The 132,161-nt window shown below is 36.7% G+C and overlaps 2 protein-coding genes across 4 annotated transcripts; both read left to right on the plus strand.

Annotated features, from left to right (window-relative positions):
* The first annotated feature begins 1,440 nt into the window (after window positions 1-1,440).
* Window positions 1,441-67,891, plus strand: CYTIP (cytohesin 1 interacting protein). Of its 2 annotated transcripts, XM_033112822.1 has the most exons (9): window positions 1,441-1,556; window positions 3,042-3,159; window positions 50,005-50,054; window positions 50,297-50,351; window positions 54,071-54,173; window positions 54,392-54,485; window positions 57,335-57,404; window positions 63,795-63,861; window positions 66,610-67,891. In XM_033112822.1, the coding sequence occupies exons 2-9, from the start codon at window positions 3,157-3,159 to the stop codon at window positions 67,074-67,076; spliced, it is 909 nt and encodes a 302-aa protein (XP_032968713.1). In that variant the 5' UTR covers window positions 1,441-1,556; window positions 3,042-3,156; the 3' UTR covers window positions 67,077-67,891. The 2 variants fall into 2 exon arrangements, with proteins under 2 accessions (XP_032968713.1, XP_032968712.1); XM_033112821.1 differs by lacking the exons at window positions 1,441-1,556; window positions 3,042-3,159 and adding an exon at window positions 41,986-42,244.
* Window positions 67,892-102,743: 34,852 nt separating this feature from the next.
* On the plus strand, window positions 102,744-126,122 carry ERMN (ermin). Of its 2 annotated transcripts, none has more exons than XM_033112275.1 (4): window positions 102,744-102,798; window positions 120,806-121,154; window positions 121,809-121,901; window positions 125,136-126,122. In XM_033112275.1, exons 2-4 carry the CDS (start codon window positions 120,914-120,916, stop codon window positions 125,657-125,659), a joined length of 858 nt encoding a protein of 285 aa, XP_032968166.1. In that variant the 5' UTR covers window positions 102,744-102,798; window positions 120,806-120,913; the 3' UTR covers window positions 125,660-126,122. The 2 variants fall into 2 exon arrangements, with proteins under 2 accessions (XP_032968166.1, XP_032968165.1); XM_033112274.1 differs by having other exon boundaries at window positions 102,759-102,798; window positions 120,216-121,154.
* Window positions 126,123-132,161: the final 6,039 nt, after the last annotated feature.

Raw genomic sequence — 132,161 nt, forward strand, 5'->3', positions numbered from 1 at the left:
AGAATGAATAATTTTCCAGGTAGACAGAGTGTGTGTGTGTGTGCGCGTGTGTGTGTGTGTGTGTGTGTGCACATGTTGGAGTGAGCGGGGAGCAGCCTTAAAGGCGAGGGTACCAGATAAGTATGATATAGTGAAAATTAAGAAAATCTACCACGGCTAGAGTAATAGGTAGGGTGAGGCTGAGGTGGAAAAGGTAATTTGGAGCCAAAAGAAGATGCTATTTAATTGCTAAGATATGGAACTTAAATATCAGTGGGTATGTGCATTAACCAATACACTTGAGTAGTGGATCAATATTATACCTCTATTGTATTCTGTTTAGTCATGGAAGTTTTTACTAAGGAGAGAAGTTGGGCTTTAGGTGGTAATGTAATTCCCTACAATTTTTAAAATATGTGCAAATTTATGAGTGAAAAACTGCAATAGCCTCTATGTTCAGCCCAAGCTGGGTTGGGTTATTAACTCCCAGAACAGATTAGAATTCTTACCTTGTGTCTTTAAAACACAACAGCTTAAATCCCTTCTGATTAATCAGAAAGTCATGCATTTTTGAAAAAGCAGTCACCAGCCTCTCTGGTCCAGTAAATACTCTAAAATATCTGGAGTCCATTGCCTAAGGAGAAGGATTTAGAAATGGCATAAGTCACTTGCTATATTTGACCTGCCATTTTGTCATGTAAAATAAAAAGGTCAGGAAAAGACCCCTGGATAAAAGCTCTCTACTTCACCAAACATGCTCGCTCATCTGGTTTATCATTTTTAAAAAGCCTGATTATTTATATAAACTGCTTGGCATGTTATTAACCGATATTAACTCTCCTTGTCCACCTAGAGTATTTCCACAAACATTTCAAGAGACAGGATTGCTCACAATAAAGCTTTGTTTATGGCATCTTAAAAGAAAGCGCTTTGAATTGATATTCCCCAATTTCTGTTATCATCATAAGGATTATAGGTAATTTAAAATTACTTTCTTTTGTGTGTTTGCTCAGCACTTAGCATATTCTAAAGAACAGAATGAATTCCATTAAACAATTTGGGCCAAAATACAGTGTAAATAAGTGCAATAAATATTGCAACCAGGTGCTTGGTGCCCTGGCTGAGCAAGCAAGTGGGCGTGGACTAATGTGAGAGCCTGTAGGTAGGTGCATGGGCTTTGTCTGTCTCTTGCTTCTCTACCTCTATCCAGTACCCAAAACATAATAGGTGCTCAATAAATATCTAAGGAATCATGAAACGATGAGTAGACTCTCTTTCCTAGTGACGTTCCTTGCAGTAATTATCTGAAGGGCATAAAAAAGTGAGAATTGCTCAATGACTACTTGGTCTCATGAGTTAATTTTTGCAAAGCACTTCGAACTTCTTGGGAAAAAGAATGGTGCTTTTGTTGGCACCGTATCATGTTTGCAGTGGCGCACAAATTACTCCTCCTTTTCTTCCTCCAGCTGCCTGAGCTGTGCCCTCCCCCAGCTCTGTGCTGGGCCAGGATCTCCCAAAGGGCAGGAACACAGCCCTTCCTGCCTTCTTCCAGTCACCTCCAGCCCTGCAAGAGAGAGGTAGGCAAAAAGCAAACGCTGGACAGATTTCTTTAAGGCTTTTCAGAGACTCTGGGGAAATGGAATTTAGGTTGAACTTAATGACTCTTAGAGCAACTGGTGTATAGAGGAATGCAAGTTCTCGGCCAGACGTGGAAGAAGCTATTGGGACAAACAGACTGATCCGTGAGGACCCATCCTGAAAGGGAGGTAGAGGGTGTCATGTAGGCAATTGGGAGTACGTACCAAAGCAGCTGGTTTCTAAAATGTGTATAGTTTTATACCCATGACACAAAACCTTGGCTATACCTGGCAGAAACTATTGCAGTTTTTTTTTTTTTTAACAGGAATTCATAAAACGAGCTAGATTTTTTTCATATGGGTAAAAAGTTTAACTACTATGATTACTATCCCCCTAAGTTTTAAAATATTTGATGATGGCAAATAAAGGGGTTCTATCTCACAATAGACAATCATAGGCTGTAATGCTTTTGATTGTATTTATTACCTTAGAATTGCCTTTATTTTTGGGGACTCAATAAGTAAGCAGTTCAAATGTGATTTGGAAAACAAAAGCTGTTTTCTGTTAAGAATGGCTGTCCCTTATGGAAAAATTCAAGAAAAAAGTATTTTTCCTTTTGAGGTTATATTTTCAACTGATCACACATAATAAATGTACCTTGAAGTAATGTACTAAGTGCCTGTTACAGGTGCAGAATAACTGGAATGACTATCGGTGGCAGATCTTGCCTGTAAGGCAGCAATAGGTCCTATTTTCCACAACTTTGAAGTGATTTGTTTTCCAAACCAAATCCTAAGGTTTTCTCTATATGCAGAAAGTTTTCCATGATACATATTTATATGCTACTTGCTGTACATATGGCAAATTTGCTCTTTCTACAAATGATTTCTAGGGCCTGGAAATGAATGTTATGTGGACAAAAGCTAACATGGTTTTCTGTTAAAAAGACAGACCACAGAAGTGATGTCTGTTTCACTTCAAAGAAAAAACTCAAGTGAGTCTAGCTTTAGTTCAATATCATGAAGTTAAGCAAGTCTTAGGTTTTGTTTTAAAAAAAAATTATTGAAGGAACCTTCCCCCCAGTTAAATTGCACTTATTATTAATCTGAAAACAAAAGCAAGTGGAGTAACATTTGTAGTTAGATTATAGTAAGCCGCATTTGAAACTCTGAAAGCTTAGTTTCCCCATAAAAGCCACATGTGAAACATTTATTTGGGAGCAACTCCAGATAAGAAATGGTTTGTTTTTCCACTTGATTCATTACAGAATAAAGAACCCTGATTTTCCATTTGTACAGGGCTTGAGAATCACATAGGCATTACTGAATTTTTGTTGCTTTTTTCTCTTTTATCTGTAAGTATTCTCCATGTCTTGCAATAAATAGATGGGAAGGAACCCCCTTTAAAAAAGAGGAGGAGGGCAGAGTGAATTAGGGGGAGATCGAATTTCCTTTTCAGAAGGTCAGTGTCCTGTTTTATTTCAGGGGGCTGTGAATTCGTTTAGAGCAGAAGAGACGGAACCTCATATGCTCTGGCGTGGTGACCAGACATCACTGTCAGCAATTTGCCACCTAAAGTTCATTTGTGAACTGAAGTTCTATGGTAAGTGTGGGTTTGAAATGTGCAGGTTGATTATTATACGTTATTGTTAATTTCTTTGATGGGGGGGAGGAGAGGATGTGAGCACATTTTAATGTAGTATTATATGTGAAGACAAGTAAAATATTGAGGGAATTATTGCTGGGAATTCTTTATTCAAGTGTTTAATGAGACAGCTGGTTGGCTCTTAGGGTTCTTTGCCCCTAAATATTATGGACTGCTATTTGTGTTTTTGTTGCTGTTATTCTTGCTACCAGGCCTCTTCTATTTTTTTCTTGTATTTGTATGGTCAGTGGATTTCACAATGGGCATGTCTTCTATCAGGTTAAATGTTGAGTTTGTGACATTCAGACAATTTTTGGTAATAACCAGAAAGTTCTAATAAATGCAGGAGTGTGGTATCATTGCAAGGAGAAGGGATGAAAAGACTCGTCAAGAAAGTTAAATGTTCTTATCGAAAGGAAAGAAAAGAGGGAGCTGGTGAGAAGCCAAGTTTAAATTGGCTAAGCAGTACAGCTCAAACATGATATTCTATTGATGGAGGTAGAGTAAGGCAGCTCATGGAAATTTACTGTGTGTGTGTGTGTGTGTGTGTGTGTGTGTGTGTGTGTGTAAGAAAAAGAGAGAGAATTGATTATTTTCTTATCTTTATCCACACTAACCTTTCTAAAAACAAGAATCCTGTTCTTTAACCTGTGTATCATCTGCTAATACACAATTGATAGGTATTGATTGGTTATGGATCGCAAGGGTATCTTTTTGTAGCTGCTACCAAAAAGGTCAGCAAACTAGTTGCTTTGATGTGCTTTCTGTGAGATAGGCCTGAATAAGGTAGTCAGAGCTCAGCCAGAAGCAGCTGAAACTTAATCAAATAAATTTCAGCCAGAAGGTGAGCTTTGAACGTATCACAAAATATTTCCTCAAGTTCCCATCCTGGCAGAATCACACTTTGGGGTTCTACCACCAGGGGTCAGGGCATTATTTCCAAGAAAGCTTTGTTGAAGGGCACTTTGGGTGTCATAGAAGAAAAACACAGGGTAGTAGATCTCAAACTTTTAAGTATGAAGAGTGTTCCAGGATTGCTTCTGGGTATTACCTCTAGTGATTCTAATTCAGGAAGTTGGGGAGGGAGGCGGTGTCCCTAGAGTCTTTATTTTGTATAAGCTGAAGGTGTAGGACCTCACTTTTGAGAAAAATCTGTGGGGTTTCTCTAGCTTGTTTATCTCATTGAGGACTGTTGGTTCAGAATCAAAAAAGAGCCTGGCTCTGGGAGAGACTCAGAGTAGCTTAGATGAAGAGGCAGTGCCGTCACACAGACCTGGGTTGAATCCCCTGTGACTTTGCACACAGTGCTTTTCTCCTCTAAGATTCAGGTTCCTCTTTTTTAAAGAGGCGAACCACATTGTCTACTTCGTGGGATTGAAAGCAATAATGTGTGCAAAGCACTTAGCAGAGTGACTAGCACATAAAGCGATTAGTAAATGTTAGCTCTTATGATGGGAAGAGAAGGGGAATGTTAGTGATAAGCCCTCTGTGGCCAGAAAAATGGTTTGGAACAGACAGAGCCAAGGTGTGACCAACCAGCAAGTTAGTTCTAGAATGGAGGGGTCCAGGGCTAGTGTCTGAAGGTAGATTCTAGATTCTAGACTAGAAGATGAGTAAACATGAGGATGGGAGACACACTTTCTCACCATTGCAAATATTTCCCAAGAGTGGTTGGGAATGAACAGCCCAGATGGCACAGTTAATTGGAATTATAATTGATCCCCAAATAGTATTTAAGTCAATGGTTTAATTGATTTTCCTCAGGAAAACCATTATAAGAAATTCTGAAAGGGAACAAAGTGGAATGCATCAAACTCGGTGATTTCTTCATGTCTACCACCCACTCTAAATAGAAGCAGTGATGAATGAAGAGAAAAATGGTCAAGGGAGGAAGGGCACAGAGACCACCAATCAAACAGACTGTAATTAAATGACATTACATTATGTCTGGTAATTCAGTGCAATGTCAGGTTGTACTGAGGCGGCAGGCTGGCTCCCATGTGGCTGTTGCCAAGCTCTCTCCCAAGATGAAACATGAAGAGCAGAGGAAACGGGACTGACACCTGAGTTAGGCGCCTTTCTTAAAAGACAAAGATGTAATTGAGTGGCATTTAAATGCCTGCTATGACTGAAAGAGCCAATAAGTGAATAAATAGATGCGGGATATGAAGGCTGGGTGGGGGTAAGGTGGGATCAGACTGTCTCATTTAGCTTCTTTGGGCCTTAATTTCCTACGTCCCCTTCTACTGATAGACTGTGATAAGGCACAGAAGGTAAGCTGAATCCCAACCCTTTAATATTTTCCCACCTGGAAAGTAGTCCCTAAACTAGGGTACCTAAGTTAATGTCAAATGCTAGTTATTTTGAGGAATTTTGTCTACCCTGACCTAGGAATTTTTCAGTTTTTTTTTAACATAATCTCAAATCGCAACTTAAATATGGTGGGTTTTTTTTGTTTGTTTTTTTCCAGGGCTGCTGTTACTTCTCTGGATAAATTCCCATGATAACAGATCATAATGATAAATAAATGGTGAAGAAAAAAACTGCTGATAACAATAGCTCCCATTTTTCTGAGCACCCATCATCTGCTAGGTGTTATGCTTATCACCTTTCCTCTTTAATCCTTGTGCCAACCTTGTTAGGAAGCATTACTGGGGCCCTTTTCCACGAGGATTCTGAGTGGTCACAGAGGTGGTAAACAGTAAAGTCGGGATTAGAATCCAGGTCTTTCCAATTCCAAACCCCATGTTTCTCTCCTCCTTTACTATACCACCAACCTGCTATGCTGAGTGCATGCATAGCTTCCTGAATAGTTTGCTCTTTGATTCAGGGTCTTCTAACTACTAATCAAAAATACAGTATAAAGTGTATATTTGGTGTCCTCCTTCACTTTCCACTTGTGACCACTTTACTGGAGCATTTTTTCCTAACGGCAATATCATATTTTGTTTGCTTTGAGTAATGAGTTTACTAACTAGTCAGAACTTGCCTGGGGCTTGTACATGAAAGTAACAGTTTTTTTCTACTCCAATTAAGCTTTGTCAAATTTCACTTTTCCTTGGGCAGATACAATGATCTTTTGGTTAGTTTTTTTTCTGTAGAAAACAAAAAGAAAAACACAACTCATTTTTGAAATCAGTGTTATGAAAACTCAATTTCGACCTATTTAAAACTATCCCCTCCGACATGATAGGTTAGATATAAGGTTTCGGGAACAGAGGAATAGGGGTGTGATATGTCTCTGGGACACCAGCCCTCTCTCCCTTTTCTAGGCTACTACAATTTGGGGAGATTTGTGGCAAGGAGGAAGGAGAGGAAAATGACAAGTCTCTCATATTTAATAGTCATTTGCATAAGATTTTGACTCTTTCCTGGTTCCGGTGGACTGGAAGGCTGAGGCCCTCTGTGTGGTCGACATCCACATGAGAGTTTTTAGTGCCCGTGGGGCCTCCCATGGCACAGTCACTGATAGGGAAATCCAGACCAGGAAGCTCTTATCCATGAACACCCCAGCCTCCTGCTCTTTGGTCTGTTCATTCAGCAGGAGGCCTCATGCATGGAATGTGGCACGATCACACACCTGACCACTACCCTCATGTTCAAGGGCAAGTTGGCCCTCAAACACAGTTTGCAAGTTGTGCCAGGACTGTGCCCTCTCTCTTCTTCAGGTTTCCTTTCCCTCTTTAGTTCAGATCTGTACAGTGGGTAGACTAGCAAGGCCACTGCATATGCAGGTGTTTAAGCTGGAAGTGAAATTGCGCCCTTACCTTCTTCCTATAGGCCACCTCCCCAGCTTTAAGAGTGGCTCTGTCGGCAGCACCTGCACTTGGTTCAGTGGTGACAGGCACGTCCTTGGGGAGCTGATGAAAAACCTGCAGCATCACTCCTTCCCACCGTCACCAAGGCCTCCTCACAGTGTTTTCTTCCCACTCCAGTCTTCCTTTTAGACGCACGCCACTGGGAAAGGGGAGGGCACAGTCTGGTTGACAGTTGAGAGCAGCGGAGCCATTTACCTGTCTGTCCCTTAGTAACCCTTGAGGGAGACAGTGGCTCCAGTTGTTAGTTCTCCAGGTTCTCAATCCCAAATTGGGGCCCTAATGGCCAATTTTGGGGTAAGAGGAAAAAATGCACATAGTAGCCTATTAATATTTGTGTACTTTTGGGGGCAAAAATTAATTGATATAAAGTTATGACTATTTGTGAGAGGCAGTGTCAGGATAATGAGAAAACAAGCCACGGGCTGGAAGAAAATGCTTGCAAAAGACATATCTAATAAAAGACTATTATCCAAAATGTATTTGCTAAAACCTTGGGAGCAACCAAGGTGTCCTTCAGTAGGTAAACAGATTAAACTGTGATGCCTCCAGACAATGGAATATTATTCAGTACTAAAAATGAATGTGCTATCAAGCCACGAAAAGACATAGAAGAAACTTAAATGTGTATTAGTAAGTGAAAGAAGCCAATGTGAAAAGGCATACTATACTATATGATTCTGACTATATGGCATTCTAGAAAAGACAAAACTATGGAGACAGTAAAAAGATCAGTAGTGTCTAGTGGGTTGGAGGAAGAGAGAAACAAGTAGGCAGAGCACAGAGAATTTTTAGGGCAGTGAAACTAGTCTTTATGATATTACATAATGGATACGTGTCATAATATACTTATCAAACCCCATAGAATGTGCAACACCAAAAGTGAGCCCTAATATAAACTATGGACTTGGGTGCTAATGATGTGTCAGTATAGGTTCATCATTTATAACAAATCGCCTGGTGGGGTATGTTGCTAGTGGAGGAGGTTGAGTGTGTGTGTGTGTGTGTGTGTGTGTGGGGAGGGTGGTCGGCAAGAGGTGTATGAAAACTCCATACTTTCTGTTCCATTTTGCTGTGAACCTAAAACTGCTTTAAAAAAAAATAGTCTATTAAAAACTAATTTATATTAAAATATAATTATAAGAGTCACAGGTGGCCAAACTAGAAAAATCTGCTTTCCAAATGGATCACATTTTAAGATTTCTTCACGTTTCTATGGGACCAAGTAATGTTCTGTGATATGATTCCATCCCTTGGACAGAGAATGTCTAACAAATAGTAGACGCGGTTCAGTCTTCTGCCTCCTCTCTGCTTTTATACTCGTAGATGCTGACCCTGCAACGACTAGGCAGCAGCACAGTTGGGGAATAGAGGACCTCTTCCTGGAAGCTGGGTCATTGATAGCGCAGCCACAGTTCTCAGGGCTGCCACAGAACTCTGCATCACAGTTACTGTTTGAAAGATGTAATTCTGCAGTGACTCATTGTAACCTAAAAAACGGCAGTCCCCCAAAGTTGTGATTCCGTTTTCTTAGAACACTCCTCTGTGTTCGCAACTTTAGTTGGTCTTTAAACCAGGAATAAGAAGCAGTGAAAGACAGTATTGTCGCTGGCAAGTTAGACACGGTATAGCTTTGAGAAATTTAGCCACTTGTTTAAAATTGGCATTTGCTTGATACGTTATTCTTTCACATTTAGCAGCAAACACCCATTCTGGGCCTTGGTCTCTAAGATGACCTTCTATCTGATAAGAGGCTTTGCACAACTAGCAACGAGTTAATATTTGGTAATTTTCTAGGTAAGTGCTAAGGACATGTATCACTGGGTGATGGGATTATAAGTGATTTTAAATTATATTTATGCAGTTTCTGAAAGTGTTCTTATAATGGACATGTACTTTTTATCATCAGAAAAAATAAAGAAATCTGGTTTCATTTGAAAAATGAAGGTTGCCTGAAAGAAAAACAGATGAAATATCATGAACATTTTGAAAGATGAGGTTATAAGGAGGACTTAATATACTAACGTAGAATAATGACAACAATAATAGCTAACACTTCTGTGGTACTTTCTATGTGCCAAGGCCTCTTCTAAGCTCTTGATTGATTAACCAATTTAATCTTCATCACAATCTCATGATGGAAATAATATTGGTATACTCATTTGACAGCGTCACAGAGGCCGTAACTAGCCCATTGTTAGACAGCTAGTAATGGGCAGCATTAAAATGTGAGAACAAGCACCCTGGTTCCAGAGTAGGGTTAGGATTCTTAATTACTCTACTAGGTTGCGAAAAGCCACAATTGTAAGAACAACATAGTACTAGCTATCTAAAGATCAGAGCTATTAATGTAATAAAAACAAATAGGCTGACAATACAAACTAGAATATAGAAAAGTTTAATAGAATAAATGAAGCACCATAGAGCAGTGAGACAGGGGATGGGTAGTTTTACGATGCTGTTTGATGAAATTGATTATTCAGATAAAAAAATTCAGGTTAGTGCACTCCCCTGTAAAAATAATTACCCATTTCACTCCAAATAGATTAAAGAGTTAAATTTAAATAGTTAAACCAAAATAACTTGAATGAAAGCTATTAAGGAAATTGCAGAGGAAAAGATTAATGGATAAAATTTTAAAATTCTGTATGTCAAAATGAAAAGATAACAGCTAACACATTTAAGAAAAAGTGATTTTTAAATCCATACTTGTAATAAAATCACAAAAGAGGAAACAGAAATGGTTAACAAAAATATGAAAAATATCCTCTTTTGTAACACAAGAAAAACAAATTTTCAAAAATTCAAATTGAAACAAAAATTAGATGGCATTTTTCACAGAGCACATATTAGCGAAGATTTTTTTAACTGGTAACTATCAAGGTTGTCAGGAATTCTGTCGGAGCAATGATTTCATGTACAACCTTTCTGCCAATAATTTAGCAATATCCATTGAGAATCAAAAAACAGCCATATTTTTCAAACCAAAAATTTTTTATAGAAAGATTTATCCTAAGGATATGTGTATGTGAACAAAGGTTTATGTCCAAATTTTTATCACACCATTATTTCTAATACTGAAATATTAGAAACAACTTAATATTTAATAAAATTGGATTAGTTGGCAATAACTGGAAAATATGGTACAGCTATAGATTGGACTATCCAATTAAAATCACGTTGTGAGTATTTATTAGTGAGAAAAGAAAATGCTCATTAGATAGCAGTTGACGTGGAACAAGAGAGGATATGTAATTATTTAAGCATAATTGTCTCATCTAGTTAAAATTAATAACAATAAAAAAGGACTAGAAGAGTAAAGACAAATGTTCTCAATAGCTATTGGTGGTGCAGGGACCTCTATATTTTACAAACTGCCTAAAACAAATAGAGATAATAATGGGGAGACTTATTTCAAATAAGAAAAGAAAGAAAGAAATACAGGGGGTAATACAGAAACAAAATTTAAAAAGGCAGATCATTGAAAATGATGAGAAGCACATGCATGTGCTTTCATATCTGAACTGATGGCAGAGCTGGAATGGATCTTAGAGCAAATAAAAATATTAGAACAATTAGTGCTTTTGGCTAGCATCTTCAAAGCATTGGAGCCAATAGAACAACTGAAAGGACAGACCTGTACTTCTTTGTCTGCACTTGAAAAGAACAGCCAAACCATCCCCTGGGATATGCTGATAAAAGTGACTGTTTTCCTAAAACAAACCAGTTCCCTGTCCAAACTCACATTTTTATAGATGTCACATAGATTTTCAGCATTACCTCTAAAATGTCTGGTTAAGACATTTTCAAAGGAATGAGTCTTGCAATTCAGTCTCCAGCATTTTCTCTTTAAGTCTGTGAACTTTTCAATTCATGCTATATTATAAATTTCCAGGCATGGAGGAAGGAGCAGCAAAAGGAGATATAATTTGTCAATTAGCTGTTGCTTGTATTTTTCTGTAGTCTAAATATGCAGAAGTTTCCAACTTTCCCTACCCTCATTTGAATTAGACTTTTCTGATATGTCTTAGAGGAGTTTGAAGTTCTAATTGTTTTCTTCAGATACTTTTCTCTCCTGGGAAGTTGGATGCATTTATCTCCTGGCTGTAGGTACTGCTTCCTGGTCAGGAGAATTTATTTCCCCTCATTTTTAGTTCTCACCTGAACCTCTTGTTTCTAGTCAAACCCTTCCAGGGTCGGGCCCTTACGTGCTTGTTCTCAGCATACTGGATCCCTGGTCCACATAAGTTCATACTTTCAGTTTCGGTCTCTTGTAGTTACTCTGGACTCTCTCCCGGGCCTCCTTGATACACGAGCTTGCCTACCACCACCTAATCCCATATTCTGACAGTGAATGACCTCTTAGGTAAGCATGGCAGAAAAGAACGTTGTTTTCTTTCAATCTGTTTTAGGAAGTATCAGCGGATTTTGGTGAAAGCATAAACATGATTTTTTTATGTCTAATAAACTTGAACAGAAACAAAGTATAATTAAACCTCATTTTCCATTGAGTTGTCATTGGACTGTTTTATAGAGAGCATTTTCTTTCCCTTCAGTCTCAGTAAGATTCCATGGAAGTTCTCCATCAGCCCAGGAGATGAGATTCTGGTTGTTGGATCCACAAAGCATGATGTCACCTAGTCCCAGGGCATTAATCAGCATGGCATATGCATTGTTTTGCTGCTTTGCTCTGCTGAGCCAAGTAGAAGATGTATATGAATTCACACTCCTCCGCTCTCACCTTTCGTCTCCCATCTCCACTTTTTCTCTGAAGGCAGTTTTGGCTGCCACCAAGTACTCTGTCCCAAGTGCCAAATTTTCAAATGCAAATGGTGTTGCGCCTATTTACAGGAACATCTCGTCACTTGGGCCAGTTCATCTTTCCGTGGGTACACACAAACTGGTAGTGCAACTATGACTTTGGCTGCTGCTTTGTGAATATAAAAGCCACACCAGAATTGTAAAATGCTACTTTAAAATAGGAAGGTCGATAGGTAGGCTCAAATGCCACTAGAGTCACTGAGGCTTGGTAGGAGCGTGGAGCTGTATCAGCCTGGGATTTTACTCCATGTCACATAGCTCTTCTGTTTCCTCTTGCTGTTCCCTGTTGCTATTAACCTCTGATGTAATCTTGCCACCATTGCTTCTACCTTCAGCATTCAGTCATTCTTTTAGCAAATAGAGAGGGCACTAACCCTTGCCACATACTCTTCTAGGTGCTAGAAATATAAGGGAAAAAAGTCCCTTATAAAGGAAAGAGTCCCTGCCCCAAGGGAGCTTACATTTATTGGAAATGCAGAAAAGAGAGAGCCAATTACAGTATGGTGTGGTGAGAAAAATCCCCCATGCCGTGGCAGAATATAGTACGCAACAGGGGCACTCAGATTGGCCTTTGAAGAGGATGATCAGGGAAAGTTTCCTAGAGAAACAATCTACAACCTGTAAGAGAGAGGCCTGAATCTTGTGGGTCTGATGCTTCCAGGGCCCTCTGCCATGGGGTACACGTGCATGATACGTGTGACACAGCACACATTGGTATTCCACAAGCACTGGGATAACAGAGCAGTAAATCATCCAGACCAAGCTTGGCCAGGCTCTGACAAGCAATGGGGAAATGAAAATCATTAATCTATGTTTTTGGTTCGTTAATATTTTGGGATGTTTTCTCAGTGTTACTTAATACAGGTTAAAAAGTAAAATATATGAACAGTGAGTTCTTTTCATGAACAAAAACCATGAATGTGCCTTGCTGGATCCAAGGATTCTTTCAGTATCTGATTGCAGATCTAACATTCCTGGAGGTTGCTTGGAGGCCCATAGAGTGACGTCTGACTGAGAATGGACCCACCCCGTGAATAGACTCATTAGAGAGGATTTGCATGACGTGCTGCTGTCATTTCTGTCTGATGCCTTCTGTAGATTCTTCTTTGTTCTGCTCAGAAGCAGACTTCACTGATTCAGATTTCTTGAACCTTAGTATCCTAACACCCGCCACAATCGATTGCTCTTTAACTTGATCAGCTTGTAATGTCCTAGGTCTCATCTTTCTTCTCTCTTCTCATCATTCTTCAATAGCATTCCAAATAGCTTCATTAATGTTATCACTGCTATGCCTTACTCCTAATCCTACTTCTACTCCTACTCCTACTTGTAGTATTACTACTACTACTGTCACTAGTTCTACTACTTCTATTGCTGTTGCTATTACTACTACTACTATTTATGCTATTTGTTGTTGTCCCACTACTGCTACTTCTGCTATAGCTACTACTACTTCTATGACTGTTATAACTACTACTTTTACTACTACCACGTCTACTACTACTGCTACTACTACTTTTACTAATACCCTCCTCCTCCTCTTCTTATTTTTTTATTTTTGAGTGACTGTATTCTAAGCACTATTGTAGGCTTTTTTTTTCCATATCTTCAGAACAAGCCTGCAAAAACAAATATATTATTTACATTTTGCATTTGAAGTTACTAAGGCTGAGAGAATTTAGGAAACTTTGGTTCATTGGACATTATTCTCAACTTATGGAACACATTAAAAATTAATACAATATTTGACACATAGTTGCCATTGAGCTCTGTTTATAGTTCCCTTGGTTCTGAGGCGGGTGTGTCCTGGAGTTCTTCCTAGTATGGGGCACACGGGCAGCAACATGACTAGAACAACATTTTGGGCCTGTTGGTTTTGACAGTTATCAGAGGTTTCAAGAAGTCTTAGTCTTGGGCTGCAATAAAAAATGCCATTGATTGGGTGGCTTAACCAACAAACTTTTATGTCTCACAGTTCTGGAGAGTGGGAAGGTCAAGCTCATGGTGCCAGCATGGTCAAGTTCCGATGAGAGCTTGCTTCCTTCTTGCTCTATGCTTACCTGGTGGAGAGAGCAGAGAGAGACAGGCAAGCTCCCTTATCTTCTAAGGGCTCGAATCTCATTGGGGCTCCACTTTATGACCTAATTATCTCTGAAAAGTCTCATTTTCAAATACCATCACATTAAGTATTGAGGTATGAATATACGAATTTTTTGAGGGGAAGAACATGCAGTCCATAACACAAGGCAAGCAAAGGGTCTTCTCGAGGGCAAGTCAGCCCCACCTAAGGAGAAACACAGTCAGTCAGCCTCCAGAGTCCCCGTCAGTGAGGAAGCCTCCATAGTCCACCCTGGGGCAGAAATGTCACTAGGCATTAGTTTTCTGTTTTATTTCATTTTTGTTTGTACTATCTGCTGAGTGTTGGTTGTTATGGGCTTAGAGCTGTTAATTCTTGGCAAAAAAAATAATAATAACATGAGGTAATGTAGTTGAAATCACCCCTCTTGGGGACAGAGAGAGAGGGGCTTGAGTTATTAGATCAACATCATTGACCTCAGTGATTCCTATGTAACCCTGTAAATATGCTGATTCTTTGGCATGATCTAAAAGTTTTATTAATATCAAGAAAACACCTTTTTATGACAAGTTTTTTAACTCATAACAATACGTAAAATAAGAAAGAATACATAAGGAACAAATTTAAATTTTTACTCTCTATGCTAAGTATGGGGCTGTGTGTGTGTGTCGGGGGGTGGGGGTGTATGCACGCACCTGCGCACTTTAACAGATGGATAGGAAATGTAGACATTCCTTACCTAGATGGGATGAAGTTAGAGTGGGTGTCGATTTGGTCTAATCAGATCACTGAAGAAGCACTTTCAGTGGTGAAGAAAGAGGTATGGCCCAGGAGGCTAAGAATAGAAGGTGTATTTAGTCAAAAGACATGGGTTAGTGGGACTCTATTTTTTGTTGGTTTGAAGTAAAGTAATATCAACCTCAGTAGAGTTCTTTTTTTTTCCTTCAGCTTTATTGAGGTACAATTGACAAATACAATTGTGAGATATTTCAAGTGTATAGCGTGTTGGTTTGATATATGTATACATTGTGAAAGGATTCCCCTCATCGAGTTAATTCACACATCCAGCACCTCAAATATTTAACTTTTTTCTTTTTCTGGTGAGAACATTTAAGTTCTACTCTCTGGGCAAATTTCAGTTATACAGTACAGTGTTATCAAGTATAGTCACATGTTATACATTAGCTCCTCAGACCTTATTCATCTTATGCTGAGTAGCTTTCTTGTGGAAGAGACCCTTTTGCTCAAGGCTTAGTGATGAAAAGGTACTTAGAAGATATCAAAGAGAATCATTGGCTCATTGTTATCTAACTATGGCCTTCCACTTCCTTTTCCAGAATGTTGCCATAGGCAGAGACAATGAAAAGGAGGGAAAAGTGGTCTGGAAGAGGGCTGGGGCTGACAGTTGCATCATATAAATCTGTAAAATTTTTTTTTTTTTTTTGCTGGAGGCTTGAACCAGCTTTCAGAAGTCTCAGCTAAGTATTGTCACAAAATCTTTAAAGGTAATTTTTCCCTTTCAAGAACTTTCTATAGAGCTAATTAGGAATGCTTCATGCCCCTATGCAATTCCACTCAATATATCATAGAGAATTTCAAGTATCCGATTTGTGTAGTTCAGGTTTCATATTCATTACAACTCACATACACATTTGTTCATATTCACTACATGGTGATGGCATCAGTGAGATTTTGTTTGTTATGTAGTCAAGCTCTTGGTTTATTCAGTTTTACCCAGTTTATACCAAAAGGGATTTAAAGTGGCTAAATTTTAGTAAAATTCAGCAGGTTGGCTCTTGACCACATTTAGCATGATTTCTCTTTTTTTTGGAAGGATTTTACTTTTTGTTTATTTGTTTAATTCATTGCGAGTTCTCTAGCATTTGAGAGGCTATCCTCTCTAAGTTAAAGAAAGGAAAATGGAGGTAAACATTTTTTCCTGAAATGCCAGAAATTTCGATGAGGTGAAACATCCGATTCATAAAAAAACAAAAACAAACAACACAGAAACAACAACAACAAACGTCAATTCCAGCCACCTTTAAGGAGCTAAAATGATATTTCATCTGTTTCTAAGATACTGGGGTAAGTTAAACCAAACAGGAAAAAATAGAAGTTCTTGAGTCAGAGAGGAACTGCTCATTACTCATTGGATTTTGCAAGCCAAATAATGATGCCATTACCCTGAAGTCTACGGAACTTAAGCTAACTCATTGACAATTATGAAAGTGCTATGGTTATGCTCTCGCATCGTGAATCCTGTGAGCACCATAACCTTGTCCATTTCCTTTAGACTGACTACTCCAGCCCTTCACACCTCTAGAACTAGATCATGTTTTCACAAACTTTTTAGATTATGAGGCACTTTGGGGAAGATAACTCAACCCCACTCCATCTTTCGGGTGACCTACCCCATCTTCTATAACTTGAATGGGAAAACTATATATGAGAACAAATGTAAAGATCAGTGTTCCTTTAAAATAATTGAGACAATGCCCAGTTTCTCAACATTCAGGGAGAAACTAAACGTTAGAGGCAAAAGTATTATGAACACTAATCTCCTTGGCCTCTTATGGATGGATGGCAGTCATCTATAATATGCAGACAACTTGTCACACCCACTGAAAACCGTGAAAGGGAAGCAGAATGGGGAAGTGGGAAGGAAGGTTTTGACTTAGTGGTCTTGTAACATTTTGGAAAATGTAAGTCAATGTGGTGTTTGCAGTTCTCACATTGTTATAAAAAACATCCTATACCCTCTCTTGCAACTGCACCTAAAAATGCTGAATCCTTTTAATCCTTTAATCTAGAGAGGAGAGAGAATGTTTCTCTCCCTAAAGCAATAGTCTGATTTTGCCACTTGGGACCCTGAGATGTCTTCATGCCATGCCAGTGTTCAGCAATTTAGGATTTCTTAGATATTTTTCTTAATATTTATTGAGTGCTTAGTATTGTGTCAGGTTCTTCTACAGCTCTTTAATTTTCACAAAAACCCAATGAGGTTGGTGCAATATTTATATACTGGGGATGCCAAAAAAATGTATACACATTTTAAGCGATGTTATCCCTAGATATGAAAACTCAGGCAGAGAGGGAGAAAATGCAGCTATTTCCAATAGGTTGGTGACATACTGTCCTCAGGGGGCATCAGCAGTACAGTCCTCATGTGGTACCTGCAGCACTTGTTTAGCTCTTTACCTCTTAATTTACAATTATTTTAGAAGCTTAAACTGTTTTTGAAGTTATAGAAGTACATGTCTAAGGTAAGGATTAAAACATACAAAGGATACACAAAATGAAGTCTTTTTTCCTTTAAACCCAAGAACTACTCACAGAGGTGTAAGTATTAAGTTATAATGTGTTTAGAAATAGTCTATGTATAAAGCGGGATATGTTCACACATGCGTACATATTTATTTTAGTTTGTGGATCTCTTAAAGTAGTTGTATTATACCTTGACATATAGTCATTTGAGAACATGCTTATTTTCCTGAATTGACGATAAGCTCTCTGAGGTCATGCTGTGTATATGTTCTGGTTATCTATTGTTACATAACAAATGATCCCAAGACATAGTGGCTTAAACTAACGACAACATTTATTGGCTCACAGATCTGCAATATGCGCAAGGCTCAGTGTGAATATCTCATCTTTGCTCCCTTGGTCCTCAGCTGGTGGCTCAGAGGCTGGGGCTGGAGTCATCTGAAGTCTCAGTCACTCACATGTGCAGTGTTTGACGCTGCTCTCAGCTGAGTGAAACAGTTGTTAGAACACCTATACAGGGTCTTCCACATAGCTGTTTGGCTTCATCAGAGTGTGGTGGTTGGATTCCAAATACCCCAAGAGAACTGGGCAGAAGCTGCATTGCCTCTTATAACTTACACTTGGACATCATTACTTGCATTTCTGCAGTGGTCAGAGGCTTATCCAGACTCGAGGGGAGAATGTATATCCCACCTCTCAAAAATCACACTGTAAGGAGAGCAGGTGGGATGGGCTATATCGATAAGGCCACCTTTGGAAAATACAATTTGCCACAAGTATCTTTTCATCTTCGTCTCATCCCTCTATTGTCTAGATCTTTATCTCACACAGCTTTGTATGCAATAGATGCTCACTTAATGTCCAGGAAATTAAATTGTTGAATTAGGGTTGAGAGGAGGCAGCTCTCTGCACTGAGCTAGGCTAAAAAGGGAGGGGTGGTAGTGGCTCATGTTTGTGAAGATGCTGTCCTTTATCTCAAAAGCAGGATTCAGGGTACGAAATCTCATCAGGGACAATTGTTAGGGGTAGCTACAAAAGGTGCTGATAGAATGATTCCCTTCGGGCAACTAGCAGATGCCTTGAGCTTTCTTCTTTGTCCAGGAGATTTCTTACAAGTGCCATTTTGATTGTGAAGGGGAAAGAGGCGAGTGCGATGCTGAGTTTCATGTGAACAGGTGCATCGAAACTGCATCCTCTAGAAACTACAGTCAGTGCATAAAGCCCTACCCCTTTCCGGTGAAGCTCACCTGAATGGCTCAAAAGCCTTTATTGCGTTTTTGGCACTGGTTAAATTAGTGTGAAGGTGAAACTCTGGGTAGAAAAGATGAAGGCGGAGTGTGAAGGCTGAACCTTGTTTGCTCTTAGATTTTGTGGTAATAAATATTATAAGTGCCTAACAGAGCAGGGACTGAACAACTGGTAATATCTATGCTGCTCCTCTGGTATTGAGAGTAGGTATGTAACACCAGCTGAGGTCTGGTATTGAAGAAACACATCTCCTGACCAAGCAAAGCAAAGTAAGCTATGCATGAGAGATGTGGAGACAGGATGGAAGGCCTTATTCACAGAATTTGTTCCAGAACCCATTCTTGTTATGTGTTGTTCTTTTTGTTTCTCTGTCTTCTCCTCTGTACTGTCCTTCACACTCTCATACTTGGATTTCTCAGACAGCTCTCAAGCTCTTCTGCTCACAGGACGTTATTTGACACGTTTGTTCTCTCTGGGTGCCACATCACTTGAACCTGATAACCCTGAATCAGACCAACCTGGCCCTGGAGATAATCTCCACCCCCACCCCCCACAACATTCGCATATATATCTGCAATGCACATATGTGTGATCTTCCCTCACAGGGGTCTTAATCGGAACATTCAAGCTCCAAGGGCTCTTCTCAGTTTAGCCTCGATAGAGTTAGAGCAAACAATCATTAAGATTCAGCGATGATGTGTTTATAAGGGCTTAGAACCAGAGGTACAATTCAAAAAGAGCTTGTGTGCTCGTGTTGAAGGGTATTTGAAAAACTTTTATCAGAGAAACTAGGTCAATATCTTTGGATAAATATTCCTGGCTACGTGTAGGAGCTTTCTGTCATGTTGCCTACTCTTACTTCTGCACACAAGTTGGTATCCACAGTGTTACTTGACTTCATTTTCCCTTTAATTTATCATTACTTTTAACATTAAAATTACTTTAAATCATTACTTTTGAGGAGATCATGAAAAGCCAACCTCTAGGTTTCTACCCATCTCTATCCACATTTTCCCCCTACAGATATGCTTCACAGGTAGAGTATGACTTCATGGTAACCATTGGGGGTTGCCTGGTGTAGGAAGAGGAAGCAACTGAAATACAAATTGCGTGACAGACTTTGATGCTGAGGTTACATTATCTTACTGGACATTGGTCTGAAGGGATGATCAGGCACTTAAGTATCTAGTTCAGTTTAAGGTGTACATTTCGAGTGACTTTCAGAATTACCATTTTTGGAAAGCTACAGAATCTTGGTATTTGTTGATCTGTCATTGCAAATGGCTTCTGCAGTGTGGGATAAAGAGAGTATAAGATTTCCTGATGTGATTTAATATTTGGACATCAGATTAAATACTGTTTGCTGAAGCTTGACTGCAGTCATGGCAAGGAAATTAGGGTCAGAAAATGGATCAAAATCACTTAGGCTCCTTGCCATCACTGTCCATGATACCATCATCTTTCCTGTTCCCCAGGATGGTTCTGAGTTATGAACTCCCTCTCCCATTGCCCTATATCTAGGAGTCACAAAGTCCGATTGCTTATCCTTCTGGATTCTACTCTTTCCCTTTTCCCCTTACTGACTTTGCTTTAGTTTAAGCCTTTATTGACTATTTCTAAGATTATGGCATTAGTTGAACTGGTCATTATCTCTCTCCCCTACAATTATCTTATAATACACTGCCAAGTCAATTTTTCTTAATTTTCCATATAGTTAGCTTATGCCTTTGTTAAAAAAAAATTAGTGATCCCCCTTTGATGGTTGAATCAAGTCCAAATCATTCAGCATAGAAGATAATGGCCCTTACCCTCCCCGCCCCAATACGGTACTTTATAGTTATGTCTTACTACGCAGCCCACACTCTTGAAACACCAGCCTCATTATCAATCTCTGATCAGTTCTCTCTGTTTTCTCCTCTTGATGACTCTCTTTATACTTTCATTCACATGTGAAATATTGATTCTTCTCTGGCTGCCATATCTAACTGTTAAAATTATATTGATTCTCTAAACTTGTCTTCCTCCTTCAAATGCAACTCCTGCCCCCATCCCAAGGAGAAATTAATCTCTGTATTCTGTCTTCTTGAAGTACTTTGTACCATTTCTCTCTTTACCCTGTGGAAGTGGGCTTGTTGATCTCTTACTAGATTTGAACCTCATACAGGGCAGAAATGAGGTTTTAATAACTTTGACATCACTTTCCCTTAGCTTAAAGCTAGATATGTAGTTGGCCTTTGCTAAGAGTTGTTATTTTGAATTTTATTTTCATAGATTCTCTCTGGGAAAAAGTAGAATTTAATCCAAATCATAAACTCAGTTTTTATGTATATAATGTATATAAAGCTAGTGTGGTGAAAATGTACAATTGCTTTGGTGACTAAATACTCTGATTACATTTTCTAAGTCCAAATTTTTAAATATGATTTACTAAAGGATGTTTAAGAGATATTACTGTTGAAGGACATTAGGACTGTTTCTTCAAACATTAGATGTACAGCGATTGCTCTTATGTGTTCGGGCTAATCAACTCTAACAACTCTTTTTTTCTTTAATTAAAGTTTATTGGGATAACATAGATTTACAAAGTTACATAGATTTCAGGTGTACAATTCTGTAATACCTCATCTATATATCACATTGTGTGCTCACCACACAGAGTCAGGTCCCCTTCCATCACCATATATTTCATCCCCTTTACCCTCACCTACCAGCCCCTCTCGCCCCTTACTCTCTGGTAACCACTAAACTATTATCTGTGTCTGTGACTTTTTGTTTCTTCATTTGTTTGTCTTGTTCTTTGGTTATTTTCAGTTTTAATTTCCACATATCACCAACAAGACAAATAATAACAAGTGTTGGAGAGGCTGTGGAGAAAAAGGAACCCTCATACACTGTTGGTGGGAATGCAGACTGGTGCAGCCGCTATGGAAGGCAGTGTGGAGGTTCCTCAAAAAATTACGAATAGAATTACCATATGATCCAGCCATCCCTCTCCTGGGTATCTACCCAAAAAATCAGAAAACATTTATCCATAAAGATATACATGCTCTAATGTTTGTTGCAGTATTATTTACAGTGCCCAAGACATGGAAACAACCAAAGTGTCCTTCGATAGATGATTGGATAAAGAAGTTGTGGTATATATACACTATGGAATACTATTCGTTAGTAAGAAAAGATGGAATAGTACCATTTGCAACAGCATGGCTGGATCTTGAGATTATTATGCAGAGCGAAATAAGTCAGATAGAAAAAGTTTAACAACTCTTATAGATACAAACTCTTAATGTATAGTAACATCAATGGTTTTTACCCAATGTGCTGACATGGGAAGTCTGTAACTATTTATGCCTTCATTTTCTTCATCTCTTTTTAGACGTGAGCTCTATCGTGTGGTATGTTAATGAGAAGTGAGACCACCAATGTGTCTTTCCATCTTCAACTATACTAACAAGATCTAACTGATGTGTCAGCTAGTCTGAGAACTAGGGTCACAGAAGATTGAGTATTAAAGTCATAAAAGTGCTATATTTAAAGAAAATCTCTTTCTTGTGATGTGTTGTTCCAAATTGTTCTTCTCTTATATTAAATGCTATAAAGTTCAGAATTGATTCTTTTTGCCCCTTGTAACGATATTTAGTTCTCCTGTTTTCAGTTTTGAATAGTATGTGTCATTTTTCCATCACTACCTTGAGATAATATATACTGTTTTTTTTTTTTTTTTTGTAATGTTATTCATAATGGACCTACTTTTCAGTCCTCATCACCCATTTAACTACTTCTTTTGGGCACAGATCTTCCTTTGAAGCCAGTGGGAGCTTTGTTCAAAGTTAAATATGTGGCAGGAAGGGAACCGTTTCCCACCTTCCTCTCTCTCTGACTCTTTCATCATGTGTAACGTTTTCCACTCTATAGATAAGAATCTTTTTTTTTTTTTTGAATTTGCTATATTTAACATCAACACTAAATTCTGTTAAGCAACATCAGCCATTCTCACCACATCCACCCAGATAAAAAGTGAGTCAAAGACAATTAGGTTACTCTGGCAGGAGTTGTGACCCCACAAACCGATCATTTTTCATAGTATCTTCCAGTCCCTATAGATGCAAACAATTTGTTCTCTTCTGCAAATGCTAAGAGACAGATTAAGGCAATTTCCTTTTCACCTCCTTTTTTTCTTTGAGAATAGGATTTATTTTCTTTTTTCCCTCCACATTCTTGGTCCTTTGCTTGACTTGTTAGGGCTAGACAGCTGGTTGATGATACTCAGTTCTTACATGTAGTCACTGGATTTTATCCCACCCTTTTCCCTAGATTTTTTGCCTTACTTTGTAAAACTTCAGAAAAAGACACTCCACAAATTCCCTTGACAACACATGCTAAGGTTGAATGGTTTTCCCTTTCTGGAAAGTGCCACCTCAGTCAGTCACCTGAAGAGTAACAACCAGGTTGTTTTTGTCTGAACATCTGAGGATGTCAGTTATGTCCTCTTTTAGATAATCTAAAGACCCATTTCAGGTTAGTCCTCAGGCTCTAGCCATTCAATTCTTAGCTTTTTCCTGATTTCTTCTCTGAATCTTCTTCCTGATTTTTTCTCTGAATCTTCTTCTAGATGTCTACAACCTTTGAAAGGCTAAAATTGGGGCTTTCTTTATGCTAAAGTTATTTTTCATATTTAAGTTTTTTCCACATGAAATCAATCCAGTAAGGGAAATTTGCTTTTCACCAGTTAGTTCAGCTCTAGCTTTTCTAGTTAAAATCAAGGACCAGGAAGAGATACTTCTGTGACAACTTTTAATAAAAGGACATTCTTAGTCCTTCAACTTGAATGTTTTCATATGCATGAGATTGAACATTTGAGGACAGACAATATATCTCTCCTAAATATTCAGTTATAAATTACTGGTAAACTGGTGGAAAGGACCATTCCCCCACCCTTTGCTGAGAGTAATTTTATTTCAGAATCAATTTATTTCTTCTAATATATTTTGAATATTTTTTTGTGTGTTCTTGGGAAAATCAAAAGCCCTGATTCTACCTGAATTCTTTCTTTGTAGAACAGAGCAGATGACGGGGATTGTCCCAAGTATTTCATCTAGTATTGTTTTATCTTGGACTTTTTCTAGGTACCAAAAGGATAAATTTTTTTTTCTTTAGCTTTCCTAAAATTATATTTTAGTATTGAGGATTTTTTTTTTCTTGTCAGAGTATATTTCTAGCAATTCGGTAAAATGTTGTAAATCAGTCAGAGTCTTTAAAAAATTTGTCCTGCCAAGACTGAAATACATTCCTACATATTCATTTTTGAACTGATGGATGGATGACAGGCAGTACGCAGCAGGATTGAGTACTAAACGATTCTTGTGTCAGGCTTCAGAAATCTTAGCATTACGATCTGTAGCAATGAAAAGGAGTAGGAAAAGAGCAAAAGCAGAAATGTGTATGAGAATTTGGTCTTAAGTCAGAAAATAGTAGCGAAGAATTATTTTTACTAGGAGGAATAGAAAAGTAGTAAGGTTAAAAAGCTGGAATTTTTGATACCCTAATGAACAAAAAAGCTGATTATCTTCAGTTTTATTAAACAGTGAATAACCTGTTGTTTTATGCCGTGTTGAAATCTTAGAGCTTAGTTGAAGGACTGTAAAATAATTGAAAGTTTAGAAGTCTGAATTTATGAGAAAAGATGAGAAAAAGGCAAAGTGGGTTCTGATGATGACCTTCCAGCAAAAGGTAGTGTGGTTTGGCAGGAAGAGCACTGGTCTGGGAAGTAGAAGGCCTGTGCCTTATTCTACAGCTGCTCCCTGTGCTCACGTCTCCAGACAAGTTGCCTCAGCTCTTTGTGTCAAATTGTCCTTATGAGTAAAATGAAGACATTATATTGGGTGATTATTAGGGTCTCTCAGCTCAAGCATTATGATGACTTCTCATAGAGCAGGAATATAGAATGAGAAGAAATGTGCAGTTTGTCTTGGTAAGGAAAAAAAAGTATTTTTACAACTAGGAATAAAACACAGAATTTAAGGACATTTATTCAATCTATGATGTTGGCATTTGGGTTCAATGCTTATCTTTCTTTCTTTTTCTTTGCAAAGCCCATTGTGTCTTGCTTATTCTTAGCAGTGTTCAAATACCAGCTGTAAAAAGAGAAAAATTGGAATGTAAATAGAAAAATCAGTGCCAAGTACAATTTCTTCTGGGGAGTTGGGGAGTCTACCGGTTTCCTCTCAGGCTGCCCTACTTCTTCTTCTTTTTTTTTTTAGTTTGGCTTGAATGCCAATTTTGTGTGTTTCTTTGTAAATCCTGTTTGCATTTTTGCAAAAAAGTAGAAAAAAATGAAGGAGAAGTAAAACAGTTATAACTAAATGAAATTAACAGACTACCAGTACTTAAAAGCAAAATAACACAGAATTGCCTAAATCCTTAAGGAGTCCAGGAAATCAAGTAAATAATCCAGTAAATAATTAACTACTACTCACTTGGAGAATGACAAAGAGGGCTTCAGGGTTTGTTCAGCAAGGACTAGATGATCTTTAAAGTCCCAAGTAGTCCAACGGTTCCCTGACATGATTCCTACCCTCGGGGAAATCACATTTCAAGAGTGAAGGAAAAGGGAAATTTACACAAAGCCAAGGTGGTTCACTTGAAAATGACAAAAGTTATGTTTACCTCTTTGCGTGTCCGTAAACGTTATATACAATACTCTGTTTTTCCTGGGGAGTCCACTGATTGAGGTAATCTTTGTTTTCCAATTGCTTGGGAGAGTGAACCATGTTCCGAAAGCTAAACAATTAAGAAAAGGATAGCGATCAGCAAGCAAGGGATACAGTGGAGAGTGACAAATCTATAATGGGATGCTCTTGTGAACCATTTACTATTTAAGGAAATTGTTACTTTTTGAAAAATTCAGAGGCACACGTATAATAAAGTCATCAGTTAGTAGTAATTGGAATACAAATCAAAGTTAATTGCAGGGAACACCATCGCTCATTTTATCCCTACATTTTAGAAAGACTTATTTGAAAAGCATCTATTTTTAAAACTCTACTCTAAAAGCCAGCTAGTAAACTGACTCTCTAAGTCAGGGAAAGGTGGGATTCCATAGCCTGGCAAAAACACCTTGCAACTGCTGTTTCTGGGAGTTACACCTTGGGTCTGTTTGTAGGAGTGAAGAGAGAAAGAAACATTCCCTATTTGGTTCTGTACCGGTGTTTAGTGTGTACAGACTATTTTGCCAGGTGTATGAGTGAAACAAAATATGTGATACAAACACGCTTTGCCTCATGATTGCTATTATTCAGAAAGATGAAATATAGCAGCATGAGTAAGACTGGGGAATATTAACAATCTGCTTCCCAGGCAGTGAAAATATTGTCCTACATGCTGATAATGGAGGTGAATATGGTATCATAGGTAGGAGCAACAGATCGATACAATCTGGATTTTCCTTCATTTAGTTCCTTAGCTTGTGGTTAGAAGCCAGTGATATATTTTCCTGTGTCTGTTTCTCACTCCACACCTGCTCTGGGAAGCAGTTATGTTTTCCTTCCATTGCTTGGCCATGATCAGTGGGTTTCTTTAAGTCGGTAGTGAGAATATTAATCAGTCTTGGTCAGTGATTACTTTTTCTCTCCAGAGGCATCTCTCATACCGCTCATCAGTCATTTTAATTTTCTCCAGTGTTATGGAGAACACTGGGTGGTGCTGAAATTCTCCTTGTTACAGAGCATATCTGTTCAAGTTGTACCACCAGCAGGCAAGACATAAAATGCTTCCTGTTCCCTCCCTGTAAAATGCATTGTTTTCCTTCCTTCTCTCTTTCCTGTAAAATGGTAATGACATCTTTCTCTGACACTGCTCACTGAAAACACAGGTGTTTTGGTGACTGTATATACTTTAGCGCATCCCCTCCCGGACCCCAAGAATATTTAACATTTTATCATTTCCACTTTGCACTTGTTCTAGTTGTTCTACACAAAACAAATTGGTCAGGGGCAATGGCTAGTTTACCTTCTAGTGCACCCCTAAACATGCCCAGTGTTCCTCCACCACCATTCTGAATATCCCAGCAAATGAGCACATGCAGTAACTTGAAACAAAATTCTTAATATCAGTAATTTTTATCGTCTTTGATTCCCTCTATGTTACTCAGAAACCTCCACGTGACATCCAATCAATTGAAATATCTGCTCCAAAAATCATACTTATTTATTTGACATATATTTTTTTACTAAGCCAATATGTTGTTTAAGTCTATAAAGGTGACAAATACATACGACAATTAAGCTCTGACAATTAAGTTTGCGAGCTTTTTGAACAATGTTGCTAATCTTTTTTGATATCAGAGGGATTGTTCATTATGAATTTGTACCAACTGGACAAACAGTTAACCAAGTTTACTATTTGGAAGTGCTGAAAAGGCTGCGTGAAAAAGTTGGACGACCTGAACTTTTCGCCAACAACTCATGGCTCTTGCATCACGACAATGCACCAGCTCACATGACACTGTCTGTGAGGGAGTTTTTAGCCAGTAAACAAATAACTGTATTGGAACACCCTCACTACTCATCTGATCTGGCTCCCAATGACTTCTTTCTTTACCTGAAGATAAAGGAAATACTGAAAGGAAGACATTTTGATGAAATCAAAGGTAATAGGATGACAGCTCTGATGGCCATTCCAGAAAAAGAGTTCCAAAATTGCTTTGAAGGGTGGACTAGGCACTGGCATTGATGTATAGCTTCCCAAGGGGAGTACTTCAAAGGTGACCGTAGAGATGTTCAGCAATGAGGTATGTAGCACTTTTTCTAGGATGAGTTCACGAACTTAATTGTCAGACTGTGTGTGTATGTGTGTATTATTATATATACAGTATTTGTCATTATATATATATATATATATTTGTCATTATATGTATATATATATATATATATATATATATATACACAAAGTTAATTTTAGTGAACACCATTGTTCACGTTGTCTCTACATTTTAGAAAGACTTATTTTAAAAGGATCTATTTTTTAAAATCTACTCTAAAAGCCAGCTCTAGTAAACTGACTGTCTAAGTCAGGAAAGGTGGGAATCACATATACATATATATTCATATATATTCATATATATTCGTATATATTCATATATATATATATATATGTATGTATAATGGGGTTGACATCCTACTAGGAGCATGGCCATGCAAATAAATCACTAGGATATATGATGATGTGTCAAGGGCTACATGAGTGTGGCAGATACAAAATTGTATAGGAGTTCAGTAGTGCTAATGAGACATCCTGGCTGCTGTCATTAAGGAACGCTTCACAGAGAAGGTAGCATCTGATCTCAGCTGTGAACAATGAAGGGCATTGCAGTGAATGGAAATGGGAAGGGGGTTTTAGGTCAAACAAAGATGTAGAGGTATGAAAATGCTAGGTATACTCTCAGGAGAAAGGCTATGACATCTTGGAACCTCTACATCAATCTATTTAGATTAAAAGTTAAGATTGGAAAGTTTGGTATGAATTAGATTGTGGGTGACTTTGAATTCAAGGCTAAGAAGTTTAAATGTAGTTCGGGAGGCATGGAGTATGACACGATTAGACAGAAAGAATTAGGTTGGGGAGACTGTATGTAGGGACACGAGTTGCTTGCTATCGTGTTGTGTTGAGGGCTGAACCTGGGGCCTGAGCTTGGAAGATGCAGCTGGTCATGGAAAGGAGGAGACAGATGTTGAACATTCTAGAGGCAGAAGTACCAAAATGTGAGGTCCAGTTGAATAAAAAAAGAGAAGTCTGAGACACATGAGATGGAAGGTTGCATTCTGTCTTATAGGACTGGGTGTGTGAGTCTAGTTTAATGTGTATACATGTTGGGGCACAGAGGGGCCTATTTTGGAAATGAGAGCCCTACCTGCACTTCTTCAGTTGTGAAACACATCTTCTTCACACATTACATAGCTGAAATTAGAATGCCTCTTACCATCTGCGGTACATTTAATGTGAAAGTTTTTCTTGAAAAGTAGTTAATAAATTAATGGTGCATATTGAATTAATGGCATCTTATATCAAACAAATAAAGTATCAAATGTATATTATTATTGTATTAGGTTTTCCTTTCAAGCTACAAATGATTTCATACTCATTACAATTAAGCCAAACAATCCAGTAAACATAAATTACATTTAAATATTAAAAACACAGTAAATATTATTCATCAAATAGCTACATTGCCCAAAGTAAAGAATCACTGGGAGAATAAATCAACTGCCAGAGCTCTGGGAAGATTATGAATGTATTCATCAACTGCTTACTGAGCAGCTTTTATGAGAAAGTCATTCTTCTAAGTGCTAGAGGGATACAAAGATGAATGAGAAAATAATTCTGTCTTGGAGTGGGAGTGGGGCAGGTGAGCTCACAATTTATTAAGAAAGAAAAAAGGTAATTTTAGCAAGGCAAAATGTGATTCATCATAAGAGAGATCCCCAAGATGTACCTTGGATGCTCTGGGGAGGTGATGCTCATATCTGCTTAGAGGTATCAGGCAAGGCTTCATGACAGATGTGACATTTACGTAGGGCCAGGGAGAATAGGTAGGATTCCTATAGATAGAGGTGGAGTAGGTAAATTCAGGTGAACAATGTGTTGTGGAGAAAGGGAAGAGGTTGGAAAGAACCATGTGTATTCAGGGAACACCGCAGTCCAAGGTAGCTCGAGGGCAAACTCTGAGCGATCATAAGAATGATTGCAGGAAATATTTATTGAGCAATCACTATGTGCTGAGTACAGTTATGTTTTACAGTACATATTATATGTAATATAATTGATATGTGATATAATTGATATTATATATAGTATAATTGGTCCCGTTTTGTAGCTGAAGAAAATGAAGCACAGATAGTTAACTGACTTGCCCAAGCTGAACCAGTTGGCCTTACTCCTTTCACAAGCAGTAATCATGTAAGAGTGCACACAGGGATATGCAGTTATAAAAATGCTGGGTACAGACCAAGGGAGGTGCTGCAAACCATGGGAAGGAGTCTGAAATTTATTCTGTAGTGGGAATTATAGCGTTTTCTGGATTTAGAACACGATGTCATCAGTGTTTTGATGTGTGTAATGGAATTGGATTATAATGGTCTTTAAAAACATGGTACCAGAAGAGTATAGGTTGTGTGTCAAATTCTAGCATCCTGCAGGGGACTTTAAAAACCCTTAACTTTTTATAAGACTTTACATTATCAAAGATCTTTTTCATTTTTGATGCCATTTATTTTGATCTTCACAATGATGTAGCATTTCTCCCTGCACTGGGTATATTGGGAAGCATACTCCAAACTGGCACTGACCTTGCCAAAGCCTTAGGGCTAGTAGGTGGTAGAGCGAGGGAAGGAAACAAGACCTTCTGGAGTCTACATCGTTGCTGCTTTTACTCAATCTTCTCTTTTTTTCTTTGGTCTTATCTCAACAGTCTGCTTTTTCCAAACAGAGGTATAAATGGGCATACATATGGTAAATGATGGGTTTGTTCAACACTGGAAATAAGTACCCCTAAGTACAATTTTTATCTGACAAGAGAAATGGGCCATCCTCTGGTTCATAATGGCAGGACCCCATGGTCAGGTGGCCAGGGAGGCAGTAGCTTCAGTATTTTTCCATTGGTGAGGAGGAAGCACTCCCAGCTGGCAGCCTCTGGAAACTCAGTGTCAGGACTTCATGGCAATTTATCCAGGCTTCTGGTTTGGGAACGAGGCCAGCTGTCCAGCTATCTTAGATTAAATAATTCATTACATAACTTTTTGCCCCTCCCCTCAGCTTATTAGTAAAGTAGAATGTTCACAGTTCTTGGCTAAAGAGGAAGTATCACTGATTCTAAATTTAGCAAAATTCGTTGTCATATACCGTGTTTCCCCCAAAATAAGATCTAGCCGGACAATCAGCTCTAATGCGTCTTTTGGAGCAAAAATGAATACAAGACCCAGTTTTATATTATATTATATTATATTATATTATATTATATTATATTATATTATATTATATTATATTATATTATACCCAGTCTTATTTTACTATAAGACCGGGTCTTATATTAATTTTTGCTCCAAAAGATGCACTAGAGCTGATTGTCTGGCTACGTCTTATTTTAGGAGAAACATGGTATTTGTATATAAAATTTCAATAGTTGTTATTTCAAAGAACTTCCACTGTGTTTTGCGTCAATATCCCGACCAAAGAGGTGCTGAATAATCACCTGCTCTTGAGATTGACCGCAAATTACACTTTTATTATTGTCATAATATCTCTAAATGTAAGGAAGAATGGATATTGTGTGGGTTTTCTAGGGCTGATGTGACAAATTACCACAAACTTAGTGGCTTAAAACAACACAATTTTTTCCCTCACAGTTCTAGAAGTCTGAAATCAAGGTTGTCCTCAGGTCCACACTCCATCTGAGACTCTAGGTAGAATCCTTCCTTTCTTGCTGGTGGCCACTGATCTTTGATGTTTCTTGGTTTGCGTTAGTAAAGCTTACAATCCCACGTCTGTCTACGTCCTCACACTGTATTCTTCCTGTATGTCTGTCTTCGACATGGCACTTTGTTCTTATAAGGACACCAATCATAATTTTGGATTAGGCCACTCACTCTAAGTCCTCATCTTAACTTGATTACATCTGCAAAGACCCTATTTCCAAGTAAGGTTAAGCTCACAGGTACCAGGGGTTAGGACTTCAACATATTTTTGGGGAGACACAAAAGCCTTCACCTATAGAAAGCAATAATTGGCACTATTCTTTTTATTATGCTTAACTTTATGCAGATCATCATCACTTTTTTCTGGATTTTAAACTTCTCAGGGGTATGAGCTGAACTACAGTAGAGAAAATACTTTGTCCCTCTTTGGTAAATCCAGAGTATTTGTTAGAATATTTGTTTTAATTGCTATCATACTGAGACTTTTTTCTTTCTCTCTCTCTCTCTCTTTCCTACTGGATTCTGATCTCCATGAGGGCAGGGGTTGTCCACAGTATTAGCACAATGATGGAAATATTGCACAGTGGTTAAACTTGTCATCCTTGGAGATGGATGATGGGGATTCTAATCTTGGCTGTCCTAGGAATTAGCTGCATAATGTTAAGCAAATGTGTGAGCCTCACTACCCTCATCTGGAAAACAATGATAAATATAATACTATTCTCAAGGTTTTACGAGATTAAATACTTTTAGCACATTGACTAGCTGTTACTATGATTATATACTCAGTAAATGCTTGTAGAATTTAATTGAAGGAAAACAAGTAGTCTAGTCATAGCTCCGCCATTAAATTACTCTATGTCTGTGGCAAAACTGCTACAATTTCTAGGCCATAGTTCTTTCACCGAAAAATTAAGGAAGTTAGAAGAGAGGACCCTGAGGTTCCTTCTGGCTAAAATAATGTAAATGCAGCTAAGATCTTCTTCTGACTTCAAGGACATTTATGTTATGTATGGACATTTCCATATATAATTTATTCCATTCATTACTGAAGACCCTCACTACTTGTATTGTATCTTTATTTGACTTTTTAATTTTAATTCAGTGAAGTTAAGAACTATTTATTGATGTTCAATGTCAGTCAGGTTCTGTGCTAAGTTATGGATACATAGAAATTACCAATGTACTATTTTTACCTGTATTAATTATATTTGAATTCAAAGAAACTGAGATTTCGTGCCATTTAAAAAATTTTAAATAGTCAGGGATAGAAATAAAATAAAGAATTCTAATATTCTAATAAGTTATTGCTCTTCTGTAGTTTATTCTAGTGCGCCTGTTTGTATACACACACACACACACACACACACACACATACACACTTTTCTAGACTCTGAGAACAAAATGGAGAGGTGAGGAGCATTCCACTAGTTGCTTTCCACTGATCTTTCTCTGCTGATCCTCTTAGTTTGTTAAAGGCAAGTCCCATACAAGTTGTAGGAACAATCCAGGCAGCTCTGGGTAATGAGCAGATTGGAGGGACACCAATCCAGGAACTCCAAGGTGAAGGCTCTCTCCTGAGCTGTTCCATGTGGATGTGGCTTGTTTAACACTTTTATCCATTCAGTGGGGAAGAGTTCGGACCTAACTAGTACATAATATTTGAGAAGAGATTTGAAGAGAGATAGAGATGGAGAGAAAGAGAGACAGAGAGAGAGAGAGACAGAGACAGAGACAGAGACAGGGAGAGACAGAGAGAGAACAAGATAAGATGGGGGAGCAGTGTTTCCAGCTGAGGGAAATGTGAGTACAAAAGCCCTGAGGAGGAACTGCTTTCTTTTGGAGGGTTAGAAGGAAGGCCAGCATGACCAGGATGTGGTATACTTTGAGGTCATTTGTTCTACTAGAACATTCAGGACGTCAAACAACAGGCCAAGGAGTTTGGATTTGATTCAAAGGCCAGGGGGAAATCACCTAGATCTCACGTGGGTGTTTTGTTGGTCCAGCTATTTGCACAAAATTCCAGTCCCAAACAGGTTTCTTGCTTTCTAAGAAGTTACCTTCTAAAACCTTAAAGCCCTTCTGAATTCTATGGGGTGGCGTTACCCAGACCCATTGTGCAAGTTAAGTAAGAGCTGATCACAGAGGGTGACACAGGGTATTAGCTAAGGGAAATGGAAAGAGTGCCGTCACTTGTTTATCTTAAATTTTGATAAGAGACTTGAATTTTGAAATGGAAGTCGGTATGTGGTGGGGGAAGGGAGGGGTAATAAATGACTAAGGAGAACTGAATTAGGCAGTTGAGAACTGCTTTGAAAAAACAGTGGATTTCAATAGGACAAACCAATGCCCTTTACCTCCATAAAAATTAGTGGCCCATGATTGTGTTACTCTCCTTTCCTATACTATTTTGTGGAGACTTTCAGCAGTCTTTTTTGAGGAGGAATTTTACTTAGTTGAAAGAAAATAATGAAGAAATATGAAAGAATTACCTAAAAAGATGAAAAAAAATCCCATTAAAATGTAAAAGTCTTACGCTATAAACAAACACCAAACGTCCAGTGGATAGACTGAAAATTTTCATTAGTAAGCATGAACAGAAGTATGACTACTTATAAAGTCATAAGATATTTTTAACAGCAAAATGTGATTGGCTTTTAAAAATTCTCTGTGAATTACTAGCATTTTTAAAGCTAATAAAATAATGTATGAATGAATATTATTATAAAAGATTAAAACCATATATGAAATAATTTTTGAATATCTTCCTTCACACCACTCCCCTCTTTTTTCCACAACTCCTTCAAAGGCAATCACTATTATCAGGTTGACATATATCTGTGCCCTCTTTTTTTATGTCTATACATGTTAGTGTACGTATACATATGTGACCTTTCTTTCGAAAGAAAGCATAAATGGGATCATATTATGCATTTTGTTCTATCTTTTCCCTACGTTGTCTTAAAGATCTTTATGCATCTAATTGTTTATTTTATACCTTCTAATGGGTACAGAGTATTAAACTGACTTAAATTATCATAAATTATTTAGCCACTTCTCAATTGATATACATTTAAAACTCCTACTTTTCACACTTAAAAAAATGCCACAAGAAGCATTCTTGTACTGTTTTCTGCACATGTAAGAGTGCTTCTGCAGGGTAAATTCTTAAAAGTAGAATTCCAGGTATGCATGTTTTAAATTTCAACATTGTCAAATTATCCACTAATGAAGCTTTATTGGTTTATATTCCTACAAACTTCTAAGAGCCCATTTACTTGTAACTTCACCAATACTGTATATCACCAATTTTTATTTTTTGTTCATTTGGTGGACAAAAATTAGTATCTAAGTGTTGGTTCAAGTTTTACTTTCCTGATTACTGATAAGTTTGAGCATCCTTTAATAAATGTATTGATTAATATTTCTTCTATAAATTATCTGCTCATAACCTTTGCTCATTTAAAAATACTTTTATGGAAAGTATAATTTTAAGAACTCTTTATATATTATGGTCTTTAATCAAATGTGTATTACAAACAATTTCTTGCTATATGTCACTTGGCTTTAACCTATGTATATATTGCTTTCATTGAACAGAAGTTTTTCATCATTATGTTGTTAATGCTCTCTGGATTTTTATGTATTGTTAGGAAAGTCCTTCCCAACCTAATTTTACTAAAATATTCTGTATTTTCTGATATATATAATTATTTTGACATTTAACTCATTATGCCACCTGGAATCTATTATTATATTGTAGTAAGAGCCTATGACTTAATTTCTTTCCCAAACAGGTTACCATGGATTGGACATGGATATGTTTTGGAATTCTCTATTCATTTGACAATATTCTTTTTCTTGACCTATTCTATTTGACAATACAGTTCCAACTCTTATAATATTTTTTGACCCCCAAGTAAGGTAATTTTCTCAATGTCCTTCCTCACCTCCATCCTCTGCCACTTTTATTTTCAAATTATTCTTGGCTAGTCTTGTGCCCTTTATTTTTCAGACAAGTGTAAGAATGTATTTCAAATTTTATCAAGAAACAGACAAACAAATAAATAAAATCTGTGGGTGTTTTGATTTGTAGTACATTAATAATTTAGAAAATGTGGGGATAATAGACATCTTTTTCAAGAAGGACTCTTCTCATGGGAACATGATATTTCTTTTCCTTAGTCTGGAGTTTATAATGTTCATAATATCTTAAAAATGCTAGCTAGGTTCATTCCTTTTTTATGACTTTTGTGTTATTTTGATAGTTTTATTTTCCCCGCTATCACCAGTTCTTGTGATCCATTGCTGCTATTTGAGAAATTTATTTATTTTTATATGTGTCCATTGAATCCTATACTTAGGAAAACTGTCTTATGAAATCTGTTCTTTAGTGGATTGTCTTGGATATTCTAGTTATGCAACCGTATCACCAACAAACCTTACAAGTTTTTCTCTTTCTTTACAAATTCTACACTTCTTATTTGTGATGTGGAGTAAAACAGTGACAAATGGTGAGAGTTATTGTCATCACTGCCTTCCTTCTCCTATAATGGAAACACATTTCAACTTGAAGGATGATACTTAGTGGGTGTTTCTGGCAGATACCCTTCATTATGTTAAGAAAGTTTTCCTTCTATCCCTAGCTAACTTGGGATTTTTCAAAGCAAAGATGAATCTTGATAGCTTTAGCATCTATTGCATTGATTTTTTTCTTTCTTTGTGTTAATATTTTATATTCTAATGTTGAACTACCTTTGTATTCCTGGGATACACCCTACTTGGTTGAGAGGCATCATTTTTCATACAATAATGGACACAATTTGCTATTTAAAGTAAGACAGTTGTATCAGAAGTAATAAATGAGATTGTCTTAATTTCCTCCCTCCTTCTGCTTCCTTCCTTCCTTTTATTCCTTCCTTCCTTCCTTGCTTCCTTGCTTCCTTCCTTCCTTCCTCCCCTCTATATCTAGTTTAGGATCAGATTTGTTAGCTTTACTGTGTTTTATGCTGTGGGATAATTAATATAAGACTTATCCCTATCTTGAAATTTTGATATAAAACTGATAAAACCATCTGGATCTCTCATGACCTTTGACTACTTTCTCCATTTTTTCTATAATTTTTGGTCTCTTCATGATTTCTACTTCATCTGTCTCTGTCTCTGTCTCTCTCTCACACACAGGTAACTTATTGATAACCATTTTATTTTATTGTCCAAATGTTTAAGATCCTGCTCTTTCACTTAAATGGATTTGAATGAACTCATTTCAATAAGTTCCCCTATATTCAAGTGGAAACAACTCACTTTATTAAATTTATATTAGTAGGCTTGGCTGATATTATTTATTTATTTTATGGTTGTTATGGAGGTAAAAATATGTTTCTTGATCTTTATGTTTATACTTGGTTGGACATATTCCTAAATACTTTACTAATCAAGTAACTTTAAAAAAAATAGCTACTTTCTTTTTTTGTAAGATAATAGTCCTCAAGCAAAGTCAATAAAATACTCTGGTAATAAGTGGCCAATGAATAATATTTCTCTTAGAGCCTCAATCTTTTTTTGAAAGTCATCTCCATAACGTAAAATAATTATCTTAGGGTGAAAATTTACTTCAGTTAAACTCTTTCCACTTTTGTCTTAATAAATTCATGAAGAAAAATTGCTTTAAAAGAGGTTTAGACAAATCCAGAATTAGGGATCCTTTGACTACTGATTGTACTAGTTACTTTGTGTTTATGCTTAAAGAGAGTTTTTACTATTAAGGTGTTACCCCTCCAAAAGAGCCATGTCTGTGGAGATTGGGGAACTCATTAGCGATGCTTTCCCACAGAGGGACTTAGTAGGCTGTTTCACTTGCACAGGGTTTGTTGATTCTTTTTTGTCTTTTATAAGCCTGTTGTTCTGATTCATCTTTACTTTGTAGTCCAAGGAAACCATATGGTATGAGGAGGAATATAATATAAAACAATTAAAAGCAGAGCTACTGTGGCTGAATCCATTGCTCGGGCTCTCAGAATCCTTCTCCCGTGCTTTCTTTCTCCTCCTCTTCCCCAGGTAACTCAGAGGATCTCCTTGCATTCTGAGGAGTGCAGTTTTAAAATTAGTGTAGAGACTGTCTCCTAAAAACTCAAACAACTCCTGTGCACCTGCAAAGCATTTTGTATAATATAAATACATTGACAAGTCCACAGACAAAAGCCATTTTAACAACCTACTCACATCCAGATCATCTCCAAGGGCCCCACCTATTACTTTAAACCTTCAACATGAGCCCTCTTAGAGATCCATCTCTTTCCTAGGCCTATCATGTTCAGAGTACTCTCCCTGAACCCAAAGTGGATAAAAAAGTAAGCACAATTTTTAAAAGTGCAGTTAATAATGTTTCTATGTGATAAATACACAAAATGAATGTATGAAAATATTTACTTTCGCATTTAAATGAAGGCTTGAAAATACTTTACTAAGCGGATTCATGAAAAACTGATCTAGATAATCTGCTTAAGGCCCCAGGTGAATTTAGTGGCTTAATCTCTTGGGTGATATTGTAATCTATTCATACCGTCGTGGTTTGATTGAATTAAACTTCAGCAGTTCAGAAAATTGTTTCCTTGTATTAAAAACATAATGGATATGATTTATTGTTACCTATTATTTTATTAGGTTTAAAGTTTTGTGTGTATGTGCTGTTTTAAATATGTATGGCACAACTGTGAGCTAATATTTGGTTTGCATTCACATTAGGATTTCTAATACAGGGACTTCATGACTTCTGTTTCTTTTATTCCCCTTTCCTGAGCTGACAATTTTTCAGATCCAGTCCTGATTGTAGAATTTTACTTTACCCCTTTCTGAAGAAGACTACTTCTTTTTGGGGAATGCTCTCAGAATCCCAATAACCCACACTGAGTGTTCGAGGAAGATGTAGACACCCATTCACCAGCCCGAATAAGGTGAGAATAGGACAGAGCAGTTGTCACAGTTAGCGGGCTTTGTGAGAGTAACCTTACCAAATTATATTTACCTTATATGAATTCAAGCATAAAATATTCAAATATTATTTCTGTGACTTGAATCCGTATTCTCCATCAGTCTAAGGAGCCAAATAAAGACTTCCCGTGCCAATAAAGGCAAAAGCCAAAATAAAGTGAATAAACAAACCAACAAACCAAAACAAAACAAAACCCTGTAATATTCCAGGAAGCCAAATAAAGTGTTCTTGTGCAAATAAAGGCAAATAGCCAAAATAAAACAAACAAAATACTCAACAACTATCTTAAAATCAGAAGGATACAGATGGTTCCTTATTTATTGAGCAATCACTTACCCTGTGTTTACTCTAATGAATAGATGAGTTGGGCTAATGGTAACCCCGAAACTTCAGACATTGGCTCTGACAATGCTTTGCAAGCATGCCTTGGTACATTACAGCAAAGATTTTCACATGTATTCTACCTCTAGACTACTCTGGGGTGGATGAGAACATCCTTGTCGCATGTATGAACATATGGTAATGGATAGGGCAGTTCATATAGAATTAAAGTCGTTTTCTTTAAAGTTTTTCCTTTAAAGTTTTTCCTTCTTATTACTTAAAACAAAACTCCATAGTAATAGTTTACTTGTACCAAGTGCTATGCGTGGACTATTTTATTTCTCCCTACATGTTTTTGTTTTAGATATGTGAAAGCTGAAATTTAGAGAGTATGTTAGTCAACTCGGACGAATACCATAATGCCATAATGACAAATGCCATAGACAGGATAGTTTAAACAACATACATTTATTTTATTATAGTTCTGGAGGCTGGAAGTCCAAGATCAAGATGCTAGCCGATTGGGTTCGTGGAGAGAGCCCTCTTGCTTGATTGCAGACAGCCCTTTCTTCCTGTGTCCTCAGATGGCAGAGAGACAGGGAGTGAGAGCATGATCGAGCACACTAGCTCTCTAGCGTCTCTTATAAGGACACTAATCCTATTGGATCATGGCTCCACCCTGTGACTTCATTTAACCTTAATTACCTCCTGATAGACCATATTTCCAAATATAGTCACATTGGGGCTTAGGGCTTTGACATATGACTTTTGAGGGGCACCATTCACTCCACAGCAGAGAGGTTAAGTGACTTTCATAGGGTTGTGCCATTGAAACAGCAGAACCAGTATTTGAATCCAAGTAGTTTGGTACTAGAACACCTGCCATCTACCTTCTTACAGCTGTCTAAGAGTCTTGTGGATGACTATAAAGTTGGCCAAAGTTGTCTTCTAGACTCTCCTACCTTTCTTTCTATGTTTCACACTCTATGCATACCTCTCTCACTTGCTTCCATCAAATCTTCCCCATGTTTCAACTCTACAGAGTTCATCTAATTTGTACTAACGATTAATTAATTAGAAGAGTGTTTGCTTATTTATGAACAAAATGCCCCAGATCAGAAGACTATCCCCTCCCCCACAATAATGAGCTACACAATAATGAGATTTTGGAATACACAGTAGACAGATTTTAAAAGAGATTCTGTCTTCATCACTCCCATTACTCTCTACAGATGATTATAGCACTTTAGAGTATGGGTCCATGGTACAAAAATTTTCTACAATTTAATTTTTCTTCTTTGACACTTTAAAACAATATTGTTCAATTCATTTTGTTAAATATCTATTGCTCCACCCTCTTTCTTTTATTAACAAACATTTATTGAATACTTTCTATATGTAGGAAATGAGAGTATAATTTAAAGATAAGAGATGGCCCTTGGTCTCAAGATAATTAGAGGAAATTAGACATTGTAGAAACAGACTGTGTACAATTAATTATAATCTAAGTATAATATGTTAAGTCTAAAAAGAAAGATCTGAAAAAGGTGATATGAAATTTCACAGACTAAAGTTAAATAAGAACTTGGAATTCTTTTTTTTAAATTTTATTTTATGGACAATGAGGTACACCTGAAATCTTTTGAGTATGTACATAGGTTGATCTGATTTATTTTCAGAATCACCTTTATAAAATAAGGGAAAGGATGAAGGGAAAGAGAGTTCAGGCTATTATAATTGTCCTAAGGTAAATTCTACAGAAAAAAGAACTTGCAAATAGTAGAACATCTTTGTGAGTCAAGTATTTGAGGCTTGAAGTCACATTTGTATGAAAGGGTTAGTGTTACCCTACATTTTATCACAAAGGATAATTTTGATCGGGGGTGTTATTCAAAAAATTTAATAACTGGTATGACACAGGCCCTGACAATCAGAACAGGAAACTAACCAATCAAAATAGACCAGATTATAAATATATAACAAGTGCGATTATGCTGGTATGTATGTACTGGCTGAATATCTGATTTGACTCTGATTTTACAGTCATGTACCTCATGATGTGAAAGATTCTACTTGTTAAACACATTTTGTAAATTAAGTAAAAATAATTTATTTTCCAATTTCTTATTTAAAAAATAGACTTCTATAACTTATGTTAGCTTAAGATTAGTATGACACACTAAATCCATACAATTTTAACAATCTTCTCTAAAACTTGTTTGTCAGTTCGTTCATGTGGCTTAACATCAGGCAAGTCTATAATTTCTATTTGGTATTTTGAAATATTAAAATGTTATATAACTTTATTAAATTCCTAGGGGATAGATAGACTGCTGTCCTTAATACTGTTGATTTAAGTCATAGCCTGGAGATGTTTTTAAAATCAGTGTCTCTCTCTCTCTCTCTCTTTCTACACACATATAAACAAGTATTACACAAATGTCTTTATAATTGACATATTCTTTAGTTGCCCAAGTCTCTACCACTCCCTTTTGTTTTACACATTTATGTTATATTCTTTTACCCACCTGGTCCCTGAAGGCATATGTATTTGTAATCCCTGATTTGGATCTTTATATGTTTTTGGAGACATCATTTTGTTCAAGTCATAATCCAATGCCAATAGTAATGAGTCATGCTGTGGTAGGGTTTTAAAAATGCCTGAGGTAGCTCCATCTTTGGAAGCACTGTTAACTCAGAAGATTTTATTACTTTTACATTTGGCAGGTTCCGCTTGAGCTGAATTCACCTTGACTTCCATTTTAGTTCAAAGACTTTCTAATGCTTTTAAATTCTACTAGTCACCTTCAAAATGAGTTTGAAAATCACAGTTGACTTTTTAGACTACGTAAAACTCTTTTTGATTTTTTAATTTTTGTTTTGATTATTCTTTTTGATTTCTGTTTTGATTCTTCCTTCTACTTGTGTCCCCTGCTCCTCCTCTGAAACCAGTTCTCTGAAAACTGCATGTCCCCCAAACCTGCCCAAAAATCATCTGTGATCTTGAGTACTTCATGACGGTGATCTTCGCCCATATTCACATGCAGAAACCACTGGCAACATTCTTGTGCCACCGTGGTTAACTTGTTACCTTCTTGCCCTCTTTGTTTCTCCCCTGTGACCACATGCTGATGCTGCAGCAAAGTCCACTCTAAAATATGGCCAACTTCGTGTTCTAAATGGGTAGGTCTTCCCCTCCCCTTGTTCCTGGTAAAGATGATGGATAATTTTAGCCAGGATGAAGTCTTAGAAGGGCAACCAGGAGAATGCTGAATGGTTACAGCCCAAATGGCAGATATAATGTCTTTTTGATGAACATTAATGAGCTTCAGAGTACTTCGGGGAAAGTACATTACAAGGACTTTGTGAGAGAACATTGTGACCGGACCCTGTAATTTTTGCTTGTAGTCATGAGAACTGAATGTTCGCACATGCTGGCTTTTACATAGCACTGCTCGTATTAAGTAGGAAAATGGATGGGAAACAAATGGCAGAACTTGGGGAAGTTTTTCTTTCTTCCTTTCAAAAAAAAAAAAGGCAGATGGTGTTTTGAACACAACTTGCCATAGAACATGAATGCATAAGAGTTCTGGCTGCCTGAAGGAGAATTAAAAAAGTCGATTATTTTTTAATGGTAAAAACTAGCTTTAGGTTCACTCAGGGGCTCAAAGAAAAACAGCACTGAGAAATGGGAGTGAACTGAAAGATAGCGTTTGTGTAACACGTACCTCAAACCACAGAAGTCACATGGGCTCTTTCTGCTTTTCTACTTCTGATTACTTGTCAAAGGGCTATACTTTTAGCTTCCCCCATCCTGCAAGGCCATTCAGCCATGTGCCAGCTGGAGTAATCTTTATTCACCATGTCTTTACAAAGGCTCATGCAACAGAGCAGCAATGGCAATTTGGTGGACTACTGCTCTGGTCCATCGTACAGCTCTTATTCCATGCTCCCAGGCAGCTTTTCGATGGATGATAATAGAAGGATTCAAATGCTGGCAGACACGGTGGCTACTTTGCCTCGGGGACGAAAGCAGGTATGATTGCTATTATGTACCTTTTAGAGTGTTTATGTTCTCTTGAGAGCAGAGTGATACGTTTGTCTGCCTTCACACTAAAAATCCTATTTTAGAGGCTTTGGAATTAATTACTAAGAGTATGGGTGAGAGAGAAGGTGAGGAGCCCAGAGACCTTGTGTACTAGTTCAAAGATTTAAGACCATGCTAAAACTTTTTTTTCAAGGCAAAACTTAAACAAAGCTTGTTTTGCTAGTTTGGAGAGGTGTTCGGGTAAAACGAAAATCATTAAGCACGTCAGACTTGAAGATGGTGAATATAGACACAATCAGTTTGAGATTTATTGATTTTTACCCCATACCCGGTATGTCTCCCATTGATTCTTTCCTTCCCAGCCTCGCTCTCTGTGTTTGATAGTCATTTCAGTTCATAATCAATTGAGAGTATGTTTTTTTTGAGGACAAATTTTGTGGACTAAATTATTTTCAGCTTTGAGGCATGGGCCCATACCTCATGCTATGGAGAAGACTTTTATTGGATAAGTGAGTGCTGATTGAACAACACACGGCCACTTGATAGCTGTGGGATCTTGAGCACAGGTTTCTTTTTTCTAAAGTGAAAGTAATAGAAACACCCTGTGGGGCTCTTTTGCTGCTTAAGTGAGGAAAACGGTGCAGTGCTTAACACAGAGATTGATATGTAGTATATGCTCAATAATTATGCTATTATTTTTACTGCAATATATTTCTCTAGTGAGGAAAACTCATTTGGAAAAACCTATGCCCACATAAGTTTATTGTGAATTGTTTTATTCTTTGACTTCCAATTTGTAAAAAACAAAAAACAACCAAAAAAAAAAAAACAAACAAAAAAACTGTAACACCTCTTCAGTTATATATAACTTGCAATAATGCCTCAATACATATGTGAATGTAGATGCAGAACTTGTACAGAAAGTATTTACAATTAAAGTATGAATGTTTGCCCTTAAACCTTGCATGTACCTCATGTGCTCCACTTAAGCCTTTGAATTTCAGGATTAGACAGTTAGAGCACAGTGGGCGAGTAGTGGTATTTTCTCAGTGATGTACATAGCTAATTCCTTGGTATTTTTCATAATGAAGATAAGGCCATAATTGGCCATGGTTTGTATCATCAATCTTTTTCAATCCCAAACTGCTTTTATGATGTTAAGTTTTATGTAGTGATGAATTTGTCTATCAATTTACTACCAGTCTGAAAATAAAGCAACTCTGGAAAGCACCAAAATCTTTATTCAGTTTTCAGATGTAGAGCAGTGCAGGAGGTACACAGATGAGAATACGCTTCCCGCCCTAATTGGGTTAACACTTAAGTAGACAGAATGAATAGATGTTATGCAAAGTAGAAAACATAAATGCTTGAATCCAAGTACATGTCTTTGGATGCAACCTTGGAGAGAGATTCCAGATATTGAAAGGTATTCCAGAATAAGGGAATTAATAAATGCGGAGGCACCGATCTTGGGACCTGTAGGGCAGGTTTAGGTAATAGCACATTATTGCATCAGAAGAGCCAGTGTCTGTGTGAGAAGGAAGGGGAAGCCTCAGAGCCGGGCTGCTTTACGAAACACTTGGACATTTCCCCTAAGGAAGCAGTAATTTGTCCAGCACAGGGAGCCACTGAGCATGTTTGAGCAGTAGCAGGTTTTAGGAACCTTATTCTAGAAATGTGGTGTGTCTGCAAGTGGGTAGAGACTATGGTGAGGGAGCAACTTTTGCAGTAGTTGGAGAAAGAGGAAAAAGAGGGAATGGAGAGGAGACCAAAAGACGTCAATACGAAAGGCAATGAAGACACAGGAGTGACATCTGGTTTTTAAGCCCAAGTGAAAATAGCATGAACTGAAAAAAGGCAATCATTAAGGAGGTTATTGGAAGAAGGTAATGAGAGGGCTTTAGGCATATGAAATGCACACACGTGTGTGTGTGTGTGTGTTATACCTGTGTATAATATATATATATGTATATATATATATATATATACACACACAAACACATATATACACACACATTCCCACAGCAGTTAATTATTTGAATGTTCTTATCTTTTCTAGGTCTTCTCTTCCCCTCTTTTCTCATATTCTTCCCTATGGTAGACTCCTCCTATTCAGACAGATTTTTCTTACTGTTTTGAGAATTAGTTTAAGAAAAAAAGGCAAAATGAAACCTCTTTTTTGTGATACTTCTGATTCTATACAATTATCATCAACGAAACTTGAGGGAAAGTCTATCCCAACATTTCACAATTTTCCAAATGGATGTTCATTTCTTTTGACGGGTTTTTAGAGAATAATCAGTCATTTGGCACTGAATGCACTGCAGGCAACAAGATCTCTGTAAGGCAAACACATGAGCAGGTGTTTCTCTGCCCACTGTTATTTTCAACCCTTTCAGGGCTGACGTCAACAATTCATACTTCTTGTTATTGTTGGCTTTGGTTTCTGCAAAGCTGTATCTGGTTAGCCTGTAGTTTCAGATTAATCTGCAGAATCATTTGGATGTTCACACGAAGAATTATTTAAAAATAGATTTCTGTGTGAGCATATTATCAGAATACCTGCATTTGTAGGAGGTGACAGACACTGAGTACAGCTCCTGCTTCTGAACATAGTTTTAGAATAAAAAAAATAGCTGCAATGGAAAACACTCTAGGAAGGAGACTGGGGGAAATAAGGATAGTCTTTATAAACGTTGTAATGTTCAAGGACTAGTGGCTGTACCCTACTGCCTGCCCACTCTTCTAAGGGCAGTAAGTTGCTCTTGGAAAAGTTTTTACCAAATGCTGTAATGAGACCAGGGACCTGACAGGTGTGAAGCTTGAATGTGCATCTGGGCACCACACACTGACTCCATTTGCCTGATTTCATTTTGGTCATCAAATTACCTTTGACCCTTGAACAACACAGGGGTTAGGGGTGCTGACACCCCATGCAGTTGAAAATCCATGGATAAAGTTTGACTCCTCCAAAACAACTACTAATAGCCTGCTGTTGCTCGGTAGCATTACCAATAACATAAACAGTCAATTAACAGGTTTTGTAATACGTTATATGTATTATTTACTGGATTCTCACAATAAAATAAGCTAGAGGAAAGAAAATATTAAGAGAATCTTAAGGAAGAGAAAAAAACGTTTACAATACAGTGTATTTATTTAAAAAAAATCCACATAAGTGAAACTGCACAGTTCAAACTCATGTTGTTCAAGGGTCAACTGTCCTACTAAATAGACGATTTCTGGAAGGGTAATATTACTTAAAATCTCAGCTTTGGAATATTGTGTTCAACTCTGTAATGCATGTATTTCTGGGATGGAATCTGCCCTTCAGGAGCCTTGCTATTATTTCTGGCCATATACCCATCTGTTACCAAAACTCTTAAGTGCTCCTAACGACAAGATGTTTTGCTAATTTAATGACTACTTTTAGGTAGAAAACTCTGTTAATTTCACCACAAAAGAATTTGAAAAATATCCTCTAATCCATATTGTGGCATGCTAGGAGTCAATCTCCAACAATTTTTCTTGGAGAAGTTCATGAGCCCACAGTGCAACTTCCCTGGGAAGCAGCAAACCTTCTTTAGGTTCCTTAAGGGCACTTATAAGTTAAGCAATTGAGTTCAGCTCCTTTATTTCATTGTGTCTTAGAATCATCTATGCAGCCCTGCTCTCCTAAGAATCCTGATATAAAAGGGAAAAGGAAAAAAGCTGTATTCATGAAACAACTGGGGAGAGTGAGGCAAAGGACTGGAAGGGGAGTAGAGGACATGATTTGGGGACTTTGGAAACCAACAAAAACGAAAAAAAACTCACCCCTGCATAAGTATCTCTTCCCTCTTCCCCAATACTTTCAGGAAATGTGTACACAGAGTGGGGACCAGGAAGTGCCAATCTGTTACTTAACAGCAGAAGTGGCTACAGTGTTGACCTTTGAGCTCCTCTGAGCCAGGCAGGCTATATGGCTGAGCGGCAGATTATCACGATGTTTTGCAAACTGACAGATGAAGTATTTCGTCTTGGTTTCCCTCTAAAGACGGACACTGAATCACTGGATAGCAGGAAAAATTATGTTTTGAATATTAATGCCTGATTATTAAGTCATCTGACTAAAAACAAAAGAAGAGGCATCATAAATAACCCCAGGCATCTTTATGCTAGTGGCTTGCAAGGGGTTAAGGAGACTTGTGTACTCAACAGTCATAACTAAATGTGTAGTTTGCAGGCCTGCCAAATTGCTAAACCCAAATTTCTCATATTAGATAATGTGTCATAAAAGACAGCTGTTGCCAGCATATGCTAGTCATTGCACACCAGTTCCTCATTCATGAGTTTTGGTGCCATCACTAAGGGCTCTGGGAGGGCAGTCTGGGAGCAGAGGCTCCACTGGTTAGATCCTAGAATAGGGCTGCTCACTTTAGGGAAAGGGTTGCAGGAAAAACTTTTTTTCCAAAGTGTAAGACCTTTGGTAAGACCTTAGACATACTTCTTTTCACTGAGGCAAATAGTTTGGTGCAAGCAAGGCGGAACCCTGAGAACATTCCTTTTCCACATCGCCTGCCTGACAGCCCAGACCAAAAACAAGTAGGCTTTGTGTCAAGATGTGGCACGTGTCAGAGACTTTGATGGTGCCTAATTTATTTAAATTGTTTTTTATTTAAATGTTAGGTGCCTAAGACAGGCCATTGCTCATTTATAAATTATAAAACTAATTCATAATTTGACTTAGTCTAATTTTTGTGTGTGTCAGTGATACCCCAAATCAGTCAGTTCACAGGTATTATCTGCTATGCATCTCACGTTGTGCTAGGCAAATATTTTCATTTTCAACTAGTCAATTAATTAGATAGATAGAAAGGTAAGGAGGAGAGAGGTGGGGGAATTTCCTTCTCTATAGAGGTCTTGGATTTGTCTTGTGAATTTGAAATATTTTAGATTTGATATATCTACAAAAATTACGTTTTGAATATTAACGCCTGATGATTGATTTAGAAGGTAGGTTGAGGATGCACCACATGAAATCTTGAAGTTTCCATCAATGTTATGCTTATCTGCCTAGCAAAAGTGCATTTTAAATTGCTGAGGAAAAGCTCAGACTTGTAATAATTCATTAATTCTTACTGCCATTCACTCATTTAGCAGTTATGTATTAAGGCATTACTAACTCTGTTTTCTATTAATCTTTTTTTCATGGTTCTTGCTCTTTTTGGATTGAAATTTTTTTTTCGTTCTTGTTTGTTTTCATTTTTAATCTCGCTACATGTTTAAGATGCTTAAATTTTATATTACAATTTTAACAATTACCCTTGAGTTTTTACTATGAATGTTTAATTTAATGAAGGATAAAGTTGAATACCTTAACATATTCCTTCTGAAGTTGCATATTTTACTTTGGGTCTCCCACCACCACTTACTTGCTGGTATTGTTTTTTATTTTATTTATTTATTTATTTATTTTAATTTATTGGGGTGACAATTGTTAGTAAAATTACATAGATTTCAGGTGTGCAATTCTGTATCACATCATCCATAAATCACACTGTGTGTTCACCACCCAGAGTCAGCTCCCCTTCCATCACCATACATTTGATCCCCCTCACCCTCATCCCCCACTCCCCAACCCCTTTACCTTCTGGTAACCACCAAATTACGTTCCCCAGATTAATTTTCAAACCCGTGGCCATCCTGTGGTCACCGACTGCCCTCCAATCCCCTCACCCTCCCCCCCACCCCCCACCCCTCCCGCCCATCTAGCAACCCTCAGTTTTTCCTCATTGTCTCCAAAACTGTTTCTGCTTAGTTCATTCACTTATTCTTTTCTTTAGAATCCGCTGGTATTGTTATCTAGTAGTTTGCTTCTGTTTTTCTATTTAGCTATTTTTAAGTTTCCACTCTATTCCAGGCCCTACGTTAGACATTGGGGTAGAAAGTAAAACAAATACATTCCCCCAAAGGCCCCAAGGAGACAGATGATTATGTATAAGAAGTGAGGTATTTGATCCAGTATGCCTTTCATCTAAATATACATATATGCCTCCACATATATGAATATATGAATAATCTGATGAATATTGATAGCAAGAGTAATATTTTTAAATACAAATCCTAGTTATGATTACAAACAACATAATTAGATTTGACCTACCTATGTACTTTATAATCTGAAATGAGCATAAAAGCCAACCAATGCAAAAAATGAAAATAGATTAAGACAATGTGAGTACAACATAAAGGAAAGATTGAGAATGCATGGGAATGTCAAGTTTATTGCTCCCTTCCACCAGCAGGCAGCCCACTGCACAGCTGAGTGGTCCTTACCCTTGTTAATGATACTTATCAGGACTAAATCAGGCTGAAACCAATCGTGCAAATTGCTGTAGGTCTTCCATGATCAGTCCTTATAAGTTGAAAATAAATGCTTTAGCAATTTTAGAGAATCTTTTTGGATCTGGGCCTTCCTATTGCTGTCTCAGGTTGATATAAATGATTTAAGGTCCAGAACTGACAAGAAAGGAAAATGTAATTAAATTACATCAACTTAGTGGGAAGAATTCAGCTCTCCATTACTTGAACTGACCATTAGCCGAATTCTGAACACTGAGCCCTTCCAGAAAATTTGTTAGAATGCTGTCATTTGGAAGTTGTGAGTTCAAATTTCTTACAGTGATACAGGCTTTTCTCTTAATAAATGCCTTAATGAGGATTTCTTTTGTGCATTAATTTCTTCTACGTGTTTTTCTCCTTCTGGTTTTCATCTTCTATTTATTTTATTTTTATTTGTTTGGACTGACTGTGCATTGATCTGACATTTTATGTATTCACTGATCTATGACAAGCATATTAGGTTGACAGGTAAACACCATGGGCATAAGCTTATGTTTTGGGCCCCTGGACCAACACTTGAGGAAAGGCTAATTAACATTTGTTAATTCCTAGACAAATAAACAAAGCACAACACACAAAAATGCACAGTATTTACCTAAAAGACAAGACGCCACCTTCAGTTAACTCTACCTCAATTTACAGTGATAGAATGTATAGCAGAAGCTTGTTTATATGATCTTTTCCAAAACATTTAAAGGAGTGAAGGCAATATTATTTATACCATTTATACCATGGTGAGGTTCCGTTCCTTTCTTGGCTGGAACTCTCACTGCACTTTTCCAAAAGTATTACAAAAATAAATCATAAAGAGAACTGAGGTTTTGAGTCTTTGGTTTCACTTGAATTGCATTTCTGCGTGTGAGTTGGTTCTTTAGCGGTTGTTTTAGCCTGCTAAAAATAGTAATATATTGAACTACTAAAATAAGCATAGTCATCTCATCAGCATCTTCAAAAACTATCAAGTATTTGGATTTTATCTGCCATTCCATAGGTGTTATTTTTCTTTGTATTTCAGTGTGATTCTAAATTGCTATGGTTAATCCCAGAGGCTGTTTTAAATACAGATTAGATATGTAGTTCTTTTGGGAAGCTTTGGAATTTTGCCGTGTTACATTAACTCTTTTGCTACGCTGTATTATGAGAGCTTCTTTTAATTTTCTAAACAGAATGCCTGAACGTTTGATTCGCCAGCTCTCCTTTGCCATTATTGCTAGAGAATGGAAATTACTGCCCTTGTGTAACAATTTCCCAGGAGATGGGCCAAAGAAGGGATAAAAAGCAAAGTCCTTTGTGATTTAGAATATTTTACAAATGTGTCTTAAGGACCTTTGGATAACTAACTGTGTACTTGTTGTATTTTTCAGCTTGCTTTGACGAGATCAAGTTCTTTAGGTGACTTTTCCTGGTCTCAAAGGTAAAGAGATTCATTTATTTTTTTTTTTGGTCTCTCACAAAGATATTTAGGAACACAGCTCTCCAGACTGTTGGTAGAGAACACACACACACACACACACACAGAGTCATAATACTACAATTTACATAAATGTCAGCTATTTTTATTTGTGACAGCTATTTTTATAAATTTGTGCCAAATTAATACTTTGACCTTCATTTGTAGTTTTTTAATTTTATTTTTTAACTTTTTTTTTATTGCAGAAAGCTTGTTACTGTGGAAAAGCAGGATAATGGAACATTTGGATTTGAAATTCAGGTGGGCAGTTTTCAAATGTTTCCAGACTTTTAATAAAGAAAGTGGCACTGGTAGTGTCACTATATGTGCAAAGAGAGAATGAAGTCAAGATTAGAAAACAATGGAGACTGGGACTTTTTATTCAATGTGTGGTTGTTTTGCCAGTCTTTCATTGTGTTGGGTACCATCAAGGAAAAAAAAAAAATCACAAACTAAAACCCCCTAGACTTGCTTAGCTCCTTGTTCTTAGTTGCTTCAGTCTCAGATTGATCAGTAATGCTTGATATTAGCCAGGTCTTAAATAAGAGAATAAAATACTCTTCTTTATAGATGTGCATTTTATATATTTGCATTTCTGATGTGTTTGCATGATCTTTTTTTTATACTATATGTCAGATTTTAAATCTATAGTTTGATATTCAAGAAATACTTGAAAGCATATATACTGGGGGTGCCAAAAAATGTATACAAGTGGACACTTTGGTCAGCGTTGCCCAAGCAGTAGTTTGCTGTAATCAGAAATGTCTGGACGCTGATGGTAAACACTTTGAGCACCTCTTGTAACTGCAGAAGTCAAACGTGACTTGTATTCATCTTTTGTTACTGGTATATGTTGAGTACAATTTTAATACAGTTTTCCTTTCTTAAAATGTGTATACATTTTTTTTAGCACCCTCTGTATTTGTATGTAAGGACTGTATATATTCATGTATAGCTCCTGATCATTTTGAAAATACTGAAGGTTTCATATAGGATATAATGAGAAATTTGTACTTTTTTTATTAATGACAGCACTTTGTAATTATTATTTGAAACATTTCAGAACATTGCTCTACTATCATAGTCACTCATGCTCTAGGAAAAATTTTAACAGTCTTTATAGATTTCTATGTAATAGCCCAAGAATTTCATTTCTTACTTGCTGTCTGCTTTTTCATAGCCATATTTGTAAAGATGGTGAGGTAGGTCCAATGAAGCCGAATACAATTAAGTGCAACAGTAGTGTTAACTGTTTTTTTTTTTCCCATGACATTTTTGGGTTTCTTTTAGATGTATTTTGTGTAATCATATTCTTATACTGCACATCAGCTTTTAGGTCCTAGTTTTGGTGCTGCTTTCAGAAAACTTTGGTCTCTACATATCAGCCCCACAATTGGAAAGTCACAGTGTATTTTAAGATAAGGAACAGGAAGCTAAGTAAAACATGCTTCATGTCTAAAAAAATGAAATGTAACTCTATCTGCAATGAACAGGGAGAAGGCTATAGGAGAAAAGAAGATATCGTCAACTTTCTGGACTCTTCCACTTTTAAATTTGGTGAAATCTATAATTCTTCCATCAAGTTTTAGGAGCATAGTACTCTTTATTATTCTCCATTCACATTAAGCACTCCCTATTCTGTTGTAGAGACACTGTACTTTTTGTGGCTGCTTCTTTTTAAATGAGAATTATTCACAAGGAGGTACAGTCATTGCTACTGAAAACACAGTCGGTGACTACTCACATACCCTTATTTAAAGTGACAAATTAGGATTTTTTTCTCACTCTTCTATGATATATGTCACTGCTTCCTCATATTTCTCCTCCGTACCATAAACACTTACTCTACGTGGAAGAGTCAAAGCTACCATTAGTAGACACAGGCTACAGCACCATGCACATTTGGAGATCAACCTGAGCTAAAGGCTTCACCTCGGAACTGGAGCAAGTGTGTGTGTTATCTCAGCAATGCAGGAACCCTCTCCTCTCTACACATGCCCTTTTGGTGCATGCGTTCCAATACCAGCTCCATGCCGTAATCTCTTCTCTAGTACTCATAAGATTTGCAGTAGTCATCAAATGGAGGCAATGCTATGGGAGCTTTTTGAAGACCAGTTAGAACCTCATGCACCCACGTCGTGCACCCATTGTTAACCGTATTTGGGTCCTGGTCTATCAGGTGAAGGGTACAGTGGAAGAGAACGAGTTCACCCTCCTTTCTGGTTTTTCATGGGTTCTGCTTTTATGCTGCTAATGAGAATCATGCAGAGTGATAGGAATACAGACTCTAGATTCATGCACATCTGAGTTCACGTCCTCTTGATGCTGCCTTATGGGGTTTTTAGGAATTTCAAATAATGACACAGAGCAAGTACTTAGTAATGGCCCTGGTACCAGTAGGAGATCAGCAAATGATAAATGTCAGAATAAAGCTCACTGGGTATGGGAAAGGGCGATGTGACTTTTGTGTCTCTAAGGATAGTTCTGTCATTAAAAAATGGGAGCTAGAAGACTGGGAGAGAGAGAGAGAGAGAGATTGAGAGAGCGCAAGAGAGAAAGAGAGAGAGAGATTGATTCAACTAATTAATTTTTTCTTTCCATAACTTTGGAACTTCTGCCTTTTCTTCTCTATCTCTAACCCACAAATTTTACACCCATTGCAAACACTTATTCAGATACTGGGTACATAAATCAACGTTTCCCTCCACTGTACTCACTTTGATCACTGGACATGGAGGGTAGATTTTCACTGCTAATGAGAGTTGTTGTAACAGTGGTTTCCCAAAGGAGTGTCTATTATAGCTTTGGTTCATGTACCACATGAACTAGAACACCCTTCCATCTCAGGAAAGGTCTGGGCTGTGGCAAAAAGACTTCCTGACAGAAAAGCTGTTAAAAAGGATCTCTGACATAGGTGGGAAATATAGTACATGATCTTTAAAAGTCCTTTTAACCTTTAAGATATGGGGATTCTAAATGCCTTCTAAAGTAAATAGAAATCACTTACAGGTTAACAAAATCTAGTTTCCAGAAGTTGCTTGTACTTGACTGACTTCTGGTTCTGGAGCCTGCAAGTCTGTAAAATAGGAAGGAATGATCACCAGACATTAATTTCTCCACAAGAAAGCAGTACTTGAATGGGGTTTAATTTTAGGAATCAGATGTTTCAAATCAGAATGCTGATTTTGCCTCCAAATGGAACTAGACCTCACAAATGTGTGAAAAAGCAACATATGCTTGCTGCAGGTCATTGGGCCCTACACCTAGCAAACATTTATCCAGTGCTCTTGGTACAATTTGAAGAACAAACACAAACTGATTTTGCCAAATTGAGGCAAGAGGCGAAGCATAACTTCTTCTAATTTAGTTGCTTAGCTAATGAACCAGGGATTATTCGGGGCAGGCATACCAGCAAGTGCTCAGAAATGAAGGTAATTGAGTCAATTATAGTACTTTTGAATTAATGCAGGGCAGATTGTCATTATTTGTAGAGCTCTGATTTAAAATAATTATTGTTGGCATATCTCCATTGCCAGGAGTGTACTGTTTTCTATTCTCCTGTAATAAATAATTCCTTGAGGGTGAGAGAACCTCATGGAGATCTTTCCCTTCGCTCTTGGTCACTATTATTTTATCCCATTGGGAAATGGAAAACTTAATTATTCTTAATAAACATGCAATCGTGATAGCATCGGGTGGTTTCTAAGCCTTGCAAATATAAAATATTTAGCCAGTCTCATCCTACTTTTGTTCTCAAGCCAGATTTTTTTATTTTTTTTAATGAATGAGATTGGCTGCCGATTGTCTGGTAGGATTACAAAATTGGTACCTTTGATTCAATTTCTACTCAGAAAAGCCTTTGCAAATTGTTGTTTGCATTTAATGGTAACCCATTTAAGGTAACTGATGCCATTTAAGTTTTTGACAAATAGATTTTGAGTTTTTTGAATAGTAATTCTGTACCACTTTAATTTTTACAGACTTACAGGCTCCAGAACCAGAATACTTGCTCCTCAGAGCTGTGCACGCTGATCTGCAAAATCCAGGAGGACAGCCCAGCACACTGCGCTGGCCTGCAAGCTGGTAACTTACAACTCTGCTCATGTTAGAAATAATTTAAATAGCAAGAAAATAAAACTCTTTGATACTGAAGGTCAGGATGTGTGTGGTTGCTGCTTTGAATTTTACTAACACTTTTATGTTGTTAAGTTTTGAGGCTTGCTTGTTTTCCTTCGTTTGCATGTCAGGAAGGATTATTTAACCAATTGCTTTAACACTCATTTTTTCTTGGCATCTCCCAGGTGATGTCCTTGCAAATATCAATGGTGTGAGCACAGAAGGCTTTACCCACAAGCAAGTTGTTGACCTGATCAGATCATCAGGAAACCTGCTAACGTAACTATCTGTCTGCTTCCTGTGGGGCTTCACAAAATGTTACAGTCTCTCATAATGCCTGTTGAGTGAATGAATAGAGTTTTTGTTCAGGATCACAAGAAAGGGGGTGGTGCAGCATAGCTTTGGGATTGTATACAGACGTTTTTATCAGTTCCTTTTGTTTCTCAAGGTTTCCTCAAACTTGAACATGTTGTCAACATCTGAAGTTAGAGGACATCAATAGTCCAAACGTCTGAGTGGGCGGGAGAGCATTTAAAAAAAATTATTTAATGTTTAATTCAATTAAATTGGCACACATTTTCTTTGGACGCAGAGAAACTGGTCCAGTTTCCATGGGTGATATAATCTTGTGGTTAGAACAAATAAAAGGTCAGAAAGGCTGAGTTTTTTCATCTTATACCACAAGTCAATTGTTTTTCTCTTCTAGTCTTCCATTTGGAAGAAAGAACAAAGTCTGCCCACCCTCTCCACCCTGTAAACATACACTCACACTTGCTACTATTCCAAACTTACTAGTGGGACATTGGTCTCCCCAAATGGAGAGTTGACTGACTTTTCCACTATACAATCTCTAGAACCTAATAAGACTTGACTAATTAGTTAAAAGATGGAATTCACTAATTCGTTGAAATACTATTTATTGAGCAAATACTATGTTCCCAGCACTGTGAGCGGCTCGGGGGAGACAAATCTTGGACTACTTTAATCATAGAAGAAGATGGATTTTAAAAAGACCCTGAAAATATAATTTTGATATTCCAATTATTGATAACTGCTATGAAGAAAGTAATATAAGGAATAATGGGATAGAACACTGAATAAGAGGGCTGCTACTTTAGCGTAGGTATTTAAAGTGGTCCTCGCTGAAGAGGTGAACTTTGAGCTGAGACCTAAATGAAGAGAAGGATAGTTATATCAATCCTTGGTGAGAACATTTCAAATAAAGAGAGAAACCTCTCTTCTCAGAATGGGCTTGCACATCCAAGGGTTAGAGAGGAAGGCAATGTGATCAGTGATTGGTGAGTTAGATGGAGTATAATAAGGAATGAAGACAGAGTTGGCCAGGGGCAGAGTATGGGTCTATCAGCCAGGATAGGTAGCTTAGAATGTACCCTGATTAAGGTGAGTCCTATATTACCTCATTTATTCTTCACAGCCACCATTCGTTTTCTTCCTATTTATAGTTGGAAGTGACCAAGGCTTAAATGAGACGTAGTTAAGATCAACTGTCTAGTAAGTGACAGAGCGGGGAGGCCAGGATGTCTTCTCTTCAGCTGCTATACCACAGCTGCTCATTGCGAGCTGCCAATAGAAAATCTGCTGCACACTCTTCAGTGATTCTAGTCTAAAACTACAAAGTGTGTGTGTGTGTGTGTGTGTGTGTGTGTGTGTGTGTGTAGTTTTGAAAGATGACGGTGGGGGGGCGGTAATTGAGGACTGAGTCTAACTGCCGGCATTTTCTCTTGGATTCTATATGGTTCTTACATTATAGATTCAAGCTTCTCTTTACCCTGAATTCATAGGATCCATAGAGCTGGACTCAGTACTCCATCACTTCCAGATGGTTGATCTTAACTAATCTCAGTCCCTTCATCTAGTGGGCAGACCTTAGCTGGATAATCACGGGGCAATGGGTGGAGATAGTTGGAAAGCCAGAGATCAGGAAAATGAGAGACAGTCTATATAAATACTGAAGAGAGCAGCCAATCAAGAGGCCTGCAGTTTGGCCAATACACATCTATTGCTTGCACAGGTCAGGTCAGCATGAAAAGTCTCAAGGGAACACATTCACAGGATCCTTACTATTGCCCAGAATCAAGACCGCCCTAATGAGAAAGCAGATAATGGCTTCACTTGCTGTCATCTTGTTATCTTGGCTGTGATGCTAATAAAAATAGAGGAAAATTTAATGCTATTATTTTTATGATGCTTTCAGAAATTCTTGCATCTTTATAAATAGAGTGACAGCTTATTTATCAGAAGGAATTTGAACCAGTACTTTAAAAATGCTTAGGTGTGTGACTCACACATGAAATTTATCTTACTCAGATTGATGGCTTAGTAATCAAAATAAAGGCCTCTAACTTGTGCCCACAACACAAATCAAATCACTCAGGATAGAACAAGGTTTTTTTTTTATTATTATTATTTTTAGCAAGGTATTTGGTATAGGGAGAAAGAACACTATTAAACTGATAATTCTAAGATTAAAGTTTGTCAACTTAAAAGGTTTTGAGATGAGAGAGTCCTATGAAGATTATCTCATAGGAGTTCTGGTTTTATTTGTTCTAGTTCCAAAATTAAGGCAATGTGCAGAGGTAAAAGCTCCTGGAATCCTACAGAGGAAAGGATTTTCCCCTGTTTCAGGAAATAGCATGTTGATTCCACTGTCTGAAAGCCCTTGTGCTTGTTATTCTTATTGCTGTACCCTGCGTGCTTAGCACAAGGTCTACAGTCTGGCACATGGTGGATGCCCAATAAATATTCACCAAATGAAAAGGGATTCATCCAGACCCCACAAAAATAGACTCTAGCAGAGGATAACCATCATTACCATATGTGGCTTCTATAAAATGAACTACAGTTCACCAATTAACCAGAATCATTTCCTTCAGTCACCCTCCCAAGGGGAGTTTTTTGTTTGTTTGTTGTTTTCCATTTTCTTTCTCTGAATCTTGTCAGAAGATTTGGCCTAGGTCCAGATACTTGAAGTGCCATGAGAATCACAACATTTTTGTTGCTTTTTAAGGCTAGTCTGTACTCAGATTTTAGTGCTCCATAAGGATGGTACTTGTTTGACTGAGTCACTCATGCTATCTCCCTCCCTTCCTTTCTTTTTCTTAAAACAGGATAGAGACTCTTAACGGAACAACGATTCTCAAAAGAACAGAGCTTGAAGCAAAGCTGCAAGTTTTAAAGGTAATTTAATTTAATACAGTGAGGCACATTTTTTATCCTTGAACATGTGAGTTGTAGAATAAATATCTATTTGAGGCATTGAGACAGCCTGTGAAGATGAAATGTCATGATGAATCTGAACTGCTGAAGTATCAAAGAGCCACACAATGACCTTTGCAGGTATATAAAATCCCACAAACCAATGCAAATGGCTTTTCCCCTTCCTCCTTCTATGTGTCTATGAGGCTCAGAAAGGCTACAGGAAGGCCATCGCTTGAGGAACTTTTCATTCATGCACCTGGGATCTACCTTGAAATACACAAGACGTATACATCTTTCAATATCTCCATCCTCTCCCAGACATCATAATCACTTTAGCATGCTTTAAATATCCACTTAAGGCCCCAGTCTTCCTTATTATTGCTTACTTAGAGACTTTCATCAAATTGTAAAATGAAAAAACATAGGTTTTGTTCTAAATAGCTGGTAGTGCACAAATATACTAACCTGTTGAATTGATATGCTCTCTGTTTTTCTTGTACTTAGTTCTTTAACTCCGGGTTTACTTTCCTTGTTTTAGTACATCCCTCAGTGAGGGTCTTTATTTGCCAAATAAAAAAAGATATATTTTATTTCACTGTTACTGTTGAAAGTAGGTAATTGCTAGGTAATTTAATTATGCTAAGCACTTTGCATTTAATTATGCTTAGCACTTTGCATGTATTGCTCTTTTGATATTTTTGCTTATGAGCGAACTCTTAATTGTTTATCTTTTGTGAGTAATCTGCATTTTCTATATATTCTTCTAAAAGTTTTGAAGTTTTTCTTTTTACATTTAAGTCCTTAATTCATCCAGAATTAATTTTTGTGTTAGTGTGCGATAGGATTCCAATTTTATTTTTATTCTTTCCATATGAATACTTAGTTCTTCCAGTACCATGTAGTCTTTCTTTTCTCCACTTAACCTGCAGTGGTACCTCTATTTTTAAGCAAGTTCTACATATGTGTGGATTTTCTTACAGGATTCCTGTTCTGATACATTGATCAATTTGTTTATCTTAAAGTTAGTTATTACACAATTGTGGTAAATATTGATATCTGATTGAGCAAGCCTTCCAGGTTACTCTTGGTCCTTTTGTTGCTTATATCAATTTTGGAATCAGATTGTCAAGTTTCATAAATAAATGGTAGAGATTTGTTTGATATTACATTTTATATAGATAGGTCAACTTGAGGAGACTTGATATCCATATGGTATTGAGTTTTCTTACTAATAGATGATCTCACCAGTTTTTGTTTTCTTTATGTCTTGAAATAAATTCTTATGCTTATATGCAAATAGATCCTATAAATCTTTTGTTAGATTTATTCTTTCATAATTTAGGATTTTTGTTCTTATTATAGTTTATTAAAATTAATACTTTGAGATTAATGTAAAGATATGTAAAATAAAATTTTCTATGCTGTTATTATATTCAAACACCTTGCTCAACTATATAATTTCTAATAAATTATTTATTATTTAAGTTTTCTATAAAGATTATAACCACCTGTTAAGAATGACATTCAGTTCTTTTTTCTTACTTCACTGGCTGGGGCTTACAGTACAATGATGAATAGAAACTATAAGCATAAGCATTCTTGTGTTGTTCTTGACTTTAAAGGGAATGATTTTGACTTTTTCCTATTAGGACTGAGTTATCTATATGAACATACTTTTCAGGTTAAAGAGGCTCCCTTCTATATGCTAAGTTTGCTGGTAGTCTTTATAGTGCTTGTGTTTTAAATTTTACCAAAGACTTTTTTTTGCATGTGTTAAGATTGTCCTATCATTTTTTTATTTTAAAAAGTCTGTCAATATGGTGAGTGACATTTGAATATTTTCTAAAGTAAAACCACTTTTGCATTTTTAAAATAAACCTAACCTAGTCACAATTTATAATCATTTTTTATATACTTGTAGCTTTGATTTGCTAGCATTTTCTTTAGGATTTTTGAGGGTAGCTTTATTTTACAGGTAACATGGCCTTAGCTTTTTTTTTTTTTTCCTCAGACTATCTTTATCACGTTTACTGGACTCTTAGCATGAGCTGGGGAGTATTTTCCCCTTTTTGTTCTCTGGTAGAATACTTGTAACACTCTCTGAATCATCAGGGTTTGAGGTTCTTTTTTCGGTGGGAATACTTCTAAATTCTGTTCCAGTTTCTTTATTAGTTATAAGATTGCTCAGGCTTTGTAGTTTTATTTTTTATTGTGTTTTGAATCAGTTTTATTGAATTATGTTTTTGTTAATAAAGCTTTTCAATTTTCAGATTTATTGCATGAAGTTGATAATAAAAATAAAAATTCTATTCTCAGCTTTTTGTTTTCTATCATAACTGTGATTATGTCCCCATTTTTATTTCTACTACTTTTCATGCCTTCTCTTCTTTTTTTTCTTGGTAATTGTCTCTAGAGGATTTTCTACTTTGGGGTCTTTAAACAAAACAGTACTTTATAGTTTGTGGCAATCTTTAATCTTCTGCTGGTTGCTTTTAAAATGTTCTTTTGTCTTTACTGATCTCTAGTTTCCCCACAATGTGATAGCTCTCGATTCATTCTTAAATTTGTACTGCTTGGAACTTAGAATTTGCACTGCCCTTTCAAGCTAAAGACTTGTGACTTTCTTTAGTTTTGGAAAACTATCATCTTGCTCTCTGAATATACAATTAACCCTTGGACAGCATGGATTTGAACTGCATAGATCTCCTATACACAGATTTTTTTCATCTTGCATACATGATGTAAATTTATGGCATCGATAAATACAGTACTGTAAATGTATTTTCCGTTACGATTTTCTTAATAACGTTTTCTTTTCTCTAGCTTACTTTAAGAATACAATTCATAAGACATATAACAAACTATGTGTTAATTGACTGTTTATGTTGTCGGTAAAGCTTCCAGTCAACAGTAGGTTATTAGCAGTTAGGTTTTGGGGAGTAAAGTTATATGCAGATTTTCTACTGTGGAGGGTGGGGTCAGTGTACCTAACCTCTGCATTGTTCAAAGGTCACCTATACCTTCTTCACCATTCCCTAAATTATGTTCTGGAGTTCCAGTGAGACATATCTTAGAGTCCCTTGATTTATCTTCCGTGCTTCCTACCTGCTCTTTCATATTTTGTATTACTTTATCTTTTTTTATGTTCTTTTTGAATTCCTTAATATGTCTTCAATAATGTTGTCTGTGTCCTGTATAGAATGTGTTCTTTCTATTGAATTGTAAAAGTTAATTTTTAAATTTTCAAATAGCTCTTTTTCATGTTTATCTCTTCTTGTTTTATTTCTTTGTTTCAAATTTCTTGTTCTTATTAACATTGATCTCATTCTCAGAAGATTATAAACATTCTTGTTTTAAAGCCTTCTTTGGACACTTTTCTATTTTCCTTTTATTTGGAGAGAATCCAAGTACTGATGATCAATTTTGTTGTCTTTCTTATCACTATGTGGGTGTTTTGGAGTATAATTTGCCCACTTTCCTTGATTGTGATCTCTCCCTTCTATTTAGTGTGATAGTCGGGCAGTTGCCTTCTTCAATTCAAAGCTCCAAATCCAGAGCAGCCCCGGAAGCTTGGCTGCCTTCCCTGGAGGGTCAGTGTGGAGCTTGGTTCAGGTCACCAGGCTGCGTTTATGTACTGCTGCCCCTCTAGGTACAAGCTCTGCATGAGCCATAGCCACCATCAACCTCTTTCTCCCGCCTCCTTTTCATGGTTGGGTAGCTTCAGCTAAGGTTCTTTTCTCAGGAAACTTATCTCTATCCTGTGCTGCTTAAGTGCCTTTAAACTATGTATCTCCATAGGATCCAAATTCCTAGCTACCTCTTTCTGCTTCTCCTGATGTAGGAGACCCTTGGGTTTATTCCTGCTTACCTTCTTATATTTCTGTTCTTTTTTTTTTTTTAATCTTGAAATTGTGAGATTTCTAGTTCATCTCTTGAGTCAGAAATGTGTGGGTCTGACCTATAACTAGGGTTAGACTGGCTTCCTCTTCACACAATGATATTTAGTTTGGCGTCCTGTAAGTGTGTATTCTGTCCCTCAAAAGACTCATGTGTTTTCAGGGATTCCCTTTCTCATGACCTATGATTCAAATGTTTAACATGAAAACTGTCCATGCAATGGGCTAGCTGGGGGAGTTACTTTTTAATTTAGCTCTGTTATTTACTGGGTTTGTAGCCCTTGGGAAATATTTTGCTACACTGAACCTTTATTTTCTAACCTGAAACTTTTAGGACAGTTAGGAAAATTAAACAACATATTATCCGTGAAAGCACAGTAAAGGTAATAAAGTGCCATGGATATGTTTAGCTAGATGCCTGTCTTATGTAGATTGAAAATGTTGGAAATATGTACAATCTAAAATATCCAATCTGTGATAGTTGACTGTTGTTTCAGGAAGCCATTCTTTCATATATTCACTCTACCAGTATTTTTGAGCAGCTGCTATGTACCAGGCACTGATCTAGGCACAGTGAGGGGTTGTCGCCCAGTATGGTAAGATCTCACATGTGCCTAAATTTTTTTCTCATAGTGAGAGATTAAATTTGTCCAAATACACAACTGTGATGTTACTAACAGGCAGAAACAGAACATTGAGAAAAATAGGGAAGCTTACACATTAATCTGAAAACTCTTAGTCACTGACACATCTGCTCTTTGCACTGGTATTTTCTTGGTTTAAGTGACGACATACTTAGATGACTAGGCCAAATCAACAGATATGTTAAAGCCTTTATTTTTACAAAAATGAACTATTGGCCGAGCCCTGACTTTGTATTTCTGGATAATAAGGGCAGAAATGCAACTTTCTCTTCTCACTATATTTAGTTTTGACTGTTAACCAATCTTTATGCTCACTTGTTGGACTCTATAGTCTTGTAGCAAGTAAACCTCTTTAAGAAAGAAGAATGGGCTTGGAATAAAGACCAGATGCATGTTAGTTCTATACTCCTTGGGTTCCCTGACTTTGACCTTCACATGACCGCAGATTTACACAGATAACAAGAACTGTGATGCAGGTAGCCCAGCAGTCTTATAACCATATAGACAATATTAAAGTAGAGAAAGAACAAGAAATTAATGGAGCCAAGCATTTTATGGTTTTGATTTATTGCTTGTATAGTATATTGGGAACGATGAGGATTCCTGCTAAATGTTCCTGTTATCAAGGATTAGAAAACCCTGCCTAGTGATTGTTTAGTCCCTGAATTGAGAAACCAGTCATTTTTCCCTTAATCATTTAATAACGTTCTTGTAATTTTATTACCTTCTTTTCCTGAGGCCTTCTTCTTCCAAATGTACTCCCCCTCCTCCCTTCTTTTTTAGCTTTCGTCTGCCCTTCCCAGATTGTTTCATACAAAGAACTCCTCGTTTCCAATTAGGCTGCCTTTCCTCTGGCATAAGTGTCCACAGACAAATCTGAGCTGTGCCTGCCTGCTGGGCTGGCTGTGGGGACCTGCAATGGCAAAGGAATGGGTGGAGTAGAGGACAAAGAGCTGGAGGGAGAATGAGCCTTTGAAGGTGCCTTGTCAGATGCCTTTTCCCTGGCTGGCTTTCGATTCCCATCGCCTCAGTCCAGTCTGTGGGCTAATCCAGGCCTCGTGTGCTGTCTTGACCATTACAGCAGCCACTCCATTCCCACCCTGAGCCACTCCTCTCATACGCTGGGCAGCATATGAGAAGGAAGCATACAAGAAAAGCAAGCATATGAGGAAGGAAGCAGTTAAGAAGTCAAGGTGCTTAGCAGTGTTCTAAGGTTAGCTCTCCAAGGAAGCCATTCAAAGCAGGTAGACTTCCCTTTTTTAGTGTGGAAAATAAATAGATGTCCAGCAGAAAAGACTATTTTAGTGACTCAGGCTTATAGGATGAGGACAGTATTTATTGAACAATTACTAAGCTCTAGCTATTGTTCCAAACATACATCTACTAAGTCATTTAATCCTCATGACAATTCCAGAGTTTAGGTTCTATTATTGTCTTCATCTTGCAGATGGAGGAAGCCTACAGAATAAATGCTTGCCTAAACAGATAGTAAATGGACACAAACCCAAGCAATCTGGCTCTATAATATTTTTTAAAATAAAAAAAAAATATATAAATGCCATGGTTTCTATTGTCTATTTTTAGTGTTTCTGTTGAAATGATATCATTGTTTCAACTTCTTGGTGCTACTAGATTATTTCTTGAGAAAGTAGTATTTATTTCCAGTATCCTCCTTTCATACAAGAAAAAAAAATCTTTCAAATGAATGGTAGGGGTTGTTAGTGCTAGATAGAAAAGAAAAAAATTAATGACCAATCTCAACAGCTAGAAATAAATTTTTATCTTCACTGGGGTTTCCTAATAATTAACACTGTTTTCTTTTTTCTCAGCAAACCTTGAAGAAGAAATGGGTGGAGTTCAGATCTCTGCAGTTACAGGAACAGCGCTTGCTTCATGGTAAATGTGATTTCCTGTTTAGAAACCACACTAACATTTTACCCTTTCAGTATTTCTGCCTATAAGTTCCTTTGAGATTATCATCATTACAAGAAAAATTGTCTAGCATGGATAAAGAATACTAGTCTGTGTTTTTTTGGTGTGACCTTTGGAGTGACCTGTGTATTTCAAGGCGGGATAAGTCAAGTCATAGCCCCTTCTCCATACACATAACACATACGCACAAGAAAACACACATACACGCACCTGCGTGCATATATTTGCAGGCGGCACCCTGAGATTTTAGAAGAGCAGTAGGAATGATTACCTGATTTTAGCTGATGAATGACATCCCTGAGCACATTTATAGCTCAGGGTCTGCGTAGTTCTCAGAAAGTATTAAGACTGGAATGATAGCATGCTTCTTGTGTAGAGCTCTTCTCATTTGTTCAAATTGTGTAAGTTACATTAATTAATGCAGAGAAATCTCTTTCGTGGCCTCCAAACCCAGGACATAAATGTGAGTGATCATTTTAATGGTAAATTCATGGCTCTTGCCATTGTATGCATTATAAAGGGAAGGACTGAGTTAAAATTTATTGATGTGACATTTGCTATGTGGAATGAACTTATTGTACAAATAATTCACTGAAACCACTAGCTATGTAGGTATGAAATATAGGTATATTATCTTCAGGTAATACCAAGCTAACGTCTCTATTTATAACTAAATATTTGTCACAAGTGATAATCTGTTTACAGAAAAAAGATATATTTAACTTTTAATTAGACACTAATTTATGGCTTACAGGTTTGTGTTGAAGTCCTGTTTTTTTTGGTTTTGTTTAATAAAACTTATGTATGAGTCGCTTCTCTTTTTATGTTTTTAAGTTAATATTTTTAAACATTCATAATAGATTTTTTGGGAGTCTGAGTATTGCTAGCAAGACAGAGGTTCAAAATCCAGCTATCTTTTGGATTTCTCTAGACTTGAAGAAGTTTGGGAAACCTTTGCCTCCACTTCTGGAGCATTCTTGCATGGAGATGGGGTTTGGCCTGATAAGTGTAAGCAGTCCTGGGGTTCTATGGAAATGAACCCTTGTATAGACAAGGTCCTTAGCTCAGGATCAAGGAAACTGACTCCTCGTAAAGCCATTGTTGGATACATTTTCTGAGAGATTTAAGGAATTTTTTAGTTTACTTTTTCTAGGCCTAAATAAATATTCAGGGCATGAGATTCTGTAAAGCAATTGCTGTTCAATCAACTTGTTGCAAGATGAAATAAAGTAGGTTGTATTAGCAAGAATTATGATTAGTCACTGCAGGGCTGGCCATAGTCAACCTTGCAGATCAAATGGAAAACTAAACAGTCTTTTTATATTGTCGACCAAGGACAGAGGAAAGCAGCAGTAGAGATGATTAGCACAAAGTAAAATCATTTCTGAGTGTTCAATGTTCTATTACTTTTCCTGAAGCAGAGTCTCCTTCTAATTACAGTAGTTCCCTTGGCATCCTTGAGGGATTGGTTCCAGGATTCCTGTGGATACCCAAATCTGAGGATGTTTAAGTCTTTTAAATAAAATGCTGTAGTACTTGCAGATAGCCTATATTGACATATAGGCTACAGCAGAGTATGCCTACACATCACTTCATTCATGTGGATTCAGTGTCGTGCTGGGCGGTGTGGCAAATTCAAGTTTTGCTTTTTTGGAACTTTCTGGGATTATTTTCCCTCAATATTTTCAGTCTGAGGTTGGTTGAATCTGCAGATGCGAAACACGCTGATATGAAAGCCGACCATATGTCCGTCTCAATCCAGTATTACAAGTAATCTCCTTTCTTTTAGCAGCATACCTATCAACTCAGTACAGAAGCAAGTGGGGCATGGACAGGATGTTGGTGTGTGATTAAAATTTGAGTTTGGAGAGCTCAGATATAGGTTATAAAAGGTTGATGAAAAATCCAGCTAAGAACATAAAATTCATTTTTTTTTTCAAATGAATTATTACTAATTTGAGGACAGGGCTGTTTTCTGGGTACAGTACCATTCCAGAGCATTTAGTATTAAAATTATTCTAAAAGAAAGTTGGAATATTGGGACTGGAAGATATCCTTTCTGTTTTAAACATCTTTGAATTCTCTATAATGAGCCAATAGGTACAGGATTTATAACTGTGTTTCCCATACATTTCAAAAAATGTTATAATAATTTTAGAATTATTATAAAAAGACAGTAATTTAAAATCCATACATTTCAAAAAATGTTATAATAATTTTAGAATTATTATAAAAAGACAGTAATTTAAAATCAGAGCAACTAAATAGAGAAAATCCATAAGGCAACATTTTCCCAACAATATTCTTTAGAATCCCATTTCTGTGAGAATTTTAATAAAAGATTGTAGGGGCACTTCAGTTTAAGAAATGATCCTTTTGGAAATTTACAAGTCACACTGGCATACTGTCAGATGAGTTCAACTGATCTCATATGAACAGTCTTGTTTACATTTATTCTATTTATTCCATTTTCATGACCATGGAAACCTTTTTACGTGGAAAGTAGTCCATGAACAATAGTTTGAAAAATCCTATTACAAGGTATCAAATGGCCTCATACACACACTCACTTATTCATGCAAGTCAAAGCTCAGTGAAAAATATTCACACTCACTCTTTCTTGTGCCCTTTGAAGATACATTTTGGTGTATTTACTTGTAGGAGTTGATGCCCAGATCCATTTCACAGTAGACTTTATTTTCTGCATTTTAGGTGACGCAGCTAACTGCCCAAGTTTGGAAAACATGGACATAGATGAATCGACATTGTTTGGAACCCAACCTGGGCCAGGTCCAGCCCTCCTGGAACGAAATCGATTATCCAGTGAGAGTAGCTGTAAGAGCTGGCTGAGCTCCATGACGGTGGACAGTGAGGACGGCTACCAGACATGTGTGTCTGAGGACTCGAGCAGGGGAGCTTTCAGCCGGCAGACAAGCACAGACGACGAGTGCTTTGTCCTCAAGGATGGGGATGAATTTCTGAAAAGGTCATCTTCAAGGAGAAACCGGAGCATTAGTACTGCCAGCAGTGGGTCCATGTCTCCCTTGTGGGAAAGCAACTTCTCAAGCATGTTTGGGACCCTGCCTCGGAAAAGCAGAAGGGGCAGTGTCCGGAAACAACTCTTGAAATTCATCCCTGGCCTTCATCACCCTGTGGAAGAGGAAGAGAGTCGCTTTTGATGGATTGTGGTGCCCTTTTGTAGGAGCTTATTTCGTAAAAGTTGCTAGACTTGTTTAGATCAACTCCACCCAGCTTAGTGGGAAAATGCAGATGGATTGCAAATCTGACATCCCATTTCTTAGCAATAGTGACCTTTATTTAAATTTTTCTATCATTATTTTTGCTTATTCAATCATTTTTTAACCAGAACAGCTCAAGTTCTAAACAGACATTAGGGACATAAAGTCATAAGTTAGATAATATAACAAATTAACACAAGTGCCTGCTCATGCTAATGCTCCTTGTGAAGGCGAATAATATTTATTTGCTAGATAATCCATGTAAAATATTGAGAACTGTTGGGATCAAATAAATAAAAGTGTAAATAAAAGTGACATAATGTAATTATTTGGAATATCTTCTATAGGTTAAGTGGTAGGTTTCAAAAGTTTATGTTAGCTTAAGTTTAGTAACCTGGAGAGGCTTAATAATAATAGGCAGTTTTGAATGTTTCTGTTAAAATCTATGAAGGATTATAAACAAAGATGATCATAAGCCATTCTTCACATCTATAGTCATAATAAAGCAGAAAGTATAAGGTTTCGTATGATGGTATACACTTCATGAGATCCATGGAAAAATAATTGTCTAAGATGGGTGCTGAGGAAGATTCCAAAGTGTTTTTGTTTGTTTGTTTGTTTTAATAGGCAGCCTAAACAAAATGGGTGGAAATGTCTTTCTTACCCAATTCATATTTTGTTCTATTTAAACATTGATGACAAGTCTAGAACTCTCAAGATCTTACATCTTTGTGATTTTTTTTAAACAGATGTCTAAAATTTGAAAAATTGGAGTCAGAAAAAGGATTTTCCTCCTGTAGATTTTTTTTCACATTACTCTTCACTTTATATTATATATTTCAAATACTTATTGCCTTAGCACTTGTTTGCCTGTTATGTTAGTATAACATTACTTCTAGCCATTCAATCACATTTTTATTCAGTGCCCATTAAAGTCCATGATTATTCTGTTCTGGTGATATAGCTGCTCATTACCTATATTCTAGAATAGCTAATCCGGACTATAAATAGCTTGTACTGATTTTATGCTCTTTTCTCTCTCTCTCTATCTGAGTGTTTGGGAGAAATTGATAGTTGACTTTGAATGGAACTGTTACACTTAAATAAAGAGAATAAAGAACAAGTAATTTTCAGGGGAAAAGAAGAGGGGAGGGTAAGGAAGCCTGTAGGGTAAGAAATAAATGATACAATTAAATATAAAAAAAATTCTAATTGAGGCTTGCTTTCTATTAATTTTTTGAACTCAGAAGCATCCAGTTGTCTCTGCTTGAGAATCATTCATATGGAAAGCAGTGGGCAGTGTATTTCACAGAAACAGTAGCAAACTGTCTACCATTTGCTGAATGCTTAGTAGGTTAAAGATGCTTTCCTTGTGTTCCCTGAAATAGGTGTTAGGCATACAGATAAGGAAGCTGGTATCTGGAGAAGTTCCCATGGTCAGTGAATGGCAGGGCTAAAACTGGAAGCCAGTTCTTCCTGGCTCTTGCCAATCCTCATAGTCTCTCTAGATATTGTTTACTCTTTTGCTAATTCTGTGTAGTTATTACCACAGGACTCTCCCTACCCCTTGCCCACCACCACTACTTAAAACACAATTGTAGATACTGCATGGATAAGGATATTGTCTTTGATAAATAGGAAAACAAACACACATTTAAGGCAACGTTTTTTTTCATGGTCTCCATAAGCAACTTTTCAGATATAGATACATTAATAAATGCATGGTTAACAATACATTTATTTTCAGCAAGTGCTTGCAAACCAGTTGTGATTTGACTAATAGTGCTTATTTCGCATTATAGACTAGAGTTATCATGGTAAAGATCTGCTTACATGAATGCAGCATTTCCTGTTAATACTACTTCACAGAGTCCAGCAGAAAGAACTATCACATCTATTTGAGTAGAGATGACTTTAAAGTCTTCTGCAATGTGAGCGATGTTTTGAGAACTACTACAGATCATTTGGGAAAGTAGACCATAGGCCATTTGTATTTCTTGTGACCTTAAGTGTTAAACATAGTGAAATATTTCTTTCTTACAGTAAACATCAAACCCCAAAAAGCAGAGGGCAGGGATATAGCAAGTTCCACTGTAATGATACGAAGAATTAGACTCAAGAGTTAGATATGTTCTAGAAAAAAAGAAAAGCTCTTTTAACCAAAGTACAGGAAGCAAGGGTAGGTCAAGCTGTAAGAAAACTAGCTGTTGTTAGTGGAAATGTGGGTAAATTTCTTACAGCATAACTTTTCACACTGAGTATAACCTCAGTGGGGTTTGAGAAGATTTCATTTCTCTAATCTGGTGCACAGCGACTGTATGCGCAGCACTTTGATGCAATATACTAAGAAAATAATTGAAAAGGGAAGTTTTTTTAACTCCCAAATTGTCAAATATGTAATATTGATGAATTGCATTCATTTAAAATTTGTTATGAAATTTATTTTCTAGTATAGCATTGATAAACCAAATTTGAATCAAGCATATTGGGAATTACTCTGTCATGTATCTAAAGGAATACCACCATGTCAAACAGGTTGTTATTTTATTTTTGAAATGAACTTTTATTTACAACATTCTACTTTTATGTCTTAGTTATATGATGCAAACAGTATGAAAAATCCTGATTTGAACTGAAGAAATCAAATGTGGACACAGTTTATATGATTATAAAGTATAAGTATTTATGGATGTATATAATCTATGTACAGTAAACAATTCATAACTATACTGAATCCTTCAGATCACAAAATTATTTGTATTTTATATCCATTACCTTACAGAACTATGGGCAATAAAATAAAAATTTGATACTTTTCTGAAAAAAGTATGCTATTATTTATTGTCAAAACGTTTTCTCTTTTCTCCCCTTCTGTCTCTATTTCTCTGTCTCTTTCCCTACCAACCTTATATGAAATCGTGGTTTTAAAAACAAATTTTTAAAAATCTGGGGTGACTTCTTGACACCTCTTTAACCCTCTTTGAGGTTCTTCAAAAGCATTACCTATACTAAATGAGGCTTTACACTTGTATCAGCTTTCTGTTTTTATTTAAGATAGTGCTACAAATTTAGGGGCTTAGAAGTATTTATTGTTTCAAAGTTTCTGTGGGTCAGTTGTATGGGCAAAGCTTAGCGGGTCTGCTCAGTATTTCACGAGGCTGCAATCAAGGTGTCTACCAGGATTGAGTTCTTGCCTGGAGGCCTGACTAGAAAAGGATTTACTACTAAGCTTCCTCAGATCGTTGTCAGAGTCATTTTCTTGTGGCCACAAGATTCATAGCAGCTCACTTATTAAAAGCTGGCAATAGAAAGAGAGACTGAAAGCAAGACAGAGTCTTAAATTATGCAGTATAAGCCCAGGATTGGCGTCCTTTCACTTTTGCCATATAGCAGAACATGAGTGCAGAGTGTCATCCTATCAGCGATGTCATATTCTGTTTGTTAGACAAAAGTCATGGGACCCACCCACATTTAAGAAGCAGGGATCGCACAAAGACATGAGCACTAAGAGATGGGGGTCAGGGTGCTACCTTAGAGTCTGTTCATAGCACCAATCAAGGAGCTCACAAATTTGATAATGTAAAGATACTGAGTTTTCTCTAAACTCAGTAAAAATAAATGGTGAATGTTACCATTTAAAATGTTCATGTAAAGAACTGGTAATATTAAAGATCTTTGAAATTAAAGAACCTGGTCAAGATTGTATAACTACCTGGAAAGATCTACAAAGCTATCCACACTTGATTGCTGCCTGAGATAAAATTGAAGGCACGTGAGAGAGGCCGCCTGCAAACTGAAGACAGCTGCCACTAGTGCCAGGCCTGGGGTAGCTCCACAAAAAGCCAGGACACCCTGAGGCCTGCTGCCACCTGCTGGCTCCCTTAAGGTTCATCCACTGATAAAGCCTTGTGCAGTACAGAGTTGGATGAGGCAGACTCTCAAGGAGTCACTAGAAGGGAAAGAGTTGTGCTCACCAGGTTAATGTAGACTCTGGTTTGGTGACAGTGCTGAGCCTGAAGCTACTCAGCAAAAGTTTCAGAGCACAAGACCAGTTGCTACCTGCCTGGGGCTTGCAGACTCTGATAGTTTTTCAGAAAAACTGCAATGTGGGCATGGCTGGCTGCTTGCAAGAAAGTGCCTCTGGCGTTGGGGGAGTTGCCAGCAGAGTTCACCAGACCAATCAGATTTAGAATTGGCCTGTGGGGGGATGGGCTCATCACAGGAAAGATGGCGCCTGCCTGCCAGCTTCACAGGAGCAGGACCCCACACAGAGAAAATGGTAACTGTCCTCCAACCCTTGCTCTGAAGTCACAACCTCAGTCTGCATCCGGTACGTCTCCTACACCCCCCGAGTTACCGTCCCTCTGCTGGAGCCGAGGGTGAGTGTCTGAGTGTGAGTCTGTGTGCTGTCCGTTTAAGAGGATATCTGGGTTTCCTGCAGCCTTCTGTCCCATTTGGGTGGTCAGAATCCCCACTGTTTTTCAAAGCGAGATGTTTTGGAGGCTCCTTTCCCCGGCACAAATACCCTGGGCTGGGGAGGCTGGTGTGGGGCTGGGGTCCTTCCCTCCTCTGTGGGGAACCTCTGAGGCTGAGATATCTGTCCTGATTCTCAACCACCACACGAAAGTTTGGGCTAGACCACTCTGCTTCCACATTTCTCCTACCAGTCTCATCATGTCTTCTATATATCTGTAGTTATAAAACTTCTGTTCAGCCAGACTTCAGATGGTTCTCCAGGTTGATTGTTTTATAATTTAGGTGTAATATTAATGTGTTCCTGGAAGAAAGCATGCACAGTGTTTATCTACTCTGCCATTTTGATCTATAAACACATTTTATTTTAAAAACACTGTCATTTAAAATAAATCTTCATGATGGGTAGAAGAGCATATCACACATAGATACAGAGATAATTTGTGAACTGAAAGATATAGGAAATTACCTTAATGGAGAGAGAGAGAGAGAGAGAGAGAGAGAGATTGAAAATATTATATACAGGTCAAAGACAAGGAGAGGGAATGAAAAGACCCAACACACATCTAATGGACATTCTTAAAAGATGAAAGATGAGTAAGAGAAAGAGAAAATGAGAGGGAGGTAATATTTGAGGAGCTGATGATTGAGAATTAAGCAGAATTGATAAAAACCCATGAATTATTGAGTCAGAAAATGTATGTCTTGAGCAGAGTAAATAAAAATTAACTCGCACTCACACATTATAGTAGAACCATGAAACACTTAAGTCAGTGAAAAAAATCTTAAAACCAACCAAAGAGAAAAGACAGATTACAAGTAACAATAATGATGTTGACAGAATCAAGTTTTTAAATCTGTCTAACAGTGAGGAAGAGCTCTACCACTTGTAAATTTCCCATGATAAAGAATACCACTGTGTGATATCTTTTGTGAGGTTGCCTAATAGTCTTTCCTATGTGTACAACTTAATTTACCATTGGTGGCATGTACAATTTTCCTTCTTTCTTATATTGCTGCAGTTACGAAATAAAGAAAATATTTATTAAAGAGACAAGACTTTTAGTTGGCAAAATACATATATTCAATTTTTATTTGTTTCTTTAATCATCCAAAAAATCAATGAACAATTTCTGAGCCAATTCTAATCAGTGGAAACTGTGTCAGAAACTCAAAACAAATAGAAGTCCCTCATCTCAATACTTAAAGTTCTGTTAGAATACTTATATTTATATTATAGTATGATAAATTCTAAGGTAAATATACACAATATACTTTAAGAGCCTATAAGGGATACCTAACTCAGACTGGAGTTAGAAATGTGATCATTATTGTTCATAAACCCTGCAGTAAATAAGTACAAAGAACTTCACTTATGTTATGAGATTAAATCAGACATTAGATAAATTACAAAATTGTTAATCTAAGCAAATCACTTCAATTTGAAGTAAGCTTGCCTTTTCTTTACAACAGTGTCAGTTTGGTTCTTAACACTTGCCAATAAAGATCGTCTACACTAAAAAACAAACAAACAAACAACAAAGTGTCAATTTGGTGATTATGACCTGAGAACATTCTAGTCAGATTACAAACTCATTACTGATGAAACTGTTTGTGCTCACATTAAAGAGCAGAAAAGACTGGATAGTATCATTTTCCTTCTTTATGGCCATTTGAGAAAAATGTCTTCCATTCTTACCACATTTGTTTCCTGCCTGAAATCTCCAAACACTAATGAACCAGTAATACCAGAGAGGAATTGAGAAGAGGGACAGTATTTGCACTGGTTTGAGGGTGAAATTCTGTAATTGCCTTACTCTCAAATGCCCAGAATTAATAGGTTGATAAATCTTCAAATCTCACCACTACATCAGCTAAATAGTGGAGAAAATGAGACAGAAACTAATTGACGAGACAATGCAGTTTAGTGTTATAAAATTACTTCATTACAGTAGCTCTCCCATTCTTGACCATCTAGAAATATGCATAAGTAAATTTTAAAGTAGTTTTTTTAAAAAACAAAACATTGGTAAAACATAGGAGATGATCATGTGTATGTGTCTGATTCTAACCAACTGTGCTTGAAGACACCATTGTCGTTTCCTCTCCACAGTGTGCAACACTTTTATTTTAGCTTTAAAACTATAGACAGAGCCAGTGATTAAAAACAGGATGTGGGTGAATAGTCATGCATAAACCTCACTGGACTAGACGTGAGCTAAGATAGTGGTTCTAAAATAACAGTCGTCTGACAACTGCTGGCTTGATGCACGACAATCACTAGACACTTATTAAAACGCAGGTTCCCCGTCATCAGATCCCAAAGAATCTGTTGAATAGGTCTGGGCAGGGTTCAGGAATCTTCCTTTTAAACAAGCTCTACAAGAAATTCTCACACAAACAGCCACAGAACCACTCCTTGAGAAACACTGCCATAGAAGCTCACTATTTCTCTGCTATTTCCTGGTATGGGTAAAGGGTTGAACTCTGAGTGACAAGAAAAATTGAGAAATGTCAAAAATATTAAGTGTCTTTACAAGACAGCTACCTACTAGTAACTTCCTATTAGATTTCCCGTCGTGGCTGTGTAAATCTTCACTTTGTCCAACCTTAAACATCTCATTTTCAGCGAATAACACTGACTTCTACTCTTTTGAAATGGAAGCCATCTGAAAAGAGTTTCCTTTATTCCTTTATCCCCAGTAATTTCTGTCTCTCTTTGCCTTGCCCTGTTTCTGAGAAAGGTATTGACTGCAATAAATCCATGTTTTCCACACCTCTCACATCTTTTTTTACTTACCTACAGATTCTTCTTCCGGACTTGTAAATATTTCCATTTTTCTTTTATTCTGAATGTAACCAGTTAGGTCTACTTTACCATCATAAAATAAAAAGAAGATTATGTCTCTTCAATATTTAAGTTAATTTTATGAGCTCCTGACTTATTCAACTTAAGCAGGAGGAGACTATCATTCAGGGATCCTGCTCCATCTTCCTTCCTAAATTCTTGAGGACTTTGGGGCCTTATTTGGTTGTGCTTCCAAACTTCCTGAAAAGAGAAATGGCAAATTTGAAAACCCATGAGTAGGACCAGGTTTAGTTACCACTGCTTCTGTTGCTGTCATTAAATGTTATTACTGAAATCCTGCCCTGTAGAATTCCAGGCACTAACACAGTTCCTAGTTTCCAAGCCTTCAAAATCTTGGGATTTCTTGGAAAGAAGTCAGTTAGGTCATCTGGCATTTAATTTAGCCAAGAGAATGTAAGTTCTCAAAGTGGCATTTTTATTTTATTTTATTTTTTTAGTTTTCATTCACACGCTCAGTGTTTTGTCTTCAAGACCCCTTTTGTGATTGGATGGTTAAATTGGAAGGAGCTATGGTCTAATTTTCACACTGGAGCAACCCTTCTTTGCATGTTTAGCAAGATTCTGGTATTAAGCAAAGACCACCAGTTGAGACTACGTTCCTTGTGGTGAAATCTCCTTTATTACCTTTCCTTGTTAGTGGGCATCATTAAGGACAATCTCAATTCATTGGAGGTATTAAATAGCTAATTTTAGAGTCTAAAGAGAAAGATCAGTGTTTCATTCCCAGCTTCTTGCCTCTCCTCCAATAGTGTCCAACTTTGCATACAACAAACAGTAATTATTAGCTGATGAAAAGTTTTGTTATATTTTTACACCTAGGACAGTAGGTTGTAATATGTGTTAACATTTAGCTAATTGAAGAGCCACTCTAGTGATTCTTCCCTTAACAACAAAATCATATTCCAAGATAACTTGTAGTCTCCACTTCCAGACTTAGAGAAATTTGTCATAATTTTATATACCTCTATGTGTGTAAATCTACATATATGTATATAATATGTATGTATGTAATATATATTAATATAATGTACATATAAATATGCATACGTGCATGTATGTATGTACATCTGTATATATACATGTTCTCTTCACTGATTTCTTGAATCTGCTGCTGTATCTTTTTTCTTCTCTTAACAACCACTCTTCTTGGAAAAGTGGTCTACCTATACATTGTCTCCACTTTCGTCTAACCCAATTGCTAGTTGGTTCACCCTCTGTGATCTATTTGTTGACTCATTACTCAAACATAAAACATTCTTGTCATTAACAACCTTCTAAAGACAAATGCTGTGGCTTTTTATTAAACCTTGCCTTCCTCAACTTCTTTATAACATTTGATATCTGTGATAAACTGTTTATTGAAATCCTCTACTCCTTCCTTTTTGATTATTCCTTTTCTAATTCTTCGTTCAGCCACCTAAATGGAGCCATTCCAAAGTTCAATCCCCTGATATCTACTTTTTTTCCCCCTATACTCTTTTCCTTGGGAATCTCACTTTCTGTCACAATTTCAAATATCACGTCTGTATAACTCAGCCGTTTTCCCAAACCAGAATTCCTTGCTCCTGATCTCACTTTCTGATCCTATCTCTCCCAGTCTCTCCTACATATTCTGTATTTTAACTGTTTTGAATGAACAAATGTTCCTGTCTCTATGACTACGAAGATTAAGGCGAATACAGAAATGAATTGTGTGGGCCAGGTAAAAACAAAAGCATTACACTCAGCCTCAGTGTCAGGATAACAGTGAGAGGTTTCACTGAAGAGCTCCTGGCCAGACGGCCAGCTGCTACTCAGTTCCAGTGACTTGTTTCCCAGTTTTTCTGTTTTTATTTTTTTGGTTATAATTGAGTTGTACATGGTCTACTAGTTTAATTGAGTTGTATGTGGTCTACTAGTACATGGTCTAAATGTAGACAACTAAATTTTGAATTTTAGGAAATATAGTGCAAGCCAAAGAAAATACGTTTGTCAACCATATTTAGCTCAATGACAACTGGTTTGCAACTTCTGACCTACATTCAGAATCCATGCTCTTCTTTCAGACACTGTCTACTCCCACTCACCCTACACAATTGCCAGATTAATCTTTCTAAGGCTAAAGTGAACTGCAGATCACGTCATTTCCCAAGGAATATATTCCATTGTTGATCAAATGGAGCATAAAGCAGAGCTCTAAATGCTTTCCTCAACAGTCATAATTTTCCTCTCTAGACTTATTTTCCCCTGCTTCCCTACATGCATTTCATGGCTTTGAGCTGGGCTTAAAGCTTTCTTAACAGACCTCGCTTATCTGCCTCACCAGACTAACTCGAGCTCTCTATTCCCTTGTTAATTCACATTTGGTGCTGCTCATGACCTTCTGCTCACTCTACTTGAGGTGTATCCCATCTAAGTTTTGGCTTTTTGTTCCCAATTGTACTTGTTAATTAAAATTGTTGCTGAAATTGGGGAGGACAATATAAAAGATTGGAAGGAAATAGTGAAAATCCAAAATTCTGCCCTTGGATTTCTCCGCAAGGGTCTTTTATTTCTCCTTTCACGGAAACCGGGACTGGCTCCTCTGGATAACACTTTATACAAATATGACGACATTGGAATTCCAATTAGTGGAACCATACTCAAAGAAGAGTACTTGGCCTTAGGTCAAAATGTTGGTGAATGAATTTAAACCTGTGTATTTCAGGTTAAAATAAAATGTATTCAGGTATATACCGTTTTAAGATAACCTGTTTTAACATCCTTTGTAGATTGAGCGATTAAAAGTCAAAATTATCTTGGATTATATTTAACGTTTTCCACCCTTATTCCACCCCCAAGCTTTCTTGACATTATTGTTTGGTTTATGCTCTTCCCTCAGTCTGTAGGTCCCTTATTTCTAATTTTCTGAAATTTAATCCATTATTTATAAATTGGCTCAGATGCCACCTTCCCCATCACTTTGCCCATGTGCAAACATACCTGTGCGTACACAACCATACCCATACCTACACTTTCGCCTTGATTTCTCCAACTGGATGCGAGCTCTCCATCTTTTACCCATTCTTGGTCTTTATGTTTGTCTTTCCAATCAGCACTGACTATATTCCTCGTTGTTATGCTGTATAGTTATTCGTGATATAGCTCTAAAAATGTTACATTGCAGATTTGCTTATTTATTCATTTCCATTTCCCACTGTACCTACCAGTGTACATGTGCATAGCAAGTATGGAGACCCACTTGGTTTCTTGTGGCCTGAAACTCCTCTCTCCTCTCACTTGGGATCAAATAATACTGACTGGCAGGTTCATCTGGGCCTCCCACAAGTGCCCAAACCTGTGGGTAATCAGAGGGTTTTGAGCAGGTCCTTGAATAACATCATTTCATTCAACGTCCTTTAGGTTATAACGTTGATGAAAAAAAAAATTGATTCCCAGCTGGGGCCACTGTCTGTGTGGAGTGTACACAGTCTCCCCATCTGCATGGGTTTTCTCCCGATTCTCTGGTTTCCTCCCACATCCCAAAGCTGTGCACATGAGTAGAGTTGGTGTGTCTGAATTGTCCCAGTCTGAGTGAGTGGCGCTGTGATGCAAGGGCGTGCAGTTCAGGGTGGGTTCCTGCTTTGGGCCCTGAGCTGCTAGCGTAGACCTTGAACTAGAATAAGCAGGTTGGGAAATTATTATCTTACTTGTTTTCATTAATCTTTCTTAAATGAATGTATAGCTCACATTTATTTCAATATTTAATATTGGAAGTGTTTTGGGACTGTGGTGGTGATATTTTTATGATAAGAAATATAGTGTAGGAACTTAACTCTTATTTATATCAATTGGTCCACGGTAAAATTTGTTTTGTTTTAAGTCGAGTCACTTCAAGTTGAAGTTTCCAAGAACCTATTGACACACTAAGGGAGGACTTACTGTACTGTACTCAAGAGATTTAGAATCTCTTTCAGAATTTGCAGGCCAGTTATAACAAATGAGTTGCTTCCCTCTCTCTGTCATCAGAGATGGCACATGAACCAACCCTTGGTAAAAAGATACATTGAATTTAGAAATGGTTTATTGCCAGGCTAGTGCTGAGTTGATGTTCATCGCTTTTAGCAAAATCTTTGGATTTTATTTAGTGTGTATTCTTGTTTGCAGTATCTATGATGATTTTACAATTCGAGGGATTATATAAAAAAAAGTCCACGTGCTTTACTTCTGTGTAATTGGAGGTTTTTGATTGTTGCTATTTTAGGGGGAAGAATTTCACATTCAAAATGGTCCAAAAGATATTTAATGACATTTTGCCTTAAAAATAATTTTTAAAATGTCGTGTATGCATCACTAACGTGGAAGAGACAAAAAATTGGCTGTTATTTTCGAAAGCGATAGAAATATGTGTGGCCTTTGGGCTTATTTTGGAAACAAAGAAGCTTTTGAAAATGTCAGGTTTACAAGAGCAGAATCCCCTTGTGAGGTGCCAGAATGGGGAACATGCTTAATAGGAGTCAAGCATGGATTACTGAATGTCCTCAAATGAGAATGTTTAAGAGCCTGGCAGTGACAACACAATTTTTATGTTTTTATTGAATCAAATTAAAAATGTTCCCAGTTAACTCTTACTTCCTCAGAGGTATTGTTGTTAACACTTTAGTGAATTTTCTTACAGGACTTTATCTGGCCATTTGTATATTCAGTTGTACAAATTTTAAAAACATTTATAATTTATAGATGTTTATAATTTATATATTAAAAACATTTATAATTTATATATTAAATTGTAGTTTTTAATATCTAAAAACCCCAACATTTAATGTACTTTTATAAACTGAATTATGCTAGATATAATGCTCCACAACTTGATGTTTGAAATTTCCTCAGAGGTATATTTTCTGAGCCTTTGATATATGACAATGTCTCTGCTATCTCAGGTGAATGCTGTACTAGTAGTTCATTTTAGGATTGCAGTGTTGTCTTGAGATGGTAATAAATATTTGCTCTTTTGGTTTCTAGTTTTGCACATAAACAAACCAAAGCTCGTTCGTTTCTCTTGTGAAGTATTTTTTGAATAACTTATTCTTGAAATTAAAAATGTTTGCCTATAAATCAGATTGGAATTGTGAGTGGTGTTTTTGTTAAACTTGTCTAGATTGATCTTTTGATCTTAAAAATTCTTTTTCATCTCAGTGATGGTTTCCTTCTATTTTTTTTTTCTGTGCTCATTGCCTCTGCTCTATCTCTTTTTTCCTTTTTCTTATATTCCCACTTTTTATAGTTTAAAAATCTGAGTATTCTCTTCTCTGAGTCTTTTTTTCTTTGTTTCTCCTGATTTCCATTTCTTCTTCATTTTTGCTTTGTTTATAAAAGTGTTCCTTTACAAATCAAAGTCTATTTTTCTATTTAGCAATCCACTTATTTTTGTAAAATTCAGAATCAAGTTTTTAACATCGAAAGCCTTTAAAATTTTAATTATATCACCTTGAAATTACTTACTATACTTATTTTTTTCTTCTAATCAGCATATGAACTCGATCTTGAGAGTCCCTGGTCATTATGGTTGTCCTTGCTCATATTAATGATTTGTTGATTTCCTTATGACTTGCCCATGTTAGTTGCAGATATCCAATCACCCCACCCTCACCAGAGCCTCCCTCTCACATTTGAGGTTTAAGGTTTTCCAAACTTTCTAGTACTGGCTCTTTTATTTATCTGGATCATCCTCATTTTCTTCATTGTAGCCCTGAGGACAATCAGGGTAATATTAGTCAAAGGAATTAACTGAAGATTGTTTGCTCTTTTTCTCTTCTGGAAAGTTTTTCAAAGAGGGAGGTGGTGGAAGAGGGTAAAAGGGGTCAAATATATGGTGACAGAAGGAAAACTGACTCTGGGTGGTGAGCACACAATGTAATATACAGATGATATATTATAGAATTGTACATTTGAAATCTATATAATTTTACTAACCAATGTCACCCCAATACATCTAATAAAACAATTGTCAGGATGTGTTCCTTGAAGGCTTGGTAGAACTCAACTGTAAAATCACCTGGTTCTGCTATTTACTTTGCAGGAAATTTTCTAAATTTTTATTTTATTTTCTCTACTCATTATAGGATCATTCAATAATTGTTGAGACACTTTTAACAGTGTATGTATTTCTAGGACTTTGTTCATGTTGCATAAGTTTTCAAAGCTTTTAGCATATTATTGTTCATAGTATCATTTTATTTTCTTTTTAATCTCTGCTAAATTTTTAGTGATGTTATCTTTTAAAAATCCTAACATTGTTTATTTTTCTCTTTTCGTTTTCTTCCTTTGATCTTGGCAGAGGCTTGTCTATTTTATTAAAAAATAAACTTTTATCTTTGTTAAATTTATTGCATTCTGTCTTTGATTTTATTAATTTCTGTTCTTTTAAAATTTCCTCATTCTTCCCACTCTTTTCAAATTTGGTGTACTGTATTCTTTTTAATTTCTTATGATGAATTTGTATTTTCTAAAGTAATCATTTGAGGCCATAGGATTCTTTCTAATTACTAATTTGGATGCATCTCACAGGGTTTGATAAATATTTGATATGTATTTTTTAAACTATTGTTTAATTCTAAATATTTTAAGTTTGCATTATGATTACTTATTTTACAAAAGAGTTGTATAAAATTGTGTTTTATATTTCCAAATGTATATGATATTTTATTTAACTTTTTTAACTTACTTTTAATTAATTACAATGCAAATAATAAGGTTTGTATAATACTCATTTAAAATTACCTGAGATTTGCTTTCAGCTTTCTACACGGTCAATTTTTTGTTGTTGCTTCATGTGTATTAGAATAGATGTGTATTGTCTAATTTCCAGCCTCAGAATGATATATAATTCAATTTTTTATCCTCATTCATTAAATTGAGACAGACGTTTGAAGTTTTCCACTTTGGGTTAGATTTGTCAATTTCTTATGTTTAAATAAAACTGATTTATATGTTCTGAAGCTATTTTATTAGATGTATAAGGTTAGAATTATGTATCTTTCTAATGACTGGAAACTTTTATCATTATGTCGAGATGTCTGGCACTATAATACTTTTTGTGTTAATGTTCAGATTTCTAATATTAATATAGATATTATAAGAATTTATATTGTTATTGTTTGTCTGGCATAATTTCTATGCTTTCAATATTTTTTGATATTTACTTTTATAGTTGTGCCTCTTATAGACAGCGGGATTTTTAAATGTCTGTTCTTAAAAAGTCTACTTTTTATTTAGGATATTTTAGTTTTATTTTATTTTTTTTTTTTGATTATTCATTTATTAGTATTGGTCCTACTATTTTTATATTGTGCTATTGATTCGCTTTTTCTGTGCTTTCTAAAATGCTCCTTTTTAAATGAATGGATATTTGTTTTTGTTTTTCACGTTGTTGTATTGAGGTGGAGGGTATACATCCTACTTTTGTTCTTTTAATGGACAGTCTTAAACTTATACTGTGTGCACTTAATAACCTAGGAAGTTCTGAAGTTAATATAAACAGTAACCTCCTCTTTTGAAGAAAGCTAAGATATTGCTTATAAACTCTGTTCACCCTTCTACTGTCTTGCATGCAACTGTTTGCAGTATTTTACTTCTGTCTTCTAACCATACAAATTAAATATAATAGTTATTTTGTAAAGACAGTATTTCCTTATCTATATTAATTTCTTACTATTTCTTCTTGCGTCTCAAACAATCCTTCTGAGATCATTTTTTCTTCCTAATATTGATTGTTTAGAGGATCCTTTAGTGAAAGGCTAGTGGTGAACTCTTTTTTAATGAAAAAAAAATATTTATTTCATATTTTTTTAAATAAAGATTTTCTGAGTTCATAATTATAGGCATGCAACATTTTCTCTCAACACATGATGATTTATTTCATGATATCTTTATTTCATGAATTCCTTTATTCAATTTTTGCTCTTGAGACGTCTGCTATTAGCTTGTTATTCTTTCTAATTTTTTTTCCTCAGTGAATAATTTTAATATCCTGTTATCTTTGATAATCTACCTTTTCATTACAGTATGTCTAGGTGTTGATTTCTTTTGTTTATCCTGATTGGCATGTATTTTTCTTTCCTTATCTAAGGCTTCTTTCATCAGTTCTGGGAATTTTTCAGCTATATTTCTTGAATATCACCTTTCATTCAATCTCTCTATTTTCTTCTAAATATTTAATGATTGTGTATTATGATTCTGTGTTTTAACCTCTCTTTTTCATTTCCCATCTCCTAGTTTCACTGTATTTTTATCTTGATTTCTTCACATTTAACCAATTCTTGATAATTTCTTTATGTTGCCTTTCAGCTGTATCTAATCTCCTATTTAATCCATCCACATAATGTTTAATTTCAATGCTTATAATCCCTAAATGTTCTGCTTGGTTCTTTTTTTTTTTTTTTTTTTTAATGAATTTGCGTCCTCTCCCTGTTTTTTTTAATGAGTCTGGCTAAAGGTTTGTCAATTTTGTTTATCTTCTCTAAGAACCAACTCTTGGATTCATTGATCTTTTGTATTGTTTTTCTGGTTTCTATTTCATTTATTTCTGCTCTGATCTTTATTATCTCCTTCCTTGTTCTCCCTTTGGGCTTATTTTGCTGTTCTTTTTCCAGATCCCTTAAGTGTGAAGATAAACTGTTGATTAGTGATGTTTCTTGTTTCTTTAGGTAGGCCTGCAATGCTATGAATTTCCCTCTTAGGACTGCTTTCGTGGCATCCCATAGATTTTGGGTCGTCGTGTTTTCATTTTCGTTTGTCTCGAGATATCTTTTGATTTCTTCTTTGATCTCCTGCTGGACCCATTCATTATTTAGTAATAAGTTATTCAGCCTCCATGAATTGGTGTGTCTTCCAGTTTTTTTCCTGTAGTTCATTTCTAATTTCATAGCACTCTGATCAGAGAAGACAACTGGTATGATTTCAATTTTCTTAAATTTATCAAGACTTGTTTTGTGGTCTAACATATGGTCTACCTTGGAAAATGTTCCATGTGCGCTTGAGAAAAACGTGTATTTTGCAGCATTGGGGTGAAATGCTCTGAAAATATCGATTAAATCCAAGTGGTCCAATGTATCATTTAAGGCTGTTGTTTCCATATTGATTTTCTGTCTGGAAGACCTGTCCCTTGTTGTCAGAGGTGTGTTGAAATCCCTTACTATGATAGTCTTACTGTTGATCTCTGTCTTTATGTCAGTCAGTACCTGTTTTATATATTTAGGTGCTCCTATATTGGGTGCATAGATGTTTACTAGGTTTATGTCCTCTTGACCGATCGATCCCTTCATTATTATATGGTGCCCATCTTTATCTTTTAATATGTTCTTCATTTTAAAATCTATTTTGTCAGGTATAAGTATTGCAACTCCAGCTTTTTTCTCATTTCCATTTGCATGAAATATCTTACTCCAACCCTTCACTTTCAGCCTGTGTGTGTCTTTTGTTCTGAGGTGAGTCTCTTGAATACAGCATATACAAGGGTCTTGCTTTCTTATCCACTCAGCCACCCTATGTCTCTTGATTGGAGCATTTAATCCGTTTACATTTAAAGTGATTATTGATAGGTACATAGTTACTGCCATTTTTAAATTTGTAGTTAGATTGTTTTGATCTTTCTTCTATTTATAGAAGTCCTTTTAGTATTTCTTGCAATGTTGGCTTGGTGGTGATAAATTGCTTTAGCTTATTTTTTTCTGGAAAGCTCTTTATCTCTCCATCAACTTTAAATGATAGCCTTGCTGGATAAAGCAATCTAGGTTGTAGGCCTTTGTTTTCCATCACTTTGAGTATCTCCTGCCATTCCCTCCTGGCCTTCAATGTTTCTGTAGAAAAGTCATTTGATAGTCTTATGGGATTTCCCTTGTATGTAACCCTCTGTCTTTCTCTTGCTGCTCTTAGGATTCTCTCTGTCTTTAAGCTTTGCCATTTTAACTATAATGTGTCTTGGTGTGGACCTGTTTGGGTTTATCCTGGTTGGAACTCTCTGCACTTCCTGGGCTTGTATGTTGGTTTCCTTCATCAGGTTGGGGAAGTTTTCGGACATTATTACTTCAAATATGTTCTGAATCCCTTGCTTCCTCTCTTCACCTTCTGGTATTCCTATGATGCACATGTTGTTGCGCTTGATGTTATCCCAGAGGTCTCTTAAACCATCCTCATTGTTTTTATTCTTCTTTCTTTCTGTTGTTCTGTTTGGGTGATCTCTGCTAACTTGTCTTCTAAGTCGCTGACTCGATCCTCTGCTTCATCTAACCTGCTGGTAATTCCTTCAAGTGAGTTCTTAATTTCGGTAATTGTGTTCTTTAGTTCTAACTGGTTGTTCGTTATGATTTCTACATCCTTCTTTATGTCTTCTCTAAGCTCCTTAAACATTCTTATCACCAGTGTTCTGAACTCTGTCTCTGAAAGGTTGGTTACCTCTGCCTCATTTGGTTCCAGTTGTGGAGGTTTCTTCTGTTCTTTTATTTGGGACGTGTATCTTTGTTTCCCCATTCTGGCTGACTCTCTGTGTTTGCTTTTTTTTTTTTTTTGTCATTTTGATTCTTTTTTTTTTTTTTTAATTTATTGGGGTGACAATTGTTAGTAAAATTACATAGATTTCAGGTGCGCAATTCTGTATCACATCATCTATAAATTACATTGTGTGTTCACCACCCAGAGTCAGTTCTCCTTCCATCACCATATATTTGATCCCCCTTACCCTCATCTCCCACCCCCCAACCCCCTTACCCTCTGGTAACCAATCTGTGTTTGCTTTGATGTATTAGGTAGATCCCCAAGAGTTCTTAGTTCTTGCTAGGTTATCTTATGTAGTATGTGTCCTTTATATTTGACTTGCACTACTTCGTTCTTCTCCTCTGCGTGTGTTCCAAAGGTAACTCTTATGTTGTGTACATTGTCCTGTTCAAGAAGATCTTTAATTGCTTTTTGCTTGTGAGTAGGCGGGGTTAACTCCTAGGCTGACTCGTTGTGAGACTTGGCTGTGCCCACTGCAGGGTGTTCTGTTGCGTGAGGGTTGACCACTTAAATGTGGTTTGGCTTCTATGGGCTCTTGTGCCTGCAGAGAATTCCCTCTGGGTGTACGACTTGTAGGTCAAACCCAGTAGTACTCTGGTTTGGTCTGGAGTTGGCCTCTGGATATGTTGAATCTTGTGCCTCTTAAGCTGTGCCCTCCTGGTTTTTGTGTTCTCTGTTCCGCCCTGGGATCCCGTGCTTCTTTGGAACAGCGGGGTGCCACCATGGTTTTCGCTGCCGCCACCGCCGCCGCCACGGCCGGGATTCTGCAGCAGGACGGCGCGTTTTCACTCTGCTCCCTTCCTTCCTTCCCCTGCTCGCCCAATTAGCGCACCTTCAAGTAATCCTTCCACGAGTCTCTTAGCTGTTCTGCGTGATGAGCAAAGAGCTCTTTGATGGGTTATATGCCCTGTTTGTAATAAGATCCAGAGGAGAACTCAGAAAGTGTGCCCCGCTGCCGCTATTCCTATGACGTCATCTACTTGGTTCTTTTTAACATTTCATAATTATTTATTTGTTCCATACTCATTTTAAAAAATCAATCTTTTATTTTTATTTAATTAATAATTTTCAGTAATTTATTTTATTATATTTTTAAGATTTTTATTAAAAATATGAGTATAGCTAGCATATAATATTATATTAGTTTTAGGGGTACACCATAATTATTCAACATTTATATACCTAAAGAAGAGATCACCATGAAAAGTCCAGCAACCATCTGATATTGTACTGTGGTATCACAATATTATTGACTATGTAACCCATACTGTACATTATATTCTCACGACATATTTGTTTTATACTTGGAAATCTGGACCTCTTTTTCCTGTTCATTTTCCCCCCCTTTTTAAAATTTTCAATTACAGTTGAAATTAATTTCAGGTGTACAGCATAGTAGTTAGAGATTAATATAATTTAAGTGATCCCCCTGACTAGTCTAGTACCCACCTGGCACTATACATAGTTATTACCATATCATTGACTATATTCCCTATGCTTTACTTTACATCCCCATGACTGTTTTGTAACTACCAATTCGTACTTCTTAATCCCTTCACCTTTTTTACTCTGCCCTCCAACCCCCTCCCATCTATCACCCCAACAAATCTAGTAACCATCTGACACCATACATAGTAATTACAATATTATTGACTATATTCTTTAGCTATACCCTACATCCCCATAACTACTTCTTAATCCCTTCCTCTTTTTTACCCAAACATCTCACACCCTCCCCGCCCCGCCAAATCTGGCAACCATCAAAATGTTTTCTGTATCTATGAGTTTGTTTCTGTTTTTTGTTTGTTTGTTTATTCCGTTCTTTAGATTTCACATATAAACTAAATCACATTGCATCTGTCTTTCTCTGTCTGACACTCCACTCACTACCGTACCTTCCAGATCCATCCATGCCACCATAGATGGCAAGAACCCATTTCCTTCCATGGCCGAGCAATATTCCATTGTATATATGTACTACCTCCTCTTTATTCATTCTTACATCGACAACAAGCTGCCTCCACATCTTGGCAATTGTAAAAAATGCTGCAATGAACATATGGATGCACATGTCCCCTCAAAGTAGCGTTTTGGGTTTCTTTGGCTAAGAAGTGAGATCATTGGGTCTTCTTTGTCTCTTGTCATAACCTTTGTTTTAAAGTCTATTTTGTCTGGTATAAGCATTGCTATCTCAGCTTGTTCTGTTTTTGTTTTGTTGTTGTTGTTTCCATTTTCATGAAATAACTTTTTTCATCCCTTTGTTTTCCATTGGTGTGTGTCTTTTAATCTAAAATGAGTCTCTTGTAGGCAGCATATGTAAGGGTTTTGTTTTCTTATCCATTCAGCCCTCCTATGTCTTTCAATTGGAGTGTTTAATGTATTTACATTTAAAATAATTGTTGATAGATATGTAGTTATTGCCATTTTATTATTCATAATTTTGATTTTTCCCCGCATCGTAAATAAGTCCCTCTAATTTTCCTTGTAATACTGGTTTGGTTGCAATGAATTCCTTTAGCTTTTTTCCTGTCTAGGAAGCTCTTTATGTGTCTTTATTTTAAATGATAGCCTTGGTAGATAGAGTACTCATTGTTTTAGGTCTCTGATTTTCATCACGTTGAATATTTTGTGCCAATCCATTCTGTCCTGCAAAGATTCTGTTGAGAAATCAGCTGACAATCTTATGAGGGCTGCCTTATAAGTTACTAGTTGCTTTTCTCTTGCTGCTTTTAGGATTCTCTCTGTGTCTTTAACTTTTGCCATTTTAATCATAATGTGTCTTGATTTAGGCCTGTTTGAGTTCATCTTGTTTGGGTCTCTCTGCACTTGTATGTTTATTTCCTTTGCCAGGTTAGGAAAGTTTTCCATCATTATTTCTTCAAGTAGATTCTCAATCCCTTGCTTTGTCTCTTCTCCTTCTGGTACGCCTGTGATGCGAATATTGTTATGCTTGATCCCAGAGGTCTCTTAAATTATCCTTTTTTTTTTTTTTGGATTCTTTTTGCTGTTCTGATTGGGTGGTTTGGGCTACCTTGTCTTCCAAATCGCTGATTCAATCCTCTGCTTCATCTAGTCCGCTGGTAATTCCTTCTAGTGTATTCTTCATTTCAGTTAATGACTTCTTCACTTTTGACAGGTTCTTTTTTATGGTTTCTATGACTCTTTCTATGCTTGCTATCTCTCTGTTGAAGTTCTCACTAAGTTCCTTGAGCATCCTTTTAACCATTGTTTTGAACTCTGTATCTGGTAGGTTGCTTACCTTCATTTTGTTTTGTTCTTTTTTTCTAGAGTTTTCTCCTGTTCTTTCATTCGGGAGGTATGTCTTTGTTTTCTCATTTTGGCTGCCTCTCTGTGTTTGTTTCTATGTATCAAGTAGATCTCCTATGTCTCCCACTCTTGGCCGGGTGACCTTATGTAATAGGTGCCTTGAGGGGCTCTGACACAGTCTGGTCACCTGCTTTGGGTGCTTCAGGTGTGTCTCTTGTGTGGGTTGTGTGTGCTGTCCTGTTATGGTTAAGCCTCGATTGCTTCTGGCACATCAGTGAGTGGCATTGTCCCTCAGGCTGATTGGCTGTGGGGTTTAGCCACATCCACAGCTTATGGGCTGCTGTGTTCGGTGGATTATCCCACTGAGTGGGACTTGCCCCAGTGAGCTCTGATGCCTGTTGACTAATTGGGCAGTGCTCTGCTGTGGTCTGAAGCCAACCTCCAAGTATGTTGGTTCTGGGGCCTCAGGGGAGGTGATCTTCTGCAGGCCAAGGTCAGCCACTGCCTGTGACCAGCTGGGGAATACCTGGAAAGAGCTACAAATTGGTCCACAGTTGCTCGCTGCATGTGGTAAAATTGGTAGCACATGGGAGAGGTCACGCTGTGAGGATGACTGCCACTAGTACTGGGCCTGGGGTTATTCTGCAAAAAGCCAGGATACCCTGAGGCCTGTGGCCACTGGCCAGCTCCCTTAAGATTCAGCCACTGATTAAGCCTCATGGGATTCTGGAGTTGGGTGAGGCAGAGTCTCAGAGAGTCTAGAGTGGGAAGAGTTGTCACCACAACTGTAGATTCTATTTTGGTGCCAGTGCTGAGCCTGGAGCTACTCAGCAAAAGTTTGAGAGCACACCAAGGTTAGTTACCACCTTCCGAAAGCCTGCAGACTGATAGTTTTCCAAGAAAGAGTGCAGTGTGCGTGGGCTGGCTGCTTGCAAGAGAGTGCTTCTGGAGTTGGGGGAGTTGGGTGGGGCAGGGTCCTAGCAGAGCTCACCAGACCAATCAGATTCAGATTTGGCTATGGTGGGGATAAGCTCATCACAAGAAAGATGGTGCCTGCCTGCTGGCTGCACGGGAAGAAGACCTCACACGGGAAATATGGCAACTGTCTTTCAGCCCTTGCTCTGAAGTCATACACCTTAGTCTGCTCCCCTGTATGCCTCCGACACTCCACCCAACCTCTGAGACACTGTTCCTCTGCCAGAGCCCAGGGTGAGTATCTGGGAATGAGAAAGTTTTTGTGCAGGGCGTTTAAATGGATGTCTGGGTTTCCTGCAGCATTTAGTTCCACCCACTCATCAGAATCCCCAGTGTTTTTCATAGATGTTGTGGGGGCTCCTCTTCCCGTCACCAGTACTCCAGGCTGGGGAGGCTATTGTGGGGTGCTCCTCCGGGGAGAACCTCTGTGGCCCAGATATCCCTCCCAGTTTTCATCTGCCGTGGGTTTAGGGCTGTTTAACATCTCTACCCCTCCTACCAGTCTCGACATGGCTTCTTCTTTATATCCTTAGTTTGAAAACTTCTGTTCAGCCAGAGTTCAGATGGTTCTTTAGGCTGATTGTTCTATAACTTAGTTGTAGTTTTAATTAATTAATTTTTAATTAATTTTAATTAATTATTTTTTTTCAGGCTTAGAGAGGCTTTAAAAGTTTTTATTAAGAATATATCTAGTTTACTTGTAATTTTAATGTGTTCACAGAAGAAAGCACACATACTATTTATCTATTCCACCATCTTGGATCTCCTATTGTGATCTCAATCTTTTATTTTTAAAAATACCTAGTACACAGCTATTTTATATTCTTTATCTGATAGTTCCAGTATCTAAAGGTCTTAATCATACGATTTGTTGCTTCTAGTGACTCTTACCCCAGGTGACTTGTGTCCTTGATGTGTTCTTAATCACTTGTAGCCCTCATTGAATCCCTTTTCAGAGTTCATAATCCCATTAATTTCATAAGAGCATAGAGAAGTATAGCTTAATCTTCTTCTACTTCTTAGTATAGTATTTAACTTGACTTTTTCCTTGTTCTTGTCCTTTTATTCATTAAAAAAATGTAGCTTCTGGTTGAGGGTCTCATCGTGGCATCTTTATGTTTATTACTCCTCTTGAATGAGGACATTAATGGGCACTTGTACTTTTAAAAGCAGTGTAGACAAGCACCACGTGTTGCAGCTGGGGCCATGGACAGCTCTGAATGAAGAATGTTGCCTCACAAGTTCTCACCAACTCTACATTATTTACTGACGTTGCAGCACGTTTCCTTTCAGGGTGAGCAGGTGAACTTGTCATTGGTCATCTTGCATTCAGTAGAGCCTCTTGGCTTATTATGGTTTTAATATTGATCATTTTAGATTTATTGCTGCTCAGTTGCATTCATTTTTAGCTGCAAATCTGGGCTTTGTTCCCCTTTTATTCTTCTCCTCATGGTACCACCAGATGGTTTTTTCAAATTCAAATATTTTAGCCTCAGTGGCATTTCTTCCTATGCTATTTATATAATGTTGACTTTGACTTTTCTAGGGCTATACCCCGAGATTTGGTGGACTTCCATGCTCTTATTCCTCCTTATTTTATATAAAATGTCATTGAAGGAGTCATTAGCTATTTTCTAGCTTACTTTAAGATGTATAAGTTTATAGCTTTCTCTCTCATTTTGGCCCACATTTTACTGGATTACTAGATTTTGTGTGAATGTGTCTTTATGATTTTTTGTTTGTAATTTTGTTTGTTTGTTTTGTAGCTCTTTTTTGAATTTGCAGATGTATTGCTGTCCCTCATTTAAAAAGTTTTGGAACATTTGGTAGATTCTAAGAAAAAGTATAGAATAAATATGGCTTTAATCTGACATCTTTTCCAGAAATTCCAAACCAAACAATTTTAGAAGGATAGGGCTAAATGAAAGGCCTGCCTTTTTTTCCCCTCAGTGTAAACCTCCAGGACAGTCCTTTGATGTGGTTTGATATGAGATGTCCTTTAAAGTGGCCAACCCAAAAGCAAAGCAAGAGAAAGAGTGCACACATTATTAACTTCTTTCCACAAAAATACTTTTGGGAGAATCTCTTTGCTTCCCATGTTACATTGATTATACAGAAGTGATACCTTGCATTCACGTTTCTATCCAACAAAATCTTATAGATATTTTTGGGCACAAAAACACTATCTGAACTTTCACTCTTACGCCCCTCTTTCCATAGAACTCAGACACACCAGTTCACATGGAGAGTAGGGTTGGAGCCACTGCACAAATCCAAGCAAGATTAACCCCCACCAATTGTAGTTTTTTAACAGTATGTGATCGGTTGAGGTCTTTCCAGGAAGCTTCTCTGTCCTGTCATTATTGCAACTTGGTGCTTCATGGGACCCAAGATATACTTAAACACATTTATATAGAATTTATCATTTCTATTCAAATAACATTGTTGGGTAGAATTACAATTTTAGTTAGCATTTATTTAATGCTTATTATGTATGCTCTAGCTCTCTTCAAACTCTATCCAATATCTGCTCATTATCCAAATATTATCCAATATCTATCTGCTCACCTAACTCTGAGAGCTAGTTACATTATTACTCCTGTTTTTCATATGAGGAGACAATGGTTCATTGAGGTTATTTGTCTTGCCCAAGGTACACATAGCTAGTAAAATGTGACATGAATCCAATTTTACAATGATTAAGAGTCTGGTTTACAGTCAAAGAGCTCTGGATCAAATCCTGTCCTTATTTTTTTCTAACTTTGTGATGTTGTATAAGACACTTGATTTCTCTGAGCCTTAGTTTCTTCAGCCATGGAGATAATAGTAGCATCTACCTGTAGAGATTTGTGAGGATTAAATGGTATATATTATGTACAGAGCTTAGCACAATGCCTGCCACACAGTAAATATTTACAAATGCTACCTATAAAAAAATAGTTGATATCTTCATTGAAAGCAAGAGATTACATTTGCAAAGGGAATTCCTGCAAATCAATTGGACAGTTTACTGAAATTCATACCTAGTGATATTTGCAAAAGGAAAAGAAAATGGAATAGTTTTATCACAAATTCACTTAAAAATAATAGGAAGCCCAAATGGAGACTTTCACGGGCTCTTTCAGAAAATGACAATAAATTGTCAGACTGCATCCCTTATCTTACTGCTCCTTTTGAAGAATCCAGTCTTATTAAAAATGGCTAAACACCAGGAGGCTGTGATTAGTAAGTGGAAATGTTGGAACAGAAGTTCATGAGATCTATCAGTGTAGTCAACGAGTGGAGTGAAGTAGTTCAGAGCTGGGACTTTGGAATCCAGTGATGGTGTTTCCTGTCTAATAATTGTATGATTCTGGTCTATTTCCTTATCTTTAAATTGGAGATCAAGATGTTACATGCCTCACAGAGTTGTTGGATGATGAAATGAGATCATTAATATAAACTCTCAGTATAACGCCTGGTCCATAATAAAGATTTAATAAATGTTAATTATATTTTAAACTGCCACCCTTCATCATCTATTTCCACAACTCTTTCAACAGGGTAAAAGTTGAGAAATTATTTTCTTGGTTCTAAAATTTCTCTTTATTTATAAATAAGCCTACTTGAGTTTCTGTAACTCAGATCATTACTTTCTTCTTTTTAATTGAAAAAAATTTCAGTTACAGTTGACATACAATATTGTATTATTAATTACTAATAAAATATTGTGTTACTATACAAAAATGGTTACTTTCCAACTAATAAACTTCACCTTAAATCAATCCATATTTGTTGCTCTTCTGTAGAATTTCTGATCTCTTCTCTAAAACTGACTTTGAGGGAGAGAAGAAATTCCCTGTCTTGTTAGCCTCTATCTTATTCCCTTTATCCCAAGTCTGTAAAAAAGGGCAAGTTTCCCATTATCTTCTGTCCTGAACTTTTAAAGCAACAAGAAATGCACTTGTGTAAAGATTGTTTTATTCATTGCCACTAATAAAATGCCTCAGTGTAATTACAGATGAGGACGAATATTTTAAAGGAAAATAATAATATGGAATTCTTTTAGTTCTTATTTTTTTTAATAGGTGCTATTCCTTTAAACACAAATTGATAAACTTTTCTACCTGTATTAGTGAAGATACTGTGAATTAGATGCGAAGGTCTTCTAGGTATTGCCTATCATGTGTCAGATGCTTCTAAGATGATATTTCATTTATGTCTTCCAAAAGATCCATGAGATTAATTTTTGAATCTTACCTTTACAGTTACAGACACTGAGGCTCAGAAGGTGAAGTAACAGACCAGAGTGCACCTGGCTGGTAAGTGATGGAGAATGGCTGCAAATATATCTTTTTTACTAAGATACTCTATGCTTTTTTTCTTTTTTTCTTTTTTGGAATACCATATGGCTTTCCAATATAGTAACTTAAATACATAAACAAATTAAGCTATGCTGCATTATCTTGCTTTTGACATTATTATTATTTTTTATAGATTTCCCTTAACCATCCACATGTACTAGTTCTTTTTCCTCCATTGATGGAAACTATTGTTTCTAGAGGAGCTCACTGGTGCTTGCTGATTACCAATAAAAAGGAAAAGATGTTCTCTGTTTTGATATTACAAAAAATAATGAGTCCCTCCCCCTGGCCCCATTATCCAATTTACCTTGGCCATGTACCATGAAAAGTTCTACATAACTAGTTAGTGAAGCAATACCTCCAAATTTTAACTCAAGTACCACTTTGTTTTATTTATTCATGTTGACAAAATATCTTCTGGAACTGTTTTAAAATGAGTTAACAGAGTTTAGAGTTTTGAACATTTAAATTTCTTCTGCTCTTTACTCCATGGCTAAAAAGAGCTCACTATTTCTCAGATATAATGAGCTGGTAAAGTCAGATGCTCACAGTTATCTTGAGATTTATAGAAGTAAAACTTCATAAAATTTTCTGCAATCTAAGTCTACTTTCATGATGCTCTTATTGAAATTTCCTTGCATCATTTATAAGGCTATGAAACTAGTTTTACCAAAATACCAAGGTCCATGAAGTTCAAGGCAGAAGCTTTCCAAGGGAAACCTTGTGTAATCATATTTGTGCTTCAAGGACTTAGCCTAAGATCCCATGCTATTCTTCCACTAAGTACAAAGGGTCCTTGGCATTATGTCTGTAATACATATACCGGTTGCAGACTTTTTCTCTTGGTTGTTACTGTTCACCTCCATTCTTTTAGCTTTGGCAGACACAAACGTGATTATTTCAAATTCCCATCACAAAGAATTCAGAACTTTGCATTGCCTGGCCTGATGCATGGTTCTTAGATTAGCCAACAACGTAGATGAAACAAATAGAAAGGAAAGGCTTGAAATGCAGTGTTTTGGAGCCTTAATTCTCTGCAGTTTTTCTTTCAGCATTTCATAAAAGTCAGTTCACTAGATTCCTCTTTCACCAAGAGAACTAACTTATTGAACCAAAAGATTAGGTTCAGATTCACTGAGAAGCTCATTAGAGGACTTCTAAATATGCCTCCCTTGAGTAGACTGAGCTTAAATTTTTCTGTTAACAAAGACACTTTATCAGTCTTGGCCACCTTTTGAACTCACACAGTTCAAAACTTCCTCAGTTCAAAAGTACGTGGGAGCTGATGATTAGAAATGAAATTTCTTTGTATTTTTCCGCATATTTCATGCTTTCCCCCCTTATTTCTTTCATCTTCTTTGTCTTTACATACTCACCCCCCACCTTTCTTTCTCTTTTCATTGTTCACATCTATGCTGACCAAATTTTATTGAAATTAGGTTATAGTGTTATGGTGTTTACTGAAACATTGTGTAAAATGTAAAGGCAAAAATATGATAACCTGTTATAATACCGGAGGAGTTGGAAAATTCCACAAACCAGAATTCCTGGTCTTCCAACAATGATCATAGAACCAGACACAGTATTTACTTTTATTTCTGCAGGAGTCTCCCAATGCATTGTTCTGTAATTCTCTATTATGCAGTAGACCCTTCCTCATTCTCAAAACTTCTGCTACATGGATACTCTTTATTTTTAATATCAATTTTGAACTCCTCCCATGCAATGCAGAGACCCGTACAGAAATTGCTACCTTGATTCCTCATTTTTATTTCACATGTCACGTCAATTAAAAAAAAAATCCATTTTCTTTACCTCCAAAATATATCCTGAATATGACCACCTCTCACAGTCAACATTTCTTCTCCCCACCTGCCCACAACAATAGTCAGAGCTGTCAGTGTTTTTTGTCTGTATTACTGAATATTTTAAAAAACCCAAATGATTTCCCTGCTCCCTTTCCCATCTGTCAAATAACCAGAGTAGCTTCTTAAAAATGTAAATTAGATCCTATCACTCCACTGCTAAAAACTCTCCAATTGCTTCCCATTCAACTTCGATTAAATAATAACTCTTCATCACGGCAGCCCATGTCCTTGCAGAATCTGGCTCTTGTCTATCACACTGACCACATTTCCAACCACATTCTGATACGCGTGCTTCAGCCACACTGGCCTCTCTTCCTTAAACATGTCCTGCTTACCACTGTGGTTCCCTTTGCTGTAAACTTCTTCTTCCATTGTTCAAGTGGCAGGCTTCTTGTCACTCAGTTCTTCACTTCTCAGAGCCTACCATAATCCTCCAAGCTAAATAAGTTTTTCCTAGTCCCTGAATCTGTTGCTTTTCTTTATTATTTTACTCAGCTTCTTTTCTTTGTCACATGTATCTGCATCTAGACTTGCCTATGAATGTGTTGTCTTGTTTACTGTCTGCCTTCCTAAAACAGAATTGTGAGAGCAGGATACTTATCTGTCTTGTTGACCGTGGTATCCTCAGGCTAAGGAATAGTGCCTGGCACATGGTAGATGCTTAAGACATGTTGAATGAATGAGTGAATATCTAAAGAGAATCATGCGTTGAGGGAAAAACAAGATGCATGACATCTCATACTTAGATCACAAGTTCCTTATGAGTTAGCCACAACAGGAAGATTGGTCTCAAACAAAGTTATTGTTATGAACATAAATGTATTTAAATAACCCATTCACTTGTCATTTGACTAACCAAGAATGTACTGCAGCTTCCCAGCTACACAGTGAACTGAGTCCCAGAGACTAAATACTATATAATACACTAAAATAAACATGAAGAAAAGCTTAGATGCGTGTGTGACAAAAACCACACAGGAAATCTATTTTTAGAGATATGTTATGTGATCTTAATTATTATCTCTGCTTATGCCAGAGAGCCACAAATGTGTCATGACAGTCTCTAGGGTGTTTCCCCTAGGATTTATTGTCTAAGTTGTGACTCAATTTGGCTCGCAGAGATTAAATAGGACATATAGAATAATTTGTGGTTCTATCCTTATGAATCATTAAGGGAAATCCAATGGTAGAAATGTGGAGAAGGGAAGGTGAGAATCAAGGCAGCACTGCTGGTGGACGCCTGATGTTTATGCCCCTTTGAAGATTTCAAATACCCAATTTTCTTCTGAGCACCAAACAAGTATTCTCCAGTTATCTTGACAGAAACTACTTTGCTAACAGGAGATACTGAGAGTCCGTGATTTTACTCATTTCTGGATTATTGGTTAAGGGTGTTACAGAATTATTTTCAGTTTATAAAGAATTATCATATCTATGTTATAAAATTTGATTCCTGCTCCCGGAAAGACAGGTGATAGTCTATTTTTCAGATGAGAAAACTGAGTCTCGGAGGGATTGAAATCTACTTAAATTCAGCTAGTAAGAGCCATTGTGGAACATGTAGAATGGATTGTTGTGTCTGTGTATGTTTACACCTTATTCTCATTTCTCTTTTTTGTCTCACTTACTGAAGAAGTAATATTATATTCAATTATGCTCTGTATTAAATATGCTGCCAATCACCCTATTATTTCCATAAGACCTAAGATTTAGTTTGTCAATATGAAGAAAATATAATGGCTTCGAGGTATGCTTTAATGCAGGGGTGTCCAAACTTTTTTCAACGGTTTTCACCAAGGGCCATATGCGGTAAAATACACAAACAGCCGGGCCACTCACTCGAGGTGAAGTACGTATTGCCTCACCTGGTTTATTTAAGTAAACTAAATATATTTTTGGAATTTGCTGTGGGCCAATTAACAATGGATCATGGTCCGCAGTTGGCCCGGGGACCGCAGTTTGGACACCCCTGCTCTAATGTAATAGAATACCAGTATTGGAAGGGACTATAGAGGAGATCTTATTTAACCTCTCCTATAAAAGAGAAGCACCTTCTAAAACCTTCCTATGAGATGGTGGTATTGGATAGGCCATTTAAAGGGTCTGCCATTTATATTTCCTCTTAAGAATTTCTATCATAGAGGTTGCTGCTGTGTTTGCTATCATGTGACAACATCACTCTGGTCATAGCTGAATAAACTGTGAGTGGGTAGCTATCCTAATGGCAGCTATCTGGAGAAAGCAATCTGTGAGACGGACAGCCTTGGGAGAGAAATCTAACCGTGATGTCCTGTACTGGATGTTGACACTCTAATCCAGTAAGATGGTCTCCTAGGAGGTTTAAAGGTAAGTTACAGAGAAAATCATCAGGTAGCAGAGATGTCAGAAGCCAAACAACAGAGAAAGAAACCAGTGAGGAGAAGCCATGAAACAAGTTCTACTAATACTTCCTTGAAGCACAAGAAGGCATCAGAAGGAAAGAAGTCAGTTGTGGGACAGGCCAAAGCAATTAGAGCAGCAAAGAGGAGAAGCACGAGTCACAGCGTCATCAATGACTGAAGTCGCTGTGCTGGGTCAATAGAACAGTACTTTGATAATTCTATTAAATTCTGAGCATCAGTAAGTAAACTTCCGTGTTTTTTTTTTTAATTTAAACACAGGTATGAGATTTCTGAGATTTTTTTTTTTCACTAATGAATTTTCAGAATGAACCCCTATTAAGTGAGGTAACTGGAAAAATGCTTCTGTTCCTTGGCAACTTCTAAGAGACCATCTAGCAACTTTAATCTTTCATCAGCCAATTTTCTTACGAGACACCTTATTGAATCATTTTATTATGTTACACCTAAACGTAATCACTCATAACTATGCATTTTTAGTCCTACTTCAAGACTGTAAAAAAAAAATCACCAGTTAAATCTACACCATTATCTTTATGACAATCTGCTAACTATGAGCAGATAATCACCACATCTTAATACCTCCAAACCTCCAGTCAAATAATTACATCAACTAAAATATTCCCAAATTTCCCAGTAATGTCATGCATGTAACATAATTCACAGACTTTCAACTTCATTATCAATGTCTGTTTGTCCTTCAACATTCTATTTCGTTTTCACCTTGAGTCAGGTATATACCTTAATCTCCCTTGATATAGACAGCATGCTTCTATTAATGTAGACTAGGATTTCATTACCTTTCAACTTGGTCGTCATCTTTTGACTCCTCGGCCTGCTCTTGGGCATTTTAAAAGACAATGTTGGACTAAATTTTGTCCTTGAGTAATAAGACTTTTAAAATACCCAATACCAGATTTATATTGATCTCTACTAAACTTAGTCTTCTTGGTTTAGCTTTATTGTGGTCTTTTCAATATTTCCCAAAGTGCTTCATATGGAACTTTCATGTGCTTATGAAGGTAGTAAGAACAAACACACGTACACACACACAGACATTTCCATTAATGTTATAAATTAGAGAAGTTTTGTGTTAAAGAGAGGCTAAAATATTTATCTCTGCATGAGCTCTCAGAGCCTAATCTCTAGAAGAAAAAAATAGTACTAGCTGTTTTTCAAAAATTATTTACCATGGAACCATTTTTGTAGAATACCCATCAACATTTGCAGAAACATTAAGGATCTTTGTGACCTCAGGGACATTCTGAATCTTCTAGAAACATGGCCTCCTAATCCATAAAGTAGAGATAACAATATTTATCTCATCAGGTTATTATGCGTAATAAAAGGGTTGATGTATGAGACCCATTGAAAGGGTGCAATATGTCCTCCTTTTTATTGTTTTTTGTTAAGGTTTTTCACTCTTTATGACTTTTATTGATATTTTGTTTTATTTAGTCATCTAACTCCACAAAAATGTTTATGTTTGTCTTTAATTTTTCAGTGGAATTTCCAGACATCTTCTCTTCTATAATTCTTTTTCTATTCACAGTATGCACTGTTACCTAGAATTATTTTAGTCATCTATTTAAATATCAAATTGAAATTCCACTTATTAGCTAGTTTTAAGTTCAATTCAACAGCTTGAATTCTTGCCAAGCATGTGGACCCTGGCCTTCTTTGTTATGCACCGTGAGTCATTATGCTGCCTCTCCATCCCCTTTCTCACTTCTCTGAGTACCATCACATTGGGTGTAGAGGTTTTCAGATTTTCTTTAACTCTCAACCCAATCTCTAAATCAGACACACAGCTCTTGCCTACTAAAATGCATAGCTGTTTGCAATAAAGTAATTACTTCAATTGAGAATTCAATCTCAAAGTGATTTTGGCTGATGTTTGCAAAGCTTTTTTCAGTTTTTTGTTTGTGGTAGAAATTGAAAGAAGAATTAAAGACACACAGAAATGAGATGGGGATCAGAACCATATTTGCAACTTCTCTGTTTCATATAGAAGTAGCAGTTCCTCCTCTGTGTCTCCCCACACAGGTGCCTAGGGCAGTCCCAGAGGAGGCCCCAGAGCTGCCTCTTTCAGCAGTGATATGCAGTGACCCAGAAAAGAGGTAGGTGGTAAAGGGAAGGGAGCCAGTTTGACGAGAAGATGTGGCCAAGCCAGCACAGTTACTTTAAAATAATTCCTAATTATCTGGAATATTAGGATCCATTTTCCTTTATTTTCTCATTGCCTCCCCTGATAATAATTATTCCATGGAAAGTACTATGTTAGTAAACTTATAAGTTAGGAACTTATGTGTATTGGCAAAACTCGTGAAATTACTCTGAGTCCACCCTTTCCTCTCCTTTGGGAATCTGTTGTCCCCAGCCTGAGTGTCACTGCTTTGGAGAATTTTATTTGTGCACAACACCCATCAGCAATTTACCTGATAAGTAGTGGATGCAAGTGATCCAGCTCTTCCTTAAGCATAAATGGGGAATTAATATCCCCACCTTTTCATGCCTCACAGTTTCCTTTACCACTTCAAAGCAGAATTGTTTTCTCAACCCTAAAGGAGGAAGCTTTGTTAGACCCATAATTTCATTCCCGTAAATAGACATGGTTTTCATTAATAACTGGTGGTGGTGGTGGTGTTGGTGCTGTGTGTGTGTGAATTATGTTGGCAAAACTTGGAGGAGACAGCATTAATTTTTAGCATCCCCTTCTACTCCTAATTTCTTCCATAATGTGCAGGCACATCCAGATTTCTCCTCCCTTTCGTAGCAAGAACCTAACTTGTTCTCTTGCATTTAGTCCCAGGAGTCTTTCTTTCTGTGTGGAGACATGGAAGTTACTGGGTTAATCAAGTAATTTCTTCTTATGTGGCTCAAAGATTTGTATTCATGTCACATGCCACTTGCTATGTTAGTGATTCTGGAAAGTCTCTTAAAAATTCTGGGCCTCAGATTTCTCATCTGTAAAATGAGGTCACTGAACTGGAATGACTTCTCAGGTGCTATCCAGTACTAAGCTAATTTTTAGTATGCATGTCCAACGTGACAGAAAGGTCTTACCCTCATAGGTGTGTCATTCATTACTTGGTAGAAAGAACATGGGACTCAAAGCCAGATAACGTAGGTTCTCAATCTCACTTCTTATTAAATTATATTATTATATTGGTCAAGGTTCAACCAGGAAAATAGAAACCACTGTGGGGGATACAGTGGGCTGCTTATGGCTTATTAGGTTGGTGCAAAAGTAATTGTGGGTTTCGCAATTATTTTTAACCTTTTAAACTGCAATGACTTTTGCACCAACCTAATAGAACATACTGCTGTCTCTTCAGAGAGATGTGGAATTCTGTTCTCTGAGGGAACTGAAAAGTGGTGTAATAAGCTCTCCCACTAAATGAAAGTAATAGTGGGCTTTCTTTCTCTTTAGCATTTTGTTTACATTTCTGAAAACTGTAGTAAATGATGTCTAGAACTTCATAAAAGCATTCTTGGGGTAGGAAATCCTGTTGGGGGTCTGTTCTAACAATTGATTTGTTGAAAGAATTCATGGAAGGGTGGCACAAATGTAGAAGAAGGTATGCTCTGGAAAGAGTAAACAGAAAGTGTTTTTACCTAAAGATATGATAAAGGAAGAAAACACTATTTAGAAACAAAAAGAAAAAAAAAATCTGGGCATAAAATTCATATACCGCATGCTGCCTCTATATGCAATAAACAGATGCCAACGTGCATTACTGGTCAGAAAATTTTGGAATCACAGATTTCCATGTAGAAGCTTTCAGCAGGCAGCCAATTGTCCCAGCCTTTGTTTTTATCTAGATGAAAGCTTGTCTTCTTTGAGAAAGCTAAAGGGGCCATAGAATATTTCCCCAAGGCTTGGCTAGCCATACACAGGAGGAGTGTTATTTGCAGACTGCATATGCTTATTCCATTTCCAAGTGCTGTAGGAAGCGCTGCTAATGAGCTCCAGAAGGCAGGACTTTCTTGAATTTGATAAAAAAGCAACAGTCAAAAGTTATTAGTGGTAATAAAGGAAAAAGATAGAAGGTAGATAGAAAAACAGAAGGTAAGCAAAAACTTGGGAGTCTGAATGATGGACGGATTATAAGCATGAGGAAGATGTGGGAGTCCATTTTTTTTCTGTGTTTTCTGCAGCGGGGACAAGGGCATCATAGCCATTTTTTATTCTAACCACGTGTGTATGAAGTAACAAATAACAGCATTTGAACAGAGGAGCTCTTTTATCATCAAAAGTTGCCAGAAAGGGTACTAAATATCTGTTGAGAGTTAAATTTCTGATTGGACTGATGAGGAAGAATAGTTCCTTCTTAAAGCAAGTGATAAGCTAATATTGGAAGTAAGTTAATTGAAATACTTCTTTTAATATTCTAAAACATTCTTAAGATTGACATGATGAATAACACTATTATACAGCTGGCTGGCAGAATAGAAAGAGAATGGATTTTATAGTCAGATAATTCTGGATTTTAACCTTGCTCTGCCCTTGACAAGTTCCATAACCTTGGTTAACATACATAACTTTCAAAGCTCAGGTTTCCTACTCGATGCAATGCAGATAGCACGACTATCTCAGTGGGTTGTTGGGAGGATGGGGGGGAGAAATCATATACACAGGGCAAAGTGAAGCTTGGTCTTTCACAAAGAAGTTACACCAGATTCCTTCTTGAGGGCAGATGGCAGATTGATAGAATGCTATGTTATTGGCTAGCAGTCAGCCAGCCCAGCGTTCAGCAGATTCAGATATCTAGGCTCCCGTGAACAACCTGGCACGCCAGACAAACTTCAGAATTTTGGATTCTAGCCCAATGTGTTATTCTGTCTGTCATCCATGTCACTTTTTTATTAAGGGTCTGAAGACCAAGAGTCAGGAAAAAAGGAAAACAGTTGAGAGGATTACAGACGCTTGAAGAAGAAGCGAATCAAATGAGATTGGTAAGAGCTCTACTAACCCAGCTTCAAGGGCAGAGGATTTTAAATCTACCTTTGGCTAGCCTTCCTCTGCAGCCTTTGGTTTTCCCTTTTAGATGTTTTAATGGTAAATAATGCTTCTCATGAATATTGAGATATCTTCTGGGATGAGGTTCCTGGAAGCATTTGCATTCCTTTTTGGTTTAGGACTGTGAGAAACTTTCCTTGTGATTAGAATGTTGAGACATTATTTTCCTTTTCTTATTGGTTACATAGTATTTAGGTATTTCCAACATTGAAATGTCAGGATCCCACAATTAGAAAATATGGATGTAGATGAGATCAGTCAAAAGGTCTCAGCTTCTATTGATAAAAGCTCTTTTTATGAGACCTGCGTTGTCATGGTGATTGGGAACAGAGACTGAATTGGGAAGGGATTAGAGAAGACATTATACTGTGGTAAAAGGGTTTAGTATATATAAACTATGGAGAAAAGTACATTTCTTTGATCTAGTCTTGGACATCACACAGCCTGCTTACAGGATGCTTACTGTCAGACATTATTAAATCAACAAGTAGCTATAGATTCTGTGAGCCAGACAGGCTTCTTTTATCTCTACGTTAACTGAGTGATAACTTCAAATTTGAGAGTGGGAATCGAGTATGGAAACCGCCCTGGTAGTTAACATCTGGAAGCACTTTAAGAAGAGTTCAGGAGGCACTGATATCTTACACAGAAACATTCTGATACTTATAAGTCAGTTCAACACATTTGAATATTTACTTAGCCACAATTGTGCACTCAGCACTCTAATAGTTATTGCAGGACATGTGAAGGAGGTACGATATTATCTCTAACTTAAAGGAGATAAAATCAGATATCAAATGCAAACACATCTTTATATTTGTTGGTGAGTCCTTTTAAAATTCTGTATAAGAAGCTTTGGGAAGCAGGCTTAGGAACTTGTACCATGCACCAATTTTTCAAAGAATTATTTTTTCTTAGTAATAATTAGTATAAATATAACATCATTGATAGTATCAGGACAATACATTAAAATATATATCTTGCACTATAGAACATTTTCTATCTTTTATATACTAGATTTATGATTTTTTTGTCACATCTCATCTCATTTGTACTAGTTTTTACTTGTTATTTAATATAAATCACTTTTATTTTTATTTAAATTAGTTTATGTGAATAAGAAGTGGGAAACTGAAAACAAATATTGCTTGTTATAAATAGAAGGTAATCATAAAAATAAGTAAATTAAAACAAAATAATATAATTAAATTCTAAATTAATGCTGTTGGGTGCTGGAGGCCTGTGACCTAGTCTCCCTTTGATTAACAGGGGCTAGAGAGGTATGAAACCATATTAGCACCAAACAGAGATTTTCTTCTTTACAAAATTACAAGTATTAAGAGATAATTGAAATAATTTTCTTACTATGCGATTTAATGTTACCTAACTGCCAACTAAAATCATCACGTTCCACATTTTGGGATTCACTGCCTTGAGGCTCCAAGGTCAACTTCATGTATTGTATTTTATTTACTTTTACAAGAACATTATGAGGTTGGCATTAACAGCATATTCATTTACTAATCTAATTTTACAGATGTGGAAGCAAAGTCACAAAGCCATTAAAAGACTCCCCCCGTGTTTAATCAGTGTTTGATACAGACACAAACCCGGATTTTTGAAAAACGAAACCTTTTTCCATTATACAATGAATGTATTATATTATTCTGTTATATGCTATTATTGTATTATACAGTATACAACTATTATTTCAAGCCCTTTGCCCCTCCAGCATTATTGAAATATAATTGGCTTATGGTGTAAGTTTAAGGTGTACAACATGTTCATTTGATACACTGATATATCACAAAATGATTACCACCATAGCGTTAGCTATCATCAGCGTCATGTCACATAAAAAATTACCTTTTTTTGTTTGATGAGGACACTTCAGATTTACTCTCTTACCAATTTTCAAGTGTGTAATACAATATTATTAACTATAATTACTATGCTGTATATTAGATCGCCAGGACATATTCATTTTACAATTGGAAGTTTGAACTCTTTGATTAACATCACCCCATTTTCCCTACCACTCTACTCTCTGTTTCTATGAGTTTGGTTTTTTTTTAAGATTCCACATATGTGATTTCGTCTAGCATTTGTCTTTCTCTGTCTGACTTATTTCTCTAGGCTTTTTTATTATTAAATATCTCAAATAAGTGAATAGCAATAGAAATTTTCACACTTTTTTTTTTTAACAAGAAATAGGACACTGCTTTTCCTTAATTCAATACCCTGATAATAGGCATTTTATTAAATAGAGAGATATTCAACTTTTGCTAGTGATTTTCTTTCAAGAGGGGTCTAGATTGGTAAGTAAATTTCATTCATCTGCATTATATGGAGCAAAAAGAGATTTGACCTTGATGGCAGTATGGAAAGTGTACTGAATTCTCCAATGAACTCAGATTTAGAATTGGAAATAAGGGCTCCTAATGCTGAAAACTGTAAAGTGACAGCGGAAAGAGAAGCACAGATCTGAAGATTGGGTTTAGAAAGGCTAAGGTCCGAAATGGGTTGCAACTTATGATAAAACCAAGGATGACAAAAATATCTTAGTTACATTTAGGACAAGAATATGATCATCAAAGAAAAACAGGGGAGTATTTCACAGTAAGGGTGTAAAGCGGATGATGGATGATGTAGGAGAGTAGAACTCTTAATTCCTACTTTGCTTTGTCTTTTCTGTGAAAGAGACAGACTTCTACACTAAACTGTAAAGAAAAACATGGGTAAGGAAGACTAAAATATGAAGATGGAATAAAATAATATAAGAGATAATCTTGCTGCTAAAAATGAGTTCAAGTTTCCTGCTGTGGGCAAATAAAACCCTAGGGTGCGATATTCTAGGGTGCAAATGAGAACAGTGATATGTGAAGAAATTTCAAGAGTAAAGGGAAAATGGAAGATAGGAAAATGCAAATGTCAATTCACATTTTAAAAAGAGAAACAAAACAAGAGTATATTCTATCGTTCCACATGAGTGAGCTCTAAATTAATGTTGGACAAGGTTCCAGAATGAATTATTAAAGAGATGATTCATAAAATCCTAGAAGGAGATTCAGCAAGCTTTCTATGATCAGTTCATGACAGAATAACATCATTTCATTCTTGAGCAAGAAACTTTGTTCTTTGAGTATGTCTGATATTCTATAGGCATATTGGAATTTCTTTCATAAAGTTTCTAGGGTAAGAATGGAGAAGAATGGATTTAATGTGGTGATAAGTACCCTACTGCAAGATGAACAGGTGTCTGAATGAGGGCTGCTTAATACAATAATGTCGTCCAAAGAGGAGTTTCTTAATGTTGTTTCACAAGGTTCTTCCATGTTTAACATTTTTTTATAGGACATGTCTGCTGGTGATAAAGTCCTTCAGGTTTTTTTTCTTTTTTCTTTTTTATTAAAGTTTATTGGGGTAACAATTATTAGTAAAGTTACATAGGCTTCAGGTGTACTTCGGTTTTTGTTTGTGTGAGAAAAGTCTTTATTTAACCTTCACTTTTGAAAGATAAATTCACAGGATACAGAATTCTAGGTTGGTGGATTTTTTTCTTTCAACAATGTTAATATTTTACTTTACTCTCTTCTTGCTTCGGTGAAGGCTAAAAAACCCCAACTTTTCCTCCCACCATCTAAGTTCTTTCAGCTGGGCTAATAAGTCAAATGACAGAAAGCAGATTAACAGGAGAAAGTCAAATTTTAATATGTGTGCACGAGGAATTCACATAAGCATGAAAATTCCCAAGACTGTGAGGCAAAATTAGGTATATATATATGTCATTTTTGATGAAAGAGAAAAGGAGGTAATGGGAGCTTAGATTTCAAAAGTGAATATGGGTAATTTACAGATAGCTGAGAGAGTGGAAAACTCCTGCTAGGCAACTCAGAAAACAATGGAACCCTGCTTGGAGTCCTCCTATCATACCTAATTCAATTAGTCTAAGGGGGATATGATAAAATATTCTTCATGGAGCAGGTCTTTCCATCTGAATCTCTTGGGCAAGAAAGGGGGAGGGTCAAATGTCTTTCTGAGTCTTTTTTTTTTTTTTTTAAGATTTTACTGGGGAAGGGGAACAGTATTTTATTGGGGAACAGTGTGTACTTCCAGGACTTTTTTCCAAGTCAAGTTGTTGTCCTTTCAATCTTAGTTGTGGAGGGTGCCGTTCAGCTTCAAGTTTTTGTCCTTTCAGTCTTAGTTGTGGAGGGCGCAGCTCAGCTCCAGGTCCAGTTGCCGTTTTCTAGTTGCAGGGGGCACAGCTCACCATCCCTTGAGGGAGTTGAAATGACAACCTTGTGGTTGAGAGGATGCGCTCCAACCAACTGAGCCATCCGGGAGCCCAGCAGCAGCTCAGCTAAAGGTGCCATGTTCAATCTTAGTTGCAGGGCCATTGCCCACCATCTCTTGGGGGACTCAAGGAATTGAACCAGCAACCTTGTGGTTGAGAGCCCACTAGCCCATGTGGGAATCAAACCGGCAACCTTCAGAGTTAGGAGCATGGAGCTCTAACCACCTGAGCCACCGGGCCGGCCCTTTCTGAGTCTTTTGTTTCTTCATATCCAACTTAAAATCAATATCCCAAAAGGCAATTTTAGGGTGGTAGAACTGTGATCCCCTTCACTTGCATGGTTTCTGATGAGAAGTCTGCTGTAATTCTTATTCCTCTATAGGTAAGGTGTTGTTTTTTCCTTCTGACTTCTTTCATAATTTCCTCTTTTTCTGTTTTCTGCAGCTTGAATAAGATATGACTAGGTTTCTGTTTTGTTTTTCTTATTTTTCCTGCTTGGTATTTTCTGATCTTCCTGGAGCTGTGGTTCGGTATCTATCATTAATTTTGGAAAGTTCTTGGCTATTTTACTTCAAATATTTCTTCTGTTTCATTAATTCTCTCTTTTTTTTCCCCTGGCATTTCAATAACACATATGTTATGACTTTTAAAATTGTTCCACAGTCCTTAGATGTTGTGTTATTTTTTTTCTCATTATTTTTTACTTTTTGCATTTCAGTTTGGGAAGTTTCTTTTGCCCTGTCTTTAAGTGTGCTGATTCTTTCCTCAGCTACACTGTGTCTATTGAAGAGCCCATTAAAGGTATTCCTCATTTGTATTTCTATTTTTTTCTCTCTTTTGAAAAAAAAATTTATTCTTTTTTAGAGTTTCCATATCTCTGCTTTATTGCTCATCTGTTCTTGCATGTTGCATACTTTTCCCATTAAATCCCTTAACATACTCATATTAATGATGGATATTATATCATAAAATACTTGTCTGTGTATTTCAATATATGTCATATCCGAGTCTTGTTCTGATGATTTTTTTGTTTCTTCAGACTGTGGGTTTTTTTTTTTTCTTATTCATTATTTAAAGATGTTCAAAACGAGAATAGTCAAATGTCTAGAGTGGATGCTATAGAGGAGATTCAACTATTGGACAGTAAATTTCATAGATTCAACTCAAAGGTACCTTCATCCCTGAGCATCTTTGGTTCTATGATCAAGAGGCAGGAGCTCTCAGTAGTAATCCTGTCATTTCCGTTAACTACTTATATACATTTTGTCAAGTTTATTCCTTCTTTAGAGAAGAGAACTAGGTAAGTTAACTAGCAAGGTAAACTGCTGGTCAGTTAAACTATGAGTTGAGAACCTCTTCACTCCTGAGGACTACTAACTCAAAGAGAGACAAATAAAAACAGTTCACTATCATAGAGACGTACAGAATCACTCAAACCTAACTAAGGTCAGCCTATTTTTTTTAAGAAGAATGTTTAAATGTTCCAATTTTCCTCAACTCAATACATAAACAAATGTTTTATTTATATATTAATGCCAGTTAATTTATTGAATAAGGAATCAAGGGAGGATAAGAAAGATTCAGTGACACACAGAGAAAGGATGAGAGTGAGCTGGAAAAAAAAAGGGTAATTGGCAGAAAAAAAGTTCTATTTTATTTCCTGACTCCTGTGCCTCTCTCATGCTTTAATTTCTACTTCATAAAACTCCCCTTTTATGAGGTTCAAATTTTTTATCTATAAAAAATGGGATTTGAGTAAGATTTTTTATTTATTTGTTCAACAAACATTTATGAAGTGCATGCTTGTTATCAGGCACCATGCTAGTTCTCTGTGTGTGATACAAAGAGGCAGTTCCTTGCTCACTCTAGGTTATCTAAGCCTATGTCAAGTCAGTGACAAGATGTCTGTGATCCTGGGCTGCTGGTATTGCCTTTGAAAGTTCATAACTAGACGCAGTCTGAAATGGTTTGCTTCAATCATCAAATGCTTGTGAAAGACTGTGAACACTAGAATGTTCCACCTGTACACATATTATTATTATCCAAAAGCCTGTGCAGAGAGCATGAGGGGTCAGAAGTGAGAAAAGTAACAAATCACTGTTGAACTTCCACTAATTTCCCCTAAAGGATGACTATGAGTTCTGATTCCTGTCATTCTCTTACTTGTTTTCCTCATCTCCCTCGGGATTTTGGATGGAAGAAGTGGCAAGTGACACCTTAAAATTGGTCACAAACGTCAGCCCTAAGCATACATTTTATATTCAGCTAGAGAATCTCACGAGAACATAGCCTGGGAGATTCTACGCATGAAATTATTTTTTAGTGTAGATGGTAAAAGCTAGTTGTAATCTTCAGGCTTTTCAGTGCACGTGAGCTCTTTCTCTCAAAACCAGCCTTGATGGATGTTACTAGGATCTCTTCATCCCTTCAGTCTCTGTGAATCTTGACTTTTAGTAAGGATGGCTTGATTTTATCAGGCAGTTGTTTTCTACATTAGAAATGCAAACAAGTGTAAAGGTTGTCGAAAGTTTATCCATGAACACAAGACTAAAGAATATTAAGAATGTGTGAAATTGAACACTGGGATATTGAATAGCAAAAGAAGTGGAGACCAACCTATTTAGAATAAACCTAAAAAAATATGATGGTTGAATGCATTAAAAGATGGCCTGTGACTACAATATTAGTCACCTACTCCCCTGGGGTCTCCGTTAAATAGAAAAGCTGTCTGGGAAACTTGAGTTTTGCTTTCAAGGACAACTCTTTATTCCACGTGATTAGTTTTAATAGAGTGTGTTTAAGGGTCCTTGTGTTTAAGGGCATAGGCTCTGGAGCCAGACTTTCTTGGTAGTGACTTTGGCAAGGTACTTAAACTTTCTGTGCCTCAGTTTTCTTAGCTGTAAGATGATGACAACAAGAGCACCTATCTCAAAGGACTGTTGTGAAGACTGAAGGGCTATTAACAGCTCTTTGACCAATCTTGGTGCACAATGAGTGCTAGAGTCTGTTGATTATTGTTATCATTACTGTTATTCCCAGAAGTTTATTTGTCCTAAGGCTTTAAGTTCTTAAGCAGTATGAATAATGAAAAAAAAGTTTTGTCCTCCAAGAGAGTTGCTATCCTTTATTTTTCCTTGTGTAGGTGTGTGCTGGAGGTTAGGAAGCATAGTATTGCTTATGAGAATTTGTACCAGAATCACTCAGGTTCTTCTTTATAGTGCATATTCCAGGCCTCCACCAAATCAGAATATCTGTAAGTATGATCTAGAAACCTGTGTTTTAAATGAGGTGCCCAGAAGAATTGAGACCAATCCCCAACATTTAATTTGAAGACAACTGAGTAAAGCAAGCATAGCCTGCTTTTGCTAATCACAGCAATGCGTACATTTCTAGAGCATATATTGGACCCAACCACCGAGCTCTCTGGGTAGGATCTTATTTAATCCTCAGAAGAGGCCTCTGAGAATAGCTTCCATCATGATTTCAGTTTTTCAGGTCAGGAGTTGTTACTTTTATGGGTTCAATGATTTCTCCAAGACAGGCTGAGGAGGGGCCCACCTGGGTGGTGTGAGGTCTACGTGTCCTGAATATGGTGTTCCTAAACAGGTCAAACAAGTCACATCCTGTCTGAGCATAACCTTCTCCTCTGCTGAGGCTTTCTGTTTTGGCAAACCTGACCCACAATATTCATCTTCAAATTAGTCAGGGCTGACGTGGAAACCCCTCTATATGAAAAATGTATGAGCAAGTGTGTATTCTACTGAGAAGATCTGTCCAGCGAACAGCCAGGAGGACGGGTGAAGATCAGAACACTTCAAGAACAATCTGCTGTAGGGCCCTAGAGCTGTGTTCACTTCATTTTCTAATTTAAACTCTGCCTATCTGCCAGTAGGTGGCGTCTTCTTAACTTATACCACAATTATACACTGTAGGAAACCCAGTACTTAGATGGTGAATCGCTAACATTTAATTTAAACAGATAAAAAAAGATTTATAAAAGAAGGATGGAAAATGGATCAGGGATATGTTCACATGAATTTTCCTGTCATATTCTAATGCCAGAAACCTCTAGTGCCAACTCAAAGCATATGTACATAACACAGACCATGAATCAGGTGCGATGCTTACTCCTACAGAAGTACAAAAATGAATTACACAATGCTTGCAAGGACCTGAAAATATACTCTTAAATTGCATTATTACTATTGCTCAGCTCTCACTATGTGTTAGGCACCGTACTATGTGATCCACATAAATTTTGTCATGCAATGTAATCTTTTCAAATCCTCCATGAAATAGGCATTCTCCAGACTCCCTGAGTTTCTGAAAATTAAGTAATTCGCCCAACTTCATATAGCTTTTCAGTGACAGAACTGAGAGTTGAAGTCTTTCAATTACAACATAAGTTTTTCTGGCAGTGAGGTTCGGCAATTATACAAATAATAGTGCAAGGCAAAATAATGAGTTATTAAAACAACAAAAAAAAATCAATTGCTAAGGGGGCTAAAAGAAAAAGGCAAGTAGACCCTTTGGATAAAAGTGTCATGAGATACTTTGTAGAGGACATAATGTTGGAGATGGGGCTTGCTTGAAACGTGGCTCTGACTTTTGTGGAGGGAGGAGGAGGATGCTAGGGTGGAGGAGGCAGGTGTTTCAGACATGGGGGGAAGAACAACCCAAACATGGACATTATGAAATCACGTCTCTGCGGCATGGGCCAAAAAAAAAAAAAAAAGTAAAAGTGGGCATTTTTGGGTGATAAACCTGAAAAGTAGCTGGATCATGTAAGGCGTTTGTATTTAACGTGACAACAATGGAACAATGGGCAAAAGCTGAGTGTGTGTGTGTGTGTGTGTGTGTGTGTGTGTGTGTCTCTGTGTGTAGGAGATTGTGGCAAATAGAAATAGAGAATCTTTTCAAAATTCATTTATTTGAACATGTATTATGAACCAGAAAATGTACTATGGGATTTACAATATTCTCTCAATTTGGAGGTAGGGGACAGAGGATTGGAGACTGGAGGTGGGAGATTGGTTTGAAGACTATTGACAATGGCCTATAGGAACCATTTGAGAGCCTAAATTTACTTTAATGTATAGACCCCATTGAGTGAGTGTGCCGCTCTGCTGCCCATGTTTCTCTGACTTGCCCAGCACCTGAAGTACATTTCCTGTCTGACTTCAAGTACTTGGCGGTGAGTAAGCCAATCAAAAAACGGAGTTTTAAAGATACTGCTCTCCTCATCTAAAGGTCAGGAGTACAGCTGTCCAATATTCCTTTCTTGGATTCAACACAAAGGCTTTACAAGAGATTTTAATATACCTGCAGATACATTTCGCTCATTGAGAGCCTGTGAACTTTCCTGCTTTCCCCGAGACAAAGTTTACCGAGCTAAATTATCAGAGGCATCTTAGGACAAATTGTATTTGTTCATGGTCACATCACTCTCACCTTCTTACAAAATCAGACAACTTTTTTTTTTTCTTAAGGAAAAATGTGTTTAATTATTATGTTGCCTTTCTCCTCTTCTCTGAAAAACAACATGTTACCTTAAACTCCTAGTGACATTCAAAATAATTTTGGAGGAAGGCTGCTGACAGTGATTATTACTTTCATGCAGCTCTGCTTCTCCAGGAAGATTAGAAAATGCTTTCAAATTACCAAAGAGTGCGTATGCATATACAGTTCAAAATTCTCTTTCTGTGGTTCTATAAACACCTGCACAAATTCCACTTCTATCTAGGTAACACTTAGGAAGTATCTGTGAATAGAGAAACAATTTTTTTCCCATTAAAATATGTTAAGGAAAATCCTAGTGTATGTAAGAGAATTATAATTGCTTGGTTTAAAGCTCTCGAGAGCCCAGCCCATGGGGAACACTTCCTCATGTATCCAGGATAGTGTATGTTTAAAATGATGGCCAAGAGAGTGAAATGATTTTATTTTGCGAGGCTCCTCCCTTTCTTACCTGTGCCATTGCTCTGCAATGGTCTCATGAACATGATTCATTCTCTACTGCATGGATTCATGTGAGAGATAGATCTACAGAGCCACCCTGTTATTTCATACTCCTTTAGGATCAGTTTCCACCAGGTCAATACACTGGGGTAGCCGTAGGCTTGTCTCACACACTAATCCCAATCCTTACTAAAGGTAAGGAGGGTGGAGCCATGGTACTCACCCAGGTGTGTGTTATTAGATGGAACAGATGCCACCATTATTTGCAATGACCCCTACAACAAGCCATTCTAAAGGGTGCCAATGACTGAAGGTTTCCACCACCCTAGACTACAGAAGGGACAGGACTGAAGCCAAATTAGATCTGAACCCCATGTATGTGTGCCAGTCTTGGCAGCAGGCATGTCGCAGCCCCACATTGCCTCCTAGTGAGTAAACAAGAGGCTTTGGGTAATTTAACTCCATCCATCTCAGAAGTCAAATTTCAGAGTTTGGCTTGGTAACAATCAATGCAGTTTCCCTGGATTAACTCAGTTTTTGCAAAAGTCTAAGAGGAATAATATGTGAGAATATGCCTATTATAGATGAGGGATCTGAGTCTCTTTGTATGGAGGCTATCTTAAGCTTTTTGTTGGTTTGTTTATTTTACAGTCCTAAATTTCTATGCCCATTTTTCTTTTCAGTAGTGGACACTTGTTCCAGACTGGGGCAGTTGAAGGAGTCTATTCCCCTAGTCACAACAACTAGTTCAGGAATTTACCCTATCCTAAACTGGCCCAATGAGGGCCATCCCATGGACTTCAGCTGGAATTAATGGGAAAGAAATGCTCCTTTTCTTTACATCACTAATGATCTTGGTAACATAAGATTAAGGTTGCCAGAGGAATATTTGCTATGGCCTAGGGAGAATTGCCTGGGAAAAAAGCCAATATACAGGAAAATAGAATAGGAGAGAGAGACAGAGAGACAGAGAGAGAGAGAATTTTCTGAAAGCCAGAATAATTCCCATATCTGTGGAATTTGTTTTGAATTGAATATCTTTCACTTTCAACTAGTGAAACATTTTATACCAAATAGACACCACGAGTGAGATGCAGATTATAGACCTTAAAATGTGGGATTGGATCACTGGAGGAGCAATCACAGTGAGAATATGCTCATCCATGATTGTGAAGCTGACCACCGTTGCTATAAACTGTCCCCTTGAATCTTGATTCAGACCATTTCCTACTGAAAACTGAATTTTAAAGCACTTGGTATTAAAAATATCAGGATGATGGAGGGTTTATAATTTTATTATAATTTTTAGGAAACTGTTACATGTTTCAGTCAAACCTGTACTGTCGGAAAGATGAGAAAGAAGAGAACAGAATCTTATTATGAGCGGTCTTTTTGGCCAGTAAGAAGCAATCTGAGATAGTTAAGATTCAAAACGACATTATCACACAAATGTGGGAAACAGTGAATTTTCTGTGTTTAGCCAGTCAATGAAAATGAAAACGGAGAAGCAAGAAACTTAGTGTATTAGTTTCCTATTACCGCTGTTACAAACTACCACAAATTTAGTGACTTAAAACAGTACACGTTTATTCTTTTAGTTCTGGAGGTTTGAAGTTTAAAATCAAATCAAGGCAGGGCTGTATTCCGTTCAGAGGCTTCAGGGAAGAATCCGATCCCACATCTTTTTCAGGTTTTACAGGTTGCTCATGTTTCTTAGTTCATGATCTCTTCCTTGTATCACTTCAACCTCTTGCTGTCAAGTCACATCTACTCCCTTGGACCTTCTTGCCTCCCTTTGATCAGGACCCTTGTCATTATTACAATAGATTTGATCCACAATCCAGGATAATTTCCCCATTTTAAAATCCTTAATTTAATCACATCTGCATAGTCCCTTTTACCATGTAAGGTAACAATTCTCAGGTTAGGGGAATTAGGATTTGGACACCTTTGTGGGTGGTCATGATTCAGCCTAAGACACTCAGCTGGAGATATGGGACCCAGAAAAAGACTGAACCCTCATGTCCACCCAAGTACCTTCTAATATTTACCTTCCTCACAATCAAGACAGCAAGGTTACCTGTAACATTGTTTAAATCCATAGATCCAAATAAGCATGAAGCCAACTCTGGACTTTCTAGTTAAATGATCTGTGTTAAATTCACAGAGTTTAACATTCTTTGAATTGAGTTTCTGTAATCTGCAACCCACAGAGCTCTGATTCATACCCTTGCCTAGGGTCACAAACCAGCAGAACTAGGATTTTGTTCCCAGTCATCTGATGCCTGAGTCCATCCTCTTCACCGTTATAGCCGTCACTGATGATAATGCTCATTGATCCTCTATTTGAGGGGATCTCTTAATTCTTGGCTAGTGCTCTCCCTCCCCACCCCCCAACCCTACCTGTCTGGGCCACAGCAACTTACTTTGTGGCTTCTTTTGCAGTACACTCCCCTCTAATCCTCACCAAATTCTCAGCCTGTCTCTTCCAGTACTTTTTAAATGGTGTACAGTGACTCATTGGGAGGCTAGGCCCCAGATTCTAGGACCACAAAAAGATATAGCTTTCCTGGGAGTATAAAAAACTCTTTGTCTTCAGAGAGACAATGGACAAGCCCACCCCGCCACTCCCAACTCACCTCCATGGCTTCTTGTTAGATGTAGTTGAATTTTCAAATTCTGTTACATTAAGTTCTTAAAAGTCATGTGCTAGCCATAGACTTCATTCTTGGCTTCCTGAGAGAAACCATCCTTTATTTTGAGATCTTATATTGCTAAAATGACAGCTGTTGTTACACACTACGCATAAATATAAACATAAGGTACTAAGATAGCACAAGGTAGTCAACTTAATCTAATTTATACCAGGTGGCAGGCAGTTACTGTTTTTTTGAAGTAAAATACATGGGTACTGATTGATTTTATTGTTATAACATTTTATATTTCTGTAACAATTCATTTTTGCTGGGGTGTCCTTTCAATTTAAATGATAATCCCTTAAGTGAACCATTTTAGATTATTCTGTCTTTTCAGGGTCACTCAGTGTTGCACACCCTCTATTCCCTACAGAAGATTCTATGGGTATTTGGTGGGATTCTGAGCTGAAAGTTTGCATATGTTGCCACACTGGCTCGGAGAGGTGTTGAAAGTCCTGAATTATGAGGTTATTTGTCCACTTGACCAGTCTAAACTACATTTCCCAGAATTCTCTTTCCTCAATATTTTCAGAAAATAGAAAGGTGGACTAAAAGAGTGAGATTTGTAGGGCAGAATTGAAGCAGCAGCTATTTTATAGTTCACACACACTGTTGCTGATCTGCTGGCCCACTGCATGGGGCAGCACTGGGCCTGCAAGTGATCTACCTTCTCGTGGATCCTCCTTCAGTTCCTCTTGATTCCTGACTCGTGATGAGGGGCCCAACTTCTCCCGGGGGATGCTCATACCACTAAGGTCAGAGGCAGTGAAAACTAACACTGGTTTCAGTTTGTCTCTGTATGTTCCAGCTTGTTCTTGCCCCATATGTCCGTTCTCCCTTCCAACTTCCTGCCCTATAGACTCAAGCGACACCTTACTTGACAATAGACTTATAGAGACAGTTAAAGCAGCACCCACAATATTGTAAGGTCAAATCCCTTCAGATAGATAGATAGATATAGATAAATAGATGATAGATAGATAGATAGATAGATGTATCTATTAATAGTTCTCTTAGTGGTTCTAGCTTTCTGTTTCAACCCTGATTGATACAATACGCCCGTCTCAACTATGGAAATCTCTGTTTATATATTGACTCCAAGCTTCCAGGATCAAAAACTTATCTTGTAAATTTATTTCTAGTTTTTAATCAGTGCTCATTGGCTGTCTGAACTGTAACATTAACTTGTGGCTTGTCTTTTCAGATATTATTAAAGGTCAAGCGCTTATGACTTTTCTCTAAATCTTGTTTCTGGACCTAATATAGCCTTAACATGAATCATTTGGCGTTTGATAAATGGAATGTGGCTATTTACATAATTTTATTTTGATACTTTACATTCCCATGTGAAGATCTTATCATTATCATATTTTGTTATAGATTTGATAATGGCTACAATTATACAATGTCCTTTACTATTAAGAAAAATAACTATGGAAAAAGACAACTAATCCAGTAAATCATCTAAAAAAAAAAGTCATGTTTCATGGAGTCAAGATTATGTAATAATATTTGAATTAAGGATCATTAGTACAAATTATAACATACTTTAAAAGTAATAGGCTATTACAAACAATGGCAACTTACCTCTTTATGGATAAATACCCCATGTTTTATTTATATAGTTGGATAGACTCATCGTGATGCTAAATGTATCTTGCGCTGGCAACTACTTGTAGAAAAAATAATACATGTTACAAACCATTTACCTGACCTCCCTTATTTTGTAGGACAGCATAAAAATACTGCTTTTTATAGAGGTGAACACAGTGGTTAGCTGATGCCGATGGAACTCTGGATCCTTTTTCTATCTTTCAAAATCCGAAATAATTCTAGTGACAGGAAAAAATGTCAAAGCATGGCGTGAGAAAGAAGATAATGATAATAAAAAAAATTATACTCCTGTAGAAACGAAGCCAGAGGTGTACATTGCAAGTTGCTATAGGGTCATAGAAATCTATGTGTAGGAGAGATAAATTAAACTCTCTAAACTCTGCTGTGCCCCTGAATTGAAATGCTTAGAAGTCTGAAGGGAACTGAGAGTGATTGAAGACAGGTCTTTAAAGTTAATGGGAGCGTTTCTACATTTGTATGTTTATTGCTGGATATTTGATAGAACTAGTGTCACTTCCTGCTCTTAAGTATCTCACAATCTAGTATGCCCCCATGTGTTCCTACTCTGGCCTTGGTTTCTGCATCCTCCGATCTGATTTCATGCAATATTTTCTTCTTGCCCCAGATTTTGGGCTGTTCTCACTTCAGGTTGGTGGGGTTGATTGACCTTGCCTTCAAGCTCGAGATTCTGATGTTTGAATTAAGTGATTAATCCTGTCATTCCTGGTGGAAGGAGACCCTCTGGCCCTCACAATACTGTCCTCAGCAGCTGGTGTCTGTCTTGGGAAGGCCTTGATGCCACCTCAGACACGCTGCTGACCTTTCCTGGCTATAACTACTTATTGTACACCTTGTTGGCAAGGTGGTTAATTCATCAGGCTGGAACCCAGGGGGACCTATGGTTGGAGGAATCATCCCAGGGATGGCACTCGGTTTGATCTATGATACAAACTTTCATTAATAGGCTTACTAGCTGTGTGACCTTGAACAAATTCTTTAATCTTTCTGTGCTTCGCTTTTCTAGTCTGTGAAAAGGGGATAATAGTAGCACCTACCTTACAGGGCTGTTAGGAAGATCAAATGTGTTACTGTTTGTGAAGCAATTTGAATAGTGCCTGGCATATAATAGGTGCTTTACAAATGTTTGTTAAAGAAATTAAGAACAAACAAATGAAGGGTAGCAGAATATGCCACCCCAAAATATATCTTTTTGGCATAATGATTACAATGAGCCAATTATTTTTGAGAAACAATAGACACTGGAGAAGCTCTGAAAACAGAGTTGAGGATGTAGGGAAATTTCCCTTTTGTAGGAGAAATTGACATTTATAAAGAAAATCTCTATTTGTAAGTGTGTCTCCCTCTCTGCACCAGGGAGAAAAGGGTAACTCTAAATCACAAGAGAATCTTACCAGTGGCGAAGGAACTCACTTAAATCTGCATAATAAATCAGCATAACAAATCTGCTTACCGTTGTTTACTGTGCTTTTCCTTATAACCCCTCACAAGGGGCCTCCCACCCACCATACACAACTTTCTTTCTTTTGTCTTTCTTTTGTCTAAATACAGGTGGTATTTAAGTCCATAGCTTGGGCCATCTCAGGGAGTTACTAAGTTTACCTGGGTATATCCTATGTATAGAGGTACACATGTTAAAAAACGTCTGTTCCTTTTGCTTTTGTCAATCTGTCTTTCATTACAGAGTCTCAGCCAAGAACTCAGAAGGGTAGAGTGAAAATTATTTTTCCTCTCCTACCCCAACAAATAATTAGTATGTCGGGTAGTGAAGAGCTAGTGATGACAAGGAAGAAAATTCTAGGATCTATTAAAGATAGATGTCTTCCAAGTGCTTGAGAGAAGGTTGAGACCAGTGTTATTATTTGTCATTCCTGATATACACCTTAATGAACTCAGCCCTAGCTACAATTTTAAAGGTGATAAATTTACAATTACTGTCCCACCTCTCTTCTTCTTCTCTTTAGAAAAGATCTAAAATGTGTTATCTTGGGAGTAAAATTTATTCATTTATTTAATAATATATACATTTAATAATAGTAATAAATATATATATTTATATTGAGTACCTACCTGGTTCAAGGCAGATGCTACAAGGTGGGGACACATGTAATAAATTAACTAAGGTCCTTGCCCAAGTAAAGCTTAGATTCTAGTTGGTGAAAGAGGCATTACACAGATATTATAATTAGGCAATTACTTGTTTAATCACAACTGTGAAGAATATTCTAAAGGACAAAGACAATGTGTGTCAGGATTCCTGTCTTAATCCTGTGGGTCAGGGAAAGTGTCATTAAAACAATGATCTTTCAGCCTCAGAGCTGAGGACTTAGTGGATCTGGTTAGGCCAGGGGTTTAGCCTTGTGGAAAAGGAAGGCATTTTGAGCAGGGAAGCAGCATGGACAAAGGCTCTGGGTTCATTTTGTACCTACGAGATCCAAAACAGGAAAAGAATTGATATCTTCTTTAAAAAGGAATGTGTATTAGGTAACAGATGTTTTACATAATTACCTGTTTCTACCTAGGGTAGCCTGTGTTGGTCCTGTATAGTTTTACTAGCATCATGCAATATCAGTAGGGAATATAGAGAATAATTCTGATTGGGAGAGGAAAAGCTTCATGGAGGAAATTATATTAGGGTTTTAAAGGATGGATTGGGCTTCAATAGATGAAAGTCAACTAGAGGATAAGAAGTTATATACCAAATGCATTACTCTAAAACTAACGTTTTTGGTATTAATAAGATGGCAGAATATTCTTTTTTGTTTTTTCTTAGGTTCCTTCTCTGGTCTCCTGAAAGCATACCATAGAATCTGCTGTCAGAACCACTTACAATAAAGTTGTCCTGTTTACAGGTTTTTGATAAGCTGTTTTTATTCTTTAATAAATAAGAAACGAAGCCATTGTCCCCTAAAAAATAGCTGAGGTTTTACTTGAACAAAATCTGTTTTGAAATGTTAAGCTGGTTATGCAGAACTAATATGCCTCAAGGTAGTCATTCTCTCTGGATTAAAGCTGTGGAACAATTGTGGCTCCTGTTACAAGGAAAATGACAAAGGGCCATTATGAAAAGGGACAAAAATCTCTGTTCCCAGAGGGGGACTGACAAGCTGAAAGTCCCCCTCTCCAGGCTAACACAAAAGCCTGATTGCCTCAGATTGTTTGTTTATGTAAATCAAAATGCTGCCATTAATTCTGCAAGGAGGACAGCTAAGCAACAAAGAAGGTGGTGATTGGCCCAATTCTTGTTCATGGGCTGGTGGCAAATCTGACAAATCCTATTGCTTTTGTTCTAAACTCTATCTGGGCACCTTTAGGGAAATAAGTTTGTTACTAAGTGCTAAAGTCAATCATTTGTATTCTTAGACTGGGAGTTGGAACTATAGGACTTGAAGACAAGAGAGCATATCTTATCAAAGATCTGTTCACTCACTTTCCCCAAAGCTCTCTCTAAATTGGACTCAAGTGTTCATCATGACAGATGTTCCAGGGACATTCAGTCAGGTTGAGTGTAATGGGGATACACCACCTGAAAATGGTCAACAACCAATCACTAAAACCAATGAGGAAGCCAGTGATGTGGATGACACCCCACCATTCTACCGGATAGAACCTAGTCTTGAAGATTTACCCACAGAAGGAAATCAGAAGAAAAGTGAAAAATTACAAGGGAACATGGTGCTCAACTGGTCCATGGATAAGAAAAGTCTAAAAGGTAAAACATTTTTCTTTTCTTCAGTTTGCTTGATTTGATTAATAAACTCAGAATCTTTTGATAAACTTATGATAGGAACGAGCTCTATATCCTCCCACCCCTGTTCCTGCTCAAATGTGACTTCTTATTCTACTACAGAGCATAAAGACTAAACTTCTGCCTCGGGTCAAATACAGGCTTATTTATTTGATGTGCTTATTTATTTGCTGTGACCCTAGCAACATTCCTATTCTCCTAAAGACTTAGTTTTCTCAGTAGAAGAAAATGGAATAATAGTATCAACATTTGTAGGGTTGTTGCAAAGGTTACTAGGTAAATGTTGGTTAAATGTTAGCTACTGTTATTTATTATTATTATTTTGGATAGCCTCTTTATCATTTGAGCAAAAGGAATTCAAAATTTCAACTTTTCCTCCTAAATATACCTGAAAGTATCTGAATTAATGGTTCCATACCTTATATAGGTATTAAAGGAGAGTTATCATTATATTTATAAATAAAAGGAACCAATGAAAAATGAGCTGGGAGAGTGAGTTATTTTTAGTGATCATAATTAAAAATCAAAGAATCTACCTAGTTATAGTCTACATTGATAATTTATTTAACCTTGCATTACTTAAATATTAAAATAGTAATCTTGTTGGTTTTTTACCAGAAAAACCAGAAGAGAATCTCTTTATTGTTCATAAGGCTATCACAGATCTTTCTCTACGAGAAACAAGTGTTGATGAAATGACATTCAGAGAAGGTAAGAGGAACCTCTGTATTATACACAGAAATTATTTGACTGGATATGAATGACAGTTTTTGCATGGGATGTGCTTGATTGTGGTGTTGAAAGAGTTATTCAGGCAATGCCTTTAAATGCTCAAAGCTGCTATATATAGGCAAGTAAAGGAGTATTGACTATTTGTGGGTTCCACCTTAGAAAGTACTCTAGAAGCTTCCAGAATGAGACTGCATGAATTGGTGTAACTGACTAGCACATTTTGACCTGACGATATATCTGCCTATTAATAAGTTAGTCCACTGAATAAACCTTTCTTCTTGATTTATTGTCTCCAAATCTGTGCGATATGTAAATGTTTCAAAAATGGATTTATTCTAAATGTTTACCATTGATATATAACTTAAAATAATCTTATACATTTATTTGATCTACAAAAAAATTCTAGGCCTCTGATGCAAGCACAAAATGGTTACCAAATTCTTGTCAAAAAATCTCCCAGGTGATGAAGTTAATTTTTAATTGTGTTGTTTCAGAAAATGGGAGAATAAAACGAACACTGACTTTTAAGTGACTATATTATATCTCAAATAAACTCAAGAGATTCAGAGATGCACAATCTTTTAGACTTCTCTAAGGAGACATTAACATTCAAGTGATTTCCAAAGAAAGTGAAGGATAAAAATCAATTAATCATTTAATGCCTCTCTTGCAGCCATAAACATCTTATCTGAAAATTGAAGTCAACTTGTTAGACCTAAGCAATTTAGTTTAGTTAGGACCTTAACCGGCAAAATATTTAAAGTATTGTTGGTTGAAATATTAGAACATCACATAAAATAGTAGATATCAAGGAAGACATGAATATAATTGAGTTTCCTGTGTGGTTCCACTTTGCCGTAACACCACTCAGGCTGTCTGCTGACCATATGCAGTAGTCCACTGTGTAGATAGTTGAGGAAGAATATAGAAAGCAACAGCCATTGTCAAGTTTCTTACAGTATCACAAATAATTTATAAGACTGAAGCCCCTATGAAATGAACTAACTAACCTCTTTGCCCTAGTCTTTCTGCTTCCAATGTAGCAAGCTCTCAGACGCAGGGGTCTCAATCTTCCATCTACAGCCCCTTTCAAATTTCTAAATCAGGAAGTCCAATGAAGACAGGAGTCTTCTAGGGTCTTTCTTTTTTTTTTTTTTCTTTTCTTTTCTTTTTCTTTCTTTCTTTCTTTCCTTTTTTTTTTTTTTTAACCAAATAGAGAATAAGAGCAGTTTGGATTTCTAAAGATGGTCTCAGGGTGAATTTTCCCTGAATGAATTCTTTTGTGTTTGGTGGAATGCATGTTTTCCTATAGTCTACAGGTCCACATGTTGTTGTCTTTTACTTTTACAATGGCAAAGGGTCTCCAGAGAGAATACTCCTGGGTTGAAAAATAGGAGGATGCTAAAAATATTTAGGAAAAACTATAATTTAAATTCAAGAAGTAATTTCATACATGAAAACTCCATACCCCAGTCATGAATATGAGCAAAAGGATCAGTTTCTTTGGTTCTTGTGAAAACAAAATAAGGAAACAAAATAAAGCTCAAGATGATAGCAAACAAACATTCTAATACATATTAATTTATAATCCAAAGTACATTGACCAGGCACCAATGACCTGATGGGAGCTGTGTACAACTATATAGAAGTGATAATCCATCTTTAATTCTATCTCTTTTTGTAAATTTACGATCTGATATCTATAGTTGGGAAAATCAAAATAAAAAGAATGAAAAATCTTTCATTGAAATGAACTTGTGAGCATCTTTCAATGAAAGTAGAAAATTGTGGAAGGGATGATCAAGGAGGAACATTATCTCTCACTCTAATTTAAGATTGTTATGGTGCTGAAAGGCAATAGAAAACCCAGGCCTGACAAGGGACACAACCCAGACAATATTTCTGAATCATGGGTATTACAGATTGAAGCTTCCTACAGAAGTCTTCTAGGGATGAAATCCCAGAGAACAACCTCTTCTCTCTTATAATTAATTACTTTCATAGAGCTCAATAAATACTGTTGAGGATATGCTGATACCATGTTTCCCCGAAAATAAGACCTAGCTGGACAATCAGCTATCATGCATCTTTTGAAGCAAAAATTAATATAAGACCCGGTATATAATTATATTATATTATATTATATTATATTATGTTATGTTATGTTATGTTATGTTATGTTATGTTATGTTATATTATATTATATTATATTATATTATATTATATTGACCCAGTTTTATTTTACTATAAGACCGGGTCTAATATTAATTTTTGCTCCAAAAGATACATTAGAGCTAATTGTCCGGCTAGGTCTTATTTTCGGGGAAACACGGTATGATCTGTTTGAAAAGTGAAATTTGCAATGAATTAAGCCTCTTAAAAGTCACTACATGGTACCAAACAATTTGAGTTAATTAGTTGTCATTTGGGACATGTCTAAAACTGTAGGCTAATCTAGTACTATGTAGATATGACATTATTTTTAAATCATGACTCTCTAGGAATTAATGCCAGATATTAGTTTATATTGTGGGTGCTGTGGTGGGCCTGGTGCTTTAGTTAGCCCAGCTCATAACTCCTGATCATCGGTGGTCCCCTGCTCCTCCATCTACACATGATACATTAGGACAACTTTGAAAAGCATGGTGACAAATACTGACTGTGCTACTCTGAGCATGACCAGATGTGGAAGTCATTGTTGGAAGGAAGCCTTTTTTTTCCTGTGAGATATTTTTATAATTTTCCTTGAGGAACATGTGTGAATGTGTGTGTGTGTGCGTGTCTGTGTGTGTGTGTAACATATAGGTCCAAATATTTATTTTGTATATATCCACCCATGAGAAGCTAGACAAGATTTTAAGAAGTGTGTCTCTGGGAATACCAGCCTCACGAGGTATCGTAGTCTACAGCAACAAAAAATCCATAGTCAAATGAGGTTGAGTTGACTTTCTTGGAGATTTACAATGTTCGTTAGCATTTTAAAGGCTTGGATAAATTCTGAAGAAGCTTACTTATCTGTGTTTAATGCAGTGTTTTCCAAACTAATTTGATAGTGTAACCTACTTTATTGTGTAAAACATATTAGTAACCCACAGACTAATATCCCATAAAACATATGCAGGGAACTAATTGTCCAGACAAGTAATTTGGAGAATAACATCTGAGTATTTTGGAATCTCTGCACATCTCAACTACCAATTAATTTTGCTACAGGGCTTCAGTGGGAGAGGATTCCTCTGAGCAGCAGTAACCAGGAAATAAGTAGACAAAAGGAAAGGATTGCTGAACAACCTCTAGAAGAAAGAGAAGACGAGGGTAGGAAGAACGAAGCTTATCAGGCAACTGAGATTGAATGGTTGGGATTTCGAAAACCTAGCCAAGTTGATGTGTTGCATTCTAAACACGACAAGGAGCAAGAGGTCTGGGATGAAGAAATTAACAATGATGATGATGATGACGATTGCAATGATGATGAAGATGAAGTTCGAGTGATAGAATTGAAGAAAAAAAATGAAAAGGGTTCTCACTTAAAAGAGGAAGGTGATGCAAGTGAGGACTCCGCACTGAGCAGCCCCAGTTCCCAACCTGTGACCCCTGATGAGCAGCCAACCTTTGGGAAGAAGAGTGATATCTCCAGAAGTTCCTATTCAAGATACAATACAATATCCTATCGGAAAATCAGGAAGGGGAATACCAAGCAAAGAATTGATGAATTCGAGTCTATGATGCATTTATAAACTAACTGAATCTGAGAAGTTTTCATGTCCACTAAAGCAAAAGCTAATCCTATTTTCCTGAGATGCATCTTTGTATGCCTTCTCTGAGTTATCCCTTCTAAGGCTGTGGAAGCTTACTCTCTGTCTCACTGTAGAATAATGTGGAAATAACCCTAGACAAAATTCAGTCTGGTAACCTCAAATCAAAACCCTTAGATTGATTCTTGGACATTTACTTCTTAAAACTGCACTAATATGACATTATTGATAAACACTAAACAGCCAGAACCCCTGGGGAATCGGGTATGATTTAGCTTTAGAAGGAGCAGAGCTGGGAAATGTAATCATGACATGAAAGACACCTATTTGAAATCATTCCAATATTTCCTTTGGGGTCTTTCTTCCTGTACCTTGAGGGTGATAAAAAGTCTGTTGTTAAATCTTTCTTACTTTTAAACATGATTTTATAGAGTCTGTCAATAAACTTTTTAAAATACTCTGCCTTTCCTGTTATCTTCAAAAAAGATTTTAAGTGGTTTTCCTTGGCATTTACAGAGTGAAAATTCTGTATAAGCCTCCTTCGTTCGTGGTACCATCACTGATTTTTCTCACTACAGGGGCTGAGCAATTGTCAGTCAGGAGAATTCTGTTTACTAAATGTTGGATTTATGCTCTCAAGATGAATTAAATCCATTGTGAGGTTGATGCAGGGAGGGGCTAGGAGATTGGTGGACAATGTATTGGATAGTTTTATTTCTGTGACTTCAAAGAAAATCTTGTCTAGCACAGTTAAAGTCATTAAAATGAAAATGACAGCTTTAACACATTTTAAGAAAATGCCCCCTCTCTATTACTACACTCTCTTTTATTAACAATATCTCAGAATAATTTTCTTTCCTTAGAAACCCGAGACAACTCTAATCATAATTGTATTAGTTACTATGAAAATGGAAATAATTATCTTAGAATATTTTCAAAGTAGATTGTGAGCTCGTATTTTTAGTGAGAAAGCTCTGATAGTTGTTGGGAATATATAATTTACTGGACCTCAGCCCAAATGAAGATGCTTAAAATTGTGCTTGTGGAGTTTCACTCAAATCAATGTGTCAAATAACATATTGAATATTTATGAAAAGGGAGAGTCTATATTTATATTGTCTTCATAGCTCCATAATTTTTCATTTCTTGCTTCCATATATATTATCCTGAACTTTCTGTCACTACAGATAAACATTTTTTTGGCTCTGCAAATAAAAAGACAATTCCTTATTGTCTGAATGTAATACAGTCTTCATTGTACTATTCAACCCTTTGTTTATTTCTTTTTCATTTTGTAAAAATACCCTGGGTTAGCCTTTCTTAGATTATTGTTTATTTATGTGTAACAAATCCCACACATTCTTTCATTCTTCCTGGTCATGTGTTTCCATAGGATCATATACTATTATTTAGTATTTACAGGACTCAATTTTGAATTTGAGATTTAAGTGATCCTTTTATTTTTTCAAACAGATATTTTGCAACCTGACCATCTAAAATTCTGCCACCCTTTATCTGTATAACCTATAGATTTCACTCTTGACAATGCCAGTTTTCAGAATAAAGCCCAGGAAATCAGGTCTTTATTGATAAACTGAGGTAGAAGTTTGATGCACTAGGACAATTTGCTGTTTATGTAGATCATCTAAATCTTTCCATCTGGACACACTTTTTATTCTTTTTTTCCCCCTGGGTCACTGATGACCCCTACAATTTTCTACTTAACTTCAAAGCACAGTATTGTGTTATCCATTATGGAACTGGACCATATTGTTAACCTACCATCAACAGAGTCTGTGTTTTGAATTATTCTGCAGAGGTTTGAATTCCTGAGGAACTTGAGTAAGGTGGCTGGTCTCTGGCCACGTGACACGGTCAAGCAACTAGCTCTTATGGGGCGCCAACATACAGTAATCCTGGCCTTTTATTTACTTTGGTTAGTATTTTCAGTACATGTTCAATTGGAGAATGGACATTTAAATTTTTCAAAGTGAAATAAAAGTCTTACCAAAAAAATAAAAAAGAAAAAAAGAAAAGAAAAGAAATATGTTTGACCATATGAAAAAGTCTTCTTTTAAAACCTAAACTTTCATTGCTCTGTTTAAATAAAAGGTCTATAAAAAATAAGGTCAAAAGTTACAGAAAACATTTACCCATATTAAAATATCAGACAGTAACATAATAAATATTAATATCAAAACATGTACACAGCTCATGAAGCACGTGAAGTGACTAGATCATACAATCAACATAATAAACACAATGACATGGGTAGAAATCAGCAGCAGAAATCACTCAGATACTTGTGAAACTGCAAAATCAAATGATGATGTCTCATAACTAACTGCCAAATTTGGGGAGTTTTGGAAATGAATATGGAAAGTAATTTGAATTTTTACTTAGAAACTTAAAAATCAAGTGGTAACATATTTGATTCCTTCTTTATAATAACTTCAGTTGGTCAGAGGCAGAAACATTGGATACTAAAAAAAATTCAAATCGACACCAAATTCCTTTATATTCTATAGTTTTAATCTAGTTTTTCCATTAACAAATGTTTTCATGTAATTAAAAACAAAATTCACTAATTACTAGCTTGAAGTTTGACTTGTTTTATGTCCACTTCTTAGAGCTAATATGCACTTGTTATAGTATAAAACTAGCAACATTTGGGCAGTTGTTTGAAGGAGAAGAATTAAGATATTACCCAGAGTGAAAATCCACCTGAGATACTTTTGTCCAGAAGGCCAGGTGCAGACAAAGCTATGCATTTGAGAGTTAAAAATACACAAAAATATTTCTTAATTTTATTTTTAAGTAGAAACTCTTGGTTTTACTTTCTCCCAATTCGAAGTATAATATATAGAGACTCATACATATAAATGAATATATATGTATATAGGTATATACCATAATATACCTATATACACATATATTTACAAAGACCTATATGTTTTTGAATGGTCAAGTAAAGAAAATCTATTCATGTTATCAAAAATCTTAACTTCAACATCTAATATAAAGATTTCATTCATATAAATATTTGTGACCAATATCCTTAAATGGGCAAATATCTACATCAATAATAAAATAGAAAGCCTCTGTTTTGAAAGAAATTATATGTTACTTATTTGATGATAACTATCAGCATTAGGAAATCAGCATATTAGAAGTTGCTCTATTTGCTGGAAAATGAGAATTTCATGCTTGTTTTTTCAAAGCAAAGACTCACATAAACTTGCAGAGACCCTAACTGGAATGGTAACTATTAATCAACAGAGGCATTAAATCTGCTTAGTGTGATTTTTTTTTCTTTTTCCTTTCTTTTACACACAGGCACCACCAACACCTGAAATACCATCCATTAAACCTCATCAGGTGTACACAGTACTTTACATGGCTTATTCAAACCTGTTCCTGAGATGGCTGTTTACCAAAAATTAGTATTTTCTACATTACCTTTGTTTAGTGTTCGTTTTCTCATTGCAAGACATTTTGACTTATAGCAATGGTTGAGTAACCTACGCAAAATTTGTTGCAAAAGCACTACAGTGACAATCCATATAATGAAGTGAAAGGTACAAGTCTTGGTTTGTGTTTTAAATTAAAGGATTCCTCAATTTTTTCACTTCCCATCTCTGTTCAAATTGAGAAATCTGTCAGCTTTGATTAATGGTTGGGGGAAAAAAAGAGTTGGTAATATTATTCACAGAGAAACAATCTCTCTATGTCTGCTTCTCATTCTCATATTTGTTCCAGGAAATGGAAAAGAATGTATATGGCACTAAGTCAAGAAGATAGACCACTGCAAAGCATGTGGGGATAGTTATCCTTAAGCCTGCAGTTCAGTTGTTTAACTGAGAGGGGTGTAGCTTCTATTTCCTGTCTATACAACATCCAAGAGAGAAACCAAAGAAGTTTAATTCCACAGTCAAGGGATTTTAACTGAGCTCACCCGAGCTGATTGTCCTACTTAAAAAAAAAAAAAAAAAAAAAAAAAGTATATATATATATATATATATATATATATATATATATATATATATATATCATGGCAGCATGATGTAGTGAAAGAGACTCTCTCTTCCTTCCTTCCTTCCTTCCTTCCTTCCTTCCTTCCTTCCTTCCTTCCTTCCTTCCTTCCTTCCTTCCTTCCTTTCTTGCCACATATAATAGAAACTGGGTTTTATCTGTTACTAGTCGGATGACGTTAGACAATCCCTCTCAGCCTTCCTCTTATCTGCATACTGAAGACATTGAGACCCATCTCACTGAGTTGTGTATGACAGTGAGATCGGACGCAAGAAGTGCTGAGCACATAGTAGTTTCTCAAAGATAATTAGTTCCGATCTATTTTCCTTTTACTCCTTGTAATTTCCTTGTTTTTATCCAAGATATTGGGGCCGTCATCTGAGGCATAACTTTCCTGTGTTTGAATATAGAAGTTAAATTAAAGATGTTAAAACAAATAAAGATGGTGCTGTCTGGTGTACCTCAACCTCTTTTTCTTGCATGACAGCACCTTGAAAATCCTTCTAAACCATTCAAGAAATCAAGGTTGACTGGAATTGAATTCATACAGTATAACTGGAATCTCTGCTCCTCTACAATCCCTAAGGTGGTATTAGAAGCAAGGTATTTTAATATCTAAGAGAATGTTTCCAAATTAGTGTGGCGAAGCTAACAGTACATTGTAATCATGGCACATGGTGGTTTTTGGCCTGGTGAATGACAGCTGATTGAATGTCAGCAAGCAGAATCGAGCAAATTTGATGTTGGTGATAAAACATGGTTGTACCAACAACAGCTGTGTCATCCTTTGTGGGGAGTAGGGTGGAAGCTCTCGGTAATTGTTGAAAAAGATTAAAAAAAATGTCAAACCAAAAGACTCAGATGCATTCAGATGGGTTTGGTGAGTTAGTTTTTGATCAAATAAGCCCTGTAAAATATTATCAAAACTAAGCTTGTGTTTAAGGTAACCAGATGCATAGGCATTTTTTTTTAAAGAAAGTCAATAAGTTAAGATAATCCAGGGGAAACTCTGAAGTCCCCAATAACACAGCCCCCTACTGAAAAATTCAGGGCTGATAAGGACCCTAATGTGTCCCATGCAAGGGTTTCTCATTAGAAGTACCAGAAGCCCTTGTAGCATTTATAACTTTATTACCTTCTTCTGCAAACAAAATTTAGAGGGCAATGCTTAAAACAATGTTGGTAGTAGATTTCACAATTAATACTGTTAAGGTTAGACCTATAAGATTCCTCACTAGTGATAAGTTACATCTTCGTGTAACTGAGCAAATACATGCTAAAAGCTGTTTTTAAAATTCTACCCAAGAACAAACACGTGATGTATGAAAACAATCCTTCGTTATATTGTTAATACAGATTCGAATATAGCTTCATATAATAAGTATTTCAAGGTAAAACCAGGAAGAGCATGCACTGAACAGACTGTAGAAGGTTTTTTTGAGGAAAACATTCACATTTCTTTCACTAGTGTACCCGAAGTTAAGTGTATTCAAAACATAGTTCTTTTTTGAACAAAGTTGAAGTTTTTGGTGGAAACTGTTTTGGGAAAATAACCTTCCAAAATCTTTCAGTTACAGGAAGAATTGCAAGAGGCACCCAGCAGGTTCAGTTTGGTCAGCAATTCAATTAGGCATTTGGCAACTGACTTGTGTTTCATCCTCCACATGGCTCTGTTTTGAAAAGAATGATCTCATTTTCTAATCATTCTCTTATCTCATCTTCAAAGTCGATTATTTGGAAAAAAAACTTAAATATGATGCAAATATGCAAAACTGTCTCTCCTTCCAATTTTTAGTTATCTCTCTGCTTTTGTGTAATTAATTGAGAGTTAAAAATAAATTTGAAATCGGAAGTCAGAACAAAAGATGCCCACTTTTATCATCAGCTCAACTGAACAGGGTTTTTCTTTTTTTTTCTTAAATATTGTCAAGCGTATAGCGTGGTTATCCTCCAGAGACCCAAAACCAGCACAAAGGTTCATGCATCTCTTTCATAGAAATGCTGTGGAACAGATTTGTTTGGGGCAGTGGCCTGAGGCAACAGAATGACCGTGTCTCTGAAGACACAAATTCTGATCCTGATTGTCCCATGAACTGGCCTTGGATTTTTAGACAGGTAATGTGTCAATTTTCTTACTAAAATGAATGTAAAAGAGTTAGGATTTCTAAGATCTCCTCTGATAGTCCCAATTATTGTCATACCTAAATTAGGGACTTGATTTAGTACAAAGAAATATTGGACTTTTCCCCACATTTATCAGTGTTGTCATTAGGTCCACATCTAGGATTTTATTAATTTTCCCCTTATAGAGGTGCCAGCTCCCCTTTCTTTTGGGGCCAAGTCTAGGGCAATTTTTTCTTACCTGTCTTCCACACAGTTGCTTACCTCATTCTTTTCCCCTTTCATTATGTTTCCTTCACTTTATGTCTAGTTTGAAATCTTTAGAGCCCTT

This window comes from Rhinolophus ferrumequinum, chromosome 8 (assembly GCF_004115265.2).
Source record: "Rhinolophus ferrumequinum isolate MPI-CBG mRhiFer1 chromosome 8, mRhiFer1_v1.p, whole genome shotgun sequence".
Taxonomy (NCBI): domain Eukaryota; kingdom Metazoa; phylum Chordata; class Mammalia; order Chiroptera; family Rhinolophidae; genus Rhinolophus; species Rhinolophus ferrumequinum.

What these genes read in the sequence shown, in the direction of transcription:
- ERMN (XM_033112275.1), top strand. Translation starts at nt 120,914, where the DNA reads ATGACAGATGTTCCAGGGACATTCAGTCAGGTTGAGTGTAATGGGGAT. An exon ending in GGATAAGAAAAGTCTAAAAG is followed by an intron (nt 121,155 to 121,808) that starts GTAAAACATTTT and finishes GTTTTTTACCAG; the next exon opens with AAAAACCAGAAGAGAATCTC. An exon ending in TGAAATGACATTCAGAGAAG is followed by an intron (nt 121,902 to 125,135) that starts GTAAGAGGAACC and finishes ATTTTGCTACAG; the next exon opens with GGCTTCAGTGGGAGAGGATT.
- CYTIP (XM_033112821.1), top strand. Translation starts at nt 42,071, where the DNA reads ATGTCTTTACAAAGGCTCATGCAACAGAGCAGCAATGGCAATTTGGTG. An exon ending in TGCCTCGGGGACGAAAGCAG is followed by an intron (nt 42,245 to 50,004) that starts GTATGATTGCTA and finishes TGTATTTTTCAG; the next exon opens with CTTGCTTTGACGAGATCAAG. An exon ending in CTGCGCTGGCCTGCAAGCTG is followed by an intron (nt 54,174 to 54,391) that starts GTAACTTACAAC and finishes GGCATCTCCCAG; the next exon opens with GTGATGTCCTTGCAAATATC.